The 135091-nt window shown below is 35.8% G+C and overlaps 2 protein-coding genes across 6 annotated transcripts in view; one reads left to right on the top strand and one right to left on the bottom strand.

The window, feature by feature from the left end:
* Nucleotides 1-23320: 23320 nt before the first annotated feature.
* On the top strand, nucleotides 23321-64008 carry LOC142351686 (uncharacterized). The gene is made up of 13 exons (XM_075403826.1): nucleotides 23321-23493; nucleotides 26838-27068; nucleotides 42930-43068; nucleotides 47360-47780; nucleotides 48753-49238; nucleotides 49474-49669; nucleotides 58851-59019; nucleotides 59515-59706; nucleotides 60171-60438; nucleotides 61005-61508; nucleotides 62195-62477; nucleotides 62913-63089; nucleotides 63740-64008. Exons 1-13 carry the CDS (start codon nucleotides 23321-23323, stop codon nucleotides 63837-63839), a joined length of 3339 nt encoding a protein of 1112 aa, XP_075259941.1. The 3' UTR covers nucleotides 63840-64008.
* A 30427-nt stretch (nucleotides 64009-94435) lies between these two features.
* Nucleotides 94436-135091, bottom strand: part of LOC142351498 (phosphatidylcholine:ceramide cholinephosphotransferase 2-like) — a 51333-nt gene continuing 10677 nt past the window's right edge. For 2 of the 5 annotated variants that reach the window (XM_075403546.1, XM_075403550.1), the window contains exons 2-6: nucleotides 106978-107102; nucleotides 98327-98548; nucleotides 96256-96424; nucleotides 95579-95764; nucleotides 94436-94869 (exon numbers count right to left, since the gene is read on the bottom strand). In XM_075403546.1, coding sequence (XP_075259661.1) covers nucleotides 94472-94869; nucleotides 95579-95764; nucleotides 96256-96424; nucleotides 98327-98548 — 975 coding nt within the window. In that variant the 5' untranslated portion in view covers nucleotides 106978-107102 and the 3' untranslated portion in view covers nucleotides 94436-94471. Of the gene's footprint in view, nucleotides 94870-95578; nucleotides 95765-96255; nucleotides 96425-98326; nucleotides 98685-106977; nucleotides 107103-109928; nucleotides 109948-135091 lie in introns of all 5 variants that reach the window. The other 3 variants (XM_075403548.1, XM_075403547.1, XM_075403551.1) reach the window with 3 other exon arrangements.

The following is a 135091-nucleotide window of genomic DNA, read 5'->3' as shown; positions in this document are numbered from 1 at the left end:
ATAATTTTTGGCGGATAAGCTGAAGATTTGACTCAATAATACTCAAACCACGAGGTTTTTTTCAACTAATCGTTTCTAATTTGATGTTGACAGTAATCAGAAGCCTAATTTTATTTGCTTTGTTCACCAAATAATGAAAATCAGTTTCACGAGTTCAAGAAAAGCGACAAATGTGAAGCAGGAACAACTCACTATGCAAGTTAAAAACTTCTTTACAATGTGCTTGAGGCGTGGTTGCTGTGTTTTTTTGATAGAAGGAGGCATTTTCAGGTATCTTGTTGCCGTTCTTCAGTATTTGGTAAGTAAGCTCTTCCCTTTGTTTCCAATACATGGCCAATCATGTTGATATCTTAATATAATGTAATACACTACAAATAAATGATATCAAATAATGTCTTATATTTATTCTACTTCTCAGAATGCAGCAATTGTTTATTATACCATAATCTGTGATCGAGTATATTCTAAAGCATTCATCTATATACGCCATCAGATCGCTTAAACAGCTAAATACTTCATCAATATTGCTTTTTCAATTTGTTCAGACGTAGCTGAAATTCTTCCTACACAGTTTAAAAACCTATGAAAAGGTATGGGGAGGTTATTGAATAACTAAATGATGTAGAGAAGAAAAAAGAGTTCAGCAGAGTATGATTCTAAAAAAACGGAAAAGAATTCGAACCTTTATAAAAACTCTTCACATGTTCATTTTTGCCGCTCTAGGTATTGCGGTACAAAATGGTATTTCACATTCTTCTACAATAGAGCCTAAACAATAAAACAACTTAGCTTATATTTTTGCTTTCTTCTAGATTTTTTAAAGTTTCCAATAAATTTTTTTTCAACTTAATAATTATTCTCTGATTTGGTTTTGAGTAGCTCTAGTGATAAATTTTCTAACAAATTTTTTTGCAAATTTTCTTGGCATCGCTACCATTTCACCAGAGAAAATTTTTAACGAGCAACAGGTAAAAAAGATCAATTTAGGTTCTTGCTTAACTCCAAAAACCATTTGCTGCAATTAATACCGGTTTCTACTAGATTTGTTCTGATTGAGTTTGGTTTTTCTGCAACATCGTTCGTGCGAAATTGAAAAATAAAAATAAAGACTTTTTGAAGTATAGACCATATTTAACATTCCAGAACCAAGGAACCCTAATTAAAAGATAAAAAATAAGTCTATACGGTAGACTGAAATTTTTGTGTTTCAGGTTTAAATGACTTGTCATTGTCAAAAATAATAAGATGCTTTGTACGTTTGCATTTCGTTTTAAAAAAGATTTGTAGACCAGTAATTCATTTGATTTGTCTTAAAAATTTGAAAAAAAAACTAGGACAATATCCGTTGAAGCGGTCTTAGCACTCTTTCGTCCGCTGATAAAAATTCCAATTTTTTAATCCATTTACATATTTTCTAGCCATTCGTCCCTTTTAGTAGTTTTTCTACCATCTTTGTCGACATTGATTTCTGCATTGTTGGAACATGATTTTTTGAGTACTCTACTTCGACCAAACCAATTTAAATCTGAGAAAAAAAAAAAATTTTTTTCAAATCATATTTAAAAAGCCAAAAATTTAGCCAATATTATTATCTTTTTGGAAAATGACTCTTAGCGCCAGAAAACATCAAGAAACATCAAGATACTTTTAACACTTTTTTTTGCTTTTTCTACCTATTTGTCCTTTTTATTCCTTTTTCTCCAATTTTTTTCAATTTTGATAGTTGCATTGTTAGAACAGTAGTTTTTACAGTCCTCTTTTTTGACCAATCCAGCCGAAAAAAACACTTTCAACATTTTTCAAGAAAGTCATTTTTTTTTAATTTTGCATCTTTTAAAACAAGCCGGTAATTTTTTGGAAAACGATTCATAGCACTAGAAAACCAATTGAAACTCTATATACCCTAATTTGAAAAAAACTCATTGCAAGATTCCTGAAATTTGACAAATTGTGCTTGAATTCACAATATGTGTTATTCTTCGGCATTTTGTTAGTTTCGAAACTGCACTTCAATAGACGAAAAAATTATATGCAAAGAAAAAAATTCACAATAGTTGTTGTTTTTAATTGTAGAGTCTCGTGATTTTGAGGTAACAAAATTTTTCAAATAGATTTCTTTTTCAACTTAATAATTATTCTCTGATTTGGTTTTGAGTAGCTCTATTGATAAATTTTCTAACAAATTTTTTTTGCAATTTTTCTTGGCATTGCTACCATTTGACCAGAGAAAACTTTTTAACGAGGAACAGGAAAAAAAGATCAACTTAGGTTCTTGCTTAACTTCAAATATCATTTGCTGCAATTATTACCGGGTTCTACTGGATTTGTTCCGATTGAGTTTAGTTTTTCTGCATTATCGTTCGTACGAAATTGAAAAATAAAAATAAAGATTCTTTGAAGTATAGACCATATTTAACATTCCAGAACCAAGGAACCCTAATTAAAAGATAAAAAAGAATTCTATACAGTAGACTGAAATTTTTGTGTTTCAGGTTTAAATGACTTGTCATTGTCAAAAATAATAAGATGCTATGTACTTTTGCATTTCGTTTTTAAAAAAGATTTGTAGACCAGTAATTCATTTGATTTGTCCTAAACATTTGAAAAAAACTAGGACAATATCCGTTGAAGCGGTCTTAGCACTCTTTCGTCCGCTGAAAAAATTTCCATTTTTTTTATCCATTTACATATTTTCTAGCCATTCGTCCCTTTTAGTAGTTTTTCTACCATCTTTGTCGACATTGATTTCTGCATTGTTGGAACATGAATTTTTGAGTACTCTTCTTCGACCAACCCATTTTAAATCTGAGAAAAAAAGATTTTTATTCAAATCATTTTTTAAAGCCAAAATTTTAGCCAATATTATTACCTTTTTGGAATATGACTCTTAACGCCAGAAAACATCGAGAAACAACAAGATACTTTTAACTCTTTTTTTGCTTTTTCTACCTATTCGTCCTTTTTATTCCTTTTTTCTCCATTTTTTTTCAATTTTGATAGTTGCATTGTTAGAACAGTAGTTTTTACAGTCCTCTTTTTTGACCAATCCAGCCGAAAGAAACACTTTCAACATTTTTCAAGAAAGTCATTTTCTTTTAATTTTGCATCTTTTAAAACAAGCCTGTAATTTTTTGGAAAACGATTCATAGCACTAGAAAACCAATTGAAACTCTATATACCCTAATTTGAAAAAAAAACTCATTGCAAGATTCCTGAAATTTGACAAATTGTGCTTGAATTCACAATATGTGTTATTCTTCGGCATTTTGTTAGTTTCGAAACTGCACTTCAATAGACGAAAAAATTATATGCAAAGAAAAAAATTCACAATATTTGTTGTTTTTAGTTGTAGAGTCTCATCCTTGGGATAATGTCACCATGATTTTGAGGTAAAATTTTTTTCGTCTATATATATTAAAATTAAATTGACGAATTAAATTTTTAATGAAATTTAAAAACACAACAATAAAACAAAATAGTTCATATGTCGTTGCTTTTTTTTAAAAAAAAATGAGGGGGGTTTTTGAGTGAAAGAGTGAGATAGAGTAGAAAACACAGAGTCTAACAGAGCTGTTCAAATAAGTATTTGAAAAGTTTTCCAATTTTTCAAATGTTTTGTACCGTTTTATGTATTGGTGCACATTTAGTTTTTCATACTCATTTACTATGAAGCCTGAACATTAAAACAATTTCACTTCTGTTTTAACTTTCATCAAGATTTTTTTCTAGTTTTGTATAATTTTTTTTCAACTAGAAAAATATTTTCCGATTTGGTTTTGAGTAATTCTAGTGACAATTTTTCTAACAATCTGTTTCTTTGCAGATTTTTTCTGCCTTGCGACTACTTTAACAGAGACAACCTTTTAACGAGGAACAAGAAAAAAAAGATCAACTTAGGTTCTTGCTTAGCTGCAAAAATCATTTGCTGCAATTAATACCGGTTTCTACTAGATTTGTTCTGATTGAGTTTGGTTTTTCTGCAACATCGTTCGTGCGAAATTGAAAAATAAAAATAAAGACTTTTTGAAGTATAGACCATATTTAACATTCCAGAACCAAGGAACCCTAATTAAAAGATAAAAAATAAGTCTATACGGTAGACTGAAATTTTTGTGTTTCAGGTTTAAATGACTTGTCGTTGTCAAAAATAATAAGATGCTTTGTACGTTTGCATTTCGTTTTTAAAAAAGATTTGTAGACCAGTAATTCATTTGATTTGTCTTAAAAATTTGAAAAAAAACTAGGACAATATCCGTTGAAGCGGTCTTAGCACTCTTTCGTCCGCTGATAAAATTTCCATTTTTTTAATCCATTTACATATTTTCTAGCCATTCGTCCCTTTTAGTAGTTTTTCTACCATCTTTGTCGACATTGATTTCTGCATTGTTGGAACATGATTTTTTGTGTACTCTTCTTCGACCAAACCAATTTAAATCTGAGAAAAAAAATTTTTTTTCAAATCATTTTTTAAAGCCAAAAATTTAGCCAATATTATTATCTTTTTGGAAAATGACTCTTAGCGCCAGAAAACATCAAGAAACATCAAGATAGTTTTAACACTTTTTTTGCTTTTTCTACCTATTTGTCCTTTTTATTCCTTTTTTCTCCAATTTTTTTCAATTTTGATAGTTGCATTGTTAGAACAGTAGTTTTTACAATCCTCTTTTTTGACCAATCCAGCCGAAAAAAAAACTTTCAACATTTTTCAAGAAAGTCATTTTTTTTTAATTTTGCATCTTTTAAAACAAGCCGGTAATTTTTTGGAAAACGATTCATAGCACTAGAAAACCAATTGAAACTCAATATACCCTAATTTGAAAAACACTCATCGCAAGATTCCTGAAATTTGACAAATTGTGCTTGAAGTCACAATATGTGTTATTCTTCGGCTTTTTGTTAGTTTCGAAACTGCACCTCAATAGACGAAAAAATTATATGCAAAGAAAAAAATTCACAATAGTTGTTGTTTTTAATTGTAGAGTCTCATCCTTGGGATAAAGTCACCATGATTTTGAGGTAACAAAATTTTTCAAATAGATTTCTTTTTCAACTTAATAATTATTCTCTGATTTGGTTTTGAGTAGCTCTATTGATAAATTTTCTAACAATTTTTTTTTGCAATTTTTCTTGGCATTGCTACCATTTGACCAGAAAAAACTTTTTAACGAGGAACAGGAAAAAAAGATCAACTTAGGTTCTTGCTTAACTTCAAATATCATTTGCTGCAATTATTACCGGGTTCTACTAGATTTGTTCCGATTGAGTTTAGTTTTTCTGCATTATTCTTCGTACGAAATTGAAAAATAAAAATAAAGATTTTTTGAAGTATAGACCATATTTAACATTCCAGAACCAAGGAACCCTAATTAAAAGATAAAAAAGAATTCTATACAGTAGACTGAAATTTTTGTGTTTCAGGTTTAAATGACTTGTCATTGTCAAAAATAATAAGATGCTATGTACTTTTGCATTTCGTTTTTAAAAAATATTTGTAGACCAGTAATTCATTTGATTTGTCCTAAACATTTGAAGAAAACTAGGACAATATCCCTTAAAGCGGTCTTAGCACTCTTTCGTCCGCTGATAAAATTTCCATTTTTTTATCCATTTACATATTTTCTAGCCATTCGTCCCTTTTAGTAGTTTTTCTACCATCTTTGTCGACATTGATTTCTGCATTGTTGGAACATAAATTTTTGAGTACTCTTCTTCGACCAACCCATTTTAAATCTGAGAAAAAAAGATTTTTACTCAAATCATTGTTTAAAGCCAAAATTTTAGCCAATATTATTACCTTTTTGGAATATGACTCTTAACGCCAGAAAACATCGAGAAACAACAAGATACTTTTAACTCTTTTTTTGCTTTTTCTACCTATTCGTCCTTTTTATTCCTTTTTTCTCCATTTTTTTTTCAATATTGATAGTTTCATTGTTAGAACAGTAGTTTTTACAGTCCTCTTTTTTGACCAATCCAGCCGAAAGAAACACTTTCAACATTTTTCAAGAAAGTCATTTTTTTTTAATTTTGCATCTTTTAAAACAAGCCTGTAATTTTTTGGAAAACGATTCATAGCACTAGAAAACCTATTGAAACTCTATATACCCTAAATTGAAAAAAAAACTCATTGCAAGATTCCTGAAATTTGACAAATTGTGCTTGAATTCACAATATGTGTTATTCTTCGGCATTTTGTTAGTTTCGAAACTGCACTTCAATAGACGAAAAAATTATATGCAAAGAAAAAAATTTACAATATTTGTTGTTTTTAATTGTAGAGTCTCGTGATTTTGAGGTAACAAAATTTTTCAAATAGATTTCTTTTTCAACTTAATAATTATTCTCTGATTTGGTTTTGAGTAGCTCTATTGATAAATTTTCTAACAAATTTTTTTTGCAATTTTTCTTGGCATTGCTACCATTTGACCAGAGAAAACTTTTTAACGAGGAACAGGAAAAAAAGATCAACTTAGGTTCTTGCTTAACTTCAAATATCATTTGCTGCAATTATTACCGGGTTCTACTGGATTTGTTCCGATTGAGTTTAGTTTTTCTGCATTATCGTTCGTACGAAATTGAAAAATAAAAATAAAGATTCTTTGAAGTATAGACCATATTTAACATTCCAGAACCAAGGAACCCTAATTAAAAGATAAAAAAGAATTCTATACAGTAGACTGAAATTTTTGTGTTTCAGGTTTAAATGACTTGTCATTGTCAAAAATAATAAGATGCTATGTACTTTTGCATTTCGTTTTTAAAAAAGATTTGTAGACCAGTAATTCATTTGATTTGTCCTAAACATTTGAAAAAAACTAGGACAATATCCGTTGAAGCGGTCTTAGCACTCTTTCGTCCGCTGAAAAAATTTCCATTTTTTTTATCCATTTACATATTTTCTAGCCATTCGTCCCTTTTAGTAGTTTTTCTACCATCTTTGTCGACATTGATTTCTGCATTGTTGGAACATGAATTTTTGAGTACTCTTCTTCGACCAACCCATTTTAAATCTGAGAAAAAAAGATTTTTATTCAAATCATTTTTTAAAGCCAAAATTTTAGCCAATATTATTACCTTTTTGGAATATGACTCTTAACGCCAGAAAACATCGAGAAACAACAAGATACTTTTAACTCTTTTTTTGCTTTTTCTACCTATTCGTCCTTTTTATTCCTTTTTTCTCCATTTTTTTTCAATTTTGATAGTTGCATTGTTAGAACAGTAGTTTTTACAGTCCTCTTTTTTGACCAATCCAGCCGAAAGAAACACTTTCAACATTTTTCAAGAAAGTCATTTTCTTTTAATTTTGCATCTTTTAAAACAAGCCTGTAATTTTTTGGAAAACGATTCATAGCACTAGAAAACCAATTGAAACTCTATATACCCTAATTTGAAAAAAAAACTCATTGCAAGATTCCTGAAATTTGACAAATTGTGCTTGAATTCACAATATGTGTTATTCTTCGGCATTTTGTTAGTTTCGAAACTGCACTTCAATAGACGAAAAAATTATATGCAAAGAAAAAAATTCACAATATTTGTTGTTTTTAGTTGTAGAGTCTCATCCTTGGGATAATGTCACCATGATTTTGAGGTAAAATTTTTTTCGTCTATCTATATTAAAATTAAATTGACGAATTAAATTTTTAATGAAATTTAAAAACACAACAATAAAACAAAATAGTTCATATGTCGTTGCTTTTTTTAAAAAAATTGAGGGGGTTTTTGAGTGAAAAAGTGAGATAGAGTAGAAAACACAGAGTCTAACAGAGCTGTTCAAATAGGTATTTGAAAAGTTTTCCAATTTTCAAATGTTTTGTACCGTTTTATGTATTGGTGCACATTTAGTTTTTCATACTCATTTACTATGAAGCCTGAACATTAAAACAATTTCACTTCTGTTTTAACTTTCATCAAGATTTTTTTCTAGTTTTTTATAATTTTTTTTCAACTAGAAAATTATTTTCCGATTTGGTTTTGAGTAATTCTAGTGACAATTTTTCTAACAATCTGTTTCTTTGCAGATTTTTTCTGCCTTGCGACTACTTTAACAGAGACAACCTTTTAACGAGGAACAGGAAAAAAAGATCAACTTAGGTTCTTGCTTAACTGCAAAAATCATTTGCTGCAATTAAAACCGGTTTCTACTAGATTTGTTCTGATTGAGTTTAGTTTTTCTGCAACATCGTTCGTTCGTACGAAAATGAAAAATAAATATAAAGACTTTTTGAAGTATAGACCATATTTAACCCTCCAGAACCAAGGAACCCTAACTAAAAGATAAAAAAGAAGTCTATACAGTAGACTGAAATTTTTGTGTTTCAGGTTTAAATGACTTGTCATTGTCAAAAATAATAGGATGCTATGTACGTTTGCATTTCGTTTTTAAAAAAGATTTGTAGACCAGTAATTTATTTGATTTGTCTTAAAAATTTGAAAAAAACTAGGACAATATCCGTTGAAGCGGTCTTAGCACTCTTTCGTCCGCTGATAAAATTTCCATTTTTTTTATCCATTTATATTTTTTCTAGCCATTCGTCCCTTTTAGTAGTTTTTCTCTCTTTGTCGACATTGATTTCTGCATGGTTGGAACATGTTTTTTTGAGTACTCTTTTTCGACCAACCCATTTCAAATCTGAGAAAAAAAAAGATTTTTTTTCAAATCTTTTTTTAAAGCCAAAATTTTAGCCAATATTATTACCTTTTTGGAAAATGACTCTTAGCGCCAGAAATCATCAAGAAACATCAAGATACTTTTAACACTTTTTTTTGCTTTTTCTACCTATTCGTCCTTTTTATTCCTTTTTTCTCCATTTTTTTCAATTTTGATAGTTGCATTGTTAGAAGAGTAGTTTTTACAGTCCTCTTTTTTGACCAATCCAGCCGAAAGAAACACTTTCAACATTTTTCAAGAATGTCATTTTTTTTTAATTTTGCATCTCTTAAAACAAGCCGGTAATTTTTTGGAAAACGATTCATAGCACTAGAAAACCAATTGAAACTCTATATACCCTAATTTGAAAAAAACTCATTGCAAGATTCCTGAAATTTAACAAATTGTGCTTGAATTCACAATATGTGTTATTCTTCGGCATTTTGTTAGTTTCGAAACTGCACTTCAAAAGACGAAAAAATTATATGCAAAGAAAAAAATTCACAACAGTTGTTGTTTTTAGTTGTAGAGTCTCATCCTTGGGATAAAGTCACCATGATTTTGAGGTAAAAAAATTTTTTCGGCTATATATATATTAAAATTAAATTGACGGATTAAATTTTTAATTAAATTTAAAAACACAACAATAAATCAAAATAGATCATATGTCGTTGCTTTTTTTAAAAAGAATGAAGGGGTTTTTGAGTGAATAAGTGAGATAGAGTAGAAAACACAGAGTCTAACAGAGCTGTTCAAATAAGTTAAAAAGTATTTGAAAAGTTTTCCAATTTTTCAAATATTTTGTACCGTTTTATGTATTGGTGCACGTATTAATTTTTCATACTCATTTACTATGAAGCCTGAACATTAAAACAATTTCACTTCTATTTTTACCTTCATCAAGATTTTTTTTTCTAGTTTTGTATATTTTTTTCAACTAAAAAACTATTTTCCGATTTGGTTTTGAGTAATTCTAGTGACAATTTTTCTAACAATCTGTTTCTTTGCAAATTTTTTTTGCCTTGCTACTATTTTAACAGAGACAACCTTTTAACGAGGAACAGGAAAAAAAGATCAACTTAGGTTCTTGCTTAACTCCAAAATTCATTTGCGGCATTTAATACCGGTTTCTACTAGATGTGTTCGGATTGAGTTTGGCTTTTTCTGCAACATCGTTTGTACAAAATGTGAAAATAAAAATAAAGATTTTTTGATTTATAAACAGCATTTAACATTACAGAATCAAGGAACCCTAATTAAAAGATAATAAATAGGAAAATTATTCAGTACATTGAAGAAATTGTTTTTCATATTTTAATGGCTTTTCATTGTCAAATACTTTAGGATGCTCTGTTTGTTTGGATTTTGTTTTAAAATAGATTTTTAGAAAAGATAATGATTTTTGTTTGATTTTGTTACAAAATTGAGAATCTAATACAGCCTGTTGAAATTTTTTTTAGCAATTTTTTGTCACAATCTTTTTTGGCTTTGGGAAAATTTATGGTACTCCTTTGTTCATGCAGTGATCAAAAAATTCCAGTTTCTGCAATAAGCAATAATTTATTGAACAAGGCATTTTGTTTTTAACTGTTTCAGGTGCTCCATCTTTAGAACGTTATTTCATGATACTTTTAACACTTTTTTCCATTTTTTCTACCGATTGGTCCTTTTTATTCCTTTTCTTCTCGAATCTTTGTCAACATTGATTGTTGCACTGATCGAACCGGAGTTTTTCAGTCCTCTTCTACCAATCCAATCAAAAACTGAGAAAAAACTTCAAATACTTTTTTTCGAATTTGCCTTTCTTTTAAGCAAGCCAGTAATTTAGCCAATTTTCCCCCGTCTTTTAGAAAACGACTCATAGCACTAGAAAACCAATTAAAACTATATATCCTAAATTGAAACAAACACGTTGCATGAATCCTGAGGTTTGAAATTTTTGTGTATGAAGTCACATTGCATTTTGTCTGTTTCAAACTTGCATTTCATTAGAAAACAAATTTTACATGCAGAGAAATGACAAAATCGAACTAGTTGTCTTTATTTGTACAGTCTCTTCATTGCGAAAAAGTCAACATGATTTTGAGGGAACAAGTTTTTTTATGGGCTATTGATGAAAATTGCATTGAACAATTTAACTTTCATATAAGGCTGTCGGAAGCCAGTAAATTCATATTTCGTCTATTTTTTTCTACATTTTATAGTGAATTCGTTTTTCAAATCAATTGTTTTTCACTCAGATATTTTTTTCATTATTGCTCTATGGCAAAGTGTTTTATAGCATAATCTCCTTATTTTGGCATTTTGGGATTATTATGCGTGCGGAAAAAACTTTTTCGATTTTTGCAACATAACGTCTACATATTTGGACACCAATAGATAATGATGCGTATTCGGGGACACAAATTAAAAGAAGCGTAGTTCGTCAAATTGATGATGCTTTGTTAAAAATTTTAAAAAAATGAAGATTTGAATCCATGATACTCAAATCACGTGGTTTGTAATTTTCAGATAATCATTCTCCAATTTGCGGAAGATTATCCGTAAGCTCCCATGTGTGTCTAGAAATTGGCAAAACTTCAATTGTTGCTGAGCTCCCATTTACAACAATTTTTTTTAATTGTTGAAATTCCTTTTCCATTTTGATTTTTCGACCAACATCCCATATCTATTACTGTCTGGGCATTTTCTTACCAAATTGGCCCGATGATACTTTAAGTCCTTTGTCAACAGAGTTTTTAAACTGAAGTTAACATAACCAAAAGTAGCGGATCAAAATTGAACACTCATGAAAGTGCTGAAAATTGAGGGAGTGAACGGATTGATCAATTGAAAAGTTTTTAACATTGGCCCGATTATTGGATCAGCAGTCTTAAGTGTTTTTATAGCTGATTTTCTGCTCAAAATGATTTTATCATCAAACAATTGAGTTTATTTTTAACTTCAATTTGTTTCAACAATTTGATCAACGCTTGAGAAAACGGAGCTGGTTTATATTTCAGAGCTCACAGAATAATGTGTTGAAGAACTATGTCGAATTTGCAAAAAAAAATGCGTAACTACGTTCAAAGATGCACTAAAATGTTTCAATAGTTCTGCAAGTGTTGTCGAAAAACTTAAAAGCTGGTCTTGTCGTGAATTAATTGTATATCACGTGACCCGATGCTCAGGTTAAAGAGTTACCGTCACTCTACACTAGTAGGAAAAAAATGACTTTAATTGTGTATAAATTTTAGCACAAAAAATTAACGAATAAATTTCAGCCCTGAAGAAGAAGAACAGAGGAGACGGACAGATGAAGAGAGAAAGTAACAGGGTGAAACGTACATTATGTAATAACCGTGAACTTAAATCTTAATATCCTATGGTGATAAGCACAACAAACTATACAAAGGAACGCGAGCATCCGGCTACTGGCTGGCATGTTTACTACGTGCTCTTCACGTGAGTTAAAATTAACACGGTGACGTTGTCGTTTCTTCAAATCAAGAGTTGAAAATGGTTTCAAAATTCGCAGTTGCAATTATATACATGGCCATTGTCCTTCTGACCTCTATAGAAGCAGCAGGGAAGACAGGTTGTATGACAGATGAATATTGTAAGCCCGGGAAGTCTTGCAACCCCAGGAAGATTTGCGTAAGGTGTCGAGGAACTGCAATCAAGCGACAGTTCGGATGCATGGAAGACTCCGATTGTGATGAGGGATCATTTTGCAGCGATTTGAAAATTTGCGTAATTGGGGAAAGAACATAGAGAAGCACCCCCTTACAAAAAAATTTGAACTAAAATTTGAGTAACTAAGTGTATACAGTTAAATTCCTGATTATTCTGAAGGCATGTAAACTTTAACCTTTCGGTTATATTATTAATTTAAATGTTTGGAAAAAAACATTTTCTTCACCCGAAGAAAAATTGGATATGAAGAAACAAAATTTATGTGTTAGGGTATTAATGGTTTGTGCATGAGTTTTTCATTCAATGATAAAATTTCTCTAAAGTAGCGGGAAATTTTTCAAATTGCTTTTAACTAATGGAAAGTTAAACAGGCAATTTTCATGTTCAACTTCAAGCGCGGACCGTTCCATTGGTTCCAACTTAATCGAATTTGAATCTCGTGTTTCAAGACTTTGTTGTATTGTTTTCTTGCATGATTTTGTTACTCGATTTCGCTCATTTGCAGAAACAGAAAAGGCTGTGGCTTGCAGGAAGAACTTGTGACGAGATAGTCGCGTTGCTTTCTTCACCGAATTGACGGTTGAAATTCTGGACGGATGGGGAGGAATGTATTTGACTTCTAATTACCCAGTTTTGACATTTTTGTCCTTTGTGGACTTGTTATGTCTTTTTGGTCGACTAGGGTCTGTGGATACATTTTGAACGTCTACTTATGTTCAAAAAAAGAAGTTGAGATTGCGCACTTTATCTTTGCTGTTTCGTAAGTGCATTCGTTTGGGGGTCAACTTTGTTGAATCCGACGGGACCTGAATGAGAAATACTGTTTGGCTGGGTGCTTTTTTGCGTTTTTAGAGATTGATTGTCTGTCGTCCGGGAATCCCTTATTTCTTTTTTCTTTTTTTTTCTACCGGTAAAGGATGGGTCGGTCAGATTTGTTCTTTCTGTTCAGAATCGTATCTCAGTTGTTTCTGTTTTGAGTTCTGCTACGTGGGTCACAGGTTTCTCTACCGTGGTTTCTGATACCGTATGGTCCGATAAAAGTTCCCTATGTAACTGCTGTTGACTCGAAATTAGTCCCTGCAACCAGTACCTAAAAAACCTGTCTAAGATTTTTTGGCCGTCTTCTTATCGTCAATTTTTCCGGCAACCACTATTTGTGCTGCGTCGACCGTCAAAAGAACTCGTTGACTATGAGAACCAAAAGAAACTGACTTCCTCAATATATCATGTGGATATTTTTAATTATATTTAAAAAAATAATTGTTCTCGCTACTTGAATCGGAGCCAATCTCATCTTATCTCTGAGTCACAAGAACAGTCAACAAAGAGTGAAATAAAAAAGATCAAATCGGATTTCAGAAAAAAAGTCAGCAATCGATGACTGTTTTAGGCCCACTCATATTTCTTTTATGTGTGAACATTTTTTATCGATTATAAAGACAACAGAGAAAGTAATTCAATTCGCAGATGACACAAGAATTGTCTGTTGTGGAATGAAAAGTTGCTTACATCGAAAAATCAGAAAAATCAAGGAAGTTTTCACAAAACAGAAGAATAGGTAGAGATGAACAAACAAACTTTGAATACAAAGAAAGCCGAATTATTTCTTTTTCGCGCAATATTTCTTATTTCAGATCTGTTTTATATAAAAATGAAGTTCTAACAAAACAAAAAATTTGCAGATACCTTGGTACTCTTATTGATAGGAACCTTAATTTCGCTGAGAAATGGAATGAAACGTTACGTTAAAAAAGATGGCTCATGCTAAAAGATCAATAAACCTAATAATAAGACATCAAAATCCCCTGAAAGCGCACATTCTTCATTTAAAATCACTTGTGCTTTCACACTTATCGTTTTCGGCGATTTTTTAAAAATTTATTTGCAAAAACCTGAACCGCATTAATCGGCAGATTAACTGGTGTATAAACGTATGTTTTCTACACAAATAGTATGACAAAGCGAGAGATCTGCTAAGGTAGACAAATATTCTAGCAGCAGACAAATATTCTAACAGCGAATAGCAAAAGTGTTGCTAATCAATTTTCATTATGACATAGCCAGACCTGAAAACCGAAAAAATTTTGCGGGAATCTGAGTCTTTATGAAAGCATTCGAACAGAACAATTCAAAGTTAGACAGAATGTCAAAATCAACTTTGGAATGAATTCGATTGTTCGCCAATGGTTATAAATTTATTTTACTTTTTGCAATAGAATTGTGGTTCAGTATGGTCATGTGAGCCTGGAAAGATTTGCTTATATCAATGAAAACTTTTAATTGCAGACTACAAAATTGTGTTTCGGCACTCAGTTAAAAACAAAACTTCGCAATCCTGCAAATCCCTGCAACAATTCATCGTAGAAATTTGAAAAAAAATGTGACAAAGTGGAGAAACAGTTTAATCATGTGTAAAATATGCCACTTTTTCCCCCCATCGAATATAAAATTAGTCGCAACTGAAATTAACACAATGAAAAAAAGTAAAAAGTGTTTCAGTGGAACTAATTTATCTCGTTTTGAATTTCGGAAACGTTCAATATCGTTTACTTCTGTGTTCGCGTAGCGTATGCACAAGAATGAATGAAACTTTTTCATATGACGTTATTAGTAGGCCTGATGATTCCTATTGGTTGAATAAAAGCTCTGTCCAATATCAGAAGACGTTTTGAGTGAAACATTAAAAACAGTCGTCAACTGAAGACATCTGCTGTTTGGATCAAAAGATATGCAAATGAAGAATGTGTGTCATAATTTCTAAAATGTCGTAGTCCACCCTTTCAATGTGATCTCTTCTATAAAAGGAATTGCACCATCTATCAACGTTCATCTCATTTGAACACGGAAGAAAACTAGCAAAAACAATGCCCAACAATTTAATTAATTGAAAGTGTCCTTGAAAGAAACTTATCCACACAACAAGAAATTCAGGGCATAGCCTCAGAACAGCGTGTGAACAGTTTGGAAAACAGTTGCTGGCATCATGACTTTGCATTTCTAGGAACTATTTCTAGAATGATACAGAATAATTGAATTAGAGTTACTTGAATTAGTTCAATCTCTTGAACGTTTCTGTGTATTGTATTTTGGTCGTCATTTTCGTCATCACTGAACGCTTCAAACTTTCAAACTTCCGTCCATATAACAGAAAGGTTTTTTTAACTTACTATATAAGAAGAGATTAACTTTTAGGATAAACAGACTATCGGATTATGATTATGTGTTCAGGAGATTACTTCTTCCGCCGAAGAAATTAGGAAGCAAAATTTGCATGCAAATATGACAAAGAATCTATGTAAGCTACAATATCCCGCATTAGTGAAGCAATTGCAAACTTTTATTTAATTTCGGACACTAAAAATGAGGCTCGTTAATGTGCGTTTGCACATGATATTCCGACCCAAGCTGATCTACATTTCTGACTTAATTGTCAACCAAATGACGAGATACCCAAAAATAGATGTTTGAGTTTTAAAAAATTGTTACAAACCCAAACTACAAATTAAATTACATAATGCCATACGCTCACGAGATCTGCCAATAACACGACTACGGGAAAAAAAATAAACAAAGTTAGCAAAACTAAAAAAAAATAACGGCAAAGAAACTCAATATCTAAATGTAAAAGCACCTAGTAAACAACCTCAAAATGCAATCAGATAAAACCTTAACCGCACAAATTTTCTTTTATCTTAACTATAAAGCAGGTGGGACTTTTCCTTAATGAGACCTGGTACCAAGTAAAGGGCGAAAAATAACAAGGCGAAATTCAAAAATCTGTTAATATTTTTTAAACCAAATATTTTCGAACGTCTTGAAAATCATTAGCTTTTAACAAAATAATTATCAATTAATTTACGAAAAATTCATTAAGCAACTGATAACACCTGTTTTTGTTTGGACTAAGCAAACAAAACGGACTAAAGAAGCAGAAAAACTCAAGAAATTACAAACAATCTGCAAAAACACAAACTACTGAAGCCTTTAAAATCATTAGCCATTATTTGAATATTCTTTTGTTATATCAAGTGTTATGTATACGAATTGAGCTGAAATCATACTGAACAATTGAATGAATTCACTTGGGCCTCATTTGAAAATAATTGGGCTCTGTTATTACGCGAATTTGGTAAAAGAATAGAAAGAGAAACAAAAATATTGAACTCCCACAAAATATTTATGAAAACGCATATTGTCGCACAAAGAAAACATCAGTTACGACATAATATCAAAAAGAAGTTTAATTTTTGATTAACAAGGAATTGGATGGGAACTCTCAATGATGAGAACAAGTTACAAGTTGACAAAGAACAAGAAAAACTGAATTAAAAAATGCTGAAAGCAAATAATATCAAAAATTTTAAGACTATTTGCTATAAACTGACTGCATAGAATCTTTAATTCAATCCTCAATTAGAAGCTTTTGAGAACTCTCAGCAATTTACGACTCCCTAAAGAACAAAAAAACAGCAAAAACAGCAAACTCAAAAAACTGAGAGAAAACAGTCGATGCCATCAAAAAAGAAATTTTCATTCACAACGTTTCATTTTTCAAATCATTTTAAAACAAAAATAGGATTGTTCTTTTTTTTGATGGTACTAAAAAATATCAGCAACAATGAACAATTATTTTAAAACCACGAATTCTTTCGAAAACCCGTAGTATCAACATCATTAAACTCAATACCTTTCAACAAAGTCAATAAGCACGTTACATCACGTCTCGATGGGGAAAAATGCGGTTTGTTTTTCACCAGTCATCAATAAGACATCAGTATAAGTCTTGTGACTACGAAACAATAACAAATACTGGCAAAAATCAAAATTTCAGTAAAAAAGTGCGAGACAAAAGTTCGAAACCATTTAATGCATAAAATTTTCTGTTAAAACTTTATCCATGATTGTTTTAACGTCTATTTTGAGCCAATGCAAATTATCAAAATAAGTTTAATGTGATAATATTTCAAGAGGAAACAAAGTTTTCAATAACTTATTTTGTTTGCAGTAGAATAGACGGGGGTCCTGTTTTTAGTGAGATTGAGTTACAGTTCTCAAAACTAAGTGTAAGATCGGTTGACGTTCAAGAAAAACCTTTCGAAAAATTATTTTCAAAGCCTCAACAGCCATTAGCTGTCCACCCAAAGCACTAGATAGGTTCAATTAATGCTCATTAGAGAGACAATTGCAATTTTAGTCAACATGTCTATGCCATAAGACTTCCAAAGATCAGTACAATCTCAAAAAGAAAATCATCAAAAAAAATTCATTCAAATTTACGAACACTCAGCGTCGAAGCCAGAAAAAATATGAGCCATTCCCTGAAAGCTAACTTTCTATTAATTGGAAATATAGGGACTGTGAGTGAGTTTTGCCATCAACGGAACCTGGATATGAATGGTGACTATTCTCTTAGTGACTTAAAAAACAAAGAAATGTAAAAAGTTTTCTAAAAAAACAGCTCTCAAAAACTTGATTTTTTTTTGTCGTAAATTTCCCTATGAGACCAGAACTAATCGCCTGTTATCTATTAGGAACACCCAATTAATGCATTTGTTAGCGAGAAATGTGAAACATAAATTAAAATATTTATAGGAAAAATATTGAGGCTGAGCTTTTACAAAATGCTTTGTAAAATGCATCAGCATAAAAACAGAGATGGGGAACACAATTCTGTATTAGTTGTCTATTAGTCATAGTGATAGTCCCAGTTTTAGTTATTGTTACTTGTACAGTCATAGTCACGTGATGTGGAGGAAAAAGGGGAAATAGCAAAAGCAACACAATAGCACACAGCAAAAGCAGCCGCAGAAAATGGTTTTCTTCATATAACTAAGCAAAATATTGCAACAAAAAACTGATTTAAGCAGTGAATAACGTCTTATTGTCTTGCGTTTAAACTTTTCTTGAGCAATAAATTGTTATTGTGTCTTGTAGTGAAAGTTATTCTTGAGCAGTATATTATTTGTTTCTGTGTCTTTTATCGACGATTTATTGGAGCGGTAATTCAACTGTTACGAAACTCAGCTTTTGATATTTCAACTCGTGAGTACAAAAGCCAACACCAACATAAGTTTCAGTTTAAATATTTTAGCAAAACTAAGACTAGCAATTAGTTACGAACAGAATTGTAATGCAACGGTAAGAACATAGCGGATATACAGTCACAAAAGCGAACTGCAAATACAAAAAATCCGGACAGATTTTGGAACCACTCAGAACGAACTGGGAGGTGTAAAACTTTCCTCGTCGCATCCGGTTGGGAGAGCAGCCGTTACAATTGTTAATTCGAACAGAAATTACTGTAAAAGTGAACAAAAGTGAACCAACTATCCCGTGTTCACATGAAACTTTAAACCCTGATAACTCCTCGAAAAAGCGAAATAAAAAAAATCTTTTTAATTTCGAATTCTACGCTGGACGAGCTTTTTAGTTATGCCACTCTCATTTCTCTATGATGAATATACCGATCGGCCGAAATTGTCTGAACAAAAAAAACCCATTTTAGTATATAGTTCCTCCCCCACAAGTGGGGTCGGAACAATGAGCCTCAGTTATCGTGCAAATACTTATCGCCTTCGTAATATTCCACCAGTATCGCAAACGGTAAAATGTTTTTAAAATTCTCATTTGATTTCTGCCATTGATCTAACTGTTCATTGTTTGCTATGCCAGATTACGGCAAAACCAGCTCAAATCCAGCCAATTCAGACTTCCCGCAGTCAGAAAGAGTTTCAATAATTTCAATAGTCAGAAATCGCTTCAATTCAACCAGCATCTCCTGTCTCTCCTCCAAATGGAGTAACGCTCCAATTATCAACCCTTCACATTGAAAAAAGCGGTACTGGTGTAGAAAGATATGTCTTCAAAAGTTTAGCGTGCGTTTGAGGGACAAGAAAGAAAGTAAAGATTTAAAACTGTACATTGGTTTAATTTAGCTGGACCTTCACGTCCAGACCAGATGTGTCCCTGCTGATCAGCGAGTGACCATTCCTCAGTCAATGCAAGAAGAGGTCCTCAATTGATTCACGTAAAACTCACGCAATGAGCCTAGAGATGATATCTTGTACCAGTAATCATTTTGGCCGTGTATCCTTAATAAACACTACTTAAGAAGGAAACAATGCACGACGCGAATATTGGTAAATATTTAAAACCTCTCTTTATCGGGGATGCACTGTAAACCTCTTACAAATTCTATTGTACCGAAAGAAGAAAAACACACTGATTTTGGCGACTAAGATTTTGAAGCCTTCGAAACAACTATCCGCCCCGAACTATGTCACAAAAATTATTTCAATATTCATTGTGTAAGATTAGTCAAGATCAATCCGGATGTTTAATAGAAAAACAAGACACAAGATTCTGCCAAAATATTAAATTAAAGACCCGATGAACTTGTTAATGATAAGAAAGCTATTGAACGAGTATAAATCTGATTCAGGCAACTAAAATGAGATTAGGTTGCTTAAAGTCAATTGAAACTCACTCTGAAATTAGCTATTACTTTGAGTGCCATCAAGAAAAACGTATATATAATGAGCATATGCAAAGACCCAAGAATGTTGCTTTACCAAGCCTATTTTACAGTTCTCCAAAATTCTTTTTTGACTGCATTAAGCGCAAACACAAATAGTTCAAATCTCACTTTTCAAAAAAAAACGAACAACCATTGACTTTGCCAAAATTAAAATCAAAAATGAACATCAATGAGGACGTATGCTCAGCTCACACCACTTCCTGGCTCAGAAAGTACCAGTCAAAAGATCGGCTCACGCCTTTAGAATTTGCCAAAAAAATCCCTGCTGAATTCAAGATTCGTCACCGTCTCGAAACCTCAAAACATCTAGTTTAGAGGCCGTCCATCAAACCAAAATAGCCCTGTTAGTATTTGGGCTTAAGCAACACCGCTTCTTGACGTAAAGTCGACCTCCAGACATTATTTTTTTCTGGTTTGGAAGAGCAATGATCCAAATATAGACAATAACTCCAATGCCAGCGAAAGGCAAAATGGAGCCGTGTACAAAACAATCATCAACAGTGGCCGAGTTCTTTCAGAGCTGAAACGGGAAATTTTAATCAAGTAACGTTGAACAATGACATTCCAGTTGGGTTGACTATGCAGTAAGATGAAATGATCATTTTTCTGTCTCCTCGATGCACTGAATGAGCTTTCAAATCTTGTCCACAGTTGAACGTCGAGATTGGATCGTTTCAATAAACAATTTTTTGTAGACAAAGAAAATTTTGACAATGAGCATGAGCTCTCAATGTTTGTTGGGACGCTGAATACAAAACCTGCTTTAATGAATAACTTTTTGATCGATATTGTCTTTGCACATCCAGAAATTACTGACCTGTGGTCTGGGCATTCGTAGAAGCTAAACCCAATAGAATATTGATAAGTCGAATGAGAAGGCTAAAAATCAGAAAACAACTCACTGGCAATAGGCGATTGCGAATGAGCTTCTTAACGTATTCCTTTTCACCCAATTTTGAACGGCAAATTTTCCATTCTAAAGATGATATTTGTTATCTTTCCAAGCGTTGAAGATACCGAAGTTCTAGTTTCCAGGCATTTGACGCATTTCTTTTGTGCTGTAGGGCAATAATTTTTGCAGATTATTCAATTATGAAAACTTTTCTTTATGGCCATATCCACGTTTCTGTTCCAAGTCAGGTTGGAGGTAAAACTTAATCCGAAATCGTTTCTGTTTTTCGTTTTTGATAAGCAAAATATTGCTATTTTGTACATTTTTCAGCTGCTTCATATCTTTATACATTATGAAACAATACCATACTAGTGTCAATAACAAATTTGGTATCTATTATTTTATAAATTGAACATATTAAAGAAAGGAAAATATCAGTCTGAAGAATAAGTTTTGTAATTTTGCAAGGCATTTGTTGTTTACAACATTTTTTTGAGCTATTGATGTCAATCCTACTTATACAACCGTTCCTCAATTCTAGCGAAAACGCTTCTGAAATTATTGAAATTTCTGTTGCATCTCTTAATTCTCATTACTCTCACGGAATTCGGAGATAGTTTCTTAGACTGTTTAACAAATATTGATTAATTTCATTTGAGCTTTAGTTTAATTTCATTTGATACTCGAACAATATTCAATAGCATTAGATTTTCATAGCAAATTGATGAATATTTATTATTTTTTTACGTTCCGCATATCCTTTTCCAGGCAAATTCAGCACAGAATTATTGGTCTGATGGACGATTATATCTCAAGTTATCATTTGAAAAACATTTGTAGTAAATTTGAAGGGAAAGGTAAGATAGTTTTTAAAAGGGTAGATAGAAGGTGAAATAGTTGTAAAAAAAATTGTATTACTTACTGCATAGCAAAAATAATATACTTTTCAACTGATAATTTCTCTTTATTTGTTATTCTTCAAGATTTAAAAATTCAACCTAAAAAGGATTCGGTAACCATTTTATGAGCAGATGCTTGACAGGCTTGTCAGCCTTGGGTTTTGTATATTTGATTGCTTTTCCGGTGATTAAGTAGCTGTCACCTTTTTAAGGGCCTTATTGAATTGACTTTCAACTCGTTCTCTTCTTTTGTCGATATGGCCTGCCTGATGTAGTTTTTTTTGTTTTTTGTTTTTAAAAATAAGGGTCAATTTCCAGAACGTCTGTGAAATATAATTTGGCGTTGTATTTAATCTAAAAGTATTGACAAAGAATATATTTTCGTTGTTCATGGTAGTGTTGGCTTTTCTACTCTGTTGTTGTAGTTTTCTAAAGCGTTTTGATGTATAACTGAACTTGTTTCGAATGTTTAGCAGTTGCTTGCAATAAAGTTTTTTTCATTTTCCATTGGATATGAGGATTTTTTTTCTCTGGATAAATTTTTCAATCGCATAGAATGGGTTTGATTTTTTTTCGAGCGAGCAAAAATATTGTCTTTTTGCTCCGTGTCTAAACTAGTTACCCCTTAGCTGTTAACCCTAAGCTTTTTTTCAAAATATAATCCTTTGAAAAATTTGTTTCCAATATTGTTGCGTTGCAAAAAGATTGCAGAAAACAAGTTACTTGAACTTGAAGTTATACTGCAAAAAAGTGGGACATTAGGGTTCTGTCATTCTAGTTTTCGCCCAATACGATTTGATGTTCCAAGGAAAAATTCAATGCCCTCGATTCAAATTTGAGCGAAATTAAGAAAAAAAATTGATGACGATCGAAGCGCCATTTTAACGCCAATAAGGGTTCCGTTGACCATATAAATGGAGACATAGTAAACATTTGAAATCTTCTGTAACATGAAATGCCAAATGAGTCCTACTAGCCCTAAAAATTTTCGCTAACTGCTGTCGAAGGTACAGGGTACAGTAGTGGGTTGCTATAGGTTTTAAAGATTTTGAATAGAGGGTAGTCTAGGTAAACAATTTGTTATTAAGAACGCATTACAATTTTATTTTTGAGAACCAAAAAGAATATCGTACACAATGCTTCAAAGCCACGGAGTTTATTGAGCAAAGGTAGCACACATTGTTTACTATCAGAACAACGACCATCAAGTTGAATAAGTCAGACTTTTTGCTTTAAATTTGTTTGAGCATTATTATACAGACTGTTAAAACGATTTTTATCTGCCATTAAACAACAAGCATTGCCAAACCTATATTTAAATCTGTTTCGCATTTTGAAGATTCCTTTGCCAAACCTAAATTTTGATTTAGGCAAATTAATAACTGGTTATATATACCTAGTTATTACGTGTGAATTTATGGTTAATACATAGTTTTTTTTATTTTTAATACATCTTTTAAAGTTTTGAGTTGAACTTTCTTGAACAACCAACTTGCCTCGAAAATTTTGCCTCAAATTTTTCCTCGCAAATTTTATTTTTCCACTGAGATTAATTTAGTGAAAAAAGCGCGCTCTATTAATTTTTATCAGTTTTACTCATATAACAACGAGCAATTTGTTGATTCAAGCATTAAATGAAGATACTACTACCTCAATAATCGAGGATGGCAAAGTCGGGTGGGGGTGGAGGTGGAGGAGGGGGGACACCTGGGGTGGCCACGTTCGGGTTTGAACTTCCGAACGAGAAGGAGAAAGACACAGCTGAACTCATCAGAGAAAGAATCACTGCCAATATTGGAGCACTGCAGGGATCTGAATATGCAAGGGACATGCTCAGGTAAAAACACATCCCAGGTTCAGATTTGCAACCCAAAATAGCTCTTATCAGACAGAATTGGGTCGCCCACAGGGGGTAAAGCTCGATGAAGCAACAGACTATGGAAGCTACTGTACGGTCTAGATTTAGTCTGATCAGGGCCCAGTTCAGAGTCTGCATGGTCTGATCACAGCGTTAATTACGGTCTCGGCATTCTGATCACAGCCCAGGTTGAGGTGCCATCCGGAAGCGACCTCTGATCAGACAGTGCCAGACCAAAATGTCCACTGATCAGATTAAAATGCGCTCGAGACAACGTGTGCACTTAAAGTTGTCTCTGACCAGATCTTTCCCGACGGAAATGACCTCTGATCAGACCAAGCCATTGTCCAGACGATTGTGCGACCATTGCCCAGACCAAACCCAGACCATTGTCCAGACCATTTTGCGCTCAAAATTACTTCTGATCTGACCGTGGTGCGCTCGAGAGTCACTCATGATGAGACTATTGAGCGCTCGAAATCACCTCTGATCAGACTCAATTGAGGTTGAAATAGTCTGAACAGTGAATGGTTTTCACTATGAACAAATCTCTTTAACTGTGCCATAATACATTCATTTCATAAAAATTTATGTTTGCAGTATTAATTTCATCAAATGAAAAGTCAATTTTAAACGTATTGCTAAAGAAGTAAAATCCAACTGTTGAGAATAAAAGTTTTTTAGTATACCAAAAGTGCATATTTCTGACTCACTGGATGAACTTAGGCAGCTTTGCATATGAGACGTCTTGGTCTACAGTTAATCAAAACTTCATCTTAAGGGAACAGGCATTTGCTATCGGCTAGAACCATCTGCTCTTTTTGTGATCTATCAGACTCTAGATGTGTCTCTGATCAGAATCCTGCTTTTCCGTTGCCTCTTGGCAGAGTCAACATCTCTGAGTGAAATATCAAAAAATCGGAAGAAATCAAGCGCGCTCAAAATTGTCTCTGATCAGACCCAATTGCGCTCAAAATCTTCTCTGATCACACTAATGTGTCCTTGAATCCGCCTCTGATCTGACAAACCCAGAAGAAAATGAACTATGATCAGATCGAAATCATTCGGAAGTGACCTGATTAGACCATCCCCAGATTGAAGTGACCTCTGATCATAATATTGTGCGCTTGAACCAAATCCCAGACCCTGTAATTTTGGTCTGGAGACACACCGTGTGCATTGGACTTAGATCTGATCAGCGGTCGCTTCCCTTTCGCACCTCATAATGGGCTGTGATCAGACTGCCGAGCCTGTTATTAACGCTCTGATCATACCATGCAGACTCTGAACGGTATCTTGATCAGACTAAATCTAGACGGTAGAGTAGCCCCAAATATTTCTTTTTTGATTTAATAGCTAATAATCTTTTCCCTTATAACAAAAACGCTTAAGTTTGAAGAAGTTTGAAGCAATCATATTTATAACACAAAATTCAATTGGTATTGCAGCGTTCCTGAAACTTTCACGTCTCCCCATGGAATGGGGTTATGTTATGGACCAAGGTAATATATTAGTAATTGTTGACGTGGGTTCTGGCTGGACAGAATCTTTCCCTGCGGGAAATAGAACATCAAAAACAGTTAAAGTATATCTTAGTCAAATATTTGCAATGTTCGGAATTACAAAAATTTAGCATCAGATAATGGTCATGAATTTGTAAGTGGTGACCTTAAGAATTGATGTTAATCACTGAAAAATAAGAAAATGGAATCACCCTTCCATCATCCAAGAGCTAATGGACTAAATGAAAGAGCAGTTCAGACAGTGAAGCTGGCACTTCAAGCATGGAGTCCCAATCTTAATGTGTCATTTTGAGCATTCCTGCAAAAGGCACTAATGACACATCGCAACACTTCAACGAGGAGGAGAAAAACTCCAGTTGAACACCTGTTGGGACGCAGAGTGAGACTACCAGCAATAGCAGATTTCGACTTGTGCGAAACCATTCTATTCAAGGCCACTGAAAAGACCAAGACAGTTCCTGCTACCTTCATCATAAGAGAGGGCTTGAACACATCTTTCATACAGCCCGAAAACTTGACACGGACTATTCTAGTGAGCAACAACCAAATTGCGAGACTAGAAGAGGACAATGTGAAAACCAAATCAGCAGTGGAGGAGACCATGTCTCAATCAGAACTAAAACTCCAGAACACAGATGTGGGACCGTCATATCAGGATGAAGCTTCTGCAGCCAAATCAGCTGCAGAGCACCAACAACCCGAACCACCAGAGCCTTCACAAACATCAGCAAGAAAAAGAAAACAACCCGACAGATTTGGTGAATCTATACCCACAAACTTGTTTAAAAAAGGAGGGAGGATGTGACGGTTTCAAAGAAACATCACGAAACTTCGAATTTTTTATCAAAATTTCAAAGAACAAAAGAAGAACTTACCTGACGAATTTTGCTGCTATGTCGGTAAGTAATGGCCACAAAACTAAAATCAATTCTAATATTGTTTTGGCGCTATCATTATCTTATTGACCTAGCAATCATATGTCAGAAGTAAATCTCCCACCGACATAAACCTGATTCTAACATCCACCGACCTCCAACTAATAAACTCGATTGTATCTAGGCCATATTTGATTCTCATGAAATGTTGATGAAATTAGAAAATCACTTCCGGGATTCGGAACTAAGATCTATTCGCATGTCAATCAAGTAAAATAATTTTAGCTAATCTATTTTTTCTCTGCATAGATATCTACTATAAATACGAGCTAACTTTTGTATATTCTCATTTCCAAATTTAATTTAGAATTGAACTATTTGAATTTTTTTGACCTGTGTTATCGACCACGACAATCTTGTTTTCACCGGCCTCCGAGTTAGGGTAATCATTGAGACGAATGTGTTGAATTCAGGTAGAAAATTGATGAATTTTGCTCACACACATTATGATAATGTTGTATGATAATTTAAAACGCTGCCAGTTTACCCTAACCCTAGTTGAAACTTTGTCCTGAAAATTGTTTCTAACTGGCGAGTTTAAGGAGCGTTAAATACCCTTACGTTAATAAATGTTTTTCAAATCCTCGAAACAATAACTCTGACAAAAAAATGGTCTTTTCCTAACCACATCGGTCAAACGGTCATTTTACCCGCAACTTTCTAAATAATTTGACTGGCTTTCTCAACTGGGGAAGGCGTATCAATCCAATCCATATAAGAAACAATTGATGAACGTTCTAATGTAGTTTCAGACAAAATTGTCAGATATATATATATTTTTTTTTGGGGGGGGGGGGGGCTCAAGTCACCCCAATATCCCCTCCCTCCGAAGGAAAAACGAGATAAAAAAAGATTTTTTTTGCAGGAAATTGCGACACAAGAAGAAATTAACGGGAAAAGCAGCCTTACTGGGAGCACAGATAGTAACAGCGATGATTGCAGATTTGTTCGGAATTGACATAGACCCAGTGGCCGCTCTCAGACTGTTTGGGAACAGGTTTTCTGACCTCATGGGGGAGGAGGAGGAGTATGAGTGGTACATCGACCCAGAGACAGGGGAACCCATGAGACGAAGGAAAAGAAAACCCTTTCCCAGGTTTCTACTATTTGTGTTTCCATGCCCCATAAACATAATTTTTGTTCTGCCCTAACAATGATTTGTGTAGTCTATCAACAGGTGACACAATCCATTGCAATTTACATAAGCAATTGGAAAGGTAATAAAAATAATAAAAATAACCGGGTCAACTTTACACTTTGCAGCTAACAATTCAGAGCATTGAAAGTGAAAATAATTATTTTTTAGCATAAAAACTGAGACATGCATTTTGACCGAAAAACAGGCTCAGATAATACAGAAAAGATAAGTTATTTGCAAGATCTTTGTTTTCTTTTCATTTATGATTAAGATTATTGAATTATACAAACACAACAATTTGATCTCCCGAAGTTACGTTTTCTTAAGATTGGCCGCTTTCGCATTATAATATATCGTTAAAATAATTAAAACTGACTTTTGTGCACGAAAATGGATATGCACATTTTTAAAATTTCTAAATGTTTCAACGTTTTTAAGTCGGTCTGACCCAGTTTTCTAATTTTCAGCATCATTTATCATATTACATCAGCAAAAATTGGTCATATTGCATAACTGGCAATGAACTACGGCGTATAATGACAATTCACACAAGAAGGCCCACACAAAACGACTACTATAATTTGTTAGGAAAAAGTACGAAAAAAGTACGTAATTAAAAGTGCGAAAACGACGGTAGCCACAGTTCGCTAAGCAAAGGACTCGGCGGTTTATCCCCATAGACTTATTAAAAGTTAATTATGTTCCCTTGAACTAAGACTAGGATCTTTTAAAGGTAAGAAATTTTTATCCTCCCCAGGCTGAGGTGTCAGACAGAAGCAAGTAAGTCCAGACCGTACCAGACCTATGTCCAGACCGTCCCAGACAGAGGGTGCCTATGTCCAGACTTAGGTGCGTTCACCAGACTTTCGTGATTTCATGTCCAGACTTTCGTGCGTTCATCAAACTTCCGTGCATTCATGTCCAGACTTTCATGCGTCCATCAGACTTTCGTGCGTTCATATCCAGACATTTGAGCGTTCACCAGACTTTCGTGCGTTCATGTCCAGACTGTGGTGCGTTCATGTTCAAACGTTCGGGCGTTCATTCTAAGAATTTCGTGCGTTTTTTGATGTTTCCAGACATTGTAATTTTGAACACACGGCGCGTTCAACTTCTGTCTGGACATACTTGCTTTCGTCTGGGACCTCAACTTGGGTAACTTTTCATAACACTTAAATCTGCTTGTTTAAAAACGCAACATTATTCTTTTCAAATAAAATTAATGACCTGAACAAAACCGCAAAGTAGGATGCTTTCACTAGAATGTTCACACGTCTCTTGTTGAAAATCTTCTTGAACTCATGAATTTTGCAAATTGCTTAACACAGACTAAAAATGGCCGCGAATACAAGCAAATACGATGAAATCAAGCAAAATCCGAATAAAAAATAATTGGTTGAGAGAAATGTTTTTTCTGTGAATAAGTGCGTGAGATCAGTACCAATGACATTGCTAACAACTATAACAAATATATAACAAACGATGAAAGATACTTCGGGAAATGATAACCCACCTGCCAGTCGTTCAATAGCCGAGGTTTTTCTTCCGTATGTTAAATTAAAGATAACTAAAGTTCCAACAGTTGTTCCGGTAATGCGAACACAACAGTAATGAAAAATTTAACCCAGTGAGGTATTATCATTCCAGTAATGGCAAATTTAGGTAAAATCTCACCTAAAAACTATCTTCTTATAATAAAAGGAGAAACGAAAACTGGACAAGAAGTAAAACTTTTCTGGGGAGAAAAACATTTTGAAATACTAAAGAACACGGCACCGTGTACCGAAACAATTACAGAATTCGAAAAATTGAAACAACAAATTAACACAGATAAGTGTGTCAATATAAACAAGTTACACACAGTTTTTAAAATAGTTTGCATAAAAGACGCTGTAACATTGTCAGACGACAAGTTGAAGAACTAAGTAAGTAATGATACCTATCATCGTTATCGTTGTATATCAATAAAATAAAATTTAGAAAATTTTGGAAGTACAGTATTTTGATAGTGCGACACTGTTAAGTGTCAGTTACACTAGTAAATATCTGTTACTCTTCAGTGAAGCATTATATCTAATTTCCACCGGATAAAGTTTCAACAATAATCTCCACCATTCATCTACCAACAAACACTACTAAATCAAGTAAAACAATTAGAAAACAACAAAAATAGTTTCAACAATTGATTTTCCCAACGCAATAATAGCAACGTATTTAATATTATCTAAAATAATATTTTTCTTAACTATCCTTCTCGTACCGTGTATAGTAGTTATTTCGACGTATCTAGCCATAATAACAATATACGAAATTATTAGAAACCGTAGAGTCATCTGCGCTAGTCCACCAGTACAATAATAGAACCAATGCATGAAGTACATTCCGATATATTTCATATATGCAAATCTAATATAGATATAATAGAACTGGAAAATTTTAAATTTATTAAAAAGCACTGATAATTTATTTTTTCTTACGCATGTGTTTAATGTTAATAGAATATTTTGTAAATCCATAAAAGTTTATCCTATACCAGATATAGAAGAATCAATATGTTACACACTACACTCAAAAAATTCTATCTACAAAAAGGATTCCCTGAAAATTCTCCATTATACGGTAACATTATAATTTACCAATTACATCTTAGACTTGAAAATAACGAAACTTGAATATCAAATCTAGGAGCACAAACACAACAACCAGAACAAGAACTAACACCACTCATAATTCTTGCACCACCATTCATCCAAGTGCCACCACAAGGACCTGGCTCAGGAGCCTAAAGTTTAACCTGCAAAAATTGCGTCGTCTAACAATAATCAAGGTAACAATAATCATCAAGAAAGACCACATCATATCGAAGTCACAGATTTAACAAATATACCAACTTGACCAGAAATTGATGATAATTCCGGAAACGAAAATCCATATACCGTACGGCGAGACCGCCCGGAAAGAAGAGAACTCTTAAGAGCAAGACGTCGATCCTCGCTATCATTCCCAACACAAGATTCAACACTCTTTTCATATGATTCAACAGATATAGAATCTAACATAATCAGACCTATAGAAGTAAGAAACTCAGAACCACCAAGTAGAACAGGAACACCAACACTACACAACTTTAGTTTAAGTTCACCAAGTGATCACTCAGGTAATAGTACAATCCCAACACCCACACCATCTGAGTTGAGAGCAAACCCCTTCCTACCGCCTACATTCTAACAAAGACAAGATTTCAATTTTGTTCAAGAACATTTTCGAGCACAGCCACTACACTCACCCAATAGTTTCCTTTGGTCAACAACATCACCACAATCTGCAAGTAGTAATAAAACACCACAAAGATCAAACCAAACATCATCATCGAATACTTCTATAAGCGTACCACAAGTTGAACTCACAAACTCCTTACAACTACCAAGAAACACAGCTTTATCCCCATCATCCTTTATACCAGATATAAGATTACCATCAAGCTATCCCAGTAGAACAAGATCAACACCAATACTTAACCCAAATCCACCTACTAAAAGTAGGACTAATGAACATACATATCTTTTCGCACTAGATCATATAACTTGGAACCCACCTCCACCATTATACGGACCCACTAATCTTGGTGATACACTTACTAATTGGTCAAGGAGTAGACTAACAAACACATTAAATCTTACACACCGACAACGAAACGCAGCACTTAACGTTTTAGCAACACCATCTCTCGAACTTAAATCTAACACAACAATTAAATACTAAACTGCATTTAATCACCCGTTTCACGGCACTACACCATCTATAGTAACAACCACACTTCCAGCACCTTTCATCTCTATTGAGTTCATATACAATTTTGGCAGCTATACAAACAAACATTAGGATTTGCAACATTCTACAATCCACACACTGGTCTGTCATACACATGTCGATTCAACTAAAAGCTATTATTTTCATATTGCTATTAATAATATACATATATATGAAAGTAGAAACAAAAATACCACTGGAACAAAGATTAAAAAATGATGCTAGACAACGCTTTAAAGACCGTATAAATGAAAAAATGGAATTACAAATCAAACATTTTCAAAATAAAAACAAAAATAAGAAATGGAAAAGATATAAGTAACTTCCACACAATTGGCCGACAAAAATACAATAAACATGTATTTAACAATACGACTACAGTCAACCCTAATCCACAACATTTCACTAACACCAAAATAGAAGAACTCGATGACTTTAAAAACAGTTCAGACTACGAAGCAATTTGGGAAATAGCCATCGATAAATGGACACGAAATTACAGAGAACTACTACACTTCTACAGAGAACGATTAACAGACAGTATATTAGAGAAATTTGGCATGAACAATAAAAGACAAAAAAGACAAACAAAAATAGACTTTGTAGAACTAACAGGACAGAATGATAATGGCTCCGCAACAGGACAAGACATCTTCATTGAACACTACGATTGTGATGCAGAAGAATTTACTAATGTTAAGTATTACGAATTAAACAAAATCAGCAAATGCAAATCCAAACCACTAGATTTTGATATGACAAAGACTGAAGTACAACTATTATCGAAAGCACAAGCAGTAGAAATAAAAGCTTACGCTGTTGCAGGAACAATTAAAGAACGCGTAGAATGGTGTTCACAACACACCGATTATATCCGAGCTAACAGACCAAGCTACTATGTCTCAGATGCACAAAGAACAAAAATACTAGATGCAGATGAAGTTCGTAACAAACTCGCCAGAATCAACCTCCTCAAAAACACAAGATACAAACCAACACGGTATAAAATTTCATTCAATTACATAGCTAACCCACAACTTCAGAAAAAGATCAAAGATATACAAAGCAGAATACAATTCGACCTTGATACTCCTATGGTACCACCATACGGACGAACAGTTTATGACTATACTAACCCAATGTGGATACCAAACGCAATTAAGAATGCACAATCAAACTGCATGAAAGGACCAAGGAAACAAAATAGAATAGACATACTAGATTGGACATTAGAAATCCGAGAAGTATCACTAATACCAGACTTAGACACTGTAGAAATATCATATATGGGAACAAAACTACCATGCGACCTCCGCAAAGAAGAATGTCTACCACCACCTTTCACAAAAGCAACAAAAGTTTGGGAACCGCAAACACATTGTCAGTTATTTGAAGTAATTAGATTTGACGCCTTTATGGTAAATTACCAAGATGGATATTGGATAGAAACAAACGCGGAATGGACAACAGTCCAACAACCCGATATAATACAAAAAGCAAAATTCAATAAAACAGACAATATCGCTACAAAATTTGAAGTATACCCACTCGTAGAACGTGAGTGCGGATCACAACAACCAATACACAAAACAGAATATGACGACATTTACATTATCTATGAATACGGATTCGATATGCATACAGGACAAAAAAAAAACAAGAAAGAAAAATAAATTTGACGATGGAAAATTCATAAAAATTAAACTTAAACAAATAATATCAGAACAAACACGATATGAAGATCAAGATAACAAACAAAAGAACTATAGTTTCGTAAACGAGAACACACATTTAAACATGAAAACGGACCTATACATGAGTAACATATACTCAAGAAAAAGTCTACAAGCATTAGAATTTTACTCACAAATCTGTGAACAAACTAGAACCATTCGACAACTAACATTAACACAAGTACAAAAGAACACACCGCTCTTAGGATACATCTTCACTGGAGTTAGATCCATCTTTGTAAAACAAGAAGGAGGAAATGTAATGAAAATTTTCAAATGCGCGAAAAAATCATCACCTTTATATGTACCACAAACTCGAGAATGTTATGATAAAATACCAATACTGTACAAGAACAGAGTACAATATGTACATCAACTTACAAGAAAAACATACATATGGGCGAAGAACGTCCCATGTTCACACAGCAACTTCGACCAATTAATTTCAATAGACACTGAAGGAACAGCAAGATATAGAGTAACACCATACCCTGTAAAAGTAGAGACAGTATTAAACACTATATCACCTGAAGAAATAGTTCTTGATAACATGTTCAGTAAAGCAAGTCTAATAGAAAGTGTTATATACAGTAAAGAACAACTAATTTAAGAACAAAAACGAGATTTATTACACGAATACATGCGAGATCGCGAAAAACCATTACAAGAAGCAACATCAGCAAACGCACAAAAATTATTAGAACTAGAACAATTAGGACTATTACAAACTTACAAAAACTACGAACAATCACTAAAATGGTTAAGAGACCTGAACATAAATGGATTTATCTTCCAAATCGACCAGCTTGGCTTAAAGAACAAATATTAACAATCTTTGGTTGGCCATGGTACGTCTTAGAAAAAATGGCAATAATCTACGCAATAATAAGAATGATACTGTTTATAACAAAATAAATTATAAAATTCTACAACGGTTTTGCAATACACAAAGCAATTGGCAAACAAGCCAGTATAACAAAATTACTCCTTACATGAATATTCGGAATTTTTTCTCAAACACTAACACAACTAGTAGCTCAAATACAAGAAGAAGAAGAAGAAAATAGCCACGACAACGATGAGAAATATACACATTACCGAAATCACAAACCAAGAAAAAAACCATACGTTTCGCAGACTTTCCACAGACATAACACATACAGCAGATTCTACTGATAAAGATAAACCTGCAGAAATTTATGTAGATACAAACTACAAACATTATAACACAACAATTCGTAGAACGGATAAAGGATTACAGTTAAGGACAACAAACTCGCCTCCAAAGAAACAAAAACCACCATTGCCAGAAAGAAAGTATAAGCAAGAACCATTAAGGATAGAACCATTGGAAACATTATCGGAAAACAAACAACAAACACTGCCAACACAAGTTATTACTCCACCTACTGCATATCAGTGTTTAGGAAATAACATATCATTCCCTAATACACCTCTAACTCACAACGCAACCCTTCCTAGTGCGCCTAGCATACAACAACAACAACCTACATCGTTTCAGGCACACTCATATGAACAACCACTAAATATGAACAAGCAAACATCTTATGAAATAGCACAACCATCTAATAAATCTAACAATAAAAAACATCTAATACCAACAGTAAACCTAACGGATATACAGAATCCACCACCAATAGACTTCGATCAATTAAAAATAACGGCTAACAAAATGCATAACCGCAGCCATAGTTTTGACATATTAAAAAACGACGATCAACCACATACGAATGAAGTAACATATTTTATAAACCACTCGGCAGATACATACGAGGTTTAACAACAACCCCGTAGTCCAAGATCAACTAACAACATACAATTAGTTATGTCTTTAACGTCTTTTTTACTTATAATACACCTTCTTTTGATGTCATAATCAATTTCTCCTACCTCTCCTTTCAAAACAATTCCTTGTCACGTTATAAATTCCGTTTCATAACTACCAACCTCTTTCATCACTTTCTTTCACTTTCCTCATTCCTCACCTTCACATTTCACTAATACATGTAGATTTCACATATTTTCTACAACAATAACAATATACATGTATCTTTAGTAACAATATGTAACACCACACTAACCGTTAAATGACGTTGAGTCGATATCCATTCATACTGATATAACAATAATTTTTTGGTAATAATAGTAACTGGAAAACCTAATTGGAAATAGTCATAACGACATCAAAAAATAATCAAACAATAATAATAACCATAATAACAAATGTAATAATCGTAACATATGTAATAATCGAGAATATGTACTACACACAGTAACAATTTTAGCAAATGACCTCCAGAATGGACTACGAAATAGAATCACCTTACAAGACGGACTCTTCACTAAGCTATGATGTGGAAGAGGGAGAGTTCAGCCCTGGCTCTGGACGATCAAGCCCAGGGACAATACGTGACAACGCATCCGACTGCAGTACACAAACGGATGACCATTTTGATCACCCACAGGACCGAGTACAAACCATGAGAATCGAAATGGAAAATGCAACATTGGAACAACAGACACAGACAAACCAACGTACACCACACGAGATGGCAAACCTCGTATCGGAACAAGTTGGTGAAAAGCGACAGTCGGATACCCGACGAAATCTAGATTCGTTTTGTAACAGAACGAATGAACAAGGTACAAGCACTAGTACACATAACTACCAGAACAATAGGCCGAGTAACAACACTCAGAATGAAACATATGTATCTCCACCTTTACCAAACTATCCACCACCAGTACGACCACCCCCACCTGATGATTACACCACCAAAAACAATAGAATACAAAACAGTGTCCAACAAAGCTGGATTGCTAGTAATCCACAACACATTCGACCGAACAACCTCCGGTTTCCTTATGCAGTTACACCTCGTAGTAACAATAGGAAATCGTTTTTCCACCAGTCTACCAATGAACAAACCCACACAACAACTGCTATGGAAACAATCTGGTTTCAAGAAAAGGACCCGAGAACTCTCAGCAATAGACACAGTTGTAATTATAATCCTATATTATCTTACCGTAACTGGTCCAAAATGCCGTTCGATTCTCGAGACTAAAACTTTGTTATAACAACACTGCATAATGTAAAAGATCGCGTCTCGGAGTACTTCCCTTCTCTACCATCCGAGAACACTAACACTGTAAAACGTAGCACTAAAAATGTGGGGAGAGATGAACTACATCAGACAACATACCCCATCTTAAAACAGTTCTATAGTCTAACAGAACGCTTCATGTATGATTACGACTAGGAGTTTAATGTACCAGTAATTTGTACATTTGACTACCTTGTCGCAAAGGCATCCCAAGACCTTTCGGCCTAGAGCGTGTTCGAACATCAAATTTTTCAATTAAGTTTTAACTTCTTACATCCAACACCGAAGGATGTTCAAAACAACAATTATCGGGTACACGAAACAAAATTGATACACAACTTGATATATTATACGTTCTTACGAGATAAAAACATTAATACTACCAAGAGTTACATCCATATTAACGATCAATTAACATCACCGTATCTCTTGAACTACGGATATAAGCTAAAATGGGATTATACTATCGGGACTTTACGTAATTTTGACCCCATTAAGAATTATTACATTTTTCAACCCAAGGAAGCACAGGAACGACCACTAATAGTACCAATCGAAGCTCTTGAACCCTGTGAAGAATATCACACCTACCACTTAGAAGGCAGCGCAACGAACCGAGCCTTTATTAATGTAACACAATTCAATAACGAACGAAAAGTAACTGATATAGAATAAGAGATACGGAATACAGTCAAAGCGTCGATAACCGAAGTACCAATTGACAAAATAACTAACCTCCTCGCACACTTTCTGTCGAAAAAAGATCACTTTATTAAGGAATACAAACATTATAGGGACAGAACAAATCAACCCAAACAAAAAGACAAATTGTAATGACACCAACTGAGAACAAGTAACAATTTTGAAAAACTAACACTTTAGATTGAGTAAGTTCTTATCTAACATTCTTATCCAACTATGAATCTCTCTCTGCATATGTGTTTTACCCTTTTGCAGTAACAATTTATACTTCAACTATTTGAACAAACTATTTGGTATAGACTATTTGTAAACTATTTGTACAAATAACCATTCTCTAAATTTGTACCCCAGTTTGAATCCCTTATAACTATTTATAGTTATAACAATTGGTATCACACCTGATGTGTAATAAACTTTACATTTTTTTATTATTTTTCTAACTTTACCTACCCTAATCTTAGCTGATAGAGTATACATGTACATATGCAAAGGTTTTCCATATTTAGATATATGCACTTTTGTAAATAAGGAAAATACCAAAAAGTACCTCATAATTTTATGTATGAACAATAGGAACGGATATAAACAAACGTAACAAGCGTAATATGCACAACACAGTGTATAATAACACACTATAGGTTATATGTATTCTCTAAACAGACATGCAAAATAAATTCAACACATAATGCGTACATAGTTCTTCTTTAGATTGAGTTATGACATGACAATTACACCAATTTCAGCAGTAGCATTACTATGCAACAATAGCTGAACACCTACTTTTCAAACTAACAACATGTATGAAATCTATTTTGTGACCTAATCTGATAAAAGTATATAACAGAGTATTGACAATTTATAACAACCGAAAAAATAACTATATTCCAAATTCGAAAATTTCAAATCCATAAATCAGCTTATTACTTTATAGACTGACTATTATACAACATGACAATAACAATCAGAACATCATAATAACAATCACATGTAAATAATAACATGAAACTATCGCATGCATAAACTGGTAGTCACATTTACATGTATACTTATATAGTAACAACTAACATATGTACATCTATTAACAAGTAATATTGTATGATTCCCAAGGGAATTATTTGGAATGTCGAATATCAATGTGTCGTATCAGGCGAACATTTAAAACATAAAGCGCGTAGACGGATATTTTACTAAATTTATCCAATGATGAAATACCCGTTAATGGGAATAAGGCAATTGGACATTTTTGCACATACCCATTACAGACTATAAGCGAGATCTGTAACCTTTACTAAATTTACAGGCACGAAAAACGCGAACAATAACAGTAAACACTAATCGTAACAACGAACAAATCCAAAACCTGTAGAAGTATGACAAAACAATTAATAAGAATTAATTGCATCAGAATAACTCCTGATTTTGGGAGACATCAAAGTACTAATACATGTTCATCTTCAGTAACAACATTTTACATGGCCAAAACAATCACATGTCACTGACATTTCTCGCTGTTGTCAACAAACTACCTAACTACTCTCAATTTTTCCAACGAATTTCATACAACATTTCGAACAAAAGATTCTATTTTTTCTTTCTAGCCGGAAGGGATACTACGTATACCAGAACAATTACACTACCTAACATGGTAAACTAATATAGAGAAAAATTTTAAACATTTCGACCAAAAGATTATATTTTTTCTTTCTAACCGGAAGGGATACTACGTATAACAGAACAATTACACTACCTAACATGATAAACTAATATAGAGAAAAATTTTAAACATTAAACAGCTAACATAAACAAATCAGGTAAGTCAGGTAAGTCGCCAGACATCAGGAGTGCCTCCAACATCAACGCTGGGCCTACCCGAAACGACCTTCATCCACTGGACGTGGTACTGGAATGGATACTTTTGTGGTTGATGATGTTCTCTCCTTGCTTATTGGGCAACTTGTGTCTGGGAAACGACCTACTGACGAGCGAATTACAAAGCGACACATTCAAAAAGAAAAGAAAATCCTTCAGAGAGAATAATGAGAAATTGACTTATCGCATTAATCAGAAGACTTTCAAAAAACTCAAAACCCCGGAAAGATGGAAAGTGAATGTTGACCTCCAACAAAAGACTTGAAGACTTTATTTATTTAAAAAAAAATAAGGACTAAAATACTTAACCCTGATTGGTTGAAAAAGGAAAAATACCTTTCCTTAAATGTTTATCTGCTTTCCCTTTATCCCTTTTCATTTAACCCGTTAGTCGGTACCAGTTACAGACCTGATATAAAAATAAAATATATTTCTCTCTCTCTACTCCGCTCTTGTTTAGTATTGAGATATACGTTAGACTTTAGCATTGGGGCCCGTGCACTGTGTAATGAAGCTCAGATAGAAGAGTAACAGACTAGAGATATAGAACTTTAGTTAGTCAGGTAAACCTTAAGAGTATACTATATTCCTGAGACAACCATAAGACAGTTCCAGAAGTAGCCTATAAAAAGGTAAGCTCAGAACACGTCTTATCTGGTGCGACCAGTGCCGAACTAAACCAAACAAAATAACAAAGTTTCAAATCTCCATAACGGAATTAAATTAACAATATTATTTAGTAAACAATTAAAACAAAAGATGGACACCAACCATCAACTACAGTTAATAACAAACCATTTCTTAACACCATTTACAATTGCTAGCGATTGCCCGCAAGAGAAACGCGAAATTATTTACAGAATAATAATAAATTTGAAGAATAACCTCTTCAAAGAAACAAAACATATACAACAAATTAACATTCATAGAAAGCACCTGGCACATTACCCACCAGTAATACTACTGGATAGAGACCAACTTAAAAAACATTATACATTCACCTTAACAGATTAAAAAAAAGGAAATAGAAAAACTGCGCTCAAACTAAAATTTTTGACTGCAGTCGTATTGGTCATTTTATTATGCCCTTTTCGCATGATTATTTATCGCAATTTGACTTTTCAAAGGACTCTTTTATGGTTGATTTATTGATAATGGCGTGATCTAAGTTGTTCTCCATTTTTGTTCTCAATTGTACGCAAATTGTAGCAGCTGGACTCAGTTAGCTGTAGTTTTTTTGCTATCATTCGGATGAAATGCGCACAATTTATGCCATGTTATTTTTTGCCGTTTTACCACGTTATGCTCTACAAAATTTAATGCCATGAGGTACCTGTCTTGATTTAACTACCCAACCCATATATAATTGCGTCATTTTTTACCGATAAGAATATGATTGTGATCTTTCTAAATCAGTTCAAACTAATGAAACGAAACCAACAGAGTTAAGGGTCAACAACCTCTAAACTAATTATGTGTTTATGCATCTCGTCTTTCAGTAATTAAACAGTTAGCATACAATATCTCTAAAACAAAACTCAATTAATAGCATGGGTTAGACCCATAATCCATAAAATTGTAAAATTATAGATTCAAAATATGGCGTCTATATAAAATTAAAGTCACAAAACTTTCATTATATGAAAGTTTTTAAAAGCGATCAGTTTAATGTAAACCGAAAAAGGTCAAAAACGAAACGCAAAAAGTGTACTGAAAAAAAATTAAATTCGAAAAATTTGGATAATTTCACTTCTAGTGCTCAGGTGATTATGCGAAAGTTGTAGCCACAGAAAGCCACAAATAAAAAATTCCAGATCGAACTGGGGGACCAAAGTTTCATGTTGGTTTGAAAATAACTGATTCTACTCTCCAATTATGTCTGAGCCTCAGGCATCTGTGCAATCAAGAAATCTGAGTCATAGAAAGAACTTCATATATGCGGTTTCAATTAGATATTAACCGTGCGATTTTTCTAAACCAAAACTTTGCAAAACCTCAAAGTTTTCAAAAGTAGCGTTTGGAAATACTCAAGAGTTTTATTTACAATTCTTGACTATAAATAAAGCCACCACAGTAAAAGGAAAATTAAAAACTTGTTAAAAAAATCTCCAACTTTTTCTCATCAGATCAAGCCACCACCTCGTTCACTGCAAAATTTATTGAAAAGTAGAGTCTCTTTGTACCCAAACACAGATATTTCTCAGGTAAAAAACTCCTTCCAAAAAAAAACGAGAGTTTTCGCAGCTTTAAAATTAACGAGGGGATAGAATGGAACACCTCAAATTTTTGAATGAAGGGATCATTCTGCATTAACGCAAAATAATTATTTGTTGAGTTTTCTTTTCTAGTTTTCCTTTTTGTTCAGCTGTTGGAGAATGTGTAGTGATTTCAACAAGAGCGCTTGCTCATCAACAAGCTAGCAAAAAGACGCTACTAAAAATCGACAGATTTTCTCTATCAACCTTATGTTATAACAACGAAGGACTTGATATGTTCAAGAAGACACCTTCCAATTTGAAAATTTAAAATATGGAACACGAAGAGATTTTTTTATGTGCCCATACTTTTAAATTTGTAAGTAGAATTAAAATTTTGCCATAGAATTCAAAAAGTTCCGATAAGCGATATATAACGTCAAGTTTTGAAATTCCGTCAAGGTTTCTTATAAAGACAATCGTATTTCAAAACTATTATGTGATCGTTTGGGTTGAGGAGTCGATCAATGGTGCCCAGACTATTATTTGATTGTCTGCTATCCATAAGAATTGTGGCACAAAAGTTTTTTTGGGCCGATACTCAATAAAGTTGTACATGAAAAAATTTTGGGAGGAAAGACGCAATTTTGACACTTCCTTTAAAACAAAAATAGTCATAATTTTTCACTAGGTTGCCCAAAATTTTACAACAACCGTTCGTTAAGCCAAAGTGTTCTACAGATTAGAGAAAATTCCAATAAATGATAAATAACGTCAAGTTTTGCAACTTCGTCGAATTTTTTCTAGAAGTTAATCGCATTTTATGAATATAATGTGACATTCTGGGTCAAAAAATTGCTCAATTCTACGCATACAATTATGGTAGTATATCTTGTCAATCAGAAATGTGAAAAGCCAAGATTCTTTGGTGTTGCAGCTTGGGTAAATTTTTGCCCTAATCGGCGAGAAAAATAATTTTCTTGAATAACAATAATCAATTATCAACTATCAATGATCTTGAAAAAAATCAATAATTTGTTGAATATCTACGTGTACGACGAAAGGAATTATTTTATAGTCCTATTATAGTAATATATAGTCATTTAGCTATTTATTTTGGTTTGTTGGGTTTGGATACAGAGTTTGAGCTTTGTTTTTTACCTAACTCTCTTCTAAAAATCTCCAATAGTTGTCTGTTTGTAACTCCGCCGTAACCGGTCCTCAGCCCGGTTGAGAGAAGGAGGACGGGAACTTACCCAAATCATACTAGAAAATCTCAAAAATTTGCTCGTTAATTCAACTGTTGATTTTTCCGACAGTACTTCACCTATTTTACCTGTTTTTGTTCTCGAAACATCCTCTGATCAGAATATCGGGCTTCCAAGGTTGCCTATGTCCAGACTTTTGTGCGTTCGAAGTTGTCTCTCTGCAGACTTTCGTGAGTTCAAAGTCGTCTATGATCAGACTTTTGTGCGTTCAAAGTTGTCTATGATCAGATATTCGTGCTTTCAAAGTTGTCTATGATCAGACTTTTGTGCGTTCAAAGTTGTCTATGATCAAACTTTTGTGCGTTCAAAGTTGTCTATGATCAGATATTCGTGCGTTCAAAGTTGTCTATGATCAGACTTTTGTGCGTTCAAAGTTGTCTGTGATCAGATATTCGTGCGTTCAAAATTGTCTATGATCAGACTTTCGTCCAAAGTTGCCTATTACCAGACTATTGGGCGTTCAAAGTTGCTTATGTCCTGACTATCCTGCGTTCAAAGTTGCCTATGTCGAGACTATCGTGCGTTCAAATTTGCCTATGGCCAGACTTTCGCGCGTTCAAATTTGCCTATGGCCAGACTATCGCGCGTTCAAAGTTGCCTATGTCCAGACTATCGTGCGTTCAAAGTTGCCTACGTCCAGACCATCGCGCATTCAAAGTTGCCTATGCCCAGACTATCATGCGTTCAAAGATACCTATGTCCAGACTTTCGTGCGTTCAGTGGTGTTTCTAGACCGTGTAATTTTGCACGCAAGACACCCCGCTTGTGCGTTTATTTCTGTCATGACATATCAACTTTCGGTCTGGCACGTCAAACTGGGTCATCAAGGCAAGGGTGATATTAAAATTACATGGCCTTTTTTGGTAATTTCGCCAGTCTTTTAACTCCAGGTCGCAACCTAGATGAAAAGACCATGTTAGAACAAAATGGTATGAAGAGACCATGTTGCACTCAAAGGAGCCACGAAAATACTTTTGCTGGACTTTAATTTAGGAACTCGACCGAGCAATGGTGTAATTATTTACCCCTAGCTATAGTTTTTGGGTATTTTGAGATCATGACTAGGGTATTTGACAGGAATTCGATCAGTTTATTGAACTAGTGTGAGTTCTAGACTTGAGATCACAGTGGACAAGAAGACGAAGAAGATGTACGTGACAGCAGAGACGGGAGAGAAAATGGAGCTGTTCTATGAAGAGCCAGACACTAAACAGAAACTCATGTTCAGGACCAAAAGTGGAAATGTATTCCAGGTTCGTTGACAAAAAATTGACCCTAACACTGTAACCCGCAGTTTTTCAGAATTATTCTTTCAAAATTTTTCAGATTATACGAAATTTTTGACTGCGCTCAAACTAAAATTCAGCAATTATTTGGCGGTCGTATTGGTCATTTTATTATGCCCTTTTCGCATAATTATTTATCACGATTTGACTTTTCAAAGGACAATTTTATGGTTGAATTCTTGACTTTGGCGTGATCTATTTTGTTCTCGATTTTTTGTTCTCTACTGTTTGCAATTTGTAGCAGCTGGACTCAATTAGCTGTAGTTTTCTTTCTAAGATTCGGATGAAATGCTCACCATTTACGCCATGTTATTTTTTTTACCCTTTTACCATGTTATGCTCTACAATGTTTAATGCTTTGAGGTACCTGTCTTGATTTAACTACCCAACGAATAAATCATTGCGTCATTTTGTACCGTTGTGAATATGGTTGTGATCTTTCCAAATCTGTTCAAACTAATCAAACGAAACCAACAGAGTTAAGGGTCAACATCCTCTAAACTAATTATGTGTTTATGCATCTCGTTTTTCAGTAATAAAACAGTTAGCATACAATATCTCTAAAACTATTTTCAATTAAAAGCATGGGTTGATCCCATAATCCATAAAGTTATGAAATTATAGATTCAAAATATGGCGTCTATATAAAATTAAAGTCACAAAACTTTCATTGTATGAAAGTTTTTAAAAGCGATCAGTTTATTGTTATCCGAAGAAGCGCAAAAACGAAACGCAAAAACTGTACTGAAAAAATTAAAGTGGAAAAAAATGGAAAGTTTTATTTCTAGGGCTCAGGTGATTATGGGGAAACTTGTAGTCACAGAACGCCATAAAAAAATTCCAGATCGAACTGGGAGAACAAAGTTTTATGTTTGTTCGAAAATAACTGATTCTACTTACCAATTATGTCTGAGCCTCAAGCATCTGTGCAATGGAAAAGTCACGGACATAGAACTTCATGTCCATTAGATATTACCCGTATGATTTTTCCGAACCAAAACTTTGCCACCCTTCAACTAGCGTTGGAAAATACTCAAGAGTTTTATTTATAAATCTTGATATAAATAAAGCCGCCACAGCATAATTAAAATTAAAAACTTGTTAAAAAATCTTCAAATTTTTCTAATCAGATCAATTAAAAACCACTATAGGATAAATCAAGTGACCACCTCGTTCACTGCAAAACCTATTCAAAAATGGAGTCTCTTTGTACCCAAACACAGATATTTCTCAGGTAAAAAAAACTGCTTCCAGACAAAACGAGAGCTTTTATTGCTTGAAATTTGTCGCGGGGATAGAATGGAACACCACAAATTTTTGAATGAAATGATCATTCTGCATTAACGCAAAATAATCATTTCTTGAGTATGTTTTATTTTCTAGATTTCTTTTCTTTTCAGCTGTTAAGGGATGTGTAGTGATTTCAACATGAGCACTTGCTCATCAACAGGCTAGCAAAAAGAAGCTAATAAGAATCGACGAATTTTCTCTATCAAAATTGTGTTTTAACAACGAAGTACTTGATATGTTCATAAAGACACATTACAAGTTAAAAATTAGAAATATTTAACACGAAGAGATTTTTTATGTGCCCATACTTTTAAATTTGCAAATGGAATTAAAACTCGGCCATAGAATTATAAAAGTTCCGATAAGCGATATATAACTTCAAGTTTTGCAATTCCGTCAAGGTTTCTTATAAAAACAATCGTGTTTTAAAACTATTATGTGGTCGTTTTTGTTGAGGAATTCATCAATGCTACCCAGACTATTATAAGATTATCTACTATTCATAAGAATCGTGGCACAACAAAAATTTTTCGGGCCGATACTCATTAAAATTGTATATGAAAAAAATTTGGGAGGAAAAAAGCAATTTTGACACTTCCTTTAAAATAAATATAGTCTTATTTCTTCACTAGGTTGCCCAAAACGTTACAACAAGCGTACGTTAAGCCAAAGTGTGCTGCAGATTAGAGCAACTTCCCTTAAGTGATAGATAACGTCAAGTTTTGTAACTTCGTCGGTTTGTTTCTAGAAGTCAATCGCATTTTAAGAATATAATGTGACCCTCTGGGTCAAAAAAATTCAATTCTACGCGTGCAATTATGCTACTATCTCTTGTCGATCAGAATTGTGAAAGGCCAAGATTTTTGGTGTTGCAGTCCTAGTAAATTTTTGGCCTATTCGGCGAGAAAAATGTTTTTCTTTGAGAAAAAAATCAATAATTTGTTGAATGTCCATCAATTTCTCGTTCATTCCTTTTTGCAGGGATGGACCTTTTCCAATTTACTGCATATTTATTGTACTTTTAGTTCTTTGTTTTTGTACTGTGTCATATCTCGGGGCCTATAAAGGATTTTTTAGATTTATTTTATATATGTCTGCGAAAAGTAGCCTTTTTTTCTTGTTTTGCAAAAAGAAACAGTCAAATTGTTTTTTTGTTAAGGAAGATCATTAGGCCTCACGAAACAACCAAGGCGCTTTTCCTACCTCCTGTTTCTTTCTATTGAGTAGTAAAAATAGAAATTCAATTTATGATAATAATAATAATAATAATAATATAGTCATAGAACACCCGTTTATAGAAAAGCTGTAGTCATAGAAGTTCCATTTATCGAAAAATTTCAGTCATTGAATATTTATTTATGGAAAAAGTTGCGCTCTTACCAATATTTACAAACTAATTGGTTCATGAAATCAATGTTTGATAATATGAAGCTTATACGATTAAAACTTTTTGTCAACTAGGGAGAAGTGTTGTGAATCACATGCATTGCTTTTGGTAACAAACAGAAAAATTGAAAATGTTGTAAAACGACAATCATAGAATATTGTAAAAATTGAAACTTTTGCCAATTTATAAGAAGATTTTTAACAATTTATTTGTAAATCACTGGAGTCAAAAGAGATTGCTCTTCTTTTATTGATCCGTTGAACATTAAAATTCTGAAACTAACGCAGATATAGACAAAATATTTAAAAAATTAAGTTTTCTTTGATATTTTGCAACCAACAATGCGTATCCCTTGTCTATTTTTGGTCATCGACTGATCATGCTGAATAAAAAAGTCATTACTAAATAACTATGAAATGATTTTTTTTCCATTGAATCCAATGCAAATTTATCAGTTTTCCTACCATTCCCGAATAAAAGAACTCTTCTGCAAAATGATTTAATTAAAATTAGCAACCTGCATGCGAGTGGACAGATAAATTATCCAAACAAATTTCACCTTTCCGAATCACTTTGTAAATCTTTTTATATGAATTGCTTGTGTTCATGTTGGAGATTTTAAAACTAATCTGTCTTTAAAATTATTATACCTGATAAATTTTTTCAGGGCACAATTGACGAAAAGTAAAATCTCTTCTGATATATGATCTATTTGAAGGTGCAAGAGTTCTTCAATACAATAAATTTAGACAAAGAAAAAACTTTTTAACAACTCTTAACCATATTGTGTATTAGATTTATACGTGTGTGTAGTAGATTTTGCTAGTGTTTGAAAGCAAATGGTAGCCAAGTTTTTTGAACAACATCCTGAACATCTTAATGTAACATTAGTTTAGTCAACGCCTGATTTGAGTATCCGCTCGAAGCTGTTAAACATATATGAGTTCCCGCGCATATTGTTTTGTTTATGCCTTTTTTAAAAGTTTGTCAACTTCTGCACAGTTCTCAATTTTGAAGTTTAAAATGAAACAACGATAAAAGAGGCTGAAAATCGAAAAGAAACCGCTTCACCGATGCCGAAGTTGCAATTTGGAGTCACCGACACGTATAAAATTGGCTCACTGTCTCTTTATGTAACTTGCTCAAAAGTTTATGACAGAACCTTAAGAAAAGATTTGAAAAACGACGGGATACAAAGAACAGAAAAGTTTTGTCTGATCAATAGCGCTGATCAAGTTCCGATCTACCTGAAAATTGTATTTGATCAACGTTTGAGGAACGCAAGCTATAGAATGCCTTTATTAGATTGGTTTTATATAAACAGGGCAAAAAATCACCTTTCAAATTGTGAATGAAATGCTTCTTGATCAAATCACAAAAAATCTTTTCCTCTATTTCAACTTGGATGCTTGAACATAGCCTAGTCAAATTTGATTGTAGGAATTTTTACATCATTTAGTTATTCTAAATCTGAGTCCACGTAAATTCAGTGAAGTTTTGTAAACTGAAATATCATGTGACGTCATCTTAAGTCGTGAACAGTGCAATTGTAGAATTGAGATGCCAAAATGTGTTCTTCAGGTGCCTGAAAACATGGAAATCTGGGAAGACCCACTCACTGGCAAACTCTGGCTGCAAGAAAAACGGGAATTGGGAATGGAAGTATTTGTCGACGAAGACGGAAGGATGTTCTTCCGGACCAAAGATGGCAAACTGATGGAGATAATCAAGGATCCAGTCACTGGAAAAATCTACCTGAGAACGGAGTCGGGGACACTTAAAGAGATGCCGGGGAACATGGAAGTCTATGTGGACCCAATAACTGGGAAGCTATACTTTGGAGAGAAGCCTCCACAACCAAAAATGGAGGTGTTCTTTGATGAGAAAACGGGCAAACAGTACATCCGAACTGAGGACGGTCAACTTCTGGAAGTGGTGGTCGGAGAGGATGGAAAAATATACCTGAGAACTGAAAGTGGAACATTAAGAGAGCTCCCACCAGGTTTGGGAATTAATGTGTATTGTCACTCTCTATAGTAGGTTAAACACGTAAACTACGACAGAAGACCACCCGGGGTGAGACAGGATAGTTATCCTATGAGATCTACAAGTTGTAATTTTTCAAAGAATGGTTAACATGCAGGAACTTATAAGTTGTGAGGTTAACCTAGACATTTCTAACAAAATTTGAAAATGCTAACTCAAAGATTCAGTAGTACAACGATATTGAGTTTTGTCATCCTGCAAACCCACGGGAAAATTTTTTTGTTTAGATTCTGGAAAAAAAATCAAGCATTCCAGAATTGCTATCAAAAAATTTGCACTGCAGTCTATTGAAAAATGAAAATATAAATTTTTTATCATTCAAAAAGTTGTCAGTTTCTTCAATTAAAATTGAAAAAAGAAGCAAAGAAGATAGCTTAGGTTTCACAACTTTCTAGTAACACAACTTCTGTGCAATTTATAGTAGCGCTTGACAATGGCCATCTGGTCCCGGTCGGGGGGAGTTGCCGTTGTCGTCTTTCTTCTTCAATTCCTTGGGTTTTGTTGTTTCAAAAATAGGATCCTTGTTTCAATTTCTTTATTCAATCATTTCGCCACGTGCACCTTTGTTTAGCTTGTTTTCGATGATTATGATTCGAATTTGTCTAAGAAATCAAGTTTACAGCATTTAGGCGGGTAAAATATACTTAAGAATTATCACATCGATAACAGCGCTGGGTCTTAACTTCAGACAGACACGGCTCTGTCGCTCAGTGATTGTTGCGCTTTAAAACTTTTACGTAAGACCGATATCGCGACATCAAAATTTAAATTTTTTAGAAATTACAAACAAAACTTGCTTTGCGGATAATTGTTAAGATCAATATAGTGTCTTTCCCATTTTCGTGCAAAAGTTGGCTGCGTTCAGTCTTTTCTGTTTAAATTTGTGGTGCTATAAAGATGTCCATTATTTGTCCTCACTGTTAAACAGGAATGCAGCTTTACACAGACCCAGTTACTGGTAAACTGGTTGTCGGAACCGCTCCTCCTCCCGAAGACCCAAGAGCCGAAGTCATCTTTGACCCTGAAACCGGAAAACAATACATCCGCACTGCCAGTGGAAAACTGCTGGAACTTGTCCAGGGAGAAGATGGAAAAATGTATCTGAGAACCGAAAGTGGCAATCTTAGAGATCTGCCGCGTGGAATCGAGGTCTACAAGGATCCCTTAACTGGGAAACTCTACGTTGGCAAACCACCCCCAGACTCCAACTTCGTTGCAGAAGTGTTTGTTGACCCAATCACGGGTAAACAGTACATCAGAACTCAATCTGGAAATGTTCTGGAGCTTTTTCAAGGTGCGGATGGCAAGACTTACATCAGAACGAAGTCTGGCAATTTGAGAGAATTGCCTCCGGATATGATGTTGTATACGGATCCAGTGACTGGGAAATCGTACATTGGGAAGAAACCAGCAGGTGAGATTCGGTGTTTTTTAATAGTGACCTACTATGTGATATTGATGAGGTCTACTTAGTCTATGCCTGGACGTTTGAAAAGACCGTACTTGACTCAAATGGTCCATTAAAAGACTTAAGCTAGGACTGAAATTTTTGCAGCCGGACTGGGCTATATCTTGGCGACTCTGGTTAGACTCGAACCACTGATCTTTCCTTTACTTGACAACAGAATAAACACTTAACTGTTGTTAAGGTGACAATGGCAATGAGCTGATCTTCGACCCAGCAACTGGGAAGACGTTCATGCGAATGCCGGATGGGAGTCTGGCAGAAGTCATATATGACGAGGTAACTGGGAAGAGATACCTGAGAACCAAATCGGGAAGATTGCAGGAACTCAATGACATGGAGGTGTACACGGACCCTGTCACTGGGAAAACGTACCTCAGGTTGTTCATTCAAATTAGGTTCTTTACAATGTCTCCTCTTTGTAGTGAGTATAACCCGTCAGTGACGGGAAACTATCTATAATTGAACCCATGAGATCTGTCAACACGACCAACATCTAATCTTGTAAAGTTGATCGAGCGGGTAACATGAATAAACAATAAATAAAAACAAAAGATATTTTGGGTTAAGACTTTTATTTTTCAGCAAATCGAGAGGAATTAAATTATGAGAAATGAGCAAAATGAGTTAAGAAAGCATCAAAAAAAGACTGAGCTGAAAAAAAAACGAAAGTTAAGAACACAAACGTTAAATGAGAGATTTGTCCGACATTATCCTCCTTTATACCTATTAGACATGACATCTCTCTTAGGTTTCTTCAATACCAATTAAACAAATTAAAAAAGAGACTTCATAATGTGCGTTGAAATAATGATCCCACCCTATACTTATCCGCAAGCCTCTGATCAAACTGACCACGTCAACCACATTTTCCATAAACAGACTCCCGATAAATAATTTGGAAGCAAACAAATATATAGTCAATTTAGATCTGTCCAGGAAACAATTTTTAAACCATCGTTTTTCTAAGAAACGACAAAAATTGGTATCATTAGAACTTTTTTGGTTCAGGAGTACAGAAAGCTTCACAACCTCGTTGCTAGCTAATTTTGTATAAATATGCCAAAAATGTGAAATCAGCTGTTAAAACATTTTCTGCCGCAAAAAAAATAATTCAACGAGCAGGAAAAACCTTACCAAAAAATACTTAAGAACTTGTTAAAATTATTGTAAACAGCACCTATTTCAACGGCAAAAATTGTCCCATGTTCATTAAAAACTTTTTTTGCCTTTTTTGGATAAAAAATGCACCATATGTGCAATAAAAACAGCATAATGATAAAAAAAAGAAGGGATTTTTTTAAAATTTTTTAATTCTAAGGAATTGTGATAATCAACATAAGAAAACTGAATCTATTCTGCTTTGGCCCCCAGTGTTTTTATGCCCCCATTTACAACCTATGTATTGTTAAATAGCACGTTTCTATGTAAAATTATCACGTGCGCACTTGAAACACATATGTCCGAGCTGGCGTTACTTATTGACCCCTTTGACCCCTGTTACATCTTTTAGGATTATAGTTCTTAAAATATCGTGATTGCGCGAAAAAAATGTAACACATTACAATGTCATGATTCTTATAGAGAGTGTATTTTTTTTCAATATCATGTAAGAAAAGCTCAGAATTTTGAATTTTGGAAAGCATTAATGAACTCCGAGTAGTGATTTAGTGTAGTATTCGAGAAAGATGCGAAACATTGTGGGGACAAAAAGCTATTAATACATTACTTAAATTTACTTATACGAATATGTCAACCCCCTTTTTGCTCTCAAGGTGTTTATTTCTATAACGTTATTAAATTTAGAAAAGAAATGCCTCCCAATCGAAGGGTTATGTGATTTTTAGATAAATTAATCTAAGAGCCTTTTGGCGAGAGATTGTCAAAATGGGAAAAAAACTGGGTGACCATTTGGTTTGACCAACAAGTGGCATCCTGGCTTTAAGGTGGCGGTTATGGCAATTTCTTGATTGAAAAGATTTTTATTGAAAAAAAAGTAAAAAAATATTGAAATTTTCAGCGTACTGATTTGCTTCAGTTTGCTACTAACGTGATCAATTTGATCCCTCTTTCAAAAAATAGTTTTCTTTTTTTTTCAGGGGGATAAAGCTGCAAACATTTAGTTTTCCGTATTTTTCTCCGAGACGTGTTTAGTGGCAACTTCTTTCCGCACCACAAGTTTCTGTTTTCAGGGTATTTTGCAATGAACAACATATTGTGGTCACACGACATTTGTATTTTGAGATTGCTTTGACAAATGGACTTAAAGGCAACTTGGCTATTGAAGGGAGAAATAGGCAATATTCACATGCGTTATTTTTTTACCTGATGGACGGAATTAACAGAAAAAATTTTGGGCCTCATAGTTTTGAAAATCAACAAACCAACAGTGTAGAATTTTGTACTTTGCTCTGCCTGACTAGCTCGTGACCGACTAGCGCCCAAAACTAACAAAATGAAAGGGGTGTTTTGATGGCTCTCAGACTCCTATTGGAGGGTGTTTTTGTCCCAATGCTGCTCTAGTTGGCAGTGTGAATCTCTATAATTAATTTTAATAATTAAAATTAAAGTTGCTAAATTTTAATTAAAATTAGCAACCTGCATGCGAGTGGACAGATAAATTATCCAAACAAATTTCACCTTTCCGACTCAATTTGTAAATCTTTTTATATGAATTGATTGTGTTCAGGTTGGAGATTTTAAAACTATTCTGTCCTTAAATTCAACTGAAAAATATTTTCAGGGCAAAATTGACGTAAAGTAAAATCTCTTCTAATATATGATCTATTTGAAGGTGCAAGAGTTCTTCAATACAATAGATTTAGACAAAGAAAAAGCTTTTTAACAGCTCCTAACCATATTTTGCTTGTTTGCGGTAGATTTTGCTGCTGATTAACCATATTTAACATATAAGAACACATTTTGAAAGCAAATGGTAGCCAAGTTTTTTTTAAACAACATCCTGAACATCTTAATGTAACATTGGTTATGTCAACGCATGATTTGAGTAGCTGCTCGAAGCTGTTAAACATATATGAGTTCCCGTGGATGTTCTTTTGTTTATGCCTTTTGTAAAAAATTGTCAACTTCTGCACAGTTCTCAATTTTGAAGTTTAAAATGAGACAGCGATAAAAGAGGCTGAAAATCGAAAAGAAACCGCTTCACCAATGCCGAAGTTGCAATTTGGAGTCACCGACACGTATAAAATTGGCTTACTGTCTCTTTATGTAACTTGCTCAAAAGTTTATGACAGGACCTTAAGAAAAGATTTGAAAAACGACGGGATACAAAGAACAGAAACGTTTTGTCTGATCAATAGCGCTGATCAAGTTCCGATCTACCTGAAAATTGTATTTGATCAACGTTTGAGGAACGCAAGCTATAGAGTGCCTTTTAGATTGGTTTTATATAAACAGAGCAAAAAATCACCTTTTCAAATTGTGAATGAAATGCTTCTTGATCAAATCGCAAAAAATCTTTTCCACTACTTCAACTGGTATGCTTGAACATAGCCTTGTCAAATTTGGTTGCTGGAATTTTTACGTCATTTTGTTATTCTAAATCTGAGTCCAAGTAAATTCAGTTAAGTTTTGTAAACTGAAATATCATGTGACGTCATCTTAAGTCGTGAACAGTGCAATTGTAAAATTGAGATGCCAAAATGTGTTCTTCAGGTGCCTGAAAACATGGAAATCTGGGAAGACCCACTCACTGGCAAACTGTGGCTGCAAGAAAAACGGGAATTGGGAATGGAAGTATTTGTCGACGAAGACGGAAGGATGTTCTTCCGGACCAAAGATGGCAAACTGATGGAGATAATCAAGGATCCAATCACTGGAAAAATCTACCTGAGAACGGAGTCGGGGACACTTAAAGAGATGCCGGGGAACATGGAAGTCTATGTGGACCCAATAACTGGGAAGCTATACTTTGGAGAGAAGCCTCCACAACCCAAAATGGAGGTGTTCTTTGATGAGAAAACGGGCAAACAGTACATCCGAACTGAGGACGGTCAACTTCTGGAAGTGGTGGTCGGAGAGGATGGAAAAATATACCTGAGAACTGAAAGTGGAACATTAAGAGAGCTCCCACCAGGTTTGGGAATTAATGTGTATTGTCACTCTCTATAGTAGGTTAAACACGTAAACTACGACAGAAGACCACCCGGGGTGAGACAGGATAGTTATCCTATGAGATCTACAAGTTGTAATTTTTCAAAGAATGGTTAACATGCAGGAACTTATAAGTTGTGAGGTTAACCTAGACATTTCTAACAAAATTTGAAAATGCTAACTCAAAGATTCAGTAGTACAACGATATTGAGTTTTGTCATCCTGCAAACCCACGGGAAAATTTTTTTGTTTAGATTCTGGAAAAAAAATCAAGCATTCCAGAATTGCTATCAAAAAATTTGCACTGCAGTCTATTGAAAAATGAAAATATAAATTTTTTATCATTCAAAAAGTTGTCAGTTTCTTCAATTAAAATTGAAAAAAGAAGCAAAGAAGATAGCTTAGGTTTCACAACTTTCTAGTAACACAACTTCTGTGCAATTTATAGTAGCGCTTGACAATGGCCATCTGGTCCCGGTCGGGGGGAGTTGCCGTTGTCGTCTTTCTTCTTCAATTCCTTGGGTTTTGTTGTTTCAAAAATAGGATCCTTGTTTCAATTTCTTTATTCAATCATTTCGCCACGTGCACCTTTGTTTAGCTTGTTTTCGATGATTATGATTCGAATTTGTCTAAGAAATCAAGTTTACAGCATTTAGGCGGGTAAAATATACTTAAGAATTATCACATCGATAACAGCGCTGGGTCTTAACTTCAGACAGACACGGCTCTGTCGCTCAGTGATTGTTGCGCTTTAAAACTTTTACGTAAGACCGATATCGCGACATCAAAATTTAAATTTTTTAGAAATTACAAACAAAACTTGCTTTGCGGATAATTGTTAAGATCAATATAGTGTCTTTCCCATTTTCGTGCAAAAGTTGGCTGCGTTCAGTCTTTTCTGTTTAAATTTGTGGTGCTATAAAGATGTCCATTATTTGTCCTCACTGTTAAACAGGAATGCAGCTTTACACAGACCCAGTTACTGGTAAACTGGTTGTCGGAACCGCTCCTCCTCCCGAAGACCCAAGAGCCGAAGTCATCTTTGACCCTGAAACCGGAAAACAATACATCCGCACTGCCAGTGGAAAACTGCTGGAACTTGTCCAGGGAGAAGATGGAAAAATGTATCTGAGAACCGAAAGTGGCAATCTTAGAGATCTGCCGCGTGGAATCGAGGTCTACAAGGATCCCTTAACTGGGAAACTCTACGTTGGCAAACCACCCCCAGACTCCAACTTCGTTGCAGAAGTGTTTGTTGACCCAATCACGGGTAAACAGTACATCAGAACTCAATCTGGAAATGTTCTGGAGCTTTTTCAAGGTGCGGATGGCAAGACTTACATCAGAACGAAGTCTGGCAATTTGAGAGAATTGCCTCCGGATATGATGTTGTATACGGATCCAGTGACTGGGAAATCGTACATTGGGAAGAAACCAGCAGGTGAGATTGGTGCGAACGAAACTGCCCCCCCTCCCCGGTGTTTTTTAATAGTGACCTACTATGTGATATTGATGAGGTCTACTTAGTCTATGCCTGGACGTTTGAAAAGACCGTACTTGACTCAAATGGTCCATTAAAAGACTTAAGCTAGGACTGAAATTTTTGCAGCCGGACTGGGCTATATCTTGGCGACTCTGGTTAGACTCGAACCACTGATCTTTCCTTTACTTGACAACAGAATAAACACTTAACTGTTGTTAAGGTGACAATGGCAATGAGCTGATCTTCGACCCAGCAACTGGGAAGACGTTCATGCGAATGCCGGATGGGAGTCTGGCAGAAGTCATATATGACGAGGTAACTGGGAAGAGATACCTGAGAACCAAATCGGGAAGATTGCAGGAACTCAATGACATGGAGGTGTACACGGACCCTGTCACTGGGAAAACGTACCTCAGGTTGTTCATTCAAATTAGGTTCTTTACAATGTCTCCTCTTTGTAGTGAGTATAACCCGTCAGTGACGGGAAACTATCTATAATTGAACCCATGAGATCTGTCAACACGACCAACATCTAATCTTGTAAAGTTGATCGAGCGGGTAACATGAATAAACAATAAATAAAAACAAAAGATATTTTGGGTTAAGACTTTTTTTTTCAGCAAATCGAGAGGAATTAAATTATGAGAAATGAGCAAAATGAGTTAAGAAAGCATCAAAAAAAGACTGAGCTGAAAAAAAAAACGAAAGTTAAGAACACAAACGTTAAATGAGAGATTTGTCCGACATTATCCTCCTTTATACCTATTAGACATGACATCTCTCTTAGGTTTCTTCAATACCAATTAAACAAATTAAAAAAGAGACTTCATAATGTGCGTTGAAATAATGATCCCACCCTATACTTATCCGCAAGCCTCTGATCAAACTGACCACGTCAACCACATTTTCCATAAACAGACTCCCGATAAATAATTTGGAAGCAAACAAATATATAGTCAATTTAGATCTGTCCAGGAAACAATTTTTAAACCATCGTTTTTCTAAGAAACGACAAAAATTGGTATCATTAGAACTTTTTTGGTTCAGGAGTACAGAAAGCTTCACATCCTCGTTGCTAGCTAATTTTGTATAAATATGTCAAAAATGTGAAATCAGCTGTTAAAACATTTTCTGCCGCAAAAAAAATAATTCAACGAGCAGGAAAAACCTTACCAAAAAATACTTAAGAACTTGTTAAAATTATTGTAAACAGCACCTATTTCAACGGCAAAAATTGTCCCATGTTCATTAAAAACTTTTTTTGCCTTTTTTGGATAAAAAATGCACCATATGTGCAATAAAAACAGCATAATGATAAAAAAAAGAAGGGATTTTTTTAAAATTTTTTAATTCTAAGGAATTGTGATAATCAACATAAGAAAACTGAATCTATTCTGCTTTGGCCCCCAGTGTTTTTATGCCCCCATTTACAACCTATGTATTGTTAAATAGCACGTTTCTATGTAAAATTATCACGTGCGCACTTGAAACACATATGTCCGAGCTGGCGTTACTTATTGACCCCTTTGACCCCTGTTACATCTTTTAGGATTATAGTTCTTAAAATATCGTGATTGCGCGAAAAAAATGTAACACATTACAATGTCATGATTCTTATAGAGAGTGTATTTTTTTTCAATATCATGTAAGAAAAGCTCAGAATTTTGAATTTTGGAAAGCATTAATGAACTCCGAGTAGTGATTTAGTGTAGTATTCGAGAAAGATGCGAAACATTGTGGGGACAAAAAGCTATTAATACATTACTTAAATTTACTTATACGAATATGTCAACCCCGTTTTTGCTCTCAAGGTGTTTATTTCTATAACGTTATTAAATTTAGAAAAGAAATGCCTCCCAATCGAAGGGTTATGTGATTTTTAGATAAATTAATCTAAGAGCCTTTTGGCGAGAGATTGTCAAAATGGGAAAAAAACTGGGTGACCATTTGGTTTGACCAACAAGTGGCATCCTGGCTTTAAGGTGGCGGTTATGGCAATTTCTTGATTGAAAAGATTTTTATTGAAAAAAAAGTAAAAAAATATTGAAATTTTCAGCGTACTGATTTGCTTCAGTTTGCTACTAACGTGATCAATTTGATCCCTCTTTCAAAAAATAGTTTTCTTTTTTTTTCAGGGGGATAAAGCTGCAAACATTTAGTTTTCCGTATTTTTCTCCGAGACGTGTTTAGTGGCAACTTCTTTCCGCACCACAAGTTTCTGTTTTCAGGGTATTTTGCAATGAACAACATATTGTGGTCACACGACATTTGTATTTTGAGATTGCTTTGACAAATGGACTTAAAGGCAACTTGGCTATTGAAGGGAGAAATAGGCAATATTCACATGCGTTATTTTTTTACCTGATGGACGGAATTAACAGAAAAAATTTTGGGCCTCATAGTTTTGAAAATCAACAAACCAACAGTGTAGAATTTTGTACTTTGCTTAGCCTGACTAGCTCGTGACCGACTAGCGCCCAAAACTAACAAAATGAAAGGGGTGTTTTGATGGCTCTCAGACTCCTATTGGAGGGTGTTTTTGTCCCAATGCTGCTCTAGTTGGCAGTGTGAATCTCTAGCTGGAATAATGAGTTGATTCGAGTATTTAAATAACATCAAATGAATGAACAAGAAATGTAAAAGATCACAAAATAAAATCAAAATTCAACCAGAGTTTTATTATAAAAGATGGTTCACAACTTTAACCTTGTTACCAAATTCACAACTACAGAGCTACTATTCTCTATCCCATTAGTTTCTCAGCACACGAAGTACTCCAAATAGCTCTGAAATAAGCCACTTGATCTAACTGGGGTTCTCCGGTGTTCTCTGGTGTTCTGCTTTTGCTCAATTGGATCAATTCCCTCAACAATGTTTTCGTTTTCTCAACCTCTCTACATGTCATTTCCTAAGCTACAGCTCTGTTATAGAAAAGTTTTGCTGATGTTGTTCTACTTTTTAGTAACTAATCAAGCAACAAATTACAAGAAAGTTTAAACAAAAGAATCTGTTCACTTCGCATTATGAACCACGTAAGGTATGTCTTTCTTACGTAAGGTTTGTTATGACTTGAAATGAACAATTGAATAACCTGATGGCCTTTTTTATACATTGCTGACTTCCACTCAATATAATCAAACTAAAACAAAAGCAGTATCAGACTTATGACGCTATCAATTAACCAATCGGTCAATCACTCAACTCAAGAAATTAGCCTTTTTTTGGAAGTTTAAAACCCCCCACGGCATCAATAGAAACAAATTCCCAAAAGTGACAACGATGGAACTTGCCCCGTAGTATGCACTAACTCCCTGCCAAGTTTGACCACACTGAGGTAAATACCTGATGATAACTAAATTTTATAAATTTTATCTCCGTCAGAAAATCAATATTGCACCCGTTTAACTTCTAAGACATCCTGTTTTTGTTCCATAAATGTCTGATTTGCCAAATGGCTTTGAATTGCAAGCCAACAGCCTTACTAACAATTTGTAGGACACTCTTTTTCAAAATTCAAGTTGTCTCACTTTCATTTGCGACACTTTTGTGAGAAAAGTAGGTTTTCCCAATTTCTACAATGAGCAAATAAACCCCATCGTGATGCCAATAAAGGCTTCTCTAATCTTCACCCCACGAGTCTTAAAAAGCCTGGGAATTTAAAGCTATGTGACTCGAGATACAGTTTTCGAAACTGGCTATTCAGAAGTTGGTTCTCCGTTTAAAACTAAGAAAAATGCCAGGTCAGATTTTTGTTGTACAGTCGAACTTGACAATGTTTTAACTGAGGAATTAAAGACGGGGTGAACGAATATTTTGGGCAGTATTAAAATCAGATCTTTTTTGATCTCGTTGGTTATCCGCGTGATTTGGTTGCTGGTTGAGTTAGTCATATTTCATGTGTGCTTTTGTACAAGATCGAGCAATATGTTCTCCTTCCTCAATTATACTGCCTCTTCCTGCTTCAGAAGCACAAAAGACCCCGGATTTGAGATTACGGTGGACCCTGTGACTGGTAAGATGTACATGCGGACTAAGGACGGGGAGATTGTAGAGGTCATCAGAGACGATGCCACTGGAAAACTCTACATCAGAACCAAATCTGGCAGACTTAAAGAACTGGGTGATCATCTGGAGGTATTTCCCCCCACTTGGTTTGATTATTAACCCCGGTAGTCAAACTTAGCATTCGCATGATATGGTCCACAAAAGAATTTTCTTATATATATATATATATATATATATATATATATATATATATATATTATATTTAACCAAAAGTTATAAACTCACATGTCAATTTATGCAAGTTAAATCACGCAGTATCATTTTTAAATGTCCCTCGTAATAACTGACATTATTATGTCTGTTATTATTCATATTTAAAATCCAGGTTCAAGTTCCTGACTTTCATACGAGCATTGTTCGTGCGAGCACATTACTGTGTAAATAACCCTACCCAGATCCCGTAATTTGGGTGGCACTATACCCCCCCCCATGTGCGACACAAATAGTCAGATCAGAGGTCACTTCGGTCTCGGACCTCAGTCTTGGAAGTAGTGTTCGTAGTTTAGGTCCGATTTAGGGCCCTTAATGTAAAACTTTGCTCATCTGAAGTTAAATTATTCTCAGATGTACATTGACCCAATAACGGGCAAAATGTACCTTGGAGAGAGACGCAATCCAGGCATGGAGATCTTCGTGGATCCAGAGACTGGCAAGACCATGGTGCGAACAGCCGATGGACAGCTTCTGGAGATGTACACAGACCCCACCACTGGAAAGAAATACCTCCGGACACTATCTGGCAGAATTGTCAGCGAGGTACGCTCAAATTGATCATCAGAATAGATCCCACAAAAATTTAACCTAGAAAAAAGAAGTACTCTCGAAGCGTATACGCCCGAGTCCGATCCGAATGTTAACCTTGCAATAATCTCGTAACATTATGCATACTGTTGCAAAAATTTTTGCAAGATCTAGCCAGATTAACATCCTTTTGCAAGAATCTTTCAAGATTAACAACATTCTTTTGCAAGAGTTTTGTAAGATTAATATCCGGTCTCGGCTATGGCTTTGCCTCGAGAGTCTAAATGTCGATCAGATCACAAGTCTAGATTGTATTTAAACACTTGCATTTAAACTTTCTCGTCTTGTGTCAATGTGTGACACTGAAATTTTTTGTGTTTTTGTGTCTACCCTGAGTTTTACAATAGATTCTTGCTTCGTCTGTATGCAGTATTAAACACTTTTAGCTTTAACTTATAAAAACGTGGAAACAATTTTAGGTAGATGACAACATGATAATCTACACTGACCCCAAAACCGGCAAGACTTACCTGGCAGCCAGGAGTGGAGCCGCTGCCGAATCTATCTTTATTGACCCGGAAACAGGCAAGACATACATCCGTACCAAGTCTGGCAGAATTATAGAGAAGGAAGCGCCAGAAAAGATGGAGGGAGATCTATGGATCGATCCAGCAACTGGGAAAATGTACATCAGGACCAAATCCGGAAGGCTGTTGGATCCACCGGACGGGGCGGAAGTTATCAAAGGTTGTTGTTATTAAAGAACTTATTCTGAATTGAAGTGGATCACTCATTAGTACAAGACACATCATATTTTGCTCGAGTAAATGTTCTCTGAATTGCTGCTGTTTTGCACAATAGCAGATATATCAACGCGTCAATTGGACAAAAATTTGTAAGAAAGCCTAACAGGTAAACGATTGCATACGAAAGCTCTAGTATTACATTACCAATTGCCTACTCACAAGACAAATCTTAAGAAAATGTTGTTTTTGAATTGGACTTAAACTAATTAGCTTTCGAAAAGAAATTAAATAGAGATTGAAGAAACCAGGTTTTAGCCTATCTATTCCTTCCCTTCTTGCTGAATTGAATTGAATTTAATTTTTTTTGATAGTCTAGTTACAAACACAAAGACATTAAATGTTACAGAATATATCAGACATAAACTATCAAGGATAGAAATACGAGCTTTTACAGCTCTACAAAATTATGCCCTTTCAAAACTAATTCGTGCAATCAATTAAAAAGGCTATTGAATAGTGTTTTGTTATCGATAAAAATTATTGTTAAAAATTGTAGGCAATTTTTAGGTCCCGGTGGGAAAATGTTTCTCAAAACCAAATCGGGCAGACTCATCGAAGTGGGCAAAGGCGATGTCGAGATCTTCGTAGACCCACTTACTGGTAAAACCTTCCTCAAACAAAAGGGTAAAAATGACAACATCCTAACCGACCCAGCCACTGGAAAAATGTACATGAGAACCGCATCGGGTAAAATGGTAGAGCTGGTCAGCGATGGCAGTGTTTTGTTCGACCCTGCAACTGGGAAAAGTTACATGAGAACAAAATCAGGGAAAATTTTGGAAATTTCTGATGATGCTGAAATTATGATTGACCCGTTGACTGGAAAACTTGTGATGCGAACCAAAAGTGGGAAGCTGCATGAGATTGCGGCAGATGTGAATATATTTGTGGACCCTAAAACGGGAAAGACATATATGAGGACTGCCTCGGGTAATTTTGTAGAGGTGGACCCAGACGCGGAATTTGAGACTGATCCGGCTACTGGCAAGCTTTACATGCGAACCAAATCAGGTGCAGCAGGCTTTCAATTTTAATCTTTTTTATTTCACAAAAAAGCTCCATTTTTGGTACTTTGATTTTGAAGTATATCGTAACTTAATGATCATAACAAGATCATTGAACAAAAAGCGTTTATGATTTTTATGGGCCACATATGGTTAAGGTAAAATATATGTTCCACTTCATTGCACGCAAGATTAAGATTGGTTAACTTGTATTAATCCTCCAATATGGTGTTAAATTTCTATCAATCAAATATTTTTAGGGGGATACTTTTAAAAAATCCGACACAATTGCGCTAGTCATGAAGACTATTTTGTAATTAATTTGTTGGGAAACCCGACTGTGTAGGCTGTGCGTTGAAATTTTGTCCCAAATTGACGGTTTGACTTATTCTTCATGATTTGAACGGTCCGATTAATCAAAATGGTTCAAAGCTTCAAAAAGGAGTCTAACTAAGGAATTTTTAAACAAAGTTTTCAGATTTTTCAGGCCGATTTTATGAACTAAGCAAACTCTCTCAGTAAGAAAAACAGCTGATTGAAGCTGTGATAACCAGTAAAAGGAAAATATTGACGGAATAAGATATTATTTGATTTGAGTGCTAAATTATTTTTTTTTTCGTTAAATTAATTCTTATCATTTTCACCTTGTTGTATTTATCATCGTAACTATCGAATTAATTTCATTTTTCCCAGGTCGTTTAATTGAGATGGCGTGTGAAATGGAGGAATACACGGACCCCCTCACTGGGAAGAAAATGCTCAGACCCAAAGGCTTCCCAGGTCTCAAATTGTACGTGGACCCATTAACTGGCAAGACATACTTGAGACATGAGAACCTAGATGACATTGACCTTGACAAACTGACTCCAGCTGAGAGGGCCAGGGTTCTGGCGTTGAGACAGAGGAAGGGTCTGAATGAGGCCTTGGCAAAGGCGGACAGGGATTTGATGGCCAAGTTGGAGGCGGAGAGGAAAAGGTCTGAATTTTTGCATCTTCAAACTGCCTTGCCTCTGTCTATCGGCCGCCCTTTTACCTAACCAGGCTCCACGGAATTGCTCCCCCTGCCTCCGTTAGATTAATTCCATCAAAAATGGATAATTTTGCACCTTTATAATGGTAAATAAATTACAGGGGATAGTTCCACCTAAGATAGGCTACATAAATCATAAAAACATTCACAAACACGGTGTGTGTGTGTGTGTGTGTGTGTGTGTGTGGGGGGGGGGGGGGGGTGTGATAGAAGAAACAGTTTCGGGAACCAAAAATTTTGAGGTCTGGTACCGAGACGATCAGTCAAAATCCAGTTATTGTAGACCGTTTGGAGCGGGGTGAATTTTGTCACGTCTACAAACTTGAGACCCTACACGTTCCATTTTCCTCCAGACATTTTTTGTATGTATGATTGATGTAGACAAGCTGAAGAGGAGGCTAGGAGGTACTACCAGGAAGTGACGAAGAAGGAGATAGAGAGGAAAGTGATGGAAATGAGGAGACAGTTTGAACAAATGCAGAGGAAGATGCAGCAGGAACAGGAAGCAGACATGAACGAATTCGACCTCACCCTTCGACACGAGATTGAATTCTTAAAGTTAGAAGACATTGCCGTTTCATGAAACATTTTGAAATGCTCACATCTTTATAGCTTTCAAACTTTTTTTTTAAAAAAGTGCAACTATAATTTCAATACCATAATTGAGGGCTCTTATGGGAAAGGGCTTCAATACCATAATTGAGGGCTCTAATGGGAAAGACCCCTATATCCACACTATGTGTAATTTTTGTTCATTTCAGGTTCATAAAAATATGCACGGAAACAGAAAGAAGACATGTAGTTTAATACAAAAATTTATTGTTGGCGTATATTGGAGGGAGGGGGGAGGGTGGGGAGGGGGGGGGGGGGGGGGTTATGCTATAATTTGTTTCGCTGTGGAGATATGATGCCCATAGTGTCTACCGGGTGGCAGAGTTCCAATTTGGTATTTTTGAATTGAGAATAAACACAATTATCGGATATTTGAAAATCTGGATCTTTCCGTTTGTGCCCCCCAGTACGTTATGCACCCCCAATTACAGAGCACCTGTCATTACATGCTAAATCATTGTATAAATATGGCACGTGGGTCTTGGGGGTGCAAATAATATGCACCCACTAAGCTTTGGGGGGGGGGGGTGGCACAAACGGAAAAGATCCAAAAATCTTAATATGATGTAATTACATCTTGTTGCTTCTCGTTTCAGACACAAACATCAGATGTCACCATCCTTCGTTTACTCCTACTTACAAAGCATGCTTCAATTATTACAAGAAGAGATGGGAAGTGAGGCAGATGACGATTAGAAACTGTTCAATAGAAGACGTACGATAATGCAATAAACAACTTGTATACAACTTGGAATGTGAACCTATAATTACTTTTTTGAAATATTTCCATAAATGTATCTTTTAATTCTATTGGCCACTAACACCTTTATGAACGGCATTACATATATAAAAACTTGGCAACTGTTTCCTCTTCCCTCGATGGGACATAGCTATATATACGTGACATAACTGGCGAATTCCCCCTCCTAATTGGGATATAAGAACCATTATCAACACAAAACTAATTATTTTTTTCCCACATTTCATATCAAAACTTTCGTTCACGGTGGGAAAGAAATTGTTCCAAAATTCCCATTAGATTTTTCACCTATTCCATGGAGAGCTAACAAAAATCACTTGATAGATGTGATGATTCGAGCTATACAACGTCAAAAACTCGAACGACAGGAAAACGTTAAGAGAACAATCTTTATTCAAGACAACAATACGTTTTTCAACGATAAGCTCTTATTCGTTCACACATAACAACCCTCACGTTCGTACACTTAAGATATCTGACGTAACACTGGCGGCAAAAAGGCTAGACAGGACCTGTTAGCCTTTTGTCAGCCAATAGAGGTCAATTCAGCTCAAGTGTGACGTAATTTAGCCTTGCTTTGGCCTTAAAGTTAAACCATTCAATAATTTCTGTTACTCTAATACATTTATACCTAAGTAATCTTAGTCTAAATCGGGCTGGTTTAGCTTAAAACCTCTCTCAAACGGTTCGTTGCTCGAGACACATCTATTAGAATACGGATTTTGCTTCGTAAGGTTTGTCATGGTGGGGCTATACTAATTGCGCTATGTTTGCTTGTTTTGTTACGCATACAATTACAATTTAGGGTCGTTCACATTTCTCGTCCATTTTGTCGCTTACATTTCTCGCTTATATATGTATTCACAACATTCTCCGACCCCCAAAAAGGTGTGCCAAAAACTAGAATTACTTTGACAGCGGGTCTGACATAGTTACCGGACTTGGTTCTAATTTCGGCGGAACGGGAAAAGCCGTCATCACCAAAGCGAAATTTTTCGATACGTCCTAGAGGAAAATGGCCTCAGGGAGATAAGTCTTCGGCTAGCCATACCAGATCGCTTGTTTTTAGCTCATCTGCAGCGGCTTCTGACCATTCACTGCGGCGATTCACAGCCGGTACGTACTCATCCAACCATCGTTTCCAAATTGAGTCAGCATATGATTGGGCCCGGACATACCGCTTTCTGGGATCAAAGTCTTCACTTTCAACTAAAGAAGGCAGCATACGAGGACGGAACCCGAGAAGGAAATGGTTTGAAGTAATTGTGTCCATTCCTGATGGATCATTGCTTACAGAAGTGAGCGACTGCTTGTTGAGTTTTATTTAAACTAGACAGAATGTTGTTTGAGGCACCTCGTCAGTCAATCGGCGGTTACCGAGAACAGCGTAGAATGTCCTTCTGACACTCCGTACCATGCATTCCCAAGAACCACCATGATGAGGGGACGATGGAGGGTTAAATTGCCACTTAATACCTTTCTGTGACATTTTGCTTGCAATCGTTCGCTTGTTTAAAGCTTTAAAGCAAGCTGACAACTCTTTCTTGGCACCAGTAAATTTTTTTCTACTGTCTGACCATAGAACTTGCGGTGTCCCTCTTCGTGCGATGAATCTTTCTATCCCCATAACACAAGAGCTGGTTTCCATAGAATTTACGACCTCAAAATGGGGCGCTCGAGTTGTAAGGCACGTGAAAAGGAACCCCCAGCGCTTCTCAGTTGAACGCTTGACAGCGACGGTTTGAAGTAGTCTATCCCTGAGTTGGAGAAAGGAGGATTACGATAGGACAGGCGCTCGACTGGTAGATCTGCCATCATTGGCTTCACTGTGTCTGCACTACGCTTACGATATAAGATACAATTGCGCTTGATTGACCTCAAAGCGGAACGAAGCCTGATAATAGCAAAATGGCGCTGGATGAAAGCTCGTAAGAATTCAACACCTTCGTGGTGGTTTTCCTGGTGTTCCTTCAAAAAAAAACAATTTTACTGCTGGATGATGGCTATCTAAAATGACGGGGTGTTTGTGATCATAGTCCGCCTCAACCAAGCTTTTCAATTGGCCGGTTGATCAAAGCAAGACATTTGGGCCAATGGGCGAGAATGGGGCAAGGCGACTCTTTGTGTTTATTTATTTACCATCAAAAAGTAGTTTTTGCTCAATGAGGAATGATTCCGACTGCATGAGGAACTGAAGCTTAGCCTCAGCTACTTGAAGTTCATAAAGATTGCAAATATTGCCGTCTGGTGTACCATATGAAGCATGCTTAGGGAGTATACGGAGGAGATATGCTGTAATACGAACTATTTTGTTAAAAGAACTGTACCTATTAAAGTTAAATATTTTCTCAGAGTGTGACGTATTGACGGCAAACGCCACTTCAGGCGCAGTTACATCTTTGTGCGAATTGTACGATGATGATTTTGTTTGGAGACTATCCTTGACGCTTGTGCTGGGTTGAAAAGGGAAATGAGGAGTCAACAAAAAGCTTGGCCCTGTCAACCAACTGCTTCTTTGTAAGTTTTCAGCTGACATGCCTCCAGTTCCAGCATCTTCTGGGTTGTCTGAAGTTGGCATATGGAACCATTGATCAACTGTTGTCGACTCTAGAATTTCCTAAACTCTGTTAGCAACAAAAATAGGTTGCTTATCCTGTGAACCCAGCCACTGCAAAACAGTGGTGCTATCCGTCCACATAAAGACTCTACTCAGTGGAATTGTTAGGGTGCTTCAATTATGTCAACTTTCAACCATGTCGGCAGGATGGCGACCTGTATTTCTATTTTAGGAACTGTGAAACGTTTCATGGGGGGAACCCTCGCTTTTCCTAGAACAAAAGCGATTTCCGTGCGTTCACTACTTCCTAAATTTACACTGGCCCTGAGGAAAGCAACTAAACTAAGCACATCCTGAGAGCTGTCTCCGAAAATATGAAGCTCCAACTGATCGAAAACCCCGGAGAACAAACTCCTAAGGATAGTTAAGTTGCATAGTTTAGGCAGATCTAAACTCCAGACTTTGAACCTATTCATCATTTCAATGGGCACGGTGTTATCCGAGTTTTTGCCGATCAGTCTCCAAATGTCCTTCAACAACAGTCGAGCAGTAACCGTGAATGACGCGACCAACCCAATGGGGTCAAATACTTTTGCTACTAGGCTGAGCACTAAGCGTTGCGTGACTTTGTTGCTTTCGTTGCACTTTGTGCCTCGGCTAATGACTAAGGTATCCTTTCGATGGTGCCATTTTAGACCCAGAACATAAGAAGCTTCTTCATGAGAAACTAGGATCACTATAGGTTGGCATTATTGTTCATTGTTTTAAATTTCATCGAGTAAGTTTGGTGTGTTACTTATAAATTTTGTTAGCTTGAATCCACCTAACTTCAATAATTCAACTAAGTTATTGGCTCTACTCAGTGCTTCGTGTGGTGTTTCTAGAGAATCCGAATGGTCGTCCATATAGAACTTATCTAATACAGCTTCCGCAACATCTGGGTACTTACGAGTGTTGTCTTTTGCTGTTTTCTGAATTGCAAGGTTCGCGCAATTTGGCAAATCCTTCGCACAGAATATATGTCGGCTGTATTGGTATACCATCACTTCTGATGATGGGTCCCCCCGCCACAAAATCTGAGGCAGGGCTGATCGGCAAGTGGGACGCCCACTTGAGGGAACATACATTCGATATCGGCGGAGACGGCATACTTATGCTGCCTAAAACGGATGAGAGTATGAATCAGGCGCTGGAGTAGGTCCGGGCTTGTCAGTAACAATTTAATTAGGTTCCGTGGAATTTTGCAGCACCATTAAATACCCTTCTAATTTTTTCAGGTTTATTTGGATTTATTACGGTATGATGTGGTAAGTACCACTCAAGTTTGGATCGCTGAATGGGATCTTTCGGATTTTCTATCTGAAAAATGTAGCCCTACTCGACAACATCATTAATGTTTTTTAAATATTGAGATCGAAGTTCTCCGTCCTTAGAAAGCCTCATCTTGAGGGACTTCAGTTGCACGAGCACTGAATAAAAGTTGTTTGGTAAATCGAGGTCGTCATTAGCCCAGAGCAGTCCGACTTGGTATCTTTGACCATCGTCTACTGATGACCTTGGGTTAACTTCTTTCATTGCACCGTAAGACTCCAATTCGTACCAGGTTTTTAACTGTTCCATTAAATCTTGTTCTGGCTCAATAATAGCTTTGAAGCAGGACGAAACGAAAAAAGAACTTTAAGGCAGTGGAACACTCAACACCCATCCTATTGGTAGACGGACGGCAACGGGAGAGCATTTTGATTCACTTTCAAAATACTCAACCGGTCGATTGGCGTGGTACACGTCCTGGCCTAGAATCATTTCCAAATTCGATGAGCTATTCTTAACTGGATCCAGAACACTCAAATACGGGTACGTCCATTTGCAACTGGGGAACGTCCACTATATCAGAACCAATGTTTAAGTTTTCTCTAATTATGGACTAACCTGGAAACTTTCACAAGTGTTTTCTGCTATAGGTTTTACTGTAACATCTGTCACAAGTGTATCAATATCAAATTTTTGCAGAGAGTTTATCCCGCAAACCGTTAATCTGAGACTTTTACCTTTAAGTTTAAGACCCTCAGCTGCAGCATTCGAAACCCATGAATGAGTACATGCGGGATCGCATAGCACAAAAACATTTGTTTTCTCATCAGTGGGGCTAATTAAATAAAACTTTTTCACTTGCAGAAGACCGATATTACGTCCGATACTGAGGGAAAAGGGGACGAGCTACTCTGAGTTGGTAGTTCATTCTTACAAACACCTGTCACTGACGATGACGATTGTGTAATGGAGCATTGTTATCTTTACTTTCTTTCTTAAGATTGTATCCAGGGAAGATACGATCAGCTCCGTGTAGCAATAAAATGTGTGAACTAGTGCAACCAGAAAGTTTATATTTTCTGGTGTTGGGGCAATTTCTAAACTGATGTGACCTTTTCAAGCAAGAAAAGCAGAGTCTGTTCTCAGCGACAATTCGAGTTCTTTGTGTTGGGTTCTGGCTTGTAATTTTTGGACATCGCCACAAATGATGTTTAGCCTTACAATGATGGCAAGGTTCATCCTTAATGGGTCTTGGAGTTTGGTTTTTCGTTTTTGCGTTGGTAATTTTGAAGTAGATGCAAAAATTCTTGATGTAGTTTTCATTTTTGACAAAAAGGGCTGCTCTTCAGTTTTTAATTTGAAATTGGCCTTTTTCATGAGGTTATGAGGTTCAGATTTCATTTGAAGCCATTCATTGAAATCCAGCAATGTTGGACGATCCCATTGGTTCCTCACAATGTGTGAGCACCAAGATTCCTTAAGATTTGACGGCAAATTATCCTCGGCCTGATTCACTAAAGACGAACTTTGAAGATCGGCATCATACCATAATGAACGAAACACGCCAACGAGACTAGAAATTACCGACGCATAGGCAATAATGTTTTTGGAGTTATATATCTTTAAGGGGGGGTAGTTTTTCAGCTTATCGAGATGAGCACCAACAATGGCGTGCTGTTGACCGAATTTAATTTCCAGGACTTTCATCGCGTCATTGTATAAAGCTCCCGAATACGCGAACTGTTCTAGGATTTCATAGCTTTTCCATTTAAAAGTCCTTTAAAATTGGTCAACTTGGCAGCATCTGAAAGATTCTGGGATTCTATTGCCTTTCTGAACTGCCCTATCCATTCGTGCCACAAAAAGGGGTTCTCCATTGTTATTCGCAGGGTTCCATTTAGGCAAGGGATTGAGATGACTAGAAGTTAACGCGTCAGCCAAATCTTTCATACTGAATGACTGACTGGTTTGAGGTACTTGTGCTGCGGGAAGCGGCGTTAAAGAGTTCGATGGGTATATGGGCATTGTTGGTTGATGAGAAATGAGCATTGGACCTGCATGTTGTTGCAAAGGTACCGAGAATGGTTTACTTGGCTGATATACAACGGTAGCTGTCGAGAACGGGCTTTGATGATAAAAAGTTGTACCACCACTCGAAAATGGTACTACAAATTCGCTCATATTGGTGTTTGGCGTTTGTTGTGCATTCACTTGTGAAACTGACTGGGTTTCAGTATCTAAGGTTGGCATACGCCAAAGCGTTAAATTTGGTAGGAGGTGGCTTGCCATTGGATAACAATTTTGACGAGAGTTCAGAATTTGATGATGTCCAGTCTGAACGTCCGCATTCTGATTCTGAGTTTTGAACGATTAGCTTAAGACCACATTTGTGTTGTTAGTATTTTGCAACGAGGTTTTGATTGTTTGGGCTCTGGTTCGCTAAAGTGTGAATGTTTGTGGGAGGACTTAGCATAATATTGTTCCTAACGTTCGCTGCTTTGATCTGCTGTTGTTCAGAGCTATTGTAATTGGTATAATTTGCCGTCAGATTTAATATTTCACCCCGGGCAGAAAGATCGTTAGATCTAACGACGTTGTCCGTTAAGTTAACGGTTACTTAAATGTTCTGACTGTCCGCTTGCAGACTTTCATCAGGTTGCTGCGCATCATTATTTCCCAAAGAAAGGAAATACGATACCCCCTCTGGGTGTGCGAACAAAGCTACTATTAGTGTTAGCCAATTGTGATTGATCGTGGAAACCTCCTAAAGGAGCTTGCGGGATTTTAGTAATGTCTGTTAGGAATGGACCAACTTGCACGTCATTATGTTGCAAATTTTCAACTGGTACATGATCTCTTGATCTACCAAGGAGTGGATTTATCTCAATCAGTGGAGCAGCAAGGTCTGGATTAGTGACTCCTGAATTTTGTTGTTCTTCTGAAGGCACTGTTTCGATCGCGGCAGACAATGTGTTATTGGGGTGGGCATTGTTTATAAAGTAGCACTGGCGGCAAAAGGGCTAGACAGGTCCTGTTAGCCTTTTTTCAGCCAATAGAAGTCCACTCAGCTCATGTGTGAAATAATTTAGCCTTGCTTTGGCCTTAAAGTTAAACCATTCAATGCGTTTTGTTACTCTAATAATTTTATATCTAAGTAATCTTAGTCTAATTAAGGCTTGTTTAGCTTAAAACCGCTCTCAAAAGGTTAGTTGCTCAAGGCACATGTATTAGAAAACGGGTTTTGCTTCGTAAGGTTTGTCATGGTGGGTCTCGAAACACCGATCCTTAGATTGAGAGTACAGTGCTATACTAGCTGCGCTATGTTTGCTTGTTTTGTTAGGCATACAATTACAATTTAAAGACGTCACATTTCTCGTTAACGTTTCTTGCTTACATTTCTTGCTTATATTTGTATTCACAACAGTGAGGTACTTCTTAAAATGATTTGAAAGAATTTGTTTGACTTATTTGTTGCGTCTAACAACTGCCTTCATAAAATCTTCATTTTAACTAGGATAATTTTAATTCTACTTCTCGAAATGCAGTAAATCGTTTTGAAAGTGTGAGCTTGAAAGACTGAAAAAAATATCCACATAAGTGAACAAATACTCACTAGAAGAAGAGGAAAACGACGTCACGCAAAAAATGTAGAAAAATTGTCAATTTGTAGTAAACGTTGCCTCGGATGCTATGTCCAAATATACTGTCGGCAAAAAGAAAAAAAACATAGCAGGGCAAACTTTGAAACAATCCAAGCAATCGAATGAACAGTATGAAAAAAACCGCACATTGCCATCAGACTAAACAAAACTCAAGAGTTATAAACATAGCCGGCAGATTGCCGAAAAATAGCCGCGATAGACGCTTGTGGCCTTCAATGAATTGAGACAACTAAGGAAAGAAGATAGACAGATCAACCACCAGTCCCTTTTTAGACATCTAGACGTTGTGGGCTAGATTCGGTCTCCCAATTTTTTGACACACATACGGTCTATAAGGAGAAAGCCCTAAAAAGCTGCCTCAAAATTGATATTCGAAATCAAAAATTCGGGACCAATACGGCATATACGTTTGGCACTACTTGATGCATACTAATGATCTTTAATTAGTAAATGTTCATAAAATTTAAAGTTCCATAAGTGAGTTCAAAAGTTTGAGTGAGTTAAGTCACGCAATTGACCCAAAGAAGAATTGACGTCTTAAAACGTCTTCATAATTTAACCGAATTTGACCGCATTTCACCGCAAAATTATGTACAAAATTTGAGGTGAAAAAAATTTCACCGCTTATCTTACATAATTTTCTAATTTTTTGTCGACCCTGGAAGAAACGTGTCTCTGTAATGTACTCCAGTACTTAAAAAAATTAATTTTTGTACACTGCAGTCGATATTTTCTAAAACGAAAGGCGATTTCTTTTCTGCAATTAATTATATTCTACAACATTAAACTTTGTGGCTCAATGAGTTTAAATCCTTTACACCTATGTTTTTTCTGCAAAAAAAGAGAAGAAAAAGAGCAAAAATTTAGTTAAATTTAACAAACTTTCATTTTCTTGCTCAACTATAAATTTAATCTGAGACTTTTACCGTTAAGTTTAAGACGCTCAGCTGCAGCATTCTAAACCCATGAATGACTACATGCGAGATCACATAGCACAAAAACATTTTTTTTTCTCATCATTGGGGCTAATTAAATCAACATTTTTCACTTGCAGAAGACCGATACTACGTCCGATACTGAGGGAAAAGAGGACGAGCTACTCCTAGTTAGTAGTTCATTCTTACAACCACCTGTCACAGACGATGACGACTGTGTAGTTGGAGCATTGTTAGCTTTACATTCTTTCTTAAGATTGTTTCCAGGGAAGATACGATCAGCTCCGTGTAGCAATGAAATGTGTGAACTAGTGCAACCAAAAAGTTTATATTTTCTGGTGTTGGGGCAATTTCTAAACTGATGTGACCCTTTCAAGCAAGAGAAGCAGAGTCTGTTCTCAGCGACAATTCGAGTTCTTTGTGTTGGGTTCTGGCTTGTAATTTTTGGACATCGCCACAAATGATGTTTAGACTTACAATGATGGCAAGGTTCACCCTTAATGGGTCTTGGAGTTTGGTTTTTCGTTTTTGCGTTGGTAATTTTGAAGTAGATGCAAAAATTCTTGATGTAGTTTTCGTTTTTGACAAAAAGGGCTGCTCTTCAGGTTTTAATTTGAAATTGGTTTTTTTCATGAGGTCATGAGTGTCAGATTTCATTTGAAGCCATTCATTGAAATCCAGCAATGTTGGACGATCCCATTGGTTCCTCACAATGTGTGAGCACCAAGATTCCTTAAAAATTGACGGCAAATTATCCTCGGCCTGTTTCACTAAAGACGAACTTTGAAGATCGGCATCATACGATAATGAACGAAACACGCCAACGAGAATAGAAATTACCGACGCATAGGCAATAAAGTTTTTGGAGTTATACATCCTTAAGGGGGGGAGTAGTTTTTCAGCTTATCGAGATGAGCACCAACAATGGCGTGCTGTTGACCGAATTTAATTTCCAGGACTTTCATCGCGTCATTGTATAAAGCTCCTGAATACGCGAACTGTTCTAGGATTTCATAGCTTTTCCATTTAAAAGTCCTTTCAAATTGGTCAACTTGGCAGCATCTGAAAGATTCTGGGAATCTATTGCCTTTCTGAACTGCCCTATCCATTCGTGTCACAAAAGGGGTTCTCCACTGTAATTCGCAAGGTTCCATTTAGGCAAGGGTTTGAGATGACTAGAAGTTAACGCGTCAGCCAAATCTTTCATACTGAATGACTGATTGGTTTGAGGTACTTGTGCTGCGGGAAGCGGCGTTAAAGAGTTCGATGGGTATATGGGAATTGTTGGTTGATGAGAAATGAGCATTGGACCTACATGTTGTTGCAAAGGTACCGACACTGATTTACTTGGACGATATACAACGGTAGCTGTCGAGGACGGGTTTTGATGATAAAAAGTTGTACCACCACTCGAAAATGATACTACAGGTTGGCTCATATTGGTTTTTCGCGTTTTTTGTGCATTCACTTGTGAAACTGACTGGGTTTCAGTATTCAAGGTTGGCATACGCCAAAGCGTTAAATTTTGTAGGAGGTGGCTTGTCATTGGATAATAGTTTTGACGAGAGTTCAGAATTTGATGATGCCCAGTCTGAACGTCCGCATTTTGATTCTGAGTTTTGAACGATTAGCTTAAGACCACATTTGTGTTGTTAGTATTTTGCAACGAGGTGTTGATTGTTTGGGCTCTGGTTCGCTCAAGTGTGAATGTTTGTGGGTGGACTTAGCTCCACATTGTTCTTAACGTTCGCTGCTTTGATCTGCTGTTGTTCAGAGCTTTTTGTAATTGGTATAATTTGCCGTCAGATTTAATAATTCACCCTGGGCAGAAAAATGGATAGCTCTAACGACGTTATCCGTTAAGTTAACGGTTACTGAAATGTTCTGACTGTCCGTTTGCAGACTTTCATCAGGTTGCTGCGCATCATTATTTCCCAAAGAAAGGAAGTACGATACCCCCTCTGGGTGTGCGAACAAAGCTACTATTAGTGTTAGCCAATTGTGATTGATCGTGGAAACCTCGTAATGGGGCTTGCGGGATTTTAGTAATGTCTGTTAGGGATGAACCAACTTGCGCGTCATTATGTTGCAAATTTTCAACTGGTACATGATCTCTTGATCTACCAAGGAGTGGATTTATCTCAATCTGTGGAGCAGCAAGGTCTGGATTAGTGACTCCTGCATTTTGTTGTTCTTCTGAAGGCACTGTTTCGATCGCGGCAGACAATGTGTTATTGGGGTGGGCATTGTTTATAAAGTAGCACTGGCGGTAAAAGGGCTAGACAGGTCCTGTTAGCTTTTTTTCAGCCAATAGAAGTCAACTCAGCTCATGTGTGAAATAATTAAGCCTTGCTTTGGCCTTAAAGTTAAACCATTCAATGCGTTTTGTTACTCTAATAATTTTATATCTAAGTAATCTTAGTCTAAATAAGGCTTGTTTAGCTTAAAACCGCTCTCAAACTGTTCCTTGCTCAAGGCACATGTATAAGAATACGGATTTTGCTTCGTAAGGTTTGTCATGCTGGGGCTCGAACCACCGATCCTTATATTGAGAGTACAGTGTTATACTAGCTGCGCTATGTTTGCTTGTTTTGTTACGCATACAATTACAATTTAAAGCCGTCACATTTCTTGTTCACGTTTCTTGCTTACATTTCTTGCTTATATTTGTATTCACAACAGTGAGGTACTTCTTAAAATGATTTGAAAGAATTTGTTTGACTTATTTATTGCGTCTAACAACTGCCTTCATAAAATCTTCATTTTAACTAGGATTATTTTACTTCTACTTCTCGAAATGCAGTAAATCGTTTTGAAAGTGATAGCATGAAAGACTGAAAAAAATATCCACATAAGTGAACAAATACTCACTAGAAGAAGAGAAAAACGACGTCACGCAAAAAATGTAGAAAAATTGTCAATTTGTAGTAAACGTTGCCTCGGATGCTATGTCCAAATATACTATCGGCAAAAAGAAAAAAAACATAGCAGGGCAAACTTTGAAACAATCCAAGCAATCGAATGAACAGTATGAAAAAAACCGCACATTACCATCAGACTAAACAAAACTCAAGAGTTATAAACATAGCCGGCAGATTGCCGAAAAATAGCCGCGATAGACGCTTGTGGCCTTCAATGAATTGAGACAACGAAAGAAATAAGATAGACAGATCAACCACCAGTCCCTTTTTAGACATCTAGACGTTGTGGGCTAGATTCGGTCTGTCAATTTTTTGACACACATACGGTCTATAAGGAGAAAGCCCTAAAAAGCTGCCTCCAATTTGATATTCGAAATCAAAAACTCGAGACCAATACGGCATATACGTTTGGCACTACTTGATGCATACTAATGATCTTTAATTAGTAATTGTTCATAAAATTTAAAGTTCCATAAGTGAGTTCAAAAGTTTGAGTGAGTTAAGTCACGCAATTGACCCAAAGCAGTAATGACGTCTTAAAACGTCTACATAATTTAATCGCATTTGACCACATTTCACCGCAAAATTATGTACAAAATTTGAGGTGAAAAAAAAATTTCACCGCTTATCTTTCATAATTTTCTAATTTTTTCTCGACCCTGGAAGAACCGTGTCTCCGTAATGTACTCCAGTACTTGAAAAAATTATTCTTGGTACACTGCAGTCGATATTTTCTAAAGTGAAAGGCGGTTTCTTTTCTGCAATTAATTATATTCTACAACATAAAACTTTGAGGCTCAATGAGTTTAAATCCTTTACACCTATGTTTTTTCTGCAAAAAAGAGAAGAAAAAGAGCAAAAAATTAGTTAGATTTTAACAAACTTTCTTTTTCTTGCTCAACTATAAATTTAATCTGAGACTTTTACCCTTAAGTTTAAGACGCTCAGCTGCAGCATTCGAAACCCATGAATGACTACATGCGGGATCACATAGCACAAAAACATTTGTTTTCTCATCAGTGGGGCTAATTAAATCAACCTTTTTCACTTGCAGAAGACCGATATTACGTCCGATACTGAAGGAATTTTTAATTACGATTAGTTACTCTTCCTGTGTCAATGAAAAGCAAACAGAAAATTCTTCCTCTCCTGTCCTATTATAATTTTTGGAATACGGGAAAAAAACGCAGGAGCTCAAAATTTAACTCAATATCCCTTTTTCAGCGGTAAATAGGATAATAAACAGCCCAAAAAATGCGTTTTCTTCAACGTTTATCTTGCAAGCACCTTGCAACTTGAAAAAACCACCCAGGACGATGATTATCGTGCAATATATTCAAAGATAGGATTGTACAATTAATGATAATGTTGTCAGGATCTTACAGGCTGTGGTTAATCTTTCAAGATTGTTGCAAGATAACGCTCATCTCGCCAGATCATACATGATTACCCAAGATAATACTGCAAAATTATGCAATCTTGCAAAAACCTTACAAACTGTACTTAATGTTGCAAGACGATTAATCTTGAAAATATCGTAAAAGATTACCCAAGTCATTTTTACAAGATTGGGAATAACCTTGAAAGAATCTTACAAGCTCTTTTAAGATTATGATTTAGCACTTGTATACTGCTAAGCATCATGTTTCCATTTTGTCGTTCAAACTCATGTTCCTTACTTGTAAACAATAACAACTAACAATGTAAGTAATCAAAAGATATCATCAGTCATGACTTTGACTAGCAGCGCATTTAGAAGTCTTCAAAAAACTGTTTCCAATAAATAAACAAAAACAATCAACCGTTGTAACACCCCCCTTCCCCCCAAGTACTTTGAATCTTTTCTACTCCTGCTCACTAATTGACGTGCTATCATTACATTAAAAAAAATAATAAGCGTCATAAAAGAAACGTTACTTTCATGACACTAGATTTTAATTGAATAGTAGAGGACGAAAATGTGACAGATATTTGTAAACCAGATCAAGAGCACCTGAAACAAAATTTATGAGCAATTTTTCTGTCATAACTTTGACATGGTGGGGTGCAACACAAATGTTTCATCTAAGCTAAACATAAAATTGTTCAAAACAAGAATTAAAGAGAAACAGTAAATTAGTTGAAAATTTTTATTTGCCATTGGAAACAGTTTTCAAATTATCATTAGCTGAAAAAAGTTTTGCTTATCTTCTATACCGAATTTGCTCTAATTTATCCAATTTATAAAGTTTAGTAAGAATTGTTGCTGCCTATCACAGAAATACCATTCTTGTATATCAATATTTCAAATGGTGTTCGATTAGGAAAAGTAGTAATTTCCACGAAAATCTGAGATACAGCAAAATTTCAGCGCATTTCCTACATAACTTTTGGAAAATGTCTCCACCCAGGAAGTTGAATTTGCACTTAAAATTGAGCAAAAACAATCTAGAAACTTACAGAGCAAAGACGGTATAGACCCCAATGATTCTGGAAGTTTTATCATGTAATATAGCATGTAATACCGAAGTTCTTGAGTATTTTGTAAATATTATAAATTAGTTTATTTTTTATTATTGTTACAAATGAAACATAAACGTTCAGAGGATCCATTTTCTGAAAATTGTTGTTTTCATAACAGTTTTTGGTTTTAACACAAAGAGGTTTATCTCAGAGGTGTACATAATTTCAACTGTCTTTCATAGTTTCGCTTCTCTTCTATATAAACATAGTCACTGTCGAGCAAAACGGAACGCTCTCAAACGACTGACGGGGCTTGATTCTGTTAAAGTTAACAGCTAAAGATAAATTTATTGTTGGACCTTTGATTTTTAGTTGTAACGCACAACTAACTTAGAACTCGAGAAACCAAGGTTGTAGAAATCACCCGAAAAGTTATTTAAAAACTGATGAACGTCATCGCAAAATTTATTCAACATTTGCTGGAGAGCAATTATTGAAACTTATAGCGCTAATTTATTTGAAAGAAACGATATATCGATCGTCTTCTTTTTCTAGTAAACAAATCTAGACGAAAACAAGTGTAAAGGAACCAACTTCCTTTATAATTTATCTCCCCAGCACCCTCATTTTCCTCACCCTACATACATTTTCGTCCTCCAAAAACCTTTCATTTCCCGATTTCCATTCCCACAACCTGTTTCCATGAAAGTGGTTGAAATTCACTTTCAATATAATTCAAAGTGAGGGATTTCCCGTTTTTAAGCATAACTTGTGTGCCAATGGCGCGAATTATGATATATAAATAGAGCTTGATTTGCAACCATTTTTGCGACTTTCAGAAAAAACAAATATTATTGAAAAAATGTCCTGGTATGCAAGACTTAGAACGAAGAGCATCAATATTTCGGGTGTATCCTAGGGTCAACATGGAGATTTGAAACTTGCTCGACTCAGTCTGGGGAATTTTTGATTTTATATAGGTGGAAATTTAGACATTCAAAACTTTAGCACGTTTTACGCTCTAGTTTTGGTAATTTCACAATTTCTAATCAAAAACATTACAATCACAGAAAGATACAACAGATTTTTAATCTGTGCCCAGAAGTGAGAGTGATATGAGAGTTCTTCTGAGAAAGATACTTGCGTGAGATGCCTAGTGACGACAGATGAGCTGTCCTTACTTGAAGAACTGAATGTCTCATTTCGAAGGCTGGCTTTTAATAGATTTACCACTTCTAATACTTCTAAGCATCATGTTTCCATTTTGTCGTTCAAACTCATGTTCCTTACTTGTAAACAATAACAACTATCAATGTAAGTAATCAAAAGATATCATCAGTCATGACTTTGACTAGCAGCGCATTTAGAAGTCTTCAAAAAACTGTTTCCAATAAATAAACAAAAACAATCAACCGTTGTAACACCCCTTCCCCCCATTTACTTTGAATCCTTTCTACTCCTGCTCACTAATTGATGTGCTATCATTACATAAAAAATTAATAAGCGTCATAAAAGCAATGTTACTTTCATGACGCTACTAGATTTTAATTGAATAGAGGACGAAAATGTGACAAAGACGCAGCGGGAAATTATTCAGATAATATTTGTAAACCCATGACGAGCACCTGAAAAAAAATTTATGAGCAATTTTTCTGTCATAACTTTGACATGGTGGGGTGCAACACAAATGTTTCATCTAAGCTAAACATAAAATAGTTCAAAACAAGAATAAAAGAGATACAGTAAATTAGTTGAAAATTTTTATTTGCCATTGGAAACAGTTTTCAAATTATCATTAGCTGAAAAATGTTTTGCTTATCCTCTATACCGAATTTGCTCTAATTTATCCAATTTATAAAGTTTAGTAAGAATTGTTGCTGCCTATCGCAGAAATACCATTCTTGTATATCAATATTTCAAATGGTTTTCGATTAGGAAAAATAGTAGTAGTTTCCACGAAAATCTGAGAAACAACAAAATTTCAGCGCATTTCTTACATAACTTTTGGAAAATGTCTCCACCCAGGAAGTCGAATTTGCACTTAAAATTGAGCAAAAACAAACTAGAAACTTACAGAGCAAAGACGGTATAGACCCCAATGATTCTGGAAGTTTTATCATGTAATACAGCATGTAATACCAAAGTTCTTCAAAAAACTGTTTCCAATAAATAAACAAAAACAATCAACCGTTGTAACACCCCCTTCCCCCCATGTACTTCGAATCCTTTCTACTCCTGCTCACTAATTGATGTGCTATCATTACATAAAAAAATAATAAGCGTCATAAAAGCAATGTTACTTTCATGACGCTAGATTTTAATTGAATAGAGGACGAAAATGTGACAAAGACGCAGCGTGAAAATATTCAGATAATATTTGTAAACCTATGACGAGCACCTGAAAAAAAATTTATGAGCAATTTTTCTGTCATAACTTTGACATGGTGGGGTGCAACACAAATGTTTCATCTAAGCTAAACATAAAATAGTTCAAAACAAGAATAAAAGAGATACAGTAAATTAGTTGAAAATTTTTATTTGCCATTGGAAACAGTTTTCAAATTATCATTAGCTGAAAAATGTTTTGCTTATCCTCTATACCGAATTTGCTCTAATTTATCCAATTTATAAAGTTTAGTAAGAATTGTTGCTGCCTATCGCAGAAATACCATTCTTGTATATCAATATTTCAAATGGTTTTCGATTAGGAAAAGTAGTAGTAGTTTCCACGAAAATCTGAGAAACAACAAAATTTCAGCGCATTTCTTACATAACTTTTGGAAAATGTCTCCACCCAGGAAGTCGAATTTGCACTTAAAATTGAGCAAAAACAATCTAGAAACTTACAGAGCAAAGACGGTATAGACCCCAATGATTCTGGAAGTTTTATCATGTAATATAGCATGTAATACCAAAGTTCTTGAGTATTTTGTAAAAATTATAAATTAGTTTTTTTTATTATTGTTACTAATGAAACATAAACGTTCAGAGGATCCATTTTCTATCAGAGGATCCATTTTCTGAAATTTGTTGTTTTCATAACAGTTTTTGGTTTTAACACAAAGAGGTTTATCTCAGAGGTGTACATAAATTCAACTTTCATAGTTTCGCTTCTCTTCTATATAAAAATAGTCAACTACTGTCGAGCTAAGCGGAACGCTCTCAAACGACTGACGGGGCTTGATTCTGTTAAAGTTGACATCACAATCACAAAAAGATACAACAGATTTTTAATCTGTCCCTAGAGGTGAGAGTGATATGAGAGTTCTTCTGAGAAAGATACTTGCGTGAGATGCCTAGTGACGACAGATGAGCTGTCCTTACTTGAAGAATTTAATGTCTCATTTCGAAGGCTGGCTTTTAATAGGCGTCTAGGCATCGTTGGATCAATTTAATATTTTCAAATTCCGCACTAGTTTGGAAATGAGTAGGCCCTCTATGTGAAAATTAAATCGCCACTAAAACAAACACACACACATTAACTTAGGATAAGTTGCAAGGCTTGGTATGCCCTTGCTTTAGTAAGGCTTACAGGAACGTTAAATTATCCCCCCACCAGTGTCAGTAGACAAACACATTAGTCAAAAGTTAACCAAACAGGTTAGGATTCTTTCTATCGCGCTTGTAAAAGAAATAGGCAACCGGACAAAAATCACAATTGCCTGCAGTTGTAAAAATTTCACTGATTAGTCAAAAGGTTTAAGTCTATACAACTTCTTTTTAGTGAAGCATAACCGCTGTATCAAACGTCACTGATTATTGATAGCGATGAACAGAACCATAGCAACTAAACATTAAACAAAAAGCATTAGCTAAGCACAATAAGCAGCAGCCTCTTTTAAAATAATAGGTTTAACATAACAACATCAAGAATAGGACTGTTACCAGGAAACATAGTACAAAGAATCATCAACAGCAAAGAACAGCCTCAAGCAGCAATTTCAGCTGGAAGCGATAGAGTGGAACGCAGTAAAAGACCTCTTCGAAGAACAAATTAATAGTAACGAAGTTCTAAGCATACTTCGTGAATCTTTGTAACTCTTAAGATCTCAGAAAGAGCAGTTAGGCAGAAGTTGTAGTGATTTCTTGAAGCGACGGCTTACAAGTGAAGACGACAACACTTGCTAATGAATCAGCCAAACGAAACATAACCATCATGAAATGCAAACAGAGAGCAAAAGCACACAGAACTGATGCAAGTTACAATGAATTTGCTTTCAAGACATCAGCAGCGCCTTCCACCAAATCTATTGAGAAAACAGTACCCTTTACGCAATAGAGCAATGAAACATGAGCAATGCAAGTCGCAACAATCAGAAAACTAACAACGCTGATTCCTCCTACTCAGAAGACCCTGATAATTCTCAACCCGTTCTGTGCATCGAAGAGAGAGGAAGGAAAATGGAATTTCTTACAGGGGCACTGAGAACAGATGAAGTCTTAACATCCAGGTACTTTTCACAGTAATAGCCTAGTCTGTCCGACCATGAGCCATAGGTACACACCACAAAACAATCAACAACCAGTGAACAATTTTACTGGACCTGATGGAAACTATAACAGCGGCTATAACGACAACCTTTACAATGACTTCCCGAGTTTCCCAATTTCTACACCAGACTGGACGCAACACCAAACACTGATGTTAGAGAACACAATGAGTTTGCCTCAGTTATATATTGATAATTTCACTTATTATCCTTTGAAATGGCACCAGTGGTTCAGCTTCTTCAAAACAACCATTCACACTAACAGTGGCATCTCAGATGCTCAAAAATGGCCTACTTCCAAAACTCTGTAACGCATAAAGCAAAAGACTCCACAAGTGAACACTCCTACAATGGGGACTACTGCCATGAAGCTATCGCTGAACTAGCCAGAAAATATGGCAAATCACAGCAGATTGGCGCTGCTTACCTGGATCAATTAAAGAAGCGGCCGAAACCCCGATTAGACGAACCAAACTTTTTCGTGAGCTTCTCATCTTTCTTGAGTAGACTTGTACAAACGTTCCGGCTTCACAACTTCGAGGCTCATTTCAAGTCTTCAACGTCATGAGAATGGCCAGAGGCAAACTGAACGCCACCATGATAATCAGAGGGAATCAACACACAAGAAGCCAAGCAACCTTACCGTACCCACTTTGCTGATTGGATTGACTCCTACGCAGAAGTGTACGAGGACATCTCCCCTTAACGGAACCAGAGAACCAGAGCTAACAATTGTTCTAGAAGGTCGCCAATGGATGTGTCATGAAAACTCTTCTCAAAAAACCACAACCTTGCCCGATGTCCCGAATACCTGGAAAAGTCAGAGTAGGACCAACAGGGTTGTGTGAGGAGGTTCAATCTCTGCCTCAACTGTCTAAGAGCTCACCAAAAAGGTCTCTGCCAATCAAAAACAAGGTGCCTCGTGGACAGATGCGATGGCTTCCATCTTTCAACACTCCATAGGAGAGATGCAAGTTAGCAGCAACAAAATGCACAACCAACTGGGCACTGGAATCAAATCTCAGAAAACAAAACCTTCAGAAATCAAACAAAACAAAACCAGTGAAACTATGGACGTAAATTTAAAAATGAAAACCAAAGCAAAAGAGTTCCAACTTAAACCAACAGGATTGAAACATGAACAGAGAAGGTGGATCTTACAGCAGCACTTCAAAGAGGGGCAACCAGAAGAGAAATCGTTTTCACCCTCAGCCGATGAACACAGAAGACAATAACAACAGACAGCAGAATAAAAATCCAACAGCGCACTGTAGCCCAACAGCAGACAACGACTCCGTAACAAGAGATCTCTGCCTCGAAACCTACGCACCGCTGAACAGTAGCAGTGACAACACACAAATAACAAAGAGGGTTGCCGATGCACTTCAAGTCCAACAGCACAAAGATATAACCCTACCACTAACTTCTCTTCATAGTTAAAACTCAGCACAGCAGGTGTCATGATCGTAATATGAGCTTTGCACAGCAGTTGTCCTGTGATCAGAACCCTTGTGTACGCAGCAGCAATGAAGAAGTTTCGGATGCCAAAAGTTCAAAGTGAATTGTTGAATGAAAGCATTCAGCAGAGACAATTCTCACTTCCAAAAGATAAGATTTCCAACAATCACGAACAACTGGATAGGAATACTGATTTGAGCAGATGCATTCACAGCAACGGTTCCCAGACAATTCACAACGGGACCCACTGGAACCTCATACGGAGTCAACACTCCGCTTGGTTGGACACTGAAAGGGTCCATTCCTCAGAGGTACACACAGAAGAGGGTCGGAAATTCAAACAGCACAAGCATAGCACTTTTCAATCATATCAAGAGACGACAAAACGATCCAGATGGAGATCTTCTTCAGTTCTATTGGACAATTGAAAGAGTGAAATTCAATCAGTGTTCTTCAAAAGGACAGTCTTCAGATGACAAAGAAGCTGTGTCCATCCTCAATGATACCATAAAACACGTTGGTTACAGATACCAGATTGAACTTTCATATAAGAAAGACATCATGCTCCTTAACACCTACTTCATGTCCAAAGTTCAGTGGCACGCTCTGCAGCAGAGGTTGGAGAGGGACTTAAAGAAATAATCAAAAAAGTTGTGGATAAAAACAACATCACAACTGCAGACCCCAGTTGCAGGCACTTTGTCTGGTAACTTCCCCGTTACCCAGTGATCAAGAAACAGAATACAGACAAAATCCGCAGAGTCACAAACGCAGCTTCCAAATATAAAGGAATCTCACACAATGATGAACTTCTGAAAGGGGGCGTAGACGTCAATCATGCAGCAGTTCAACATGGATGGTTTCATGCGGACCTACCCTTCTAAAAAGCAGGCTCGTAGAAGTGCAGAGAAGATCAAAACTGTTCTGCAGACAAGAGGGTTCAATCTGACAACATTCCTGACCAACAAACCAACCACATTAGAAAGCCTACCTGAAGAAGACAAAGCAGAAATTAAAACCCAAAGACTCCTTGGTCAAACGTGGGACCCAAAGACCGACGAGTTGATGATCGCAAAACCGACGATTCTCTACACAGGACAACATCTGACTCAAGGAAAGGTGCTATCAATGGCAGCTTCTCTATTCAATCCAGTTGGATTAATTTCCACCCTTTTCCATCAGAATTAGTTGCATTCTTCAACAAATCATTAAAGCGGAAAGAAACTGGGAACAACCAGTGTCAGAATGCTACCAGGAGGAACTACAAGAGTGGATGGAGGAGTTCAACAGCATGACTTCAATCCAAGTTCCTAGATGTTTGATTCCCAACACCAGTGGAACCCATCAACTTCACACGTTCACTAATGCCTCATTGCGTGCAATTGCTGCCATTGTATATGTGAGGACAACAAACGCTGATGAATCTTATCTTCCACATACCAATACCTGATCAGAAAAACAAAAGAGGCACCAATCAAGCAGCTGAGCATTCCGAAACTGGAATTTGAATTGGCAACACTTGGAGCAGAGCTAGCTGGTTTCTTCGAGGGCGAGATGATAACGACCACAAGTTCAAACAACGTGGTCGTTATCAAGAGAGCATCGCTACACTTTGATGGATCCAATCCAAGCTGAGACAGAAGACGTACATTTCCAACAGATTGACCACAATTCGCGAGAAATCCAACCCGGATAATTGGAGATACATCCCAGGAAAGATAATCCTGCTGACCACGGCACAAGAGACCTCACCCCATCAGACAAACCAAAGCTGTTTACATTTTTCCTTGTTTGTTTTTATTACCGGCAGTATAAACGATCCAATTTCCTTTATTATTTATCCCCCCACACCCGCATTTTTCTCGCCCATATACATTTTTGTCCTCCAAAGCCCTTTCATTTCCCGATTTCCATTCATCCGACCTGTCTTCATTGAATTTCTTTAAATTTCTCGAATTAGTTGAGGAAGTCAGAAGTGGTTGAAAATCATTTTCAATATAATTCATAGTGAGGGATTTCCCGTTTTTAACCATTATTTGTGTGCCAATGGCGCGAAAAATGACATATAAATAGAGCTTTATTTGCAACCATCTTTGCGACTTTCAGAGAAACAAATATTAATGAAAAAATGTGGTATGCAATACTTAGGCCAATGAGCATAAACAACAGGTTCAAACAGAAAATGTAGACATAACCAAATAAGGTGGAGCAAATTCCTTTCAAACAACTGAAGAGTGGTTGGCTTAGTCAAAAGCTAGCTGCGGCTTAAATAAGGGGGTGTTGAGCATGAGGGAGAGAGGATTGAGAATGTGTGCGGTTACGTTTGGATTTAGGTGAATTGTGGGATTGGTGGGGGGTTAAGGGGGAGCCTTGAGGTAATGGATTTTTGTCTCTTATACTGCTTCATTGAATTGCCTACTTGGAGACCAGTGGGCCGTAGGGCTCTGGGAGAACCTAATGCTCTCCGGGTTAACTGCTCATCAGAAGTAAAAATGGTCAAGCAACAAAAAGGCATAAAAAAGACTGCAGGATTAATATAAGGGCTACGAACTTTGTTTCAGAGCAACAATTAACCACGTCAATTTTGAAGTTTTTAAAGTTCTAACGTCTTCAAAATTGTGTTGCTGCTTTTCAGTTTTTTCGGACAAATCAAAACAATTCAAGTTGTTTGTTGTCCCTAAGCTTGTTGTAGAATTAAATGTAACTATCATATGTCAAAATAACAACACCTATTTGTGTAAAAAATGTATAATTATGAATTTTTTGATTAAAAAAAGCAATTAAAAACTGAGTTTTCCAATTGTAGACAAGCATAGAGGCAGTACCAGATCAAGTAGCATCCAATTGTCAAGAAAAACCGCAATTGTAGGCTGTCGAAAAGGAAAAACACAAAAAAATGAATAATATTAATTCACACAAATTTAACGAACCAAAAAATTTCCACTCATACATACTAACCCAGCTGCTTCTTTATAAAAATACCTTCGATTTTTTATTCGTATCAAACAAATTTAAAGAAAAAATGCTTATTCTACAATTCGCTGGTGGGGTTTTTGCTTCATAGAAATACGGCATCTTTTTACTGGGAGCCTCACAAAAGACTATTGAGAACAGTATTGGATGAAACCCCCAAAGTTCACCATTTTTGTCTTCACCACTGTCGAGATTTCTAACGTTAACACCCTAGTATTCAATTATGAAAAAGCAACCAAACTCAAAACTTTTGGATCCTTTGGAGAATCACACGAATGATCTTCAACCGCAACTGTTATCTGAAAACTACATAAAAATCTTGAAAACACAACTCGTTTATTTAGTGAGAACATTTAGAATCAAATTTTGCAATGGAAACTCAAAACAAAACTCTCGAATTAACTAGAATATTAAAACGAGAAATTGGCTTAAAAAACTATCACAAACCTCGTTAAATTAGAAGTTTTATGAGAAAATGAGTAACACAGAGAATGTTTAGGGGAATACAAATAAAGATTGAAGCCTAACAATTACTTTTGCAAGCATTGTAAAGACAAAAACATATTGTATTGTGACAAAAAAGCATTATGATACCTCAAACAAAAGATCGACAAAAATGCAGATCAATCATTGTTGCGATTGATTTTGTACATCAATCTCAGCACAACAGCCATTCAAACTCAATTTCTTAATTCTATTTAAACTCGAGCTAATTTTACCATATTGTTATTCTCCGCGGTAGAAGTCTTTCTTGGTTCTTACTTTTCAAAGTTCTTAGGATTATTCGATAGAGTCAACGGGGACACAGATTCAACAAAAAACTAGAAATTTGTTGTGAAGACCCTGGGGTATACACTCGGTATGATCCTAGCTCTGACTTAATTAGGATTGAGCTGTGTTAATTTTGCATCTTTAGTTTATAGGTCAAATATTTTCTCTGTGTTAAGCTAAGTAATAATCTAATTTAGCATCGCTACATTCGGAAACATCGATAGTTCTACAGAAAGCTATCGGAAATACGTTAAGTTACGGTTTCCTTGTTGTTGACCATGGGAAGATTTGTTGTATTTGACTTCAAATGAGCGTTTCTAAGAATTTTGATTGCTGTAGACTGAAACATTTAAATCACTCTGAAGGTAGGGCTGCCTAATTGGAGAAGGTTAGCAGGTGTTGCTAACCCATTTAGTATGAATGGGCAAAACCAAGTAGACAATTAACAAGCTCTGCAGTAACAGGGCTAGAAAAATCGCATCGAGTTGCCACATATCTGTTGAATATAAGACCCTGCCTCTAATCTGAACCTTATGTCTAGCGGAAGTGCTTGGTAAAACTCTCTCTCTCTCTCTCTCTCTCTCTCTCTCTCTCTCTCCCTCTTAAAAAATAATAGATTTGTGAAGTAAAACTTCTCAATTTCTGTTAGTTTTTGGATTTTCAAGGTTTTATATCCGTTTTGATTTGAAAAGGGAAGTCGCCGATTCCAGATTTTCAAATTCTACATTAACAACCAGTATGAGATTTTCCTATTGTTAAAGTCAGAATCGTAAAATTAGTTAAATCAGGACAACTTTGAGAAAAAAAGCAACCACGCAATTACGGCAAACATCTCGAACAATAGATCCGGTACTCCGAGATCATTTCATTAGCCAACAATTGTTGATGAGCGTCAGAAAAAATTCTTTTCCTAATTGTCTAAACAACTACGCTTTAGAAGTGCACTTCAACCAAAGTAACAGTTGTGCAATTGCAGGGACACTCAGCCCCAACTATTGAGATTGTCTTGAACGCCGTCAATAACAGAATTGGGGAAGTTGCAGATCTCAGAATTGCAAAAATGGCGTTCGAGAACCTGCAGAGAAATAGAATGAGAGCATACAGGAGTTTTTGACACGATTAAGAAGTTAGGGTGAAGCGGCAAATGCACAATCGAATCCAGTTGGAAGACAAAAGGCCAACAAAGCTGCATTCATTGACTGATGGTTGAGAGTGAAATCAGGTATACACTCATAAAACAAGATCGTGACATCTTTGACGCCCTAACTCAAAGATCAATAGCTTAGAGTCTATTCTCTAGGTCGAGAACTCACGTTACTAACCTGCCAGAAAAACTGGAAATGTACGCTGAGCTTTAAAAGAGGACAAGGAACATGGACGAAAACCTGAAAAACAAGATCTTTTTATTAATTTAGAAATTGGCGTTAGCTAAACCATAGACGAGTAAAAGAGGTGTATTAACAAACTCCTGGAGCAAAAACAACGCCAGGCGCGGACATTGGAGCGACTACTGGACACCCAGAACCAATTTTTAACCAAATTTCTGCCATTTCATTTGATTTAGAGGATACTTGCCAGATTAGAGCGAAACAACTCTGTCAGTGCTATCATTGTCAGAACTGGAGGCACATTGTCAATAAATGTCCGAATAAAAATGGAATTAGCAAAAAAAAACAACTCTTCCACAGACAACCAACCTGTTGTCACAAAGATTCTCCAAGAAGAGCAAAGGCGAACAAGCTTCAAGAGTACAAGCGTGCAGAAATCGAAAAGAATCTCGGTTTATGTTAACAAAAAATTAAACGGCAAAGTCAACCGTGCATTGTTGGTTACAAGAAGCAACGTCAATATCATATCAGAACAAGCATATTAATTATAATCAGCTCCAATGCTACTAATGGACCTCAGCGATACTGTACTATTGGCAACAAACAACCCATACCGGATCCTTGGTACGTAAACGGGAACCTTTGGCGTTGGACCTAGGATTGACAGAAATACTGTCAGTACCATACCCTGATGTTCTGCTAATTCTTAGAAGAACGAATGAATCTAGTTCTTCCGATGAACTTGAAACCTGTCAGCTGGTAGAGTTGATAACCAGCTAAAAGAATAGATTTGGAATTCCGGTCACTGTTACTGAAATTCGGGATGTCTTTGGGCTACACGACAAAAAATGGCAGCTACCACATGTGCGTGGACGACAGAAAAGTTATCGGGGTTACGTTAAATATACGTTCCAGCTTCCGCAGATAGGTAAAGTTCAAGGGCATAATGTCCTGGAGTTTGGACCTTACCTTTGGATACTGGCAGGTTCCTCTTTCCAAAGCAGCTATTCTAAAAACAGCTTTCGTGAAACCACATGCAGGTCATTTAGCAGGTCAGAGTAGTAAGATATGCAACGATGGGTTTCATTCTTAGCAAGGTTTTAAACAAAAATCATTTTATAAAGCCATGGGCCTTTTAGCCAGAAAACTTATACAAAGGCAGTTAGCATAGCTAGAAACAGTTTGGTCAGAAAAACCTCTGAGTTGAAACAATACACCAATTTTCTCACTCAGAAATTGGGTTAATTCGGATCCCCATAGTTTTCCAAAATATCTCCAAAAATGAGAATTAAGAAATTTTTCGAAACCAAACGTACAGATTCTTCTACCACTACACTATCACCAAATCACCTTTTGCACACACTACAAAGGAAACATCACAGTTTGGAATCATTCCTGTTGTTGACTATGAATGCCCGACAAAAATTCAAAATAATTTAAAATAAAACCAGGGACTGAAGAATTGACTGATGAAAATCTAATCACACATTGCTGACATCTTTATCAACAATCGATCCAAGATTGAAAATTGACAACTGTTTTCAATGATCTGAGAATGCAAGTAGAACCTCAGAAACTGAAAAATAATTGAATCTCAGGTCATTGGTCTTATTAAATACACTGTGTATTTTTATGAGAAACTGACAGTAGGGCGGTAAATTACTGCTTCTTGGGTCTTGTTATGTATTTTACCTTAGTGGTTGAACAACCGTTTTTTCTTACTTTGACTTCCGGGAAAAATAAACCACTTTCTCTCTTAACTTCGAAGGAAGGGAAACCTTGTACAATATTCTCTCGATGGATGTTTTGGTGTTTTGTTTTTAACTTTGCAAAATTTTGTCTCTTAGGTAATCAGGCCAACTGTTTATGCGATTGCTTTTGTAGTTGTATACTGCAGTCTGAATTTGAAGTTAGTTTAATTTTTTTACTTTGTTTGAGTAAAAACCTTAACAATAATTCGGCATCTCAAGTGAAACTGACTTTGCTCAGGAAATCTGAATGGTTATTCTTTGGGGACAAACAGCGCATAAAAAATTGCATAGGTAAACTGCAGATTAGCAAATATGCAGTTTTTAAAATGAATATGAGCAAACGTAATATCCAGATGTTTGCGATCACAAAAAAATTGAAAGGGCCTGGAATGGGCGAACATGGAAAAAACAGCCGCCACAAAGCTAACTTTTCCTAAAAAGACCAGCGCATAATTTCAAACAAAACCATCTAACGTTGGGAAAATTGCTCTCAAACAACCGGCGCGAGGTCGGCGCGTCAGTACCTAGCAACGGTTCAATTTCTATGACTTCTTGTCACGATAGCATACAAGACTTCTTGACACGATTAAGAAAATAGGGCGAAGCGGCAAATGCACAATCGAATCCCGCTGGAAGACAAGAGGCCAACAAAGCTGCATTCATTGACGGATTGGTTGAGAGTGAAATCGGGTATAAACTCTTAAAAGATCGTGAAAGCCCTGACCCTTCAACTCAAAGACCAATAGCTTAGAGACTATCTCCTATGTCGAGAACTCACGCTACTCACCTGCCAGAAGAATTGGAAGTGTACGCTGGGCTTAAGGAGACGACAAGGAACATGGAAGAAAATCTGTAAAGCAAGATCTTTTTACTAATATCTAAACCATGGACCATTAAACGAGGTGTAATAACAAACTCCTGGAGCAAAAAAGCGCCATGCTCGGACCTTGGAGCAACTACTAGACATCCAGAACCAATTAATAACCGAATTTCTGCCATTTCGATGGATTCAGAGGATACCTGCCAGAATAGAGCCAACAACTCTGTCAGCGCGATCTTTATCAGAACTGAGGGCAAATCGCCAATAAATATCCGAATACGAATAGAATTAGCAAAAAAATTCTTCCACAGACAACCAACCTATTGTCAAAAGATTCTCCAAGAAGAGCAAACGCCAACAAGCTTCAAGAGTACACGCGTGGAGGAATCGAAAAGAATCGCTGGCCCAACGGTTTATGTTAACGAAAAATTGAACGGCAAAGTCAACCGTCCATTGTTAGGTACAGGAAGCAACGTCAATATCCTATCAGAACAAGCATATTAATTATAATCAGCTCCAATGCTACTAAAGGACTCAGTGATACTGTACTATTGGCAGCAGACAACCCATAAGGATTCCAAACCAAGCATTTAAATTCTTCTACCACTACACTATCACCAAATCACCCTTTGCACACACTACAAAGGAAACATCACAGTTTGGAATCAATCCTGTTGTTGACTATGAATGCCCGACAAAATTTCAAAATAGTTTACAATAAAACCAGGGATGTTAATGGTCACTGAAAAATTGACTGATGAAAATCTAATCACACATTGCTGACATCTTTATCTACAATCGATCCAAGATTGAAAATTGACAACTGTTATCAATGATCTGAGAATGCAAGTAGAACCTCAGAATCTGAAAAATAATTCACTCTCAGATCATTGGTCTTATTAAATACACTGTGTATTTAATGAGAAACTGACAGTAGGGCGGTAAATTACTGCTTCTTGGGTCTTGTTTATGTATATTAGTGGTTGAACAACTCTTTTATCTTACTTTGACTTCGGGAAAAAAATCACTTTCTCTCTTAAGAACTAATTTCGAAGGAAGAGAAACCTTGTACGAGATTCTCTCAATGGATATTTTGGTGTTTTGTTTTTAACTTTGCAAAATTTTGTCTCTTACGTAATCAGGCCAGCTGTTTATGTGATTGCTTTTGTAATTGTATACTGCAGTCCGAATTTGAAGTTAGTTTAGTCTTTTGACTTTGTTTGAGTAAGTACCTTAACAATAATTCGGCATCCCAAGTGAAACCGACTTTGCTCAGGAAATGAGCAATGAACAATGATTTCACAAAAGATGCTCAAAATATTCAAAAATTTAAAAACTAACAAATTTTACAAAATTTTGCTAAAATTCGCGATATTAATATCGTCAGAATCATTTCAGTGTTTCAAGAGACTATCTAGTATCACTACTTTAAGTCTTAAATAGCTTCATTGGCTCAAAACGAACCATAAACTTCAAACGTGCTAATAATTTTCCAAAAATTTGAAAAAAAATTAAAGTTGGTAAAAAAAATTGCTAAAATGGAATGACTAAATAATATTGACAACCAATCCATTAACTCTAGAAACTATGAGAACGCTTATCATCAAACCTTGGGGCGGGTCCCAAGGTCCCTGTTCCCCAAAAAAATTTTGAAAAACAATTCAAAAACATTCAAAATTGAAAAAATTGCAAATATATTTTTTAAAAACGTCTTAAATTCAAGATATTGAGATCTCGAAAAACATTACATTACATCTAGAAACTGTGCAGTGACCTATTATCGAACACTAGAGGAAGTTGTTTAGCTCTTGAGGCTCCAGAAATGACAATAATCTTCAAAAAATGAAGGAAACTGCAAACTTTAAACAAAAAATAGCTAAAATTTGTGAACCCTAGAAGAGGTTTCTTGACATCTAGGGCCAAAAAGCTCAAAAATTATCAAAGATTTTCAAAATGCTTGCAGAAAATTGTGAAAACTAGTACAAATTTGCGTGTTTTTGTTTGAATTACTATAATATTTTGCATTAAAATGGTCATAAAAATTTTTTATGTCATCCAAAAAGACCTTTATCAAATTTCACCAGCCTCAATTAGAGTCCAGCCTAACAAAAAATGCGAAACAAATGACAAATAAAGACGAATAATTGTAACATTTTGGGCGCGAAAACTTCTTAAATTACGGTCGTCCCAGTAGCTTCACCACACTAAGCACTCGATTGACTTTTAAACACGGCTAAGGGCCTAATTGAAACCTAATGCCCACTGGGCGCTACCTGTTTATCCCGGTTTTAAGGACAAAAAGTCAATGGGTCAGACGAAAAAATGGTCAGGCAAAAAATCGCATTAAAAAAGACCAACAGGACTAATATGATTGCTAAACTTCGTTTGAGAGCAATTAATAATCCCTTGCGTTTCTCGCTCTCTCGGAACAATGTATGATTAAAAATAATTGAATTTATTCACGGAATCGAACAACATAATCACCTCAATAAATAGAAACAAATTCCGTAAAAAGGACAGGAATTTGTTTCTATTTATTGATATGATTAATTGTTCGATTCAGTGATTAAATTCAATTATTTTTAGTCATACATTGAAAAACCACTCTGAAACTTATCTCTGCTTCTGACGTTTCTTCAGCAGATTAATCTGAACTTCTATTTTTAAGCCGAGCATTTGGCCTCTTATATCTTGTCAAAAGTGAAGTGTTTGATTTATAAAAAGCATCACCATTATTCAAGTTCGAATTATAAAAAACACCAGGACACTATAATAATAGTCGCCAATATCGTTACGGTTGACATTTTCAATTTATGATTTTCATGGAATTACAAAAACTTTGTTTTCAAACAGCTATGGTTCAAAATGTATTTTTTAAACTCATTTTGAGAACAAAGTTGGATTCAGCGGTAACTTTGTATTTGAAAGATTTCTCATTCTGAGTAGAAATCATATGAGGTGATGATCAGATCATCATAAATTTTTTAGAATCCATCCTACGAGGTTTTCAGCGCTAAAATTTGTTCTTAAGATCTTAAGACGATTAAAAAACTTTATCTTATCTTGAGTTGAAAATCTCTTCCTATCAGATCTTACGGGATAAAACTTTGGAATCACTGGGGTAATATAGCTGCATTGAAACTGCGCATTTATCGATGCGAAAAGAAAGAACACATCGGCAGTTTGCTGGAACATAGCTCATTAATCTCCGGACTGTGTCCAGAATTCTCTTCCAAGTACACGATCATCGGATACCATAACTCCTTCGAGGGTGCAAATTGTCGCGGGTTGTTATTTCTTAGACTTTGATTCAAAGCTATTGCGTGGTAATTCCACCATAGTCTCGTTGTTACGTAATAAGCAGCTAACACGTCTATTGTGTAATGACCGCGTGATATAATTAGGAATACTGCTGCTGAGAAGGAAGCAACGGTCGATAGCTTTCGAAGAACATAGCATGCCTTAGGAGTGTAGTCTTGAATAACAAGATATTCAAGGGTAATCGTGATTGTATGTCCACTGAAGAAATAGTTGCCACAATACCCTTCTACAACACAAGATGCTGTAAAGAAATGAAAACACAGACTCATCCCCCCCCCCCCCATTAGGTACTCTGAACCTCGCGCGTTAGGATCTATAATCGATATTTGTACAACATTCCGAGAGAGTAGTGTTAACTTATATTAATAGCTAATAGCCCCATTACAATGGTCATGGGATCACAAGCTATTGTCCTCGCAAAAGCAGCTCCCGTTTCTAAGGCTCAGTGGAAATCAGTACTGATTCAGAACAATTTCAGGTATTTTTCAAGTTTTAGTACTGATTCAGAAGGATTTCAGAACCAACTCTGACGTGATTTCTGAGTTTCTGATTCAGAAGATAATTCAGAATAAATGTAAGAGTTTTGAGGGGAATTGGCTAAAAATTCCCCCGATTACCCCCCCCCCCCCAATCTTACGTCTTTTTGGGTGTAAAAATTGGAAACGGGACTGGGTACCCTAGTCAAATTGGGACGGTTATAGGGTGGAAAACACAGACTTTTTTGGATGCTTTAACCAAAAAAGATGAAACGCTTATCTGGTAAGGGTCTTGTAAGTGTCTTACAAGATAACCGTTGCAATCTTGCGTCTTAGCAGATAACCGTTATTTGCAAGACTCTTACAAGATCTTAGCAGATAACCGTTTTTCGCAAGAATCTTGCAAGATCTTAGCAGATAACCGTCCCAGTTCGTCTAGGGTATAGTTAGTGTACTTACTAGAGTTGCTGAGGAGAGATATGCCAGCTGAGAAGAATATCTTGAGGAAGTTGTCAATGTGTTGTGCGTAGGAGGAAGAGTGTTCACATTCCATGTCTCCTCCTGGGAAACTGAGAGTCGTACAGAACAGACACACGGCTCTCAACAAGTAAACAGTCCCAAAGTTGAAGAAGAAACGGCGGAAAACTGAAAACGATAAACATGTTAATAAACGGACCAGTTTTGAGAACACTAAACAAAAAGGCTAAAATATTTGTATGAAATCTTTTGTATGCTTAGTTCCAAATCGTCGGTATCTTTGCTATGATTGCGACCGTCGTTTCAAATGTAGTAAAAAGTCCCTGTGGCGAGACCGGATGGTTAAACTGTTCAGAACTTGCAAGTCGAGTGGTTAACTTATTGTAAGATTCTTGCGAGTTCGTTCCGGTCGAGCTTAATTATGTTTTTTTTTTCAATTTATTATTCTACCATTTACTGTAGAAAGAGCGTATGAATTAGTCGCTCAGTTTGTATAACGTTACCAACTAACGTCGGGCGAATTGCTCTCAAACGATCAGGGATCAGTTGGCTTCTGTAGTAGCCAGATTGGGCTTAGGGATGTATTAGGAGGGGGGGGGGGGGGGGTACGAAAAACATTAATTCAAAGACAAGGCAGAGGTAGGAAAACACGTGCTTACTTTTGAGTGCATTTTTATGCATTGATGCCATGACGAGTGTGAGAGCACCCTGGACTATGAGAATGACCTCTGCAGCAGATAGAGCCCAGTACTGTGGGGAGGTCACTTCAAATACAAGGTCACGCAAAGGCGCATCCGTGAGTCGCATACGGTCATTTGCAAAGGCCACCTGAACAAAAATAGTTTTCAACTCAAAAATTCACGATTTTTAAATTCTCTTATTAAAGTTTCTGATGAATTCTTTTCTAGGAGGGCTTGCTTGTAAGTCCCATAAGGTTGCACAAGCGAAATTGTAAAAAAAAATACTGGAAGGAGTTCAAATGTCAAAATTCACGCCCAAAACAATCGAAAAAACTCAAATTAAATTTAGCTACAAGAAAAGAACGCCTGCTTCGTTTCACTTTATTAGACATATTATACAATATGTTTGATTGTTGTTTGTGATATGTATGTGAATGTGTGTTGTGTGTGCGTGCGTGTGTGTGTCTGTGTTTTTTTCCGTGTATCTCTCTCTCTCTCTCTCTCTCTTTCTCTCTCTCTCTCTGTGTGTGTGTGTGTGTGTGTGTGTGTGTGTGTGTGTGTGTGTTTGTTTGTTTGTTTCCGTGTGTGTGTTTGTGTGCGTGTGTTTGTGTGTGTGTTTGTTTGTGACTGTGTGTGTGTTTGTGTGTGTGTGTTTGTTTGTTTGTGTGTGTGTGTGTTTGTGTGTGTGTGTTTGTGTGTGTGTTTGTTTGTTTGTTTGTGTGTGTGTGTGTGTGTGTGTGTGTGTGTGTGTGTGTGTGGTTGTGTGTGTGTGTGTGTGTTTGTGTGTGTGTTTGTTTGTGACTGTGTGTGTGTTTGTGTGTGTGCGTGTGTGTGTGTTTGTTTGTGTGTGTGTGTGTGTGTGTGTTTGTGTGTGTGTGTGTGTGTTTGTGTGTGTGTTTGTTTGTTTGTTTGTTTGTGTGTGTGTGTGGTTGTGTGTGTGTGTGTTTGTGTGTGTGTGTGTGCTGGTTTGTGTGTGTGTGTTTGTGTGTGTGTGTGTGTGTTTGTGTTTGTTTGTGTGTGTGTGTTTGTGTGTGTGTTTGTTTGTTTGTGTGTGTGTGTGTGTGTGTGGTTGTGTGTGTGTTTGTTTGTGTGTGTGTGTGTTTGTGTGTGTGTGTGGTTGTGTGTGTGTGTGTGTGTGTCTGCGCGTGTTTCCGTGTATGTGAAGGGACCATACAGTGGTACTAGACTGCTTGCTGGTACCCATTAGGTTGTCAGTCATTGTTAACCTTTTAGCCTTGTTGGTCTTGGAAAAAAAGTTGTAAGATTTCACGGTTTTTTGCTCTAAATCACCAAAACTGTTAAATAAATATTTCTTCCTTTCACTCCTTTTTTGCAACCCATTCAGTCAGCGTGCGTTACCTTATTGCTGTTTTAGCTTGTTTATGATGTATGATTTACGGCTTGCAAGATTGACGGTTATCTGGTAAGAGTCTTCTAAGGGCCCTTACAAGATGACGCATAATCATACAAGAGGCTTGCAAGATCTTAGCAGATAACCGTCCCAATTTGACTAGGGTTGGCAATTTAAAAAAGTATGAATGGAATCCATCAACTTGCCACTGCTGAGTATTATCCCACCTTTTCTTTTTGGCTAGACCTTTAGTTTAAGCGATTAATGGTGTCATAATTCTTCCTAAAAACTTAGCATGCGTTGGCTCAAATGCACATGAAAATTTAAACTTTCACTAAATGAAAATTGCCGGGTGCTAACTTGGTTTTTGACCAATAGTCTAGCAGTTTGCAATTGAGCAATTGAATCGAACGTGATGTTATCATAGGTCGAGTTCGACACCCATAGAGTTAAAAAAGATTTTGGATCTTCTTTTTCCGTTTGTGCCCCCAGTACGTGATGCACCCACCCCCCCCCCCCCCCCCCGACTTACAGAGCACGTGTTATTACATAGTAAATCAATATGTAAACTATTGCAAGGGTGCGTCGGGGGAGGTGTAAATAATATGCACGTACTAATCTGGGGGGCACAAACGGAAAAGATCCAAAATTTTGTTGTTAAACTCACAAATTCATTACAAATATATTCAAAATACTCACAGAGTAAGCACAAACGGTTCCACAACTGATAAAGTAGACAAATGAGACGAGAAGCCTCACATTCTCAGATCTCTCGATTGATTGCTGATGGGGGTGCAGGATTGACCCCCCTGCACCAGTCACTCCCCCAAGTGATCCTCCCGTTCCACCTCCTCCTACTACTCCGCTTATTTTGCCCACTTTGGAGTGTTCCTTGTCGTCTAATATTAATACTTCGTCCATCTATTGCGTCTTTTCACAACTTCACACGTGAATAAATTTTGATTCACCAATTAAAAACTTTATACTTTCTTTCGCATGTACGAATTGATTGGTGTATCGGGCAAAGTTTTTGAGATGAGGCGAAGCAGAGTTGAAACTAAACCAGACACTAATCAATGAGACATTTAAAAGTAGTGATTTTTGACATCTCAAACGTTTGTTCTCTTAACTTAAATGTACAGCATTTTTAAGGTTAAAGAACCCAGGGTACGATTTCATCGGTCACTAAAACTTTGTTTTAAAGAAGTGAAAGTACAATTTTCTGTCTTAAACTTAGTACCATATAGCACTAAATCAAATATTCATTTTAAACACTCACGTGCACATTTTAAAATGCCGAAAGTCGGCAGTGCCAGAAGTTAATGTATGTCTAATCTATACTTAATGGCAAAAGTTATCATCCCTTAGTTTTACGAAGTAAAACCAACTCAAAATCAGTTTGTGCAAAGAATTTACATCATTGATCTCCTACACTAGTCCGCTCGTCCGCCTATGCAATTCAGATAAACCACAACGTTCACTTACAAGAGATCACAATGTAAAGTTGACAAACTTAATCCAAGTTTCAGAGTAAAACAGAAATTATCACAAGATTTGATACGTTTTCAGCTTTGATCAACTATGGCTAAGCTTGCACTTGTCGTAAACATTAGCGAGAAAAAAAACCGTGAATTGATTGTAATCTTGGGACAATTTTTTTACTGTGAAACTTGGATGGAATGCGTTAGCTTTACAATGGGATTTCTCGTAAGTGAACGTTGTTCTATCTGAATTTTATATGCAGACGAGATGACTAATATAGGGTATCAGTGCTGTAAATAATACTTTTTGAAAATTGATTTTAATTTGGAGAAATATTGCCTCGAAAAATTAATTTTTACTTCGTGAAAATGGGGGTGCTAATGAAAATGGGGGTGCCGTTTAGAATAGTTAAATTATTTATTTCGTCGCTTTATACCAATTTGAAGTTCTGCAAAAAAATTATATCTCATCAGATTTCCTTAGTAATGAAATTATTGTTTTTAAACGGCGGCAGGTTTGGAAAAGAACGCAATCATAGCATTAACTGCTTTTAGACACAAGAGATTCCAATCGTCGATGAAAAAACGATACGCAAACCAAACATTTCTTGAGGTTAAAAACTGAACATTCCGAATTTTGCGAAACCGAACATACCGAAACTAACGTTCCACACCTAGCTTACTGATGATTTCTCACTTCATTTTTGTTCGGTCTTCTGAACTAGGGCTTGTACAAACAGTATCCCTACTTTCACTTGTATGAAATGCTGCCCAGAAGCTAGTTTGATGTTTTCATATTATGAGACTTAAAATTTGGACCCAATTCGAGCCGCATGCTCGAATTGGGACAAAGCAGAGGGTCATTTAGTTTGCGGGATTTCAACATGTGTCATGAAATTAAAGTGCCTAGCTCATTTCTCAGTTTTAACGCTAAACTGAGTTGAACGCGAAATTGATCAATTTAAACAGAGTTCAAATGTTGCTTTCAGATCTTTAGAACCTGTTCAATTTGATATATATATATATATATATATATATATATATATATATATATGTCTGTGTGTGTGTATCAAGTTGAAACGATTTGAATTTGATCAACAGGTATCGGTGTTTATGTGTATACCTTCCGTAGGTAGCCAAGCAGTTTAACTCTTAAAATTGGTTAATAAGCATTTACTTTTTTTTCTGGACGAGTGTACTTGACCGTCAACGCTTGCTAATGAACTTTTAAAAAAGTGAAAGTTCAATTCTGTGTCCTAAACTTAGTGCCATATAGCACTAAATCAAGCTTTCATTTTAAACATTTACGTGAACATTTTAAAATGCCGAAAGTCGGCAGTGCCAGAAGTTAATGTATGTCTAATCTATACTTAACGGCAAAAGTTATCATCCCTTAGTTTTACGAAGTAAAACCAACTCAAAATCAGTTTGTGCAAAGAATTTACATCATTGATCTCCTACACTAGTCCGCTCGTCCGCCTATGCAATTCAGATAAACCACAACGTTCACTTACAAGAGATCACAATGTAAAGTTGACAAACTTAATCCAAGTTTCAGAGTAAAACAGAAATTATCATAAGATTTGATACGTTTTCAGGTTTGATCAACTATGGCTAAGCTTGCACTTGTCGTAAACATTAGCGAGAAAAAAAACCGTGAATTGACTGTGATCTTGGGGCAATTTTTTTTACTGTGAAACTTGGATGGAATGCGTTAGCTTTACAATGGGATTTCTGGCAAGTGAACGTTGTGTTCTATCTGAATTTCATATGCAGACGAGAGGACTAATATAGGGGATCAGTGCTGTAAATATACTTTTTCAAAATTGTTTATTTTTTTTCGTGAAAATAGGGGGTGCTAACGAAGTTGTGCCGTTCAGAATAGTTAAATTTTTTATTTCGTCGCTTTATACCAATTTGAAGTTCTGCAAAAAAATTATATCTCATCAGATTTCCTTAGTAATGAAATTATTGTTTTTAAACGGCGGCAGGTTTGGAAAAGAACGCAATCATAGCATTAACTGCTTTTAGACACAAGAGATTCCAATCGTCGATGAAAAAACGATACGCAAACCAAACATTTCTTGAGGTTAAAAACTGAACATTCCGAATTTTGCGAAACCAAACATACCGAAACTAACGTTCCACACCTAGCTTACTGATGATTTCTTACTTCATTTTTGTTCGGTCTTCTGAACTAGGGCTTGTACAAACAGTATCCCTACTTTCACTTGTATGAAATGCTGCCCAGAAGCTAGTTTGATGTTTTCATATTATGAGACTTAAAATTTGGACCCAATTCGAGCCGCATGCTCGAATTGGGACAAAGCAGAGGGTCATTTAGTTTGCGGGATTTCAACATGTGTCATGAAATTAAAGTGCCTAGCTCATTTCTCAGTTTTAACGCTAAACTGAGTTGAACGCGAAATTGATCAATTTAAACAGAGTTCAAATGTTGCTTTCAGATTTTTAGAATCTGTTCAACTTTTAAAATTGGTTATTAAGCATTTACTTTTTTTCTGAACGAGTGTATTTGACCGTCAACGCGTGCTAATGAACCCTTTCAAACATTCTTACAAAGTTAGGACCCGGGCCGAGGTGTCAACGCTAAAAAACGCAAAATTATGTAAGATTGGCGTTGAATGCGTAGAATTTATGTAAGATCTACGCTTGAGCGTAAATCTTACATAAATTCTACGCATTCAACGCTAATCTTACATAATTTTGCGTTGAATTTTGGCGTAGATCTTACATATTTAGCGTTGAATTTTAGCGTAGATCTTACATATTTAGAGTTGAATTTAGCGTAAATCTTACATAAATTCAACGCATTCAACGCTAACCTTACATAGTTTTGCGTTGAATTTTGGCGTAGATCTTACATATTTAGCGTTGAAATTTAGCGTAGATCTTACATATTTAGCGTTGAATTTAGCGTAGATCTTACATAAACTCAACGCATTCAACGCTAATCTTACATAATTTTGCGTTGAATTTTGGCGTAGATCTTACATATTTAGCGTTGAATTTTAGCGTAGATCTTACATATTTAGAGTTGAATTTAGCGTAAATCTTACATAAATTCAACGCATTCAACGCTAATCTTACATAATTTTGCGTTGAATTTTGGCGTAGATCTTACATATTTAGCGTTAAATTTTAGCGTAGATCTTACATATTTAGAGTTGAATTTAGCGTAAATCTTACATAAATTCAACGCATTCAACGCTAATCTTACATAATTTTGCGTTGAATTTTGGCGTAGATCTTACATATTTAGCGTTGAATTTTAGCGTAGATCTTACATATTTAGCGTTGAATTTAGCATAGATCTTACATAAATTCAACGCATTCAACGCTAACCTTACATAGTTTTGCGTTGAATTTTGGCGTAGATCTTACATATTTAGCGTTGAAATTTAGCGTAGATCTTACATATTTAGCGTTGAATTTAGCGTAGATCTTACATAAACTCAACGCATTCAACGCTAATCTTACATAATTTTGCGTTGAATTTTGGCGTAGATCTTACATATTTAGCGTTGAATTTTAGCGTAGATCTTACAGATTTAGCGTTGAATTTTAGCGTAGATCTTACATATTTAGCGTTGAATTTAGCGTAGATCTTACATAAATTCAACGCATTCAACGCTAACCTTACATAGTTTTGCGTTGAATTTTGGCGTAGATCTTACATATTTAGCGTTGAAATATAGCGTAGATCTTACATATTTAGCGTTGAATTTAGCGTAGATCTTACATAAACTCAACGCATTCAACGCTAATCTTACATAATTTTGCGTTGAATTTTGGCGTAGATCTTACATATTTAGCGTTGAATTTTAGCGTAGATCTTACATATTTAGCGTTGAATTTAGCGTAGATCTTGCATAAATTCAACGCATTCAACGCTAATCTTACAAAATTTTGCGTTGAATTTTGGCGTAGATCTTACATATTTAGCGTTGAAATTTAGCGTAGATCTTACATATTTAGCGTTGAATTTAGCGTAGATCTTACATAAACTCAACGCTTTCAACGCTAATCTTACATAATTTTGCGTTGAATTTTGGCGCAGATCTTACATATTTAGCGTTGAATTTAGCGTAGATCTTACATAATTTCAACGCATTCAACGCTAATCTTACATAATTTTGCGTTGAATTTTGGCGTAGATCTTACATATTTAGCGTTTAGTTTTAGCGTAGATCTTACGTATTTTGCGTTGGAGTGTGGGGGTAGGGGGTGTTGTTGGGGGGAAGGGAGGGGAGGGCGGAGGGGGATTGGTTTAATTTTTAGGTGGCTAGAGATCATAAAAGTCGGTTGTTCATTGCAAAAAAATTGAGACCATTTTACGATTTCAAATTTTTCAAGTTCTTTTTCAAAAAGTTAATTTTTTAACTGTTTCAACCCTATACTGCACAGGTGAGAAAAATCACTTTTTAATGCTCTTTTATAGTGAAAAATCCGTTTCAGACCATTTTACAATTTCAAAACTTTCAAGTTTTTTTTCGAAAAATTAATTTTTTCACTATTTCGAACCCTATACTCCAAATGTGAGTAACAAGAAGTCAGAAAAAATCTTTTTTAGTGCTCTTTTATAGTTTTTTTTCCGAAAAAAATTAATTTTTTTTTACTGTTTCGACCCCTTTACTTCACAATTGAGAAAAACGAAGTCAGCAAAAAATAACCATTTGCTCTCTTACGGTGCAAAAACCATTTCAGACCATTTTAGGATTTCAAATTTTTTTCAAAACATAAAAAAAAAATTTAAATATTTCCTAGTACATCTCACATGATAAATGCGTTGAATACGTTGAAATTATGTAAGATCTCGGCTAAATTCAACGAAAAATATGTAAGATCTAGGGTAAATTCAACGAAATATATGCAAGTTCTACGCCAAATTCAATGCAAAATATGTAAGGTCTACGCTAAAATCAACGCGAAATATGTAAGATCTACGCTAAATTCAACGCAAAATATGTAAGATCTACGCTTTATAAGGATTGCGGCTCTTAAGGAAACCAAGGTACGATGGCGCAAAGGTAGAAGAGGCGACAAGTAAACAGGAGGTCAGTGGTTCGAGTCCCATACCAAGAGTTCTACGCGTTGATTTTTTGTAAGATCAACGCTAAATTCAACGCAAAAATATGTAAGATCTACGCTAAATTCAACGCTAAATATGTAAGATCTACGCTAAATTCAACGCTAAATATGTAAGATCAGCGGCAACTAGCGTTGACAAGTTGGAAATTTCACCGCCATTTCTTACATAATTTTGCGCTGAATGCGTTGAATTTTTGTCTTTAAATTCAACGCATTCAACGCAAAATTATGTAAGAAAATTGCGGTGAATTTTCCGACTTGTCAACGCTAGTTGCCGTTGATCTTACTTAATTTTGGCCAAATTCCTCGGCCCGGGGACCTTTTCTTGTTGTACCCCCACGCCCAGTTAAGTGGGTGCATATTATATGCACCCACCCAACCCCCCCCACCCTAAGAGCACGTGCCATATTTTGCACAATGATTTAATGTGTAAGGGCACGTGCTTTTTAACGTGCTGGGGGTACATTACGTGCTGAGGAGCACAAAGGGAAAAAATCCCCAACTTCTTGTAAAAGCTTGCAATAAAATTTTGTAGAAAGACAAAAAACTTATAACTTATTCTTCGCACCCAAAATTGTTCACTTTTTTGTGGTTTTTGGTTTGTTTTACTTTAAAACGTCTTTTACATAATTATACATTCTTCTGTGATTTTATGGAAAAGGCTTCACTTTAACATCATTTTTCGTATGAGTTCCAGGAAAAAAATAGAATTAGATAAGACAATGACACTCTCCTTTTAAAAAGTTTTATCGTGTAATTGACTTTATTTATTGCTCTCGAACGATGTTTTTATGCAACATTTTGGCGTGACCTATTTTGCGCTTTTGTTCTTGATTAATCTGACTTCTCAGGTGACTTTTTAAAGCTTCAATTCTTCATTTTGGGTGACTTCAATTGCTTTTTCTCTGACAAGAAATTTGTTGCTAATATAAAAAGATTGTTAACGGTGGATTGTAGACTAGTGGTTAAGATGGCTGACTGCTCTATTGGAGGTCAATGGTTCAACCCCTATCAGCTCCAAGTTTTGTACCCAAAACATTTCTAAGCAACATCCCTAAATTAAATTGCTCTCAGCCTGTCGGTCGAGAGCAGTTCATGCGACGTTGGTCGGTCTATGTTTTTTATTGTCTTCTTTCGCCAAAACTCATTTTTTAACTTTGGTTTCAATTGTTATAAGCCTAGGGGAGTTGTCGTTTCTTGAGGCCACTCCGATCAGAAGTGGGATTTTAATATTGCCAAATCATCTTTGATTTTGATAGACCGAGTTCAGATCTCCTGGACTAAGTTACGTCTGATCAGACAGAATTTGAGACACTCATCGGGGAATCTGAAAAACCTCACAAAAGTCTGGACCACAAAAACAATTACCACATCTTATCGTTCTAACGTGTTACAACAATTTATAAACAATTTATCTCAACACTTAAGATTCCTAACAAAAGGAAATTATTACACAATTCAAACAAGAAATTGCAATCAAATTTAAATTTAAGGAGTTTGCTCTACTAGACGGGACATAGCCGTTATTTTTGATACATCATTCTTTTAATATATTTTTAATTTTTAAAAACAATTTAATGTATCTAATTTAGCGCATAACTCAAAGTAACATGTACTCTCACTGAGAAAAAACGCCACTCAAAACAAAATATTTCTACATGGCAAACAGCTTCGACCTGGATAACTTCATTCGTTTCTTTTGTTTTTGTATTTTAAGCGACACATGATCTTCATGAAATAAAATATTTCAAAAATCATTATAACTTGCAATTCTGCTCATAGATAAAATTGAGATAGAAGTTTGCCAGTTTCCTAGGAAAGCCGTAAATTATGTTGAACACGTGACATCTGTTCGATTTGATTTGTTCGAATTGATCACCTACTTTGCATCTCATCGATTTGGCCAAAACATTATTATTTATCTTCCAGACCTTTATGATCAAGTTGGATATACTTTAGGTTCGCCTCATTTTTTTTTACAAAAATGAGTACCAAAACAGGCGCTTGATTTCCTATTTAGACTCTCTCCGAAAGTAAATAAAACAGTTTCTGAAAACTTTAGTCATTGTAATTCTATCAATTTTGAGTAGGTTTTAAAAAAAATAATAACTGATATCGGAATGTTGATGAATATGTTCTTCATAGCTAGGCAGTTTACCATGAAAAATTGGTAATTGAACGTTTACAAATGTGAATGAGTGTATTTGAATGTGAATTACATGAAGAAACCATAGCCGACTAAACGTCGGAAGAATTGCTCTCGAACGACTAGTGGGAGCTCTAATCAATTGCAGCCTGCTTCAGTCGGGGGGGGGGGGGGGGGGGGGGAGGGGGAGCCTAAATGGGACTAAAAAGTTCAATAGTGGGCTTCAAATAACCATATTAGAGGTTAACATATACCATTATTAATATTTAAAGTAAAAAATGGCACCAGTTTCGGCGCACGTTTCATTTGACTTTTAGTTGCCGCCAATTGAATTCAGCTGCATGAAATTGTGATTGAGAGAGAATTTTAGATCACGCAAAACGCAAAAAGTCAAGGGCGTAAAAGTCACTCAAAAAGTCGAATTTGTCATGCGAAAATTTTGCATAAAAAAAGACACACACGTTTACAATAATTGCTATGAACTTCGTTCAAGAGCGATTAAAAAGATAGGAAGATTAAAAACGATGTTTTAAATACGATTTACCAATTAATAAGGTTGAATTTCAAGATATCGAATGAACCACATCTTTTTAAAATTTGAAGTGTGAAAAGACTAGGCAAGATGAGACAACTGCAATCAACAATTGAAAAAGAAACGTCGACTAGAGAACGTTTAATCTGCAGTTCTTTTCTCTCTGTCAAGGTTTCAGACTCTTCTCAGCAACTAATCACGTTTCATCTGAAAAACAAACAATTTTAAATATTAAAATTGATGTGAAACAGGCAGTGTATTTAAAACTTTAATATAATACACAGAAAAAATTCAAACGAAAGCTTAATCGTAATAAACGAACATGCCATTAAGTTGTGAGAACAAAATCAGATGCAACTTTTAAAAGAAAAACATAGTTTCTACCGCTTTGTAAGTGACTGGTTAAACTCATTGTCTTTTTTGAGAGCTGAACAATTAAGGCTTCTGCCGTGCTGTTTCAGGACTTCTATCACTTTTTTTCAGTAATTCGTCAATAGATTTCATTGCACGTCTGATGTGCGCAAATAAGTTTCCATTTCCAGATTTTTGTATGATAAAAATTAGAAAATTAGCCGTTGTAATATATCACTAGAGGCATGATTAATATGCTGTATGCTAGATTGCAGAAGGCTCACATTGCCAAAAAATTAAAGTTTGTCAAAAAGCTGGAATTACACTTTCTAGCGATTGATAAAATGGGCTCAAAATGAAAACCCAATTGCTCGAATTTGTTTGTTCGGCTGTCATAAATCCATATCGTCACACAGACCATTGAGACATGGCCACTGCCCGCGAAGCGTTGTAAATGAACCAACTACTCATTTAATTTTCAGTAAAAACCAGTTGTTTTACAGGTAACGTGACTTTTTGACCACACACACACACACACACACACACACACACACACACACACACACACACACACATATACACACACACGGTCACACACACACACACACACACACACACACACACACACACACACACACACACACTGTCACACACACACACACACACACACACACACCACTCACACACACATACACCGGTTAATAATAAAAAACCTTAAATTCACCTACAAGCTCAAAAAAAACAAAAAGCAAGAGCTAAAGCAAATTTATTAGAAGCTTCGAATTATCTAGTTGATAATTAGTTTGGCTGTGATGGATTCATCCAAGTCAACTAGCTACTGAGGTGTTTTCAATTGAGCTAGTTATTACAGCCAATTAAATGTCATTTCAAAAATAAGAGACGGTACTTCGCACTCTTTTGCAAACCTTATTTTTATGAACGGTGGTTTTTTCATAAGTAAACTTGCTCAACTGTTGGCTAGAAGGTATGTCTCTTAAACTTGATTTTTGCAAATTGACCGACAACGAATAAAAATATCACTAAATTATCTCCACTCTAAGTGTTCTATCGATTAAGCAAAGTTGAATAAAAAGCAACAGAAAAAACTACGTTTAGCAAAGGTTAAGAGTTTGAATAAGAGTTAAGAATAGGATTCAAAAACAACCAGAGATAGCCTGCAAATTTCTGGGCAAAAAAAACCACAATAGATTGGCCAGGTCATTAAATTAAAAAGGCTGCAGAATCAGAAAAAAAGGCAAAATGCCTTATAGCACATTTTCCTCAATTTAAATTCAGCGAGCGTAGAAGTCATCTCTGAGTGAAGTAAATTAAGTATGATTTAACACACCATAAAGTAGTCTAAAATATTCTTATAATGATAGTGAAAACGAAGTTGACCATATAAATTGAGCTGCTGAGGGGTAAAAGTTGTCAAAAAAGTCAACCCATTTTAGGCATGCATAATATGACAAGTTTTAAATTCAAATCGAAACAACTAAACATAATAAAAACTTGACTGTCATACGCAATAGGATACAAGTTTCCTGTAGAAACTATTGAGAAAAAAATGAAATCCATTATAAGTGACAACTAAAAAACAAAAAACTAAACGAGTGTACATTTTTTTCTTTACAAATCCCTGGTGTCAGAGTCCTTTAAAGTTTCAATTGCTCTACAAAATCTTGTTACCAGGTCTTTGAAATCGTCAACCAATTTTCAAGAACACCAATGAAGACCAAGTAGAACGGACAATGCAGTGAAACTTCATAAAAACACTATCTCATTTATGTTTTCAAAACTGAGGAAGTCGAGTTAACCAAATCGCGGAAGTTTGTAATACATATTTAAATTCTCAGTACTACAACTGACCAAAGAAGTGACAAAAATAATGAAAAAAACCAGGCGGACAAATATCAGCGAAAATTCATTAACTCAAAAGTAGTTTGATCAAAATCAATAAAAGAGTTGGTAACAAGTTGAAAAAAAATCAATCTTGCTCAAATAAAATTCCGTGCACCCATCAAAACAGTAGGTAAGAATACAAACAAAACAACAGATAAGGGTTCAAAAAAGTTAAATTATAAACTGAACAGAACGTGACGCAACATTGAAGAGAAAAGTGTGAAGACGTCAAACATTACAAAAGAATCTCTTCAAAAACTATTAGCACATGAATGTTAAACGATGTCACAAAAAAGGGACATACGTGTCTTATATACTAATGGTTTAAAACTATACCTCTTAATAGATTCCATTGTGTTTCATTTGAGAGCTGGTCACACGTGTGATTCATGGAACCAGGCTGAAAGACTCGAAAAATTGTACAAATACAATTAAAACACAATATCTACAAATTAAAAGAACAAACGGTGGTAAAGTAAAAAAAAATCTATTACCTCAAACAACTAAAATGCTTCATTAATTATGATATCAAAAGAAACCATTAAGATCTGTCATTTTTAATACTCGGCAACAGATTGGAGAGATCAGAGATTAAAGGACGATAAGTTCGCGCAAAACTAAAAAGTTTATTAACAATTAAATGAAAATGCATAATGTCAATCATTAGCCCTATCGGAGACTTAAATTATTAAAACTGTTCACCTTTAGAGCACAGTTATCACATCTAAAAATTGTTCAAGAGAAAAGAGAAAGTTTAAAGCAAAACAGAAACTAAATTACCGCACGTGAAGACTCTATCCTAAAAACCAAAAACTGACACAAACACTATTGTTTCCACTCGACTTTTAAAGTCGTTTCAAAAAATGTCAATGTTTAAGTCAGCTAGTTTCTGTTCGTTCTACCATTAGAATTTGTCTTAAACTTAACCCCCTATTTTGGCTATTCTTTCACAAAAAAGGTTGAAATATTTATGATCAGATTCTAGAAAAGGCAGTGCTCTTTGAGAGTTCTTAATACACGTTACATAACTCATACAGAGCTATAAAAGAGAAAGAAAAGGAAAATAAGTTTTTGAATCCAGAAATTTTTTAGTTTAGTTTTGTGAAGTATGTGGTGGTTAAGGCCGGTGGGGACAAAAGTATTTGAGGGAGGGGTAGGACTTGGCCAATTTTCGAAGAGATTAGTTAAGTCGGGGGTAGGTAGGCAAAGGTGGAGGGAATAAGTATATTATCGGGGGGAGTGTTGGGGGTAGTATGAGTGGGGGATAGAGGGTGCTATGTGTAAGTAGGTATTTTTAAAGTTTCGAATTTTATTACTACGGTGTCATTAATAGGGTGTCTATATTTTCAATACAGATGAGGGACTCCTATGGGGAGAAAACTCTTCATAATGACTTTTCAACCTTGATTATTACAAGCAGTTCCTAATTACTATATATATATATATATATATATATATATATATATATATATATATATATATATATATATATATATATATATATATATATATATATATATATATATATTAGAAATTAAGCTACTGTTAATTGTAATGATCGAAAACAGAATACATTGTTCTAAAAGAGAAGTCAATGTTCGAAAAACGGAAATAAAAATTCAAGGTATGAACAAAGTTGCTCCAGCTAAAAAAACTTGTAGAATAAACCACTACTAATCTTAGAGATCAGAAAACCTGTAGAATACCAGTAATCCACTTAAAGGCGAAAAGGAGACCAATCATTGTCACTAATTAACGCTTCGTAATAGATTACTCGACCTTGATGAAATCTCGGAGAGAATCTGTCATTACCAGAACCCCGCAGTGATTCGAAATGGGACCAGAATTTCAAAATGGCTTTAGCAAGAGTCATTTAACTCTGATTAAAACACCCGCGTGCACATTTTAAATTGCCGAAAGAAATTAAAATGGTAGAAGGGCCTGCATACTTAGAGAAAAAGTTTGACTTCTATGAATTTCGTCATTTTAAAACTTTTAAAACGCGCAGGTTTTAAGCAAGGTTACGTGACTCTGCAGAAGTCACTTCGAATTTCTGACTTAATCTCTCGGACCGTTCTCCATAAACGCCAGAAGCTCTCAGTGACGTCAAGCACAGTCACCTAACCATTATATAAAACAGGAACTTGCAATTTTGAAATATTTCATTGTATATAGAAAAAATTGCCATTGTAGAATCTGTCAGTGCTGAGATCTGCTATTTCGAAACTTGGTCGTATGTGTTTAAACGACTAATATATTTGTTATCTCTGGTTTCCTGATGGGAAACAAAACTTAGTCCGACCGTATCAATGCTACCTTTCTTAGCAGTAAAATAACCTGTCATATTATCATAAATCCAAATTGCTACTGTAAAGTTTAAGCTACTTTCATAAAGTGAAATCTAGTGAAAGAAAAATAGCCCGAAAAAGCTAGAATCAATTCTAGCCCGCGGATATCGAAGTAGTTGTTTATTGTACTTGCGTTCACTTTACTGTACATAATCAGTATATTGAGCGTGAGCTTAATTAAAATCCTCAGACCACCAGCCTTGGGTTGGCTTTAGTTTTGTTAGCTAAACTAAGGAAGGCTAACCAGTTCTTTCCCATTATACCCCCCACGAATTTACAGCCCATCATTACGGTATAAATATGGTAAAGGGGGCGGGAGGGGGAAGGCTTTACATTATATGCCTACTTGCTATAATGGGAAAGACATAGCTATTCTTAGTCGTTAAAGAGGCAAGAAAAGGTGGGGGTACAGTCCAAAATTATTTTTAACATCATCAAGTATTCCTCGTCAACTTTAGTGAGGCGTAATTTTAGAGAATAGCAATGAGCAGTGGATTAGTGACCTCAGGATATCAGTTTATCTCAGTTTTTCTTTAAAGACGGAAAGTCTGGTCTTTCCCATTATAGCCCCACTCCCGACTTTCCACAAAATTATAGCCTTCCTTATGGTATGTTTACCATGATGAGAGTGACTATATGTCAAATGACCATTAACTTAGGGGGAGGGGATAAATTGGGAATGACCCCGTTTCTTCGTAAAATCCAGCTGCTAGCTTTTGAGCATTTGAAAAAAAACAACTGGAAAAACTAAAATAGTTGACAAAATCAGTGCAAATGTGTCTAACGTTTCTATGCTTATTTCTGAAAAGCATTTTTCTAGAAAATTATACAAAACAACATTTTTGCAGGCTAGCAGGAATTTGATTGGAAACATAAGAAACAAACAGAGAGAAAAATGACAAAGAGTTTATACAGTTTGCAAAAATGAACCAAACGTTTTTTAACTTAATGTCCTCAATGGCGTCTGTAATATGTAAATTTATCACGCACAAGCTTGAAAAGATTCAGTCCCAAAAACTTCTATCAATTAAATTCAAAAACTTGAACAGGTCGGCCCGTTAATGTGCGTTCGCACTTGATGTTCCGACCCGAGCTCATCTACATATTTGACTTAATTGTCTACCAAATGAAGAAATAACAAAAATAGATGTTTGCGTTGAAAACAATCGTTACACAACCTATCTACCAATTGAAATACATAATGCCATGCCTTATTACAGCGCCAATGAGATCTGACCTTATAGAGACTACGAGACAAAAAAAAAACGAAAAAACTCCACGGCAAAAACTGAATATCTAAATTTAAAAGCACAGAGTAACAACGTCAAAATGCAGTCAGATAAAACCTAAACCTTAACTACTCAAATTTAATTTGTCCTAACTATACAGCGGACGGAAAGTTTTCCTAATGAGACTATGTTACGATCAATGAGGCAAAATTCAAGAATTAATCAACATTTTTTAAACCAAGAACTTTCAAAAGTCTTAAAAATCATTAGCTTTTAACTAAATAATCCATGATAAATTACAAAAAATTACTACAAAACCAAAAGATTTTGTCTTTGGGTAGTTTAAGCCTTAGAAGCGAACTAAAGAAAAACCTCAATAATTTGAAACGATTTGCGAAAACACATTATATTATAAACACATAATTATTTCTACCATTAAAATCATTAGCCATTATCTGAATATTATGTAATTTTAATTCAATTCTCAATTCTACTAATTCAGCTGTTAGAATTATACTGGGAGATTAGATAAGTTTATTTGGGCTATATTTGTAAACCATTGGGGTCTGTTACTACGCGATTGTTCTGAAAAAAGAGAAAAAGAAGCGCAAAAATTGAACACACAAAAATTGCTTATAAAAACGCATATTGTCCAACAAGGCATCGGTCAAAAAAATTATCACTAGATATGTTTTTTTGGAATACAGAAAATTGGATGTGGCCTCTCATTGATGAAAATATGTTACAATTTGACGAAAAGTACAAAGAACTGAAAAGTTTGAAAAATGTTTTAAAATGTATATCATAAACTTTAAGACTAAAGGCTAATAACTGACTAACTGATGCGGGTAACATCATTAATTCAATCCTCAATTACAATCCTGAGAGACTGGTCAGCATTTTTTGGCTACCTAAAGAACAAAAACACGCAAAAACAGCAATTTCAAGAAAAAAAAATTGAGCGAGAAAAGTGCCGAAGGCATTAAAAAATGAACTTTTCACCAAAATTTTTCTATGCTCAACTATTTTTTCAACAGCAACGGAATTCTTCTCTATAGTTTCAAAAAATCAAAGATTTCAATAAGATCCAAAAATAAAAAATACCCGAAATTAAAAAAAAAATGAAAACTAGTGGCATTGAAGTTTTAAAACTAATAGGCAGAAAAATAAAACCTTTAATCAGATTATTTTTGGCTGCATTAGAAATCAAAAAGGTCCTGTAAGTACTAAGACTGACTAACAGTCCACGAAATAAGTTTAGGATCGGTTAATGTTCAAAAAAAAATTTCGAAAACCTTTTAAAGTCTTAACCGCCATTAAAATCAAAAGCTTTTAACGCAGGTCAATAACTAGGCTCAAAAATAACACAATGGCCTGAAAAAAATGATTCTTGTGCATAGATAATCAATAGGAGATCACAATAAGTCTTAAGACTATGAAAAAAACAACAAAAACTTGCGAAAAACAAAATTCAGTAGAAAAGTGCGAGAAGAAAATTTCGAAGCCATTTAAACCATTAGCTTTTCTCTGAACACTTTAACTGTGATCCATTGAATGTTTTTTCCAAGCCAATGTGATTAGAATGGTATTTGAATGATGGGTATATTATTTGGATGAGGTGATAAGAGATCAAAATTAACCAATAATAAGAAAATATCCAATTTTATTTTTAATTTTGATTTCTTATGTTATTGAACTCATATAATCAATAATTAGAAGATAAAACCGCCAATGAAAATTATTTTAGTACAAGTAGAAAGCAATTGCGTTCTGTCAATACTGGGACTGACTAATTGTTCACGAAAATTTTAAGATTGGTTAATGTTCAAAAAAATTCTTTGAAAAATTATTTTTTAAATTCTTAACAGCCATTAAATTCATTCAATTTCAACGGAAGTCAATAAATACACTCAAATATGCTTCAATAGGAGTTTGGGAATGTTTGTCTTGCATTGGTAATCAATAAGACAACACAACAAGTCCTTTGACTATGAAAACAACAACAAAGTCAGGCTCAAACCTAAAATTCAGTAGAGAAGTGCGAGAAGAAAAGGTCGAAGCCATTTGAAACCAAGCTTTTCACTGAAAAATTTTTTTGCGATCCACAGAACGTCTTCTTGAATCCAATAGGAGCTGTCAATAGGATAATGTGATAAGATTTCAAAAGTAACCAATAATACGGAAATATCCAAAAAAAAATTAAAACTTTTTGAAATCTTGTGTCATTAAAGTCATATTACTAAAAATAAGAAGACAAAACCGCCAGCTAGACCAAATTTGGTTACAGTATTAAAGAAGAGGGTGCTGTAATCTCAGAGACTGACTTGCAGTTCACGATAATAAGTTTATGAATGGTTAATGTACGAAAATTTTTTGAAAATTTATTTTTAAAGTCTTAACAGCCATTAGGTGTCCTGTCAAAGAACTAGATATGTTCACTTAAATCTCATCACGGAACATATTGCACTGTTAGTCGATAATTCCATGCCATTAGACTCCAAAAATTAATAGAAAAAGCTCAAAAGAAAATCAAAGATTCATTTAAAAATTACGAAAACTCAGAGTCGAATTTAAAAAAAAACATGAGCAATTCATTGAAAACTATTTTTTTTGTTCATTGGGCTGGCTTCAGTTGACTGTAAAGAAAACTTGTAATTAACGGAACCTCGATATGAACAGTGAGTTGTCTCTAGGTGACTTTAAAAAGCAAAAATTAGAAAAGTTTTATAAAAAAAGAGCTCTCAAATAGATTTCGAATGTTTTTGATATTGAAGCTCTCTATGAGACCAGAACTAGTCTTTTTATCGCCTTTAATCTATTAGGAACTCTAAATTGGTTCACTTTTTGGCAAAAATTTAAGTTTGAAATAATTTTTCTAATAGAAAATATCTTAATTTGAAGAAAACTCACACTAAATGTGAACAAATATCCCATGTTCACACAAAACTTCAATCCTCGAAAAAAACGAAAAAACAAAAAAATCGCTGGACCACCTTTTTAATGATACCACTCACATTTCTCTGCAATGAATATATCGATCGGCCAAAATTGACTGAACAAAAAAAACCCATTTGAGTATATAGTCCCCCCCCCCCCGTGTGGGGCCGGAACAAAAATGCAATATACAATACAATTTTTGGTGCTTAAGTTTTCATTATCACCACGAAAACCTAATTCAACAGAAAAATTGACATAAAAAACTAATTTACCCAAGACCTTGATGATTGAAGAAAAAGAAAAAGACCTTTGAAAAAGAAATAGTTTAATAGTTTCTTTGCAATTTTTTGACGTGATAACGTAACTATATAACGTAATAACGTAACTTTTTTTGACTTAATAACGTAACTATATACGGATTCCTTCAAAAAATTGTACAATTAACTTTACCAGAGAACATAACTTCGTTTCGCTGTCACAAAAGGACAGACTGAAAAAAATACACCGAAAAATTTCATTGCAGCCTTTTTTAAGAAAATGTTAAAACATGAAAGTTGTTAGCTGCAAAAACTATCTAAAAAACTTCAATTATTGACGCACTAGAAGGCAGATACAAATTGTTATGATATTTGTTATTTTGTTGGATATTAAGTGAGCAGACAACTTAGATAAATAACAAATATAGGCAAATCTAAATTAAAAACGCTATTATTTTACTGATACATTGACAAATTCGCAAAACAATTGATAATCATCTAAATAAGTAGTATAAAATTCTGACTAGAACCTCAACGGGGGGGGACGGACAATTACTGCAGCGTGGCAATCTACAACGGGGTGGGACATTTTGAGGTGGCCATCTACAACGGGGTGGGACATTTTGAAATTTTTTAAAATGCAGTAAAATTTTTGAGGTTTTAGTCAGATTTTTTGAAGATTTTATGGTGCTATATTATTATTTCATTCGTCTTAATTTCTTTCGGCTATTTGAAACCAGTTCTTATTCTTTGCAAAATTTGCAAACAGTGCTAATTTCCCGCCAATTATTCAGCAATGCCAGACACCTCCGCTCAAGTATGTGCCATTTTAGTACTGTAAATCTTCGCATTTCTACGCGCTATTGTTCTCTGTTGCTGACTTTTGCTATAAAAGAGCGTGCACATATCCGATTTTCACAAAACATAACCCAATTTTTAGCCAAAAATGTTCCGATTTTTCGGTTTTTTGTCCCCCCACTAGATTGTTGCGGCGAAATCTTAAAAAATTTGCCGACAGATCAAAAAATCAAAATTAGGGGAATGGAATAAAGGGTTTCAGGGGTACCAGGGGAGGCCGGCTTACAAACATTTTTGGCTAAAAAAAACATTTGTCTGCACATTTATTAGCAGAAAATATCTTTACATTTTAACCATTCTACAGATTATCCCCTACAGATTATCCCCAAAAATTCTACAGATATATTTGGTATTCACATAAGTTAACTTCCAGTTCAATTTTTTCTCAATTTATTTTCAGTTTCTGAGTAACTCTTTAACTAAATATTTCTTCATTTTTGTTAAAATTCGCCATCTTTCAAGATTTCGAAAACGACTTTGTGAAGATTGATCGACAACCACTATTTGGAGTTGCTGGGATCAAATTGTAAGTTTTTTCAATGGGAAAATTTATTAAATTTGTTGACATTTTATGTTCAATTTAGACTTTATGATGATTGAAATTTGAAAATAGACTCAAGAAACATTGGGAAAAACGATTTTTCTTAAAAAATACACGTGCGTTTGAGGGGGGGGGGGTAAAAAGCCGCTAAGTGGGGGGGGGGGGGTAAAAAGCCGCTAGGTGGGGGGGGGCAAAAATTGGACTTATCGAGATTAGTTTCATTCGTGTTATTCTGCTCAGAATTATTTTTAACAGTACTTGCTCTGCAAAGCAACTGTAAGTGAGCGGTGTTGATACCGAAAAACTATTTCTGCAGAAATAGAAACAGCAGAAACAGAAACTGCAGAAACCCATAAAGCCCTGGTTTAGTCTAATTGTTAGGTCTGTTATTCATTGGCATTGATACTTGTCCCTGTATCCGCTCATTAAGAAGCAGGATCATGGCAGCTACGAAATACAATAGAAATAGCACGCTTTTCAAAAAGTTTTTGTTAAACATTTAATGTCATTTTTTCTGATATTCGAATCGCAATCGGGGTTATGGGAACCAATAGCAGTAATTGCGTATTCAAAAAATTGATTGAGAAAAAACCAGATTCGTTTGCAATATATCGTTTTAGAAGAGATGGTGTTCCTCGTACATTAATCGGGATTCTTCTCGGATTTCGAATTATTGTAAACGTGTGTTTTTTATGCAAAATGTTCGCTTGCCCGTTTTTGACTTTTCGAGTGACTTTTACGCCCTTGACTTTTTGCGTTTTGGGTAATCTACAATTCTCTCTCACTCACAATTTCAAGCAGCTGAACTGAATTTAATACTAAAAGTCAGAGTCCTTTTTAAGTCTCCCGACGCCCTGACTCAAGCAGGCTGCAATTGATTAGATCTCCTACTAGTCAATCGAGAGCAATTTTTTCTATGTTTATTTTATTGAATTATTTCGAGAAAAGTATTGTTTCAGCTAGACGTTAATTGAAGAAACATAACAGAAGTAATGCCAACAACTGAGAACAAAAAAAGTAAGCAATAAAGCAATAAGATTATCCATTCCAATAAGGTGTTTTGCAGAAATTTGCTTTGAATGATAACGTACAACCTGTAGACATAGAACGAAAAGCTACTGTTATACAAATCATAGAAAAAAGAAACTTGTCTAAAAAGACTGTAACAAAAAAAAATTTCACAACCTATTTAGAGTTTGTTCTCCGACCAATCAAAGAGTGCCTGGACAAAGGTTTTATTGATCTCAACCAATGTCACTGTGGGAAGTGTGAAGTTCCCGAAAAGTTCCAGGTAGAGGGCAGGGTTGTCGTTCAATTCAATAACGGAGAGCTTCTCATCTACCTTCGCAACAACTAAGTAAGAATTTTTTTTACAGGACCTGATTACGGGAAGGAACTATCTGCTCTATCCGGTTGTTTTTCTGCTTTTTAACTTATCATATCAATGAACCGGATAAAGGGTAGGAGCTTTTGAAAAAAATTCGGGTCCTGCGAAATTTTAAACCAACTTTTGAATAGAAAATACAACAGAATCGGTCAATTTATTCGACTCAACAGTTGTTGAAAGGATCAGTAGATCACATACACAACTTTTTCTGGTCTCTCAAAAAAGTTTAACGACAAGAATTACAAAATAAATAAACAATTAAGCCAAGCCCGCGAACTTATTTGGTTAATACGTTTCATTAAACAATGTACAAATCTTTTATTTTCGATGTGTCTTGTTTGTACTGAATTGTAACTTTCTATTTAATTGAAACTAATCTCTATGTAAACTTTTGAAATGAGCTGAGAAAAGGCCAAAGTACCTATTGGGCAATCTGTTGGCAGCTGTTTCAAGTCAAAATCAAAAATCCAAAATTCCAATGAAAGACTGTGAACTCTGGAGGTTGAGCTCGCCGTAGAAGTTCTGGTCGCGAACATTTGAGATCGGCTTTGCAATATATTGATGTGGAGATCAAGCAGCTTCTAGCAATCGAGCTAGTGGTTCGCGGCGCACGTTGTGGGAATTTTGTTTTGGGGTGGAGGATTTTTGATTGAGACTTGAAATAACTGCTACTGGATTCTTGAGAGGAACTTTTTACTGAGGGAGTTGTTACTAGCTACAGGTTTGAAATACAACTTGTGGAATACAAGAAGAGGAGGGACCGGACGTTCAGCACTTCAACAAAAACTCTAAAAATTTTATCTCAGTTGGTGCTTACTTTTGTATAGTTCTGTTCGCGGGCTTTTTAATGGTAAAAAACTTAGTTAGTCTGTGAAAATGCATACACAAATCACTGAGTTTAATCTTCGTCAGTTGATGAATAGTCTATAATGCGAGCTCTTGGTTTTTTCGCTGCTCCTTTTTTTGCGTTCTGCTTTCTCTTTTTGCTTTTCGGTGCTGGCAAAGTGACTTGATTCTCACTTGAAATACTTGCGTTATGGGATTCAATTGCTTGGTCCAAAATAAAACAATCGCAAGCTGGGTCTGTAGAAGACCCACTGTCCGATAACTCTGACATTTTGTCAAAATCTACCAAGTTTTCTTCTAATTCATCTTCACTATAATCACGTTGATAAAAACCTGGGTCTGGGGAGTTGAAACTTGAGTTGAGAATGGTGCTTGTTTGTGGAATGGTTGTTGTTGGTTGTTGCTTTGGCTGCTTATTTTTCTGCTGCTCGTTCTGTTTGCGCCTTTGCTGTGCATGCTGCGTGCTACCCTGCGCCTGCTTCGTGCTACCCTGCGCCTGCTGCGTGCTATCCTGCACCTGCTGCGAGCTACCCTGCGCCTGCTGCGTGCTACCCTGCGCCTGCTGCGTGCTATCCTGCACCTGCTGCGAGCTATCCTGCGCCTGCTGCGAGCTATCCTGCGCCTGCTGCGAGCTATCCTGCGCCTGCTGCGAGCTATCCCGCGCCTGCTGCGAGCTACCCGCGCCTGCTGCGAGCTATCCCGCGCCTGCTGCGTGCTTTCCTGCTCGTTTTGGCTTGCATCAAGCGAACCCCAATCCGGCTCATCTAGTATTGCTTTGTAAAACATGTCCTCTCTCAATGAGTTGTGTCCATAAGGCAACGTTCATACTTGGTCACTTAATATGAATCTTTTATCATCATAGCCCGAGAATGATTTCTTGTTGACAACTATTGTGTGAAGCCTGTGGTTGCTAGAGGCTATTCGGGTGTTGAGAAGACGCACCACCTCGCCGCCCAAAAGAGTTTGCTTGTATAATTCATGGGTCATGCTGCGCCGTGCATCTTTTGTTACCCCTTTTGCTGACTGTTGGGCGCAACCTGAGAAAAAAAACTTGGTTTATTTCAAATTTATCCCGTTTTTTCCATATCCCAAAAAAACTTTGTTTGCTAGAATGTTTCGCAAATGCCTGTTGTTTTGATTACTTGTGTTTGTAGAGTGAAAAGGGGGGGCTAGTGAAAAAGACTTGCCTTCAGCGAGCTTGATTGAATACAGCTTTGGCTTGAGTCCACAAAACTCAGCAATTGGCCGGCTTCCCATCTCATCTTTGAATTTAAGAGTGACACGTGCATTGTCCCAGCTGTATTTTGGGTGCTCGGGAGGGAAGTTCGAAAAATCAAATTGCTCTGCAACCTGCTTTTTCTTCTGTATTTCTGCAAAGAAATCTCTTGAGCGCACTTCATACAAGAAGGAGTCTGTGTCTGAATGAAGCAAATTACAATCAAAGTTCTTCTTCATAACTTTGTAGTGAAACTTAAACATGAATTTCTTAGCCAAATCCAGTAAAAAAGCACCGACGATGGTTGGTTTGTCCCACAGTATTTCTGATTGTTGAAGGCATACAGTGACCAGATCTCCACTGATAATTTTTGATGACTGGTACTCGGGCTTGTCTGTCCATTTGAGTGTTTCTTCTTCAGTGCGCGCCAATTTCACTTTCATTCTGTTTCGTTTTCCCTCGCAAGTTTTTCCGAATGATGAGTTTACCATTAATTTGTATAAATCTTCCTCAAACTCATTCTTTGCCTGCTTTCTTTTTTCGGTATTTAGTTTCACGTATGGCGCCAGCCACTTCTTGTTTGAATGATAACACTCGATGAAGCTTGGTTACTACCAATCCTAGTTCAACATAGAGTTTCAAGGTTTGGTAGTGTAGTGTATAATTTTGTTTATCGAAAAGCGTCTGGATGAGCTTTTTTACCTGCGGGGGTTTTTTAATTTGCATATCGGCCAACAAGTCGCTTTGGTATTCACTGAGCCAACATTCATCAATAGCTTCTTTTGTGGGTGCCAAGGGAAAGTCAGAGTGTAGATCATGTAGGCTGTCGGGATAGCTTAGGTCTACTTTAACTATGTATCCTACTGGGTCATCATCTGGTGTATTTAAAATTCGGTGAAGAATTTCCTGAGCATTATCGTCGGTCCACTCACTCTTGTCGAACAGTTCAAATTGACATAGTGGCAGTGGGAATTTTTCCATGATTCCTCCGTATAGATTATTAGCGTCTATCATAATGATGAACGAAGAAATGTTTTTTGGTTTGTAATCAGGAAGAAATTTGTTATTTGCGCGACAAAGACGCTTATTGTACACCGAGCTCACGCCTCCTCTTATAAGGTTCTCAAACATATCAAGGTGTTCCCTCTCAGTTAGAAGATGTAAATGGGGATTGCAAATTTTGAGCATTGCGTCGCCCGACAAATTTGATGCAGTGTAATACTGACAGCAATCCAGTCCTAAGGTGTCATAGCAAACTTGTCGAAAGCAAAGAACAACTGCGGCGAGTAGGAACACATCAGTTTTCAAGCACAAGTTGTAGTATTCACCAATATTTTGACATGAAAATAAATTGAATACCTGGAGCGCTTGCTTGTACTCATCTTCACTCACTGTGATTTCATATTGCTGTAAACTGTTGGTCCATTTGTCACGAGGGGGAAGCTGTGTCTCTTGAAGTTTTTCAAAACTGTCAACGTAGCAATAAGGGAACGAGCCTTTTTGTTTCAACAGGTTTACCGACGATGTGGGCCACTCTTGAAAATGTTGTTCAAGCAAGCTGAACTGATCCGGGGGCAGGTTCTGTACCAGTTTGTCAAGAGAAGCATTCATGAAATTGAAGGAGTCCAATAGTCTTATGTATTCATACTGGTTTGTCCAAACGCCCTCTTTGTTCTTTGTTGCTTTTATATGCACTCCAATTTGCAACGAGATGAATTTCTCACTTGTGCTTGGTACCACAGAAATTGTATTTTTCTCATTCAGGCTCTGTAGTGCAAGTACTACGTGATGAAGGTCATAGTTTGTCAAATTGTGGGCAAACAGTGGAGTAAAATTTAGGTTTCTACGTTTCAAATTACACTGCGAGTGTGCCCATCCCAAAAATTTTCCTGTGAAGTGACAGTGATCTAGTACTGTGGGATCTTGTGGACTTGTATTCAATTCGTTTTCGCAAATCCAACACAAAGTAGCTTCTCTTTTTGGTATTGATGGTTCACGGGAAAAATTTTTGTAATGTTGTTTAACATCATAAATGCTCTTGGCAATTTTCTCCAGCGACTTGACAAATTCAATCATGACATTCGGCCCACACTTCAGATCGAAAAAGAATGGTTTCGTTTCATTCAAGGCCACAAAAAGCAAAGCATAGCTGCATGGCTTGTGTTCTTCTAGCGCTTTAGTAGTGCTCAAGCTTTGTGTGTTGCTGCTGCTGCTGCTGTCAATAACGGGTTCAATTATAGACTCCAGATCAAAAAATCCGACTATAGGTGCAAACCAACGTGCTTGATTATTTTTAAATTCAAATTTTTGCTGTCCTGCTTTTGGCATTTTAATAATTGCTCGTGTGTTTTGGTGGCATATTTCTTCATGTCTCTCATGTCGTTCGATTGAAGTGCTAATATGAAAACAGTTTCGACACAAATGGTTGTCCAAACGCTGTTATTTCTGAATGTACTGGTGAATTAGTCCTTTGATATTTGTGATCAGCACATAATGATGCATTGAACCATCACTTAGCAAGAGTAAGTCCAGGTTGAATTCGAAATTTTGGTTGTTTGATATGCGGAAAGGAATCAATTTTTTGTTTGAGTGCCGAAATACATTAACGCGTACCTGGTTTAGCTGTTCAAACTTTTTCAATTGGTGAAAGGCCATTGGCATCATGAATTCACCAATTGGTTACTTTGCTCCGGGATTTTCTGGACCATACATTATTGGATTTGTTTTTTGTCTCCAGGAGGCGTTGTCCGGTATCAATTTGGGTCCAATTTTGTTGTGATATTGTGCAGTATAGCAGTATAGGAAACATTTTTCATCATGTCTGTTGCGAATGTTGAGCAAGTATTGACTTCCAGCCAACTCAGTTGGGAGAGCTAGATAGGAAGAGGCACTAATTGGTTTTGACTTGACAAATCGTAGTTCGACATTCTCAATTCTATCTACCGTCCAACCGCTCCCATGAAATGCGAAGTTGTTCAGTGAGAGGAGCATTTGCTCAATCATTCCAGCAAAGCATGATTTACTCAATCCGGTGAAGTCAACGCGCTGCATTTTTGAATTGATATATATCTGAATTCGATCGGGTTGGCTATCAACGGTTTCATCACCTGTTGGTTTTGTTAATTGCATCAATGCACTGAATTGAAGTTTTTGTGCGCTATTTTGCGTGTTCAGTTGAACAACATTTTCGATCTCGTCCTGTTTAGTCCGCATAAAACTTAGCAGATCTATTTCCTGTTCCCCCACTGGTGTGTCGTAGGTTTTCAAAACACCACCGAAAGCTTGCTCGGACGGAAGAATTCCAGAACTTGGGTTGTTTTCCAGATCAGCGTTCCATACTGGAAGTCCATGGTTTTTGTTCATATGCTCCATGTACTTGAGGTTGTCTACATAGAACTTGTTGCAGTAGAGACAGTAGCGGGGATGTTTTGGGTTGTGTTGCTGTATCATATGCGTTTCGAGTTCTATGACTTTTTCATGAGCAAACGCACATTCATCGCACACGAATCGGTTGGTTTGGACGTATTGTTTATGAACCGTTTGCATATGTCGTCTGAGGCTGCGCTTATCTGCGAGTTTTTTTGACAAATTGTACACGTTTCAGCGTTCATTATGAACAGTGGAAAGAGAGAAGGAATAGGAACGCAAAAAAGGAAAATAAAACTACGAAAAGGAAATGAAAATAGTTGAAGTTTTTCAATTAAGTGAATTTCAGGTTAAGGCAAAAAGCAAATGTAAGAATTTTATTGTCGGGCAAGCTGTAATTTTAACTTGTTTCATCCAATCATAGTGCGCGTCTTTTTTGTTTACTTTTGCAACAGAAAGCTACTGCTCCGCAAACAGCAGTAAAGGGGGGACGCACCGCGCAGACTGTTGTGTAAACAACACATAGATTTATATGCTGAACGGTTTTTCTACTTTTTGTTTGTTTAAAACAGGTGATATTGAGTTCGCAGTTTTACTTCTTATTTGTTTACCCTAATTTTGGTACGGTGTACGACTATCTGATAAAAAAGTGTTTATTGATTGTTTACTGTGATTTCACTACAATCCAAGCTTCAGCTGGGTTTATTTCGACCCAGTCCACTTTCGCTTATTTGTTTAAAACATTGTTTCGCACACTTGTTTGTCCAATGTCTGAAATTTTCAGCATCGCTTAATTCTGTCTCACAATATTTTTCTAGTGCTAAGATGAATCTTTAGTTAAAGTTTAATTAAGAACTGGTTTCGAGATGTTAACAAAATTATCATGCTTTAACATTGTGAAAAGCAACAAAAATACAATATGTACAATGATGACTTTCTTGACGGGGGCATAACATTGGCTCAATGGAGGTGTTTCATCGATGCTGACATCATCAAAAAAATTGTTGGCAAGCAACGGGAGGCTTTCCGTGGTTTTTCTTTCTTCACTTGGCGACTGATCACAATTCCAAAAACCAGATATTTGCTCAACTTCTTCTAGCTGCCCCAATTGATTCTCCCAAATTTCAATGCAGTCATGATCGTAGTCTGCAAAAAGTTTTCTTGTTCGCTTTGCCAATTTTTTCACATCCTGCTTTTTTGTTTGAATGGGAGTAATACATCCATAATATCGATGAGCATATGGAGACTCTTCTTGTCTTGGTGATTTTTCTGGCGTTTTTGTAAGATGAAATAAATCGTTTTGTTTTGTGTATTCAAGTATTGGTTCAATGTAATTAACTGGAACAATAAAGCTGTTTTTTGTGTGCCATAATTCTGTCTTATAATCAAAGCTTTCCTTTACAAGGACAATATTTTTGAAGTTGTGACACATTCGCACAAGGGTTCGAGTGCCTCGCTCACTTGTCTTTGCAATTTCTAAATATTCAGCAGCCATATTGCAGGTGATGGATAAACAATTGAGATGTTTCTGTTCTGATTTTACGGATTTAAACGGTAACAAAGCACACAGTTTTCTTTGTAAGGAAAATTTTATAAAGACCTAGAACAGCACCGAGTCTAGAACCAATTCTAGTAACAAGAGAAATGAAAATCTGCTTTTATATGTTATGGAATGGAAAGGAAAAGCAGGATGAAAGCAAATTCAAGAAGAAAGTTAAGCAACAAAAGACTTGCAGTAATGTAATAATGTGTCAAAGAACTAAAGAATTTTCACAAAACTTATATTGAACAACAAGAAAGAACAATGGCGGAAAGATTGAAAAAATTGTTGCAGACTGATTTGTTTATTTGACTTAATCATTTCATCATTATGCCGTCATGTCTATAAATAGAATTATGTCATTATGACCTAAGTTGAATTGGGTTGCTCTCTAGAAACATAAATAGACTCGAGGAGGCGAGCTAATTTATCCATTGCTAATGAAAATTTGTCAGTTTTTAGATTTAAAGGTCGGGACTTGTAAAACTGTTTTCTGCTGTGGCCTTTATAATGCTTGGCCCGGCGATGTTGCACTAGTGAATGGAAATTTTTAAATTCCCTTGGACAATTGTGACATTGAATGGGTCTTGATTCAGCAGGGTATATTTTTTCCGATCTTTTGAATTTCATATTTCGTATAAATGTCATAGCTAATATAAAGGGGTATAAATTTGTTTACAAGCGTAGGGAGGGGGGATTTGTTTGTTCAGCTGTTATCTTGTCTAGACATGTTGGCGTGAGGTTTGAAATTGTTTACATTCCAACAAACAGTAATGTATTAGTCATTTATCATTTCAGATTACTTTGATACAGTTTGTCTCAATATATGCATCATTATGGGTAATGTTTTGTCTAAGGATGCTGAGTACAGCGACTTTCATTTGGATCTCTCACTCAATCAAAAACGGCTTGTTAGGGCTGCTGTTAGGACTTATCATACCACTGGCACCTATTTATCCTTGAAATTGTTCAAACGTGATAGTACACAGGTCGACTGGGATTTCAATCAAAAAATTACACTTTCAGCGCGAGTTTCGTTTGCTATGTCAGAACATAGAAAAACTAGAATAAATGCTTGATCAACCAGTTGGTTTGATCGACTCACTTCTAAAACCGAATTCAACCGATGACTCGAAGCGTCCAGCAAAACGGGCCGGCAAAACACCAACTCAGCGCCAGAAGAAGATACCAAAAACATCTGTAACAGTCAATGAGGAATCGGAATAATTTCTATTATACCTTTTGCTTCCTGTCATTGTTTATGCTTTCATATTTAGTTTATTAGCTTTTTCTTTTTTGTTCGTTATGGTTGAGGCGATGTATGAGAACAGTCCTGAATATTTCAAGAAATTTCAAAAACGTTTCAAGTACAATATTTGTGAGACGGAACCAAAATTTGAAAACACAACAATTGAAAATTATGCATATGGTTATCATTCATCTGCAACAGTTATCGAAGGTTGTACATTTAGCTCCAATCATTATCATGTTATGTATGAATTTGGTTCGCAAGATGATAACATATTCGATTCTCTTTATGTACCTGCGGTGATACCGTGTCTGGTTAACTGTTTCAAATTACTTATTCAGCCTACGCAAAAAGACTTTGTTAAACGTGGTGCAATAATTTCACGACTACATGTTGCTGTTGAATACCTTTCAAAATCAACTTCTTCTGCAGTTACCAAGAACCAGAAACAACTTCCAGCACCCTTGAGTGAGGCAACAGTGAAATCTATTAGTACTTTGACGGCCAACAAACGTTCTTCTACAGTCCCTGATGTAACTATGAAACGATTTTGCCAGCATATGCTAGGTGAACACTCGTCAACTCTTTATCAGATAATGGATATTCTGCTTAGTGGCCACGGAAGTTTTGTGAGAGAAACCTCAAACTCTTTCATAACCTTTCAATTTTGTAAAAATTGATATTCAAAAAGTGTTGTTGTTTGAAAATTGAATTAACTTTTACTTCATATGTTTTACAAAAGCTAGCAACTCTAATTCATTTACATCAGTTATAAACGGAAATTTCTCACTATAAAAATAATGAACAATGTATATGCAAAATAAACCACAAAGCTGGGAGTCTGAGGATTGCAATGGAGACTGAATGTCTCTTCTATGTTCCATGATATCCATCATTATCTCCAAGTCTTTACACTGTTGTAAACGGTTGAAAATATCCTTGTAGGTAGTCAAGGGTAGAGCCAATGGATCCGCAAAATATATTATTGGGTATGCATATCGTTTAGCTAGCACTACCCAGTGGGTTCCAATAGAGTTGGATCGTGATGCATTAACAATAATAAATGTGTTGGTTTGCAAGTTCAGAGGATAATTATCAGCGGCATAAAGCCCTCTGAATTTGAATTTGAGGTGTTTACACTTTTTCACCTGAAGATGAATTTGATCTCCGTCCATTAGTATGTGATCATGGGAAGAGCGTTTTTAGATGCGTTTCTTGCAGAGTCAATGTAGATCGTAGATGCTTTTTCCCCAAGAAAAAATATTTCAACGTTATGAGCTAACGCTGCATCGAACTTGAGTTCGACAGACAATGATGAATTTGTGAGCTCTGGATGAATAAAGTCATAAGTTGCCTTTTGAGTGCTGGTCAGATCAAATACCATTATATAATGGTTTGCGAACTCACTCAGAGGTATTCCATGGCCATTTTCTACATAAGCTAATGCACTCATTGAATTGTAGTACAACCTCTTGTTGTCAGTTGTTGACATTGGAGTTCCGGCCGTTGCAAAACCATTTCGATAAATGGTTATCTCTCTTAAACCAAATTTTTGATAATGGAATGGATTAGCGATGTTGGTACCGATGAATGCTGTACCAACGCATAATGCAACAATGACTCTTCTGATTGGCTCTTTAGAGAAAATATCCTCATGTTTCCAGCTTTGTTGGCCTGTTGTAGCCAAGAATGTTTTGGTAATTACTTCATTGTATCGGTAAATTGCCGGAGTTTTCAATAATGTCTTCTCAATTGCACCTACAACATTATCTGACACCGTCATCTTCCTGACAAATAAATTAGCCTCATCTATTTTAACCTTGTAGTGTTTCGCTGCGTCTTCGCTGATGACGGCAAAGTCATCTTGGGATCTTCTCATTGAAATGCGTAACGTAACTCCACTAACCAAATGTTTCTCACATGAAAAGAAATCAACCGCCAACTTTCCATATAATGTTATGCGTGCGGATTGTTGCACTGTTCTTTTTCTTATATCTGATATTGCTGCTGGAATAGTGCCGGGGTTTTCTTCATACTCATACCCCTGACATTTCTTTGCGTCTGTCCCATGAGAGAATTCAGTTTCTATGAAACTTTTGTGTGCATAGTGTCCATTAGCTGTTGAAATTTTGATACCATTTGCAGAAACAGTACAGTCGGCGAAAAGTGAATGAAGGATATTATTAGCAAAATATGGAAGATCACTGGCATTAGCGTCACCAGCTGTGAAGCGCAAATCCGTTCCATCTGTTTGAAGTATTCGACACTTGATCTCCAGGTAAATTTTTTGTAAGTCAATAAAATTGTTGCGATCACCAACAACTTCAAATTCCAATGATGATCCTGACGGCGAATAAAGCGGTCCTGTTTTTTGCTCGAATGATTGATCAAATTTTACCAGCAAAGGTGGTTTTTCAAATAAGTCTAAAGAACTGTGAGTGGCTTCAGATGGTATCACAATATTAGTTCGCATTTTTCACTCGCGAGAAAAATACAGACGACTCCTTTTCGGACGGGGTTTTCGAGAAATGATTCTTCTGGTTGAGATTTTTCGTTTTTGGTTTGAACGAGGTCTCGTGTATTGTCGTCTTTTTCGTCCAATTATTTTACGGCCTGATGCAATACGTGATTGAAGAGATCCACCTATTTGTTTGCGAGCTGTTTTGGCTACTGTACTTTTCAGTGCTTGTTTTGCTGACTTTCTTCTGGTTGCAACTTCTACTAACTCCGGTGCTCCTTGAACAAATAAATCACGACCAATCTTTTTTGCTGCGGGCCAGAGAAATTTGCGTGCTAATGGCAGAGCAAATCTTCCAATACCTGCAGCAAGCGCTCCAAAACCGCTGCCTCTTTGTCTGTAGTGTCCAAAAAAATGCGGCATTGATTGAGATGCTTGATTGCTGTAGTATGCCTCCATATTAAATAATTTTTTGAAATTTTAAACTGACTATAACTTTTCCGGTTCCAGTAAAAGGAATTAGTTTTCCAGTTTCGTTTCTCAACTCTACCTGTATGTTCTGAATGTTGTTTGATAATATTGGCTTGTAATCCAAATTTGTGTAGGACTTGTGGTGTATGGGTGTCACTGTGTTTATGCTACCGCTTCTCAAACGTCTTTCAGACTCAATAATTTTTATTACTGGAGCTCTCACATCACCAACGTTCTGATGTTCAATTATATCAATATATACAACTATTAACTGTGATCCGCAAGTGATATCAACGGGAAATTCTCCAACATGTCTGTTCAAAGAGTTGCCTGCTTTTTCTGACTTGTAACCAATGTGAATAAAACCATGATTCGAAATATCTCTTATTCCTTTAAAATGAAGAATACTGGGTACTTCTCCATCTTCAAATGACAAACCTTCGTTAGTTCCAATTTTCAAAACTAACTTTTGCGTTACAGTGTCAAAATCATAGTCAAAGTTTTTCAATTGAGCGATTCGAAAAATCTCATTCAGAAGCTCTTCTAAACTGTTGTATATACCTTTGCGAATTCTTCGAAGTTGTCCGGTTCAGTTATGTGAAGCATCAAGTTCAGCGCCAGAACTGACATACGCAACTATTTCGGCTGAGTTTACATTATTGATGTTTGAGGGAAATGATATTGAAGCAAGGGCAACTTGCCAATCTCCATCTAACTGTAATGGTTGAGCGAGTTGATTTCGAAACTTGGCCATAGTATTACTGGTAAAAATTCCCATTGATGCATTCGATATCAAATCAATAGTAAATTCTCCATGAATACTCATGTTTAATCTTTGACAGGAAGAACGTTCACTTGGACTAATTCTGGTTCATAAAATTTACCTTCAATTATAACGTTGTTTGCGTCTATAAGGTTGTATGTTGGTGGACTAAGGGTAGCAACCTTGAATACTGTGAAGACTTCGTCTGTGTAATTTTGTTTATAACCTTTCCTAAATATTTCGTCTGGCTTTGCAATCCGAACCAGGTCTCCTTCTTCGTATTTTGGCTAGTATTTTTTAGAAACGGTTCATGTTTTAGAAACGGTTCATGTTTTTTGAAAGTTTTATTTGGTGCAAGTTGGGTAACACGATTAACACGAGTGTTTATAGTATTTACAAACTGGGGCAATTGCTTAATATAAGTCCAAGGCCAATTTTCCTCCAGGTATTTGTGAATAATGTTTTTGAGCGATCGAATATTCCTCTCAGCAAATGCCGACTTGGTTTCGTTTTCGGTTGTATATAAATGAATCTCCTTTTTTTCAAAAAATTTTTTGAATTCACCTCTAAACTCGGATCCCTTGTCTGTCCAAACCCTTTTTGGTTTTTTCTGTTCAATCATTTTTTTGAACGCTTCAACAACGTCTTTTGTCTTTTGCATATAAAGCCTTCATTGGTTGCACTCTAAGGTATCGCGATAAAACATCAACAGCCACCAGTAAATATTTGATTCCATTGTTGTGTTGGGCAATTTTATCCATATACGCCACATCGACAGATCAGATTTCGTTTATTCTATATGCAACAGCTTTTAGTCTCGGAAAAGTTTTTCTGAATTGTCTGTATTTTGTGTATGGAGCTTTCGACTGAAGGTATTGAACCACTTTGGATCTTGGTTAACCACTGGCTTTCTTCAAGTTAGCAATGCTACCAAAAGCTGCACTACCTTTTGTGTATAATTTGTTCAATTGTTTAACGTGAGAGGAAGTAATTTGTCCACGATCTAGACGGTTGGATTTCGTCTTTTGCATCTTCAAAGCTTCCTTCATCGTCGCCAGAAGCTTTTGATTCTTCTGTTCTCGAGACTCCTGATTCTTCGTTTTCTGGTTCATCCTCAAACAACTGTATCTTTTCGTTTAGTGATAAGGCAAGAAATTTTTTTGCGTATGTGTTACAAGTTAATTGTGAACTGATATCTAGAAAGGTCAGGACTTGGTAATGTTCAAGTGAAAGCTTAGAGGTTGTTTGTTGTAGATCGTAAAGAAAATCTGCGACAAGAATTCCAGTGCTTGACTTATTAACCACTAGTCTCGACGTCTGATCCAGCGATAGAGATTCTGATTCTTCTATTTTTTCCAATATTATGCTCGCTTTTTCAAACTTTTTTCTGTCAAGGTGTTTAATATCTCTCAAAACACGCTCCCTGGAAAATTTTGTATCAGTTTTGTCATCTCTAGTCTCATTCAACTCATCTTTGACATTCTCCAAAATATTATCGGTCTGCTGTTGCGTGTCTTGTTGCGTGGTAGAAGGTGCTGGTGGAGACTTGCTTCTTTGCAACAGTGATATTTGTTTTGCTTTCTCTCGGACATTTTTATTGTTGAGAAGTTGAGCAATTTGAGGTTGTTCATTCGCATACATTTGACGAAGAATTAGCACAAACTCTTCAGTGTGCATTTTGCTTATAGTATTTAGTGTTTATAGTATTTACAAACTGGGGCAATTGCTTAATATAAGTCCAAGGCCAATTTTCCTCCAGGTATTTGTGAATAATGTTTTTGAGCGATCGAATATTCCTCTCAGCAAATGCCGACTTGGTTTCGTTTTCGGTTGTATATAAATGAATCTCCTTTCTTTCACAAAATTTTTTGAATTCACCTTTAAACTCGGATCCCTTGTCTGTCCAAACCCTTTTTGGTTTTTTCTGTTCAATCATTTTTTTGAACGCTTCAACAACGTCTTTTGTCTTTTGCATATAAAGCCTTCATTGGTTGCACTCTAAGGTATCGCGATAAAACATCAACAGCCACCAGTAAATATTTGATTCCATTGTTGTGTTGGTAATGTTCAAGTGAAAGCTTAGAGGTTGTTTGTTGTAGATCGTAAAGAAAATCTGCGACAAGAATTCCAGTGCTTGACTTATTAACCACTAGTCTCGACGTCTGATCCAGCGATAGAGATTCTGATTCTTCTATTTTTTCCAATATTATGCTCGCTTTTTCAAACTTTTTTCTGTCAAGGTGTTTAATATCTCTCAAAACACGCTCCCTGGAAAATTTTGTATCAGTTTTGTCATCTCTAGTCTCATTCAACTCATCTTTGACATTCTCCAAAATATTATCGGTCTGCTGTTGCGTGTCTTGTTGCGTGGTAGAAGGTGCTGGTGGAGACTTGCTTCTTTGCAACAGTGATATTTGTTTTGCTTTCTCTCGGACATTTTTATTGTTGAGAAGTTGAGCAATTTGAGGTTGTTCATTCGCATACATTTGACGAAGAATTAGCACAAACTCTTCAGTGTGCATTTTGCAGAAAAGCAATACAAGGTAACGCAATCAGTTTAATTAGACGGATTCCAGAATCTGATCGAAAAAACCTGATTCTCTCACTTTTTTCAACTCTCCTGTCTGCAAGTTTACGTAGTGTTTTCTCGAATTTTTTTAATTCAACTTTATTGATCGGTACAATTCCAGAGAATACGTTCATCACACAGTCACTCAAGAACCAAATGAAATCGCCCTGATGTAATATTCCTATTTGAGCTGTGTTCTCATTCCTCTTATTTACCCATTGCTTGAGCATAAGCAAATGCTTCTTTTTCATTTGTAATTGTTGTAATGACTGCTTAAGGGGACGAAATGTAAAAAATAGAAGGATCCGGTCCAATTAGTTGCGATGAAAAACGTAAACCCTGGCTAGTTTTTGGGTCGAGATCAATCATCAAATGTCCAAAGGGCTCCGCAGTTGCTAGTTTGTATGCTTCTTTTATCAGTTGGAGACAATTCAACTGTTTTCCAAGATATTAAATTTGTTGAATGTCACGAAGAGACTTGAATAATATTATGTGTGTTGTATTCAGATCAATGTTTCTGGACCCTTTGCTTTGATTGAACAAATTATGCTTGACGTATATAACATGTAATTTGCGATGACGTCCTGAGGTAGCTATTTTTACAAATTCTTTATCGTTGAAGATTTCTTCACATGAATCGTCATAGATAAGCAGACAATGCGATAGTTTTTTTGTTATATCAAAGCCTGAGTATTTTAGAAACTCAATCCCTGGTATAACTCGTTGCATATCTTTGAAAAGTGGTTGGAACTCTTTGTAAAAATAATAAATTTTTTCAAAACGTGGATAAAAGGTCGAACCTTTTAGCATTCGAAACAAGAGTTCTGTTTTACCACAACCACTTGGTTCTACAATTGACATGAATACCCTGTCAGGTGTAAGAATATTTTTGTTCATAGTTTAGGATTAGGTAAAATGTAACCAACTAAACTCGATAAGAGAGCAATCCAAACTGATTTCTCTTCACAGCTTTCTGATAATAGAAAGAGCATAGAAAAGCAAAGAATGATCATTAAGACAATGATACTCACTCGAACAAAAAATATTACTTCGGACCTTGGCACTGTTGAATTTGAACAACAACGCCATGGGGGCCTCTCCTTGTTGTTTACATCGAAGACTAAATTACTGATACCGGCGTCAGCCTCGTCTCTTTGATTCATTGGAGAAAAATAATTAAGTGAAAAGTGAATTGAAACAAGGATGATATAAAATGTTAATTTTTTGAATTATTCACTGGGCAACTGTTTCATGTACCAGAACTCAAATAAATTGAAACCTTTAATATGACTTATTATCTCTAGTTTATAACAAACGGTTGATGAGTCATTTTCCTCGAACGATAGTTGATTGAAGACTTTTTCAACTTCGGGGTGCTCCAATACATATAACCGCAACTCATTCGGCATCTCATTAAGTGATAGCTCACGTTCTGGCGGTGTTTTTTTCAATCTAAATTGAGGAACTTTTTTGTCCGCCCATTGCTTCCAACGTGGGATTCGCTGCTCTTTGGGGGACTGTATAAGCTTCTCGTTTGTTTTGTTCATAGCCATAATTGAACTGATTCCGATGTTCTCGAGCTCTCTGTTTATTTTTTACGTACAGTTGGAAGTGATAGAAATTATCTATCACGGGCAGGAAAGCCCTAAAGCTGTCTAGCTCGTCGGGAGAAAGAGTAATGGTTGCAAAATAACGTTTTGCTGCTGCGCTATAAAGCGGGTTGTAACGCGGTTGTTGTGCTGTGTTTGGCTTTTTGTTGAGATAGTTCGCTCGGTTCTGTTGATCACTTGAAAAATTATTCTGTATTGGTGGAGAGGGATCCTGAACTCTATTGCATATTACAATCGACTGATCGTCAAGTGGAGTCAAGCAAGTGAATATCTTCAAATTGTCTGACAGATAAGTTGT

This window comes from Convolutriloba macropyga, chromosome 13 (assembly GCF_964194025.1).
Source record: "Convolutriloba macropyga chromosome 13, txConMacr16.3, whole genome shotgun sequence".
Taxonomy (NCBI): domain Eukaryota; kingdom Metazoa; phylum Xenacoelomorpha; order Acoela; family Convolutidae; genus Convolutriloba; species Convolutriloba macropyga.
Note: the sequence above shows the minus strand (reverse complement) of the source record. Positions and strands in the feature narration are given on the sequence as shown.

Excerpts from the sequence above, each read along its gene's own strand:
- LOC142351686 (XM_075403826.1), top strand. The coding sequence starts at position 23,321 with ATGGCAAAGTCGGGTGGGGGTGGAGGTGGAGGAGGGGGGACACCTGGG. Across the intron at positions 23,494-26,837 it reads TATGCAAGGGACATGCTCAG|GAAATTGCGACACAAGAAGA; the intron begins GTAAAAACACAT and ends TTTTTTTTGCAG. Across the intron at positions 49,239-49,473 it reads CATTGGGAAGAAACCAGCAG|GTGACAATGGCAATGAGCTG; the intron begins GTGAGATTCGGT and ends ACTGTTGTTAAG.